The sequence below is a fragment of the Amblyomma mixtum genome, chromosome 4, assembly GCF_055824585.1.
Source record: "Amblyomma mixtum isolate Tamu chromosome 4, ASM5582458v1, whole genome shotgun sequence".
Lineage (NCBI taxonomy): Eukaryota > Metazoa > Arthropoda > Arachnida > Ixodida > Ixodidae > Amblyomma > Amblyomma mixtum.
In genome coordinates, this window is record NC_143015.1 from 137,861,064 (window position 1) to 137,962,264 (window position 101,201).

The following is a 101,201-nucleotide window of genomic DNA, read 5'->3' on the forward strand; positions in this document are numbered from 1 at the left end:
AGACACTACAGACTGTTGCGTAAATCAGAGAAAATCGAAAAAAAAAATTATCTCGTCCTAACCGCACGTTTGTTCAGGCTCACATTTCGCATAGAGGTTGCATTTGGCGGTCAGTTTTGTTTTATATTACATTTAGGTGGGGTACTTGCCTGATTCGGTCAGAATTATTTGGAAATCCCCATTGTCTGTGGCGACTGAAAACCGAAACAGAAAAGCTTCGCAGCACTGGTACCCATGGCGCCATCTCGCACTTACCGGGGAAACTAGCCCTCTACCGGGGAGGGCGGCGTAGAAGGACTTGGACCCGCATCCAAGTCATGGTCATGGCCCTCTCTTGATCGCTGTACGACCGCATTTTTGGTGATGTCTTGCGCTGCTTCGCAGCAGACAGCACCAAGCAAAGATGATTTGCTCACCAATTTAGCACAGCTCGGTTTCTCCGGTTGGTACGAGATGGCGCTACGGGTACCACTGCTGTGAGGCTTTCCGGTTTTGGTTCCCCGTCGCCGCAGACGATGGGGATTTCCAAATAATTCAGACCGAATCAGGAAGTACTCCACCTAAATGTGGTATAAAACAAAACTGACCGCCAAATGCAACCTCTGTGCGAAATTTGAGCCCGAACAAACATGCGGTTAGGCCGAGATAATTTTTTTTTTCGATTTTCTCTGATTTACGCAACACGCGATAGACATCTGGCGCCTACAACCCTACTATGGCCCATTCGATTGTCCGTCCCCGAAAGTAGTCTGAAAGGCTCTTATTCTAGAGGAAAGACAATGAAACGGACCGCTGGCAGAAAACGCTACACAGCACTAGAAAAAGAAGAGGTCGAGCTCCAGCGACATGCACCCTGGCCAATCCCCCGCCTTGGGTATGTGCCGTTAAGCCTGAGGACATCATCACCATCATCCTCCATCGTGGTCTCAAAGGCCCGCACCATAACACCATTCCTTTTGCGTCTTCCAAGGAAACCTTGAGAATAAACTCGCCATCGCTGAAGTTATAAAGAAACCCGAGATAGCAGTCTGGTAGGCACCTGGACCCTACGGTGCAAGAACTGATTATTGAAGGAAGGGCTACAGAGGCAGAAATTAAAAATGACTGACGACATTGACTCTAACTCTCGTCGAAATTGTTTATTAGAGCAACTACCTCAAACGTTATCAATTCCTTTCTTATTTCACTTGCTCATTACCGGTAACCTGTGTGACTTTCCAACTCATATAAAGTTATATTTCAATCTGTTTGCGAGTTGTCATTGTTTTTTTTTGTACAGTCTGGCGGCCATTCTAGCTAATTTCGTGCACTAATTGAAGGTATGTATCGCGCTTGTCATGGTGGTAGGCAGCGTCTCTTATCCTATACACGTAACCTCTCGCTAACATAAGCAAATAAGCATAATAATAATAAATAAGCATATAAATAAATAAATAAGCTTAATAACAAGCATAAGCATAAGGATGGTCACAGTGGTTACCCGACCCTCTTTTAAGCTTTTACTAGTGGCCTGCTATAAATTGTCTTTCCATTTCCGTCACTATGTAGTATAAAGGTTTAGGTCCTCTGCACCGCCGATCAGTTTTCACATTTTATAAAGTTCTGAAGACAATTTTTCCCATACCTAACGTTTGGCGCATGATGGCCTTAGCTGCCTATGCGTCATTAAACACAACACTCTACTCATGGCCGGAAGCTGTAAACGGTATTTTATTCATCCACCTGTGAAGGGTGCGACGTACGTCTTCGCCACAGTCGTTCGGCTGCTAGCATTCGTTCTTGGGCACGCACTTCCTGTCGGACATCCTCCGGTAGAAGGGGTCCTTACAAAAGCATCTGCTGACGTAGTCCGCCGTGCAAGACCGCATACCATCCACCACGATTTCGCCGCACCGGTGCTCACCGCAGCTGCTGCTCACTCCCCTCTTGAACTCCTCGTTTTGCTCGCAGATCGCCACGCGTACTGCAAAAAATTTAGGGGGCACTTTGACTGTCTAACTTTGACTGTCTAAGGTGCATTACCCGCGGTACTTTAGTAGAGCGGGCGAGGTTACTTCCAACCTCAATCTACTTTCTGTCTAAGGTGCGTAGAGGCGAAAGCGTTTTCCGCACCACTTTGACTGCCTCTGCGGCACTGGTGACGTCACCACTAGATGACGTCACACATAATTAATAACTAATTACTAATCAATTACAAATTACCAATTAATGACTAATTCCTGATCAATGACTAAACAGTAATTAACTTAATACTAAATAGCAATTAAATAGTAATTAAATAAATAGTGATTAAATAAATGAAATGAAACGAAATGAAATATAATTCCTCCTCTTCTTCTGAGTCGCTTTACGACGTTAAACCCCATAAACCAAACCAACCAAAATGAACGCGCATCAAATTGTCCTTCTAGGATAGAGCATGCGCGAAACCAGAAATATTTCCGAACATTTTGCGATGGCAAATCCAGTGGAAAAATCAAGCTTACATAGAAGAATTAATCAGACACTTTCGAGATGCAAAATGCATTGGAGCTCACATGCGGAAGTGTCTTGCAGAATAGCCAGCGCCACTGCTGTGGCTAGAAGAACCTTCATGACCATATCGACTCTTCCTGGAAAGGAGGTCTCTGTCTTCTCTAAAGGCGAGACGCCTCTGAATCGATGGTAGTGTCGTGTCCTTTTTATACACCTACCTTAGTCTGAAGGTTTAAGAAGTTAACGGCAGACTGCTGCCAGACGCTGTCTATGACAGCCCGGGAATTCCCACCAGGTAACGAGCCTTTTTAAGGACTTCTATTGTTTAACATCCAACACGTCATGGTTAAAAAAAATGCTTCTGCTGGCCTATATATATCCCCGCTGTGTAGTCCTGACATGATGATTCACAGTGGCTTTCTTTGCTCTTTCAAGGCGTATTGCTCTTTGATTGGTGCACCATCGAAAAAAATAACGTTGTCTTAATGGAACTTAATTATTTAGTGCACTCAATCATAATCAGCGTGACAGAAGTCACAGTGTTTAGAACAACTTTCTCTTTAGTCCATGGCACTTGACTTCCCGTCAGACACACTTTGCAGATAGCAAGGCTGACTCATATTCCACATTCAGTATTATTTGACCTTATATGCAGTGCGGTCAAAACGAATCCCTTCTCCTGATGTCTGAAAAGAGCCCCTTGTGTTATCTATTTTCTAATACCAGTTTGCTAGTGCAAATGTGAAAAAAAGGAGTCATTATCCTAGTGACACATCTGGTAGGCGGCCGCGTAAATCAGATCAACCTACTAACGAACACTCGTTGAGCATCTACAGACCCTTAAAACCAAGTACAGGGTGTCCCACTTAAGACTTTACGCAGTTTCTAAACGTAGGCTTTTTTCAGTTAGAAGAGCTCTTTTTTGCAGGATAGCGTTGTCAGAGGTGTTGTACGCCAGACGGCAGCTAAGACGTGCTAATAAGCAGGCTGGGTAACTAATACTGTGTAGTGAACTTTCTAACCATTACTGTTAGGCTTCTCAAGTCCTTTAGCCCTTCGTAACTGATATCCATATGAGTTTATTTTTATAATTTTTAATACGATGTAGGTACGCTAGCACAATATATACGTGGTCTGTTAGAAAAGTATCCAAACTTTGGCCGAAGAAAAAAAATGGCATAACAGGAGCGTTGGAAACCTAATTATCTTCAAAGTAGTCTCCTTGGGACTCCACACACTTCTCCCAGATGTGCTGCCACTGTTGGAAGTATTCCGAAAAGGCCTTTTTCGGAATGGAGTTTAGCTCAGCTGTCGTTGCAGCCATAATGTCCTCTCTTTTCTGAAATCGCACTCCTTTCAATGGCCTCCTGATTTTGGGAAACAACCAGAAGTCGCAGGGGGCCATATCAAGAGAGTAAGAAGCCTGTTGAACTACAGGGGTCTGGTTTTTCGCCAAAAAAGTCTTAATTAAGTGCGAAGAATGTTCAGGAGCATTGTCGTGATGGAGGCGCCCATTTCCTGTTGACCACAACTCCGGTCTCTTGCGCCGCACGGCCTCACGTAGGCAATGGAGGACATCCCTGTTGTACTCTTTGGTCATTGTTTGACCCTGGGGCGTGCGTACTCGTGGTGTGCCACACAGCGAGAGTCCAAGAAAGCAGTCAGCCTCACTTTGACGTTGCTGAGCATTTGGCAGGCCTTCCTTGGTCTTGGGGACGTGGAATGCTTCCACTGTGACGACTGGGATTTGGCTTCCGGGTCATACCCGTACACCCAAGACTCGTCACCAGTGATTATGGTGTTGATGATGTCGGGGTCACTGTTTGTGGAATCCAGCGTGTCCTGTGAGACATCAACACGAAGCTGCTTTTGCCCTACCGTGAGCAGCTTCGGCGCGAATTTCGCCGAAACTCTCTTCATGGCCAAATCTTCGGTGTTAATGAAATGTGCAGAAAAACTACTGATGTCCACCTATTTCGCAATATCTCGCATAGTCACACGACGGTCCCGCATCACCAGAGCGTTCACTTCGGCAATGGCCTGGCCATTTCGGCATGTTCATGGCCGACCGGAGCGTGGCTCGCTCTCCACCGATGTGCGGCCATCTTTAAACCAGTTGTACTATTGCTTAATTTGTGTGCTGCCCTAAGCATCATCACCGAAAGCCGTCTGAATATTCCGAATGGTTTCCACTTGGCTGTCACCCCGTTTCTGGCAAAATTTGATTCATTAGCGCTGCTCCTGTCGCACCGCCATTTTGTTTGCACAAAAAACCGACGAGAGCACTGCGCACAACCACACTCAAACGCTGCCTCCCAGCGACTGACGCTATCGGCAGGCGGGAAAAAATTCGTGCATGCGCACAACGGTGCAAGGTCTGCTGGTGCAAGCGCGCTTGTTTCATATCCATCAGGTGTTCGCAAAAAAAAAATAAGGTCGGATACTTTTCTAACGGACCTCGTATATGTACCGTTCGCATACGTTACCCTTGACGGTTATAAAGACTAAGTAGGCGGCAGCTGAAGCAACTCGGTTTCTACTTTTACACTTGACTGCAGCTTACCAGGGCAGCACCAAGCTTCACCAAGACAAGATTTCGACTGCGACATGGAGTATAAAATTAATTGAGCGAATGAAATAAAACAAATTTTCCTTAATTAACCGCAGAGCCGTAACCACTCGCTCGTTATGTTTCGTCGGCCGAGCCGAACAAACACGCAATGAATTCAACATGCACTTGAACATCGATGTCATTTTTTTTACAAAGCTGTAAAGATTTCGAAAATGTTCTCTGTGTATTCACTCTTGTTTTAACTTCAGTAATTAATGACTGCCGGCATTCATGCACATTTCCGCGTGCGCAGAAAATCTCCTCTGTATTTCCTGTTGTCAGGTCCCAAGCAAAGACTGAAGTTCTGCCTCGAAATTTTTTGAATCAGCGCTTCATAAGCATATGTAGTTTTCAGTGTAGAATGTCCTCATTCCTGATCAACATCACTTTATTCATGTTCGCTCCACTACAACACACCTCTCATGTCTCACGGCGCAATCTGTCCCTGCAGTCTTTGTTAGCAGCCAGCGTGAAGCTTGAATTAAGGTCGTCGGTGTAGTGAACCACCTGTTGTTGCTTGTCAAGCTCCTATTGTCAGATGTTCACGCTATTACTCAGGCCCTGATATACATTGACCTCCTGGACCGATACTGCCAAGTCAGTAATAATGTTCAGACATCCTCCAGGTACAAAGAAACGAGTCATGCGCCACAAGTCTCTGTGTTGCGGCCCCTTCCCTTTTCTGTTTTTAAAAACGATGTTGGTACTCTGATACAGAAATCTTCATTTTTACTATATGCCGACGACATCCAAAATATTGAAGTGCGCTGTGTTCAATACTGCGCGGCATTCTGCAAGCTGACATATCATTGCATGCATGATGCTAGAGAACCAATTCTTCGTGCGACGAAAACCAAAAGTGTCGCGAACCATTTCCACGCGCCGCCGATTTTAGAAGCGTCAGGACCGCCGCTCTCTAATGTTCCTGTCTGAAGGAGACGCATGCGGCATTCAAAAACGTGTTTCCCAACTTCAATCTGTCTGTCATTACGGCACAGTTGAGACACTTTTCGAAGTGGAGAAACCAACATTGGCCACATGACTCAATTTCCAGATTTCAACAGAATTTCTACTACTCCTTTCAGCACTAGCGGATATGTTTATACGCGTTCTAAAAGACAGCCAACCATCAGACATTGCCTGCCATCAAGCTTTCAATGGCCGCGGCGCACTACCAGGAAACGATTGCAGAGCTGTGAAAAAGGTTCCAGTGACCACAACGCAATACTAACACCAGCGACGACGGCGGCAAACATGTCTGGTGTTTGAGAAAAGGCCCATTGTTTACTTTATTCAAACTCCACGGGAAAGCGGCTATGAGCCACCGACGGAGCCTTCCTCCGTTGAAGTCGGGGGCTGTCCCCAGCACTCGTCCTTAGACACGCACTTGTGGTCGGACTCCCTACGGTAGAGGTCGTCCGTGCAGAAGCATCCGTTTACGTAGTCGTACGTGCATGGCTTCACTCCGCTCTCGGGCTCGCCGCACTGGTGTTCACCGCAGGTGCTGCTCTGGCCCGTCTTATAAACCTCACCCTGGTCACAATCTTCCTCGTCTGCATGGAACAAGTCGGCCGTACGAGGCTCCGTCGAGTGAGAGAAGCAAGCGCACGGTAAACATAAAAGGAACAAGAGAGAGAACAAAACAACTGTTTTTTTTTTACTCTGGGACGATGTACCACGCATAACCACATGGCCCATCACTGCCTAGTCCTTTTGGTTGCACCTGGGGTGCTATTCCGTGGGTGTCTCCTTTTTAGATATGTCTACTTCGGTCCGCTAGTACATATGTCTAAGAAGACACCTGCAGAATACCAACCGTACTCGCATGTGCACCCCAACCGCGTTTCTACACATCGAGAGCAGTTCTCCAGACCACATCTCACTTGCAGCTGTCATCCTAGGCAACACTGTCTTCGGGGAAAGCAAGCGAGCGCGGTATTTTCGCTCATGGCTTACCAGGACTCGACGTTATTTACCATGAATAAGATTCCTCTGCAGCTATCGCTGAACTAACTCAAGACATTTCGCCGTTGGACACATCCAAGATGGCGTGTCAATATCTGCACTGCAGCCGTGACGAGAACGAGGCGCAATAAGTTGAGCAAATGGACACGCACAAGGAATCAACAGCGATAGCACAAGCTTTATAGACGAATTCATCCCTACAGTGGTAAGAAAGAACAATTTGTTGATGTCCTTTTTTATGTCTTCAGTCGGCTGCAACCAAAGATCGAGGTGGCAAGTGCCCCTCAAAGAAGGCCTTCCAACTAATGGCGCCAATCTATTGTCATGGCCATTGGACTAAACCACCTGGAACTTGACAGCGTCTTATGACAGGAGGGCTAGCGAGTGCAAAACAACTGACCGCGGTGTCAAGACATTAAGTGAATGCCGCTGGTTGGATGGTTTTCTCCAGAGTACTTGCCAGTTGGTTCTTGACTATAGCGGGCATAATCCGTCTCCTTCGTTCCCCTGCCCGCCTTCTTTAGCGCTCAAGTTATGATTGCCTATTCTAACTACAAAATCCAAAACACATATTTACCCTACGGCTCAGGCGCACCTTTAGTACGTTTTTATGAGCCAGGAGGTGAATACAGGAGTTTTAGGTAACCACATACTGAACGGCAACAGTGAGGCGTTTTACGCATAAAAACACCCTGGATCATTATTCATGAATCCAAAAAAGGAGCGCAGTTCGAAACAGGAGCGTAGCTGTCTCACCAGCAAAGGCAAATTGAAGAAAGGCCAACGCTACAGCAGTGACAAGCAGAACTTTCATGGCCATATTAGATGCCTTCTGGAGTGGCAAAGTTGATGTCTCTCCTGGAAGTCCTCCGATCTTGTGAATAGCTGGTCGGAGTGAGCCATATTTATACAGATTTATGGCTGCTCGTTTGGCCTCCAGCTGCAGGTTACAACAAGATGGGGAGACTGACAGCGCAGGAAGTAGAGGCAGATAATGAAATTTTCTTGCGTTTCTATTCATGCTCGACCTACATACTACAACATCGGGCCCACAAGTGTAAGTTTCTATATTTAACCCGTCTAGGCGCAGGCACATGGAACTAGAGTCGGCAAGCACTGAAGTCCTGGGAACTGTGGTGTTGGCTTTGTTTTCTATATTACGCCGACAGTGACAACGATGCTAGACAGTTGCCCCAAAAGTAAAATGGAGCACGCTTGCATGGATTAAGTGGACTGCTTCATTCTCACCGCTCACAGGGTGACATCAAAAGGGTAGTCAGCCGAACACCTGAGCATCCGTTGCTAAAGCTCGCCACTATTTAAGTTTTTCTTTGCTCTCGTGTTCCGCTTTATTTTTAGGGCACCTGTAGATTCTGGTACAAGTGCCTCATTCAGTTAGTGCAGCGAAACAGACGTGATGAACTGCAGCAAATGACAGGAAACAAAGAAGTGTATGAAATGTTCTGGACAGAAAGAGGACACACGCGCGCACTCGTTCTTACTGGGTGAAAAATGGAGGCCAACCGCGCCCTAAATACACTTCGGGCGCCTTTTAGGGCCTCCGAGATGCGCGGCCTTGGCCACAGTATTACCTGGAGCGTTTTTTTTCTGCTATGTGGTTTATGCGCGTTACAATCACGCGTTTTAAATAGAATACGCCAGCAATGTCACATATTGGTATGCTTTCAAATATTTGAATACGACCGGAAACACACGATATACAAGTGTTCTAGTCTCTAGCTAGGAAGCTCAATGAAATGAGTTAGGTTTAAATTCAGTAGTGACTGCTTAGATTCTCTAGAGACCCCTTCTGTGAATCTCTGTCGACATTTTCAGGGCACTGAAAATTATCTGCAAACTCTGAATAAAGTCAATAAATCCTGCCATATTACAATTACATTCCAATTTATGGCGCGTAAGCAATAAAGCGTACAACCATGTGCCAACCACAGTGATAAAAACAGGTGGTAGGGTTCTGACGTAGTTAATTAAGCCGAATAGCCGTGCGAAAGCATGTGTTAAGCCTTTGGCTCATGGTTTTGTTTTGCTGGATCGTCAGCACGTGTGGCGACGATATTAGTTCAATATAAGTAGTATTAGTTGATGAAGACGACGATGTGCAATGCAGAGCATGAGAGAGTGTTGCAATTGAATACGTGGAGTGATGGGCTGCGGCGATAGCATCTGGGTGAAACAAATGCAGATGATATTTGTTTCACCGAGGTGCTATCGCCGCCGCCGATCACGCCTCGGCGTGAGCCGTATGAAGATCCAACTCAGGGATATTCATGATCAAAGACACTTTTTACCGGACTGGTTTTCGCTGTCGATGGGATGCCTATCGTTGCCACCCATTTAGTTGTGTTGTCATCTGTCAAGGTAAAGGTAGTGTAGTGCAGCCGCTAGATTAATGCTTTGTAAATATTCTGTTTAGAGACCTTGCTGTACATACATAACTCAGTGTAGTAAACCTAGTGTAGCAATATTTATTTACCAACCTAAAATCGTCTCTCGGCCTTGAACCATTAGCCCTCCGCAGAAAAGTATCAATTCTTTGTCTTTTACACAAACTATACTTTAACTTCCCTGCACTACGCCAAACTTTGTTACATGCTCCCTTACGCTCATCTCGCCGATTATTCAACTCCCTCAGATTCAGCGGGTGCACGGTTCATCCAACGCTTTAAACAAGTATTTCCTTCCCATCGCCATAGAAAAATGGAACAACCTTCGTGAAACCGTTTTCATCGAATCTAGTCCCACCAGATTTAGGCAGCTACTAACAGACCACTTGAACCAACTATAGCTACTACCCTCGTGCTGCTCTGCCTGCAATTTGAACTGCTTGTGTCATTGCGTCACCCCCACAAGTGTATTCTCATTTATTTAATTTCCGCACATTTTAATGTTTAATTTTATATACTACTGCTTTGCCATATATATTCTGCATTATTTGGATTACCTGACGTTAATTTCACGTCAAACTTGTTATTCTTTTGTTATTTTTGTTATGCTTTCTTTAAGTTCACATGCCTTTCTATGACCGCTTCACACAACTGTCTTTCCCTCCCTTATGTAATGTCCCAGACGGGATCTTTAAGGGTACAATAAATGATGATGATTATGATGATAATTATGATTTATTTATTTGTTTGTTTGTTTGTTTGTTTGTTTGTTTGTTTGTTTGTTTATGTTTGGCCGATGTCACCCTCAAGGTCAAGCTTCAGACAAACCCGGTGAGTCCGTTAGACCTCATCAAGTAGTCCTTTCGCACTGAAATGGTTGCCTTTGTTTGGTTAGAGCGCGCTGAATGATGATGATGATGATGTCATCAGGTTGAATGCTTTAAAGGGACACTGAGGAGAGCTCTATTAATATTTTTATAGCAAAATCCGATAGTTCGGCATTTCATGGCTTTGTTGCCACTTGGCCGGCAGCGAAAGATGCCTTTATTTCTAAGAAATTTGGATTCGAAGTTGGAAAAGTTTTTCCCGCCGCTCTGATTCAAACTTGGGATTCTCCTATGACGACACAGGACTAAGTGACGTGAAACATGACGTGAACATGGCGTAACGCAGACTCCGTGATTTCTGGCTGCCAGCAGTGCAGCCTAGCAGCAGCCGAAACGAAAGCTACCGCCGGCCGCACGTTGAAGGCATCTATCGGCTATTGCGGCCGTCGCTTCGTTTACGTTTGCACCGGCGTTTTGCCAGCGTTACAATGGATCCCGTTCTCGAAGTCGTCAACGAAGTTCTCGCAAATAGACACCTTTAGCATACCGTGTACCTTGTTACCGTTAGCGGAATACCGGGAGCCCGCATACCGCTGTAAGCAGGCGCTGATTGGTCCCGACGCTGCAGGAGCGCGCGTAGCTGTCGGGTACGTGGCGCCATCTGGCGACGTCAAGAAGATTTGCGCATGCATTTGCTGCGCCTCAGTGATTCGTGGCTTCTCGTGTCCTAGTGTTGCTAGAACTATTGGTTCTAGCAACACTGTTTTGTCCTATGACGTCATTACGCTTGTACTTGCGAGTTTGGCCTGTGGCGGCGATTCCTGTATTTTGGTTCTTGCTCTTTTCTACGTTACAAGAGCTTTGTTGACAGTATGAATGGCGTTTTTGTAATCAGGAGCTGGTATTCTGTCGATGCAAGTCAACTTCAATTTCTCCTCGGTGTCCCTTTAAAGGCTGTGCCTGAGTTTAAATTTTCATCGTCTGCGTGCCCTAACAGCCGCGGTGGCGCAAGCGACCTTTTCTGATCCTTAAGTGAAGGGATACTTCACTGCAAGTACTCTCCTAATAAAATTAGCTGAAAATGCAGTTGTTCCAAGAATTAAGTATTTAGCATACTATAGCCTCGTCTCACCTAAACTAGAGTATGCGCATGTGCGGATTTGGACCGTTATGCTAGAAAAATCACTAAGCCACTACAGTCTCTCCAGCAGAAAGCCACCCGTTTCATCTTTTCAAAGTATAGTGCTACAGACCTCCCTTCCGACTTATTGAAAGAGCATACCATCCTACCAATGCGAATGCGACGAAAATTTTCGAGAGTTTATAGTATTCCTATAATGGCAAAGTATTCCTGTTGGAATACTTTGCCATGTGAAATTAAAGCGTCGTTTACTGTTCACTCATTTCATCACCGCATTAAAGAGTACTTAATTAATTTCCTGTGTAGTTCACATGCCTAAACAGTGGTAATCCATGTTTACAGTCTCATTTTCTTTGCATTGTGTTTCAGAGTTGTTGCTGTATATACTTTTTGTTCCGTTTTTCACACATAACATTGTAAATTTTTTGTAGATTGTTTATTTATGCTAATTGATACACTGCCTTCCATTCTTTGCAATTTTACCCCACTCGATTTTTTCTAGGAGGTCCCCCGACAGTCGTGTACTATGGGACCTCCTTCTGTACTGATTTTATTGTATTTGTATTACTATGTGCGATTTAAATAAACTTGAAACTAAACTAAACTTCTTTTTGCGGTGCGCGAATATTTGAGAATTTCAAATAGCGAACCGAATACCTTTCTATTCGCTAGAAGAACAAAATTGAAAAATAGAATCTTTCTTCTCGATTCGTCAAACGAATCGAATGGTGGGTGCATGAGCAAAATTATTCGAAATGAATCGAACATGTTCCCTAGTTTTCGAATAATTTTCGAATAATTGGAACGAAGTTCGAATAAGGCCTGCCGTATTTTTCTTCCACGACTGCTCTGCACCGCTACGCGGAACGCTCGAGAGGTGGTGTTCATAACGCCCACACCAGTATACATGTCCTCCGAGATTTAATGACGCGGCGGCACCCCGGCAGGTTCAGCTGGTTCGGCAAACCCAGCCGCGATGACCCATCTCGGAGGCCATGGCTCATGCGTAGCTCTCGCCTTTCTCATGTATAGTGAGATGTGGCGCTGGTTTATTTTCTATGGTCATCCGTAGTAGATGACAGTTTTCTTATGCGTATAATCTAATAAGAGGGTGAACGTGTTCAGACCCCTGGTGTTGCATCTTTTAAGAGCCATAGCTTTAACTTCATAAGTTACAGCGCCGTACCGCAACGAAGCCGCTGGTGCTTCAGTGTTGCACAAGATTGGTGATTTTATAGGAATATTCGCACAAGAAGCGAATGTATGTAATATATTCGTGCTTGATTGGGTTCTCTCATTATTCGATTCATACTCAATTCGGTTTCTAGCTACGCTATATGTATTGGATTGGATTGGGTTAGGGAAACGTACTATTACCAAAAGTTTACTCTTTTTACTTAAAAATAGCTAACGCTATCAATGAGCTCGCAGCCTTATCTTAAGCCATTTCCACTCTACTGACAATGCCACCATCACACAATGTTCCTACTTTCATACGACGCCAAAAAATAAACGCTTTAAATACTAGCCGCCGCGGTAGCTCAGTGGTTACGGTGCTCGGCTGCTGACCGGATAGAAGTGACTTCGATCCTGGCCTCATTGGTCGCATTTCGATATAGGCGAAATGCTAGAGGCCCGTGTTATGTGCGATGCCAGGGAACGTTAAAGAACCCCAGGTGGTCGAAATTGTCTAAAGCCCTCCGCTGCGGCATCCTTCATATTCTGAGGCGCCTTCGGAAGCTAAACACCATAAAACCAAGCCTTTAAATATTGTTTTCCTCAAGTGCATGAGAAGAATGGAATTACGTTGCCCTTTGAAGTGATTACGAACATTGACAGCACTGACAACATTTAATCGCTCTTTAGCTCGTAGTTATGTTCTCAGTTTGCATGATTTATTGCGATTCTCCTATTGTTGTGCACGTAATTGCATGCAGTTTATGTTGTGATATAGTTTCCCCTTCTTGCCTCTCATTCTAGGGCTTGTTTTTAGACCATGCATTATTTGGTAAAGAAATGAAGTAAATAAATAGACCGCTTTACGCCGACGATGTTTGCATTGCCGTGAGCAAGAGAAAAGGCATTGCTGGTATACGTATTGAAATGTCCGAAGCTCTTTCTTTTTATTTTTTTAGCCCATTGTTTCCAAACTTAGTGCGAACAATTGGCGCGATCGGCTTTACTGTGCAGCTGTCAGCCTGTGGAACAAGTGAGAGCAGTGCGCTTTAAGAAAAATAATAAGCCTGCTGTGCTGCTACTCCGGCAGAAGTTGGAGTACAGGCGCATCATCTGTGTGTTTTAATTTCCGGTCGCGTACATATGACGGCCCGGTCTATTAATATCAAAGGCAGGTTCAATGATACGTGGATGCACACTTAACTGTTACAGCTGCAAAACGTACGATGAGCTCATTCTTCTATTCCGACACGTGCAATGAATGCCTCGACATGACCCCATGAGCCCTTTCCAGCTATGTCAAAATTGAAATATTTGTTTGTTTGTTTGTTTGTTTTTTTACAATAACGATGTGAAACGAAAAGCTACAGCTTGTGTTGGCTTTCAATTCAGCTGCTTTAGCAAACATATGAAGTACTTATACCTGTGATGCTTACTTCAGTCCCTAACTTTTAAGAAAGGACTGCACTAGAACACCGCTTTCCCCGGAACATAAGAATTGTTCCCACATCACAAATGCTCATTTAACGCCAGGCACGAGGAAAGGTGAATAATGACAGCATCGAAAGAGTTTTTTCGCGTTGTCTGTGATCTAGACAGGAATACCGAACATGAATGTACTCTAGTTGGAAAGTGAAAAAAAAAAATCCGCTCTCTCGAGGAATTAAATTTCATCGTAACCACAAGGGACCCGTAAGTTGCACTCCTGGCCTGTGTGGCCCTAATGAAGACAAGTACTTTTGCCTGGCGTTGGCACCTTATGGCGGCTGCGTCATCGCCGTTGCTGATATCCTAGTTCCTGTTTCTCTGCACTTTCCTACCCCCTTCTTATTTTCTTGTCTACAATGAAAGAGGACAACGGGAATCGCATGGCCTAAACTTACCTCTTGAAGCACTACCCAAGCCCCGGGGCAGATTTCTATCACTAAATGTAAGGAATGCTTACTCTTGTCAACGACGCCATATTCCCGCTGCAAAGCGAAGTAACTTTATGCAGTTAGAAATGGAAGGAGGCTTTTAAACGCGGCACCGGCGCTCTTGAGGTTAGAAAATAGAGGAGGTTGAAACCCCGGTTAAAATCTTCGCAACTGCTATAACTTCGCATGTTTTATGAGGGAATTTACTTCTTTTTTCCAGCTGCAAGTACTACTTATTTTTAATGATTGAAATCTATCCCAGGGCTTGGAAAGTAAACCCTTGCCTTAAAAGGGAGTGCGCTTGAGGACAGCTTATTCTTTTTTTGCTCCCATATAGGCTAATTCTTGTTTAGAGCGTCGGAAACTTTTCGACCAACGCCGAGGTAACCTACTGCTCCGGTGAAGCGGTGGTCCCGGGTTCGAACCCCGGATCAGGACGAATTTTAAGCATGAAATGCTTTTAGCTCCCGTTGTCGGCAGTGTAATGACGTCACGCCGAGACCGAGAGCCATCATCCGGGCACTGAAATCCACTCATCCGGGCACTAAATTCCAGTCATCCGGGCACTGAAATCCACTCATCCGGGCTCTGAAACGAGAACATCCGGGCACCGTACGAGACTTAACGAGATTTAACGAGACTCTCTAAGCCCTCCTACGCGACCGGCATGCAAGCGCCGGTTGGTCTCCAAATGAGACAAAAAATAACTGCTGCCAGTGCCTTCTCAATGTTTATCAAGATATCAGTGGAGCTGTGGGTTTGATAATGCACGGAATTATAATTTTCGATTGCTAATAACGCGTGCAAAAAGCACATAAATGCCACGTTACGCTTCGTTGTCATACGTGATCCGGGGGAGAAGCGCTGCGTTCAAAGGGCAAGGCATCGCGCCGAACGGGTGGTGGCGTTCCTCCCTTCCTTTACGGTGCGGTTCGGGTGTCCACCGAGATGGCAGAGAATTACTGCGCCATTTACTTTCCTCAAAAAACCTTGCGTTCAAATGGCAAAGCATTGCGCTGAACGGGTGGGGGCGTTCCTCCCTTCCTGTACGGTGCGGTTCGGGTGTCCACCGAGATGACATTAGGCCCGTAAACATTTCATGCTTACTCTACTCTCGTTTACGGGAGAGGCAGAGATTTTTTCTTTAACTACGAAGTTCTCAGGTGCGCCCACCGAACGGTGTTCCGGAAGGTACTGTAGACCCGGAAGGTGCCTCCTCCGAGCACCCTTCGTTAGGTGCACCTCCGGGAACTTTCTGTGCCCGGAGGGTGCCAGGGAGTTGCCCCGATCCGCTGCGGTCCGATGCGGCACAGCACGCCAAGGGGCGCTGGGTATACTGCCCACCCATCTTAATTTTCCGGAAGCTCCCACCAACCTCCACCAGCTTAGCCGGTACGATCAGCGCCAAATTCTACGAACGCTTAGAAAGAGAGACCACGGGTTCTTCGCCGAAGGCGATGGATTTTGAACAGGTTAGTGCTAGGAAGTCTATGCAGTAATGAAAGCATAGGGAGCTGCTTCTTCGCCGAAGGCGGTGGGCTTTGAACAGACATCTCGGACGAAGTTCGTGCTGAGAAGGCTGTGCAGTAGTAAGAGCGTAGGGCGCTTGTTGTTTGCCGAAGGCGGCGGGCTTTGAACGGACATTTTGGACGAAGTACGTGCTAGGAAGGCTCTGCAGCAATGAAAGCATAGGGAGCTGCTTTCTTCGCCGAAGGCGGTGGGCTTTGAGCAGACATCTCGGACGAGGTTCGTGCTGAGAAGGCTGTGCAGTAGTAAGAGCGTACGGAGCTTTTTTCTTCCCCGAAGGCGGCGGGCTTTGAACGGACATTTTGGACGAACTTCGTGCTAGGAAGGCTCTGAAGCAATGAGAGCGTATGGAGCTTCTACGCCGAAGGCGGCGGATGTTAAGACATCTCAGACGAGGTTCGTGCTAGAAAATTCGTACAGCAAGGAGAGAATAGGGAGGCGTCAGCGTTAAGTAGCCATCGCCTCCGCGTCAGATTTACCACCAACGACGGCTGTTGCTGAACCTTTTAACTAAGTCGTAGCCTAGTTTCTCCGATATTTTTTTACAACACGGGAGGAGCCCTTTGGTTCATTGTTTGTGCACAACACTGTGAGCAGCTTTCATCGTACTGCTCCTTCATGCAACTGTTTTGATGACCCAGCCGTACAGAGCAGAAAGAAATAAAACCACTCTACAGTGACACAACAAGCATTTCTCATTTATTTGAGCCAGGAAAGATAATCGAGAAGTCTGCGATTTAGTCATCAAGTCGATTCGACAGGCTGCAGCACCGGGTGGTGGTATAACATGGTGCACGATCGAACTCCGCAGTATTGCATTCTGGCAACCCAACTGAAACGTTCCATACGAGTCGCTGGTATGGGATTGTGGGAATATGGAGTCCATAAGGTAAGGAAAATATATGGACATCTATATCCTATCGGTACGGAGTCCGTAAGTATCCCAAGTGATTTCTATACCATTTCTATACAGTTTACACCACGTCATATGGAGTCCGTAAGAGCCTGTACGTGCTTTCCATATAGTCCAAACGCCTCTATATGTTCCATACATATTCTATAAAATTCATATGGAAACATGTGGAATTATGAAACTCATTATATAGAAAACTTTTAATACAGATTTGGCCCATAGATACTTTTATTCTCCGGGCGTAAGAATCAGCTATTTACTAAGCCTCTTCCACTTCAGCGCATCTCTCCTACAACCCTCCAAGGAGAGTTCCAGGCAGAGTTTCGAAATAGTGTAATTTTTCCACCAAATTGAGCTTCAGTGAGTCGTGCAAGGTGCTTAGGCCTTTGTAACTGTCGGTCTTTCGCACTGCGAAAATGGCACGCAGATGCCGAGGCTGTTCCGATAGAGGCCGCGGACGCAGAAACACTGGTATGCGCAATCGCGCGAGCACTCGTCCGTCGGCTCCGGCTGGGCACAGGACAGCTCGCCGCACGATGTGCTCTCGCACTCCTTGAACACCTCTCCGGGTCCGCAGGACGGCAGGGAGTCTTCGCTGGCGCCGCCTCCACCCTCTGCGGATGTGAGGATAATACATTAATAGCAATCATCATCATCGTCAAATGAATTACATCAACTTCAGGACTAATTAATCCCGATTGAAAAACATTCATGAAGCAACAACCTCGTACGGTATTTAATACAGATGCCATACAATTGCCGCAGGAACATCATGCAAATGTTATTTATTCATAGAAAACTGTACATTTCTCATACACATGTCATTCAATATCATGCCATTTGACACTTGTACGACAAAGCCTGTATGAGGATATTGCATCATACAGCTTTTCTCAGTAGGCAAGGCATCTCTCAGTTACCTCTAGTTAGCCCTATTCAGCGCAAGTCGTAGCGAGCTCATTACAAACATTACCTTTCGCTGCCTCAGTACTATAGCCTACTTTCGGTAATTTGAACACGAAAGGAATTTAGCCGCCGCGGCGGCTCAGTGGTATGGTGCTCGGCTGCTGACCCGAAAGACGCGAGTTCGATCCCGGCCGCAGCGGTCGAATTTCGATGGCGGCGAAATTCTAGAGGCCCGTGTGCTGTGCGATGTCAGTGCATGTTAAAGAACCCCAGGTGGTCGAAATTTCCGGAGCCCTTCACTACGGCGTCATTCATAGCCGCCTAAGTAGCTTTCGGACGTTAAACCCCAATAAATCAAATCAAGCAATAACATCGCGCAGTTTTTAATAGATATCATACGATTATCATAGGAACATCATGCGCATGTCATTTATTCATAGAAAGCCTGTCATGCACATGTCATACAATATCAAGCACACTGTATGAATTTGTACGACAAAGCCTGTGTGAGGTTATTGCATCATACAGCTTTTCTTAGTAGGCAAGGCATTTGTGAATGATCTCTAGTTAGCCCTGTTCTGCGCAAGTCGCAGCGAGCTCGTTACATTGGTTTACTGGTTTACTGGGGTTTAACGTCTCATAGCAACTCAGGCTATGAGGGACGCTGTAGTGAAGGGCTCCTCCGGAAATTTCGACCACCCGGGGTTCTTTAAAGTGCACTGACATCGCATAGTACGCGGGCCTCTAGAATTTCAACTCCATCGAAATTCTGACGTCGCGGCCGGGATCGAACCCGCAACTTTCGGGCCAGCAGCCGAGCGCCGTAACCACTGAGCCACCACGACGGGGTACGAGCTCATTACAAACATCACTTTTCGCTGCTTTAGTACTATAGCCTACTTTCGCTAATTTGACCACGGAAGAAACTGAAATTTTTCTCATATCGGGCAAGTTCAAATTCAATAGAGCCTTTGTTTTTGAACGCCGGTTCGAATAAACCGGCAGAGCTGATTAAGCGAGATCGAACTAAAAAGCAATGTTACTGTCTTCTTCCTTAAAATATTACGTTAAGGAATACATCGTTTCTTTCTTTTTTTCATTTTCGCCTTCATTCGAACTGTACACTCCATATTCGTTCCAGAAGTTTTCCATTTCTACAGCTAGTTTTGCTCAAGATTTTTATCTGTATTCTGCCTGCGCTCAATGTTTTCATCATACATGTGTATTGCTCCTGCGCTGTTTTCGTTAAACCACAAGTTCCCAGCCGCTAATCTTCGGGAGAGCACTTACACATTTTCTACAAATGGTTTAAGACTACAACACTTAAGCAATAACTCTATACTCAAGCCAATTGCTTGATCTCTTCGCCTAGTTTTTTTTTGTCTACACACTCTAAAAACCAAATCTCTCAAAAAGAATAAACTGGCTGCTGTACTCTTTTTATTAGCTATTTACTCCACCTGCAGCGCCTAGGAGGGAAATGCGTCCTTGGACAGAGTACGGCCGGAAATATAACTGTCTGCGCATGCCCTCTAAGGTCGAAATGGCTAACGGTTGTATTATCTTTGCTGCTATAATGCGGCTGGGCTATGGCCACCCTTAACCAGTGTGTCTCGCAAAATACTGCTGTCACTCATTCCACAGAACGTAAGAAATCTCCTTTTCACCGACCGGAAAAGACTGGTATACCCGAGCAAAGGTTCTAAATAAGTACCATTCAGCGAAGCTACGCACTTGAGTGCATAAGTTTGAGAAAAGACGACCTCCAAGCTGCGCCAGTATGTAGGCGAAAAGGCTGTGATCTGTGTGTGTATGAAGCCTGCACCCCAGTGTCTCTGCTAGATCGAATTGGATAGGCACACCTCACGGCCGCCCTCCAGGCCCGGAAGATGTCACCTCCGCAGCACGCTCCGGTGATTAAGCCCACTGAAAAAAATTCATCTGCCGCCAACGAGCCTCCTCCCACCTACCTCCACATTCCAATGGGAAAGCGGTACTGCTAACGCAGATTTGTCGCATCACATCACGTGATCGCCTGTGAATTATTTTATGTGAAGCATACTAGCCGCACAACCGAGCTCTTCCTTGCTGCGCCGCGCGCGGCCGCGTAGCTACCACTTGACCTACATCGGCGCACCACGTGATATGACGTCGCAACAGCTGTGAAAGCTGGGGCTCAACTCGTGCGCTCGCTTGCGGACGCGCAGCCTCCACCGGCGGCCTAACTCCCGCTCCTTCCGCTAGGGGCGCTGATGTCACAAGAGCTGTGAAAGCTGGGGCTCAACTCGTGCGCTCGCTTGCGGACGCGCAGCCTCCACCGGCGGCCTAACTCCCGCTCCTTCCGCTAGGGGCGCTGACGTCACAACAGAAGGCGCAGTTATCTGAAGAGGAAATAGGCGAAAAATGGGAATCTTATCGACAAAAGAAACAGCAAGTTCAGGCCCTAGTCCAGGCTAAAATGAAGCAGTCCTCTGATAAATGGCTGGCTGAAGTTCGCGAGGCAAATAAAGGGTGCCAAGAAAATTCTGGAACCATATAAGCTGGTTCGGAAAAACAAATAAAAGAACGCAGGAACAGATTATAGATGCTGAGGGAAAATGTTTAGAGGGAGACGATGCTGTGAACTACATTACATCATTTATAGCTGCGTCTTTTAGCAACGATAATGGGGTAATCTTCCCAAGTGAGGCGGCAACACAGGACAGCACAATAGAGAACAGCTTAGAACTGACTAGCCTTAACTGGGAAAAGGCGGAAGCGAATATTCCTAAAACCACATCCGCAGGGATAGACGAAATTCCAATTAAGCTGATTAATGAACTTGGCCCAAGAAGCAAGGAAGCGCTGATAAAAGCATTGGAGACAGTCATAACAAATCAGCAAATTCCGCACAGCTGGAGACAGAGTAAAATGAATTTGATTTATAAAGGGAAAGGAGATAAGATGAACATCAAATCCTACCGTCCGATTACGATAACGTCTGTTATGTACAGGCTGGCAATGCAGGCGGTGAAATTAAAAATGCAGGCATGGGTAGAAGGTAATCGGATACTCGGAGAACTCCAGAATGGGTTCAGAAGGGGTAGGTGTTTAGATGATAGCCTATTCGTGCTTACCCAATGCATAGAAATAGCTAAGGCGGAAAACAGACCTCTGTTTTTAGCCTTTCTGGACATAAGCGGTGCATACGATAACGTGAACAGGGAACTCCTGTGGAGCATATTGAAAGATTTAGGTATCCGTCATGACGTAATTGATTTTCTACAGGAAATCTACCGAGATAATGAAGTTGAAATTACATGGGAAGGGAAAAAAAGTACCACAACTGTGGGGGTGCACAAAGGATTAAGGCAAGGTTGTCCTCTATCACCGCTGCTGTTCATGCTTTACGTGATAAATATGGAAAGAAGGCTAGAAGAAAGTAATCTAGGTTATAATCTGTCGTACAGATTAGGCGGAAATGTAGCTGAGCAGCGACTCCCTGGTTTAATGTATGCGGACGATATTGTACTGTTAGCAGATAGCCAGGAAGATTTACAAACTTTGGTTAATTGCTGTGGAGACGAAGGAGACGCTCTAGGATTCAGTTTTAGCGCAATTAAATCAGGTGTGATGGTTTTTAACGATACAACTGACCAGGTGCTTACAATACAAGGCCACGAAATAACCAAAGTGACTGCATACAAATACCTCGGGATATGGCTAAACGAAGGACAGATATACACGGAAAAGCACGAACAGGCTCTTAGGGCAAAATGACGAAGAGACGCCGGGATAATGAAACATAGGGCATTATGGGGGTACAACAAATATGAAGTACTAAGAGGTATTTGGAAAGGAATAATGGCGCCGGGACTTACTTTCGGCAATGCGGTTCTGTGCTTAAGGGCAGAAGTTCAGTCGAGATTAGACGTAAATCAGAGAGCTGTTGGAAGATTAGCACTAGGTGCCCACGGCTAAAACCACAAACGAGGCAGTACAAGGGGATATGGGCTGGGCATCGTTCGAAGCACGGGAAGCTAAGAGTAAAATACTATATGAAGAACGCCTGAGGAAATTGGACGATAACAGGTGGGCAGCTAAGGTATTTAAATATTTATACAGAAAGAGCGTTGACTCACAGTGGCGGAAAACAACTAGAAAACTAACCAGTAAGTATGCAGGTCATGAGGACGGAGAAAGAAAGAGCATTAAACGACAGGTTAAAAACGCGGAAGTTAAAAATTGGATGAATTCAATGGAAAAGAAACATAGTGTAGAACTATATCGATGCTGGAAAAGGCAGATCAGGAAAGAATTTTTCTATGATAACTCAAGAGGCAGTGCCCTACTTTTTGAAGCCAGGTCAGGGTGTCTTAGAACGCGCAGCTACAAAAAGAAATTTAACGAAGAAGATGACACATGTGCAGTGTGTGGCAGATCTGTGGAGACAATTCAACACCTCATAATCAAATGTGACGGTATCCATCCGGATGTCAATGCAGGCGCAATCACTCTTCCTGAAGCCCTAGGGTTTAAAGATAACAATGGTCATGTAAATAAATCTGCAGTGGAAGTCAGCAAAAAGCGATTGGAGGATTGGTGGCTGAAAAGCAGAGATGTGGCATAAGGTTAGAATTGTAGGAAACCGTAGGTAAATATGGTGGCGATTCTTAATGAGAATTGCCAACACAGTAAACAAAAAAAAACAAAAAAGAAGAAAAGCTGAGCATGGTGGCATTTGCCACCAGCCCGTTTCAAAGGTTGCGCTCCTATCCATCCATCCATGTGGAAGCTGGGGCTCAACTCGTGCGCTCGCTTGCGGACGCGCAGCCTCGCCGGCGGTATGCTTCGCATCCGAGGCTTAACCATAAGCTAAGCCAGGCCATTTTTTTTTTCTCTAAACTTTCTTAATAGCAGGATTACCTCCACCCCTGTAGAGTGTATCCTCTACTCTCTGGCATGCCGAACTGCAGTGATTCTGGGAAAGAGTCAAATTTGGGACACAAGTTTACTCCATCGAAAGGCGTTCGTAGTACTCCATTACGTTTAGGAGTGAATATGATATATGCCAGGCCGCACTGTAAACAGTAAGGAGTAAAAAGGGTCTAAGCTATCCTCTGTACTCCCTTTTATAGAAATGACTGCGCTAGAGGACGTCCAACTCCCTTTTTACACCCATATAGGCGTATTCGTGTTTAGAGCGTACGCTTCCCATGCCTTCGAGTCGAGTATGTCTCCCTAACATACCAACGCTAACCTGCAATACGGACGGCATGCACCGGCTAATTTCGTTTTCTCCTGTTGATATTAGCTGTAGGATATTACTAACTCACGGTTATTCTCCAATCCATGCTTCACTCTTTTTGTCTTTCAATGCGCTCTATCATTTTTCAATTTTCAATTTTGAAAAGCTGCCTGCCGCAGGCACTGTCTAGGTGTCCACTTTTTCTTACGTCACAGAATCCTGGTGACATCGAGTGGCATGGAAGCGCAAATTAGCGTATGCAATCATTGTATTGTTCCATCGTCTATATATAAGCTGAAAGACCTGCGCAGCCGGCAGAGGTTAATAAAATTATGGCGGGTTTACGAAAGCTGTCAGTAAACGCAGGCATAACTTTTTGTAAATTGCGTCGCACCCCAGTGGGCTTTCGCGTGTTCTCCGGTGTAAAAAAAATAAGTATTTGAGGCTGTAAGGTGCAGAAAGCAACTCTTTCTTAGAGATAACTTGGCGGGCACATTAGTAATTGTTCAGCTGTTTGCAGTGATCTCTCATCGATTTTGATTTGGTGGGGGTGGGTCGCTCGTTATTGGGGCTAGGGGTGTGGATGGGTGAAGGGGGAATTTGCAGAGTTGGTGTGGGGCAGCTAGGATTGAGGTAGCCCACGGCACCGGGGCAAAAGCCCGTATTCTTTGCTTTCCTACCAATTAAGGCGAAAGCCTTTAATGCCTCATACTGTCGTTAGCAGACGCATCTGCAGCAGTTTGACGTCGGCAGGAGTGTCGACAGACGCGTCGGCAGCCGTGTCGACAGACGCATCGGCAGATTTGTCCGCCTTTCGGCGTCACTGCTTAAAAAGAAACTGCGCCGAGGGTGCGAATCGAACCAGAGCCTCTGGCATTTGAAGAGGAGACGCTACCACTCCGCCACGAAGGCTCAAGGTTCCAGCATGAATAAAGGCGCATCTAGTGAATGCATACGTTTCATAAATAAAATAAAAGGAATAAAGTCAAGAAAAGGAAAATAAAAATAACAAAATAAGCAAATATAGAAAACTAAAATAGGATATGAACATAAAAATAAAAAACAACAGAAACAAGATAGCAGCAAAAATAAGAATATGAAAAATAAAAAAGTAAATAAAAACAAACAGTGCGCCAGGAAACTTTTCGCCTTGCAGCACTTTAGAGAGCCAAAGTGCCCCCTGAATTTCTTATTGCGCTACAGTGCCACAGAAGGTTGACAGCGAGTGTGGTAGCTCTTGTGATCATCGCTCCCGAAAGACGTGGGTTCGATCCCGGCCGCGGTGGTCGAATTCCGATGGGGGCGAAATTCTAGAGGCCCGTGTACTGTGCGATGCCAGTGCACGTTAAAAAAGATCTCTGCCTCTCCCATAACCGAGAGCAGAGTAAGCTTGAAATTTTTACGGGCATAACACGAAGCGTACCCGGACACGACGAGACACAGGCCTAAGAATGCATATGCAGCGCGTTCGAAACTGTCTAAAGTGCGTAGAGGCGAAAGCGTTTTCCGCACCACTTTGCCTATGTGACACTGGTGACGTCACCTTTGGATTACGTCACACCTAATTGATGACGAAGTAGACAAATTACAAATTAGTGACTAACTACTGATTAATGACTGAATACTAATTAACTGCTAATTAATGACGCTTAAGCTTCGCCTTTAGGAGTGGAACGCGACAGCGTGTTGTAGCGCATCCAGGCAGTCCACGGAACGCCACCACCCGCTCGGCGCGATGCCTTGCCCTTTGAACGCGACGCTTTTTGAGGAAAAGAAATGGCGCAGTAATTCTCTGTCATCTCGGTGGACACCCCGACCGCACCGTACAGGAAGGGAGGAACGCCACCACCCGTTCGGCGCGATGCCTTGCCCTTTGAACGCAAGGATTTTTGAGGAAAAGAAATGGCGCAGTAATTCTCTGTCATCTCGGCGGACACCCCGACCGCACCGTACAGGAAGGGAGGAACGCCACCACCCGTTCGGCGCGATGCCTTGCCCTTTGAACGCAAGGCTTTTTGAGGAAAAGAACTGGCGCAGTAATTCTCTGTCATCTCGGTGGACACCCCGACCGCACCGTACAGGAAGGGAGGAACGCCACCACCCGTTCGGCGCGAAGTTACCGGCGCTTGTATGCCGGTTCTGTAGGAGGGCTTAGAGAGTCGTTAAATTTCGTAAGGTGCCCGGATGTTCTCGTTTCAGTGCCAGGATGGGTGGAATTCAGTGCCCGGATGTTGGCTCTCGGTCTCGGCGTGACGTCACCACACTGCCGACAACGGGAGCTAAAAGCATTTCATGCTTAAAAATTGGCAGTGGCTTAGCTGTGGTTAAGCCTAGATATACAAGCGAAAAGGTTCAGTTATGCTCGGTTTGAAGTCATGGCGGTGGCAGTTCCAGCACAATGCAATGGGAGCACCACGATAACTGTGGAGGCGTTCGGCCGCCCACACACTGCCTGTACGGAGGCGGAGGAGCAGGAGACGCGCGTGTAGTGAATACAGTGCTGTCTTAGAAGGTTGCTTTAGAGACGTGTACTGTGGGGCTCATTCCTTTCGGGTGTACACCAAGGTATGAGAGACAGGCGTTTCCTTTCCTTAAAACCAATTTTCATTTCATTTCATTTTCCTTGAGGCCCTTACAGCGCAGTTCGGGTATCCACCGATATATGAGAGAGACAAGCCTCGTTTCCTTTCCTTAAAACCAATTTTCTTTTCATTTTCCTTCCCTTACTGTGCGGTTCGGGTGTCCACCGAGATATCAGAGTTTTCTGGCGCACTGTTTGTCCTTTATTTATTCTTTATTTCTGATATTCTATTTCTTTCATTTCTTTTTTTGTTCTCGTTTCTGCACTCATTTTTATTCTTTTTTTTATGACGGAGTCGGCGGCCACCTGCGCTGCGCGTGACGTCCTCGGTTTCGCGCATGCGCAGAAGTGGCAAATCTGGCCTCCGGCTCACGCGAAGCCCGGTGTTTACGAGCCTAGTGAAGCTTTTCGCTTCAAAACCTGAGGTGGTCGAATTTTCCGCATCCCTTCACTACAGTGCCTCTCATTAACCCATTAGTTCTATCGCGTGATGCCCTTAAGGCGGAGCGAAAGTGCCCCCACAAATTTTTTTCATCGGGGATATGGCAGATGACCATGTTGAACGCATTAATGACATAAGAGCAACCGCGGTGCCCCAGTGGTTATGGCGCTTCGCTGCTGACCCGAAAGACGTGTGTTCGGTCCCGGCCGCAGAGGCTGAAATGCTAGCGGTCCGTGTGATGTGGGATGTCAGTGCAAGAACCCCAAGTGGTCGAAATTATCTATCTTCTTTCACTCCCACCTTCCTCGCTTCCTTTGCGACGTGGTTCAGGTGTCCACCGAGATATCTTGGTGGACACAGAGATATGTGCAACAGATACTGCGTCATTTACTTTCCCTCAAAACCAATTTACCAATTACCCTCCACTGCGGCATCCCTCGTAGCCTCAGTCGTTTTAGGATGTTAAAGCTCATAAATCAAGCATTAATCGTATAATTAGTTTTAAAGATTGGCTGTGGTTCGACCAATGGCCATACCGAGTAGAATTGCGGAAGCAACGGGGCGGCAATCGCAGCGGCGGCGACATCTCAGGGGGCACTTTGACTGTCTAAAGTGCGTAGAGGCGAAAGCGTTTCCTGCACCACTTTGACTACCTCTTTGCCTCTTCACCAAACCACTTAAAAAAATTTAAAAAGTAAGAAAAAAACGAGAAAAGAACCAAAAAAAGGCTGCGCAAGGTGGCGGTTGCCACCAAACCACGTGACGTGACGTCACGTGGTTTGGTTACGTCAGTGATGTGACGTCACCAAACCACTTAAAAAATTTAAAAAATAAGAAAAGAAGGAAAAAAGAACCAAAAAAAAAGGCTGCGCATGGTGGCGGTTGCCACCGCCCCGTTTCAAAGGGGGCGCTCCTATCCATCCATCCATCCATCCATCCATCCATACGTCACGGAGGAAAAGCTGCTGAGAAAATCGAGTGCCGCCAAGCAATACCTCGCGCAAAAAGACCGCGCAATATGCAACGCATTCTTGGCTTAACCAAGCTAAGCCTGGGCATCTTTTTGTCTTTCAATGCGCTCTACCATTTTTCAATTTCCAATTTTGAAAAGCTCGCTGCCGCAGGCATTGTCTAGGTGTCCACTTTTTCACACCTCACAGAGTCCTGGTGACATCGAGTGGCATGGAAGCGCAAATTAGTGTATGCAATCAGTGTATTGTTCCATCGTCTAATATAAGCTGAAATACCTGCGTAGCCGGCAGAGGTTAATAAAATTATGGCGGGTTTACGAATGTCAGCAAATGCAGCCATAATTTTTTGTAAATTGCGCCGCATCCCAGTGGGCTTTCGCGTGTTCTCCGATGTTAAAGAATAAGTATTTGAGGTTGTAAGGTGTAGAAAGGAACTTTTTCTTGGAGACAGAACTTCATTTCTTGATTCCGCGGGCACATAAGTAGCCATTGAAATGATCTCCCATCGATTTTGATTTGGTGGGGGTGGGTCGTTCGTTGTTGGGGCTAGCGGTGTGGATGGGTGAAGGTGGAAGTTGCAGAGTTGGTGTGGGGCAGCTGGGGTTGATGTAGCCCACGGCACGGGGGCAAAAGCCCGTATTCTTTGCTTTCCTGCCTATATTGAGCTACAGTGCCACAGAAGGTTGACCGCGAGTGTAGTAGCTCTTGTGACCATCGCTCCCGAAAGACGTGGGTTCGACCCCGGCCGCGGTGGTCGAATTCCGATGGAGGCGAAATTCTAGAGGCCCGTGTACTGTGCGATGCCAGTGCACGTTAAAAAAAATCTCTGCCTCTCCCATAACCGAGAGTAGAGTAAGCTTGAAATGTTTACGGGCATGTTCTCGCTTCGGCGAGCGCGGCTTCGGCCGCTTTTTTTTGAGCAGCGTCCGATCCGGCGGACGCAGTTGTTGATGCGACGCGCGTCTTTTCTTTCATTTTCTCTTTCCTCTGATCTTTTAACTCTCCTCTATCTGCACGTGGCAGCGGTAGTGGCTTGGCACGAGCCAGTAGCAGGCCCGTGCAATTTCCTCTTCATCCTTCTCTCAGTCACAACAACAACAACAACAGCATAACACGAAGCGTACGCGGACGCGACGAGACTCAGGCGTGACAAGAATGCATATGGAGCGCGTTCGGAACTGTCTGAAGTGCCAGAGGCGAAAGCGTTTTCCGCACCACGTTGCCTATGTGACACTGGTGACGTCACCACTGGATCACGTCACACCTAATTGATGACGAAGTAATGACAAATTACTAATTAGTGTCTAACTACTGAATAACGACTGAATACTAATTAACTGCTAATTAATGACGCTTAAGCTTCGCCTTTAGGAGCGGAACACGACAGCGTGTTGTAGCGCTTCCAGGCAGTCCACGGAACGCCACCACCCGTTCGGCGCGATGCCTTGCCCTTTGAACGCGACGCTTTTTGAGGAAAAGAAATTACGCAGTAATTCTCTGCCATCTCGGTGGACACCCGAACCGCACCGTACAGGAAGGGAGGAACGCCACCACCCGTTCGGCGCGATGCCTTGCCCTTTGAACGCAAGGCTTTTTGAGGAAAAGAAATGGAGCAGTAATTCTCTGTCATCTCGGTGGACACCCGGACCGCACCGTACAGGAAGGGAGGAACGCCACCACTCGTTCGGCGCGATGCCTTGCCCTTTGAACGCAAGGCTTTTTGAGGAAAAGAAATGGCACAGTAATTCTCTGTCATCTCGGTGGACACCCGAACCGCACCGTACAGGAAGGGAGAAACGCCACCACACGTTCGGCGCGATGCCTTGCCCTTTGAACGCAAGGCTTTTTGAGGAAAAGAAATGGCGCAATAATTCTCTGTCATCTCGGTGGAGACCCGAACCGCACCGTACAGGAAGGGAGGAACGCCACCACTCGTTCGGCGCGATGCCTTGCCCTTTGAACGCAAGGCTTTTTGAGGAAAAGAAATTACGCAGTAATTCTCTGCCATCTCGGTGGACACCCGAACCGCACCGTACAGGAAGGGAGGAACGCCACCACCCGTTCGGCGCGAAGCTACCGGCGCTTGTATGCCGGTTCTGTAGGAGGGCTTTGAGAGTGGCGGTTAAATCTCGTAAGGTGCCCGGATGGGTGGAATTCAGTGCCCGGATGTTGGCTCTCGGTTCGGCGTGACGTCACCACACTGCCGACAACGGGAGCTAAAAGCATTTCATGCTTAAAAATTGGCAGTGGCTTAGCTGTGGTTAAGCCTGGATATACAAGCGAAAAGGTTCAGTTATGCTTGGGCCGCCGCGGTGGCTCAGCGGTTATGGTGCTCGGCTGCTGTCCCGAAAGACGCGGGTTCGATCCCGGCCGCGGCGGCTAGAATTTCTTTGGAGGAGAAATTCTAGAGGCCCGTGTGCTGTGCGATGTCAGTGCACGTTAAAGAACCCCAGGTGGTCGAAATTTCCGGAGCCCTCTACTACGGCGTCTCTCATAGCCTTAGTCCCTTTGGGACGTTAAACCCCATAAACCAAACCAATCAGTTATGCTTGGTTTGAAGTCATGGCGGTCGCAGTTCACGCACAATGCACTGGGAGCACCACGATAACTGTGGAGGCGTTCGGCCGCCCACACACTGCCTGCACGGAGGCGGAGGAGAAGGAGACGCGCGTGTAGTGAATACAGTGCTGTCTTAGAAGGTTGCTTTAGAGACATGTACTGTCGTGTTGATTCCTTTCGGGTGTACACCAAGGTATGAGAGACAGGCGTTTCCTTTCCTTAAAACCAATTTTAATTTAATTTCATTTTCCTTGAGGCCCTTGCAGCGCAGTTCGGGTATCCACCGATATATGAGAGAGACAATCCTCGTTTCCTTTCCTTAAAACCAATTTTCTTTTCATTTTCCTTCCCTTACTGTGCGGTTCGGGTGTCCACCGAGATATCAGAGTTTCCTGGCGCACTGTTTGTCTTTTATTTATTTTTTATTTCTGATATTTTATTTCTTTCAATTCTTTTTTTGTTCTCGTTTCTGTACTTATTTTTATTCTTTTTTAATACGGAGTCGACGGCTACCTGCGCTGCGCGTGACGTCCTCGGTTTCGCGCATGCGCAGAAATGCCTAATCTGGCCTCCGGCTCACGCGAAGCCCGGTGCTGACGAGCCTAGTGAAGCTTTTCGGATGCACTGCTACGCAAAACGTATAAGACAGCGCTCCGACTACCACGCAACACGTCTACAGAAAAACTCATGGCCCTGGGATTACACAACACCTTTGAGGAGCTACGAGAGGCGCAGCTTGAGTCGCAAAAATTCAGGCTGTTGCAAACAACGACAGGAAGAGCACTCCTGCAGAGGCTCGGATACCGCGAGCAGATGCGAGAAATCTCGAGGACGGCAACGATCCCCGACGAGCTTCGCAAGACCCTCAAGGTAGCGCCAATTCCAAAAAACATGGATCCCAACCTCCATCGAGGCAGAAGAGAAGCGAGGGCCGAATTCATCGAGAAAACATACGCTCCTCAAGCCATGACCGTGTATACAGACGCGTCTTGGAGAGAAGGAGATACCAAAATCGCTGTAGCGGCGGTGGTCGATTCGTCTTTACGCGAAATGACCAGCGCGTCTCTCCGAGGCTGCACAGCTGCAGAGTCCGAGGAAGTAGCCGTTGCTCTAGCGGCGGCGGAGGGCTATAGAACCGGGCGGTCACTAACAATACTTACGGACTCTCAAACAGCCTGCCGAAATTACATGAATGGCAGGATAGGTCGTCACGCGCTCCGTATAGTCCTCGCAGCGAGTGACAGAATTAAAAACCGGGAAGAACAAAACGACAAGATCCGACACAAAATTGTGTGGGTACCGGGGCACACGGGGGTGCCAGGGAACCGAGAGGCCGACAAGATAGCTCGAGGATACATTACTTTCCGAGCTTCCGACGAGACCGCGGAACTCGCGCCAGCACCCAGGGAATACTCGGCCATACTACAAAACTATAGAGGCAGAAGAATGCGATATCCCCCACCGCACAAATCTCTCAGCAGAGAGGAAGCTGTCACTTGGAGACAATTACAAACAGGCTCTTTCCCAAACCTACATATACTGAACAAAATGCACCCTACGATATACACGAACAAATGTCCCTGGTGCGACGAAAAACCTACACTATACCACATCACATGGGCCTGCCAAAACATAGGCGTGGTCCCCAAAATACAAAACCCGAGTGCGGAGCAGTGGGAGACTCTGCTGTCCAGCGACCGCTGCGAAGACCAACAAGGTCTGGTACAGCGAGCTCAACGGGCGGCAGTGGCCAGCGGAGCCCTGGACTGAGGGCAACCGACCACTGATTAGAGGCGGACGACTTCGACAGAGAAGGCTCCTGGGGGTAGAACCAAGACGTCTCTGAAGATGCCCCCAAACCGCAGGAAAAACCATTAGTGTAAATAAAGTTTTCCCTTCCCTTCCCTTCGTTTCAAAACCTGAGGTGGTCGAATTTTCCGGAGATCTTCACTACGGCGTCTCTCATTAACCCATTAGCTCTATCAAGTCATGGCCTTAAGGCGGAGCGTAAGTGCCCTCGCCAATTTTTTTCATCAGGGATGGAAGATGACCATGTTGAACGCATTAATGATATAAGAGCAACCGCGGTGCCCCAGTGGTTATGGCGCTCGGCTGCTGACCCGGAAGACATGTGTTCGATCCCGGCCGCAGAGTCCGAAATGCTAGCGGTCCGTGCAATGTGCAATGTCAGTGCAAGAACCCCAGGGGGTCGAAATTATCTATATTCTTCCACTCCAACCTTACTCCCTTCCCTTACGGCGTGGTTCAGGTGTCCACCGAGATATGCGAGACAGATACTGCGTCATTTACTTTCCCTCAACACCAGTTTACCAATTACCCTCCACTACGGGCTCCCTCGTAGCCTCAGTAGTTTTGGGACGTTAAAGCTCATGAATCAAGCATTAATCATATCATTATTTTTAAAGATTGGCTGTAGTTCGACCAATGGCCATCCCGAATAGAATTGCGGAAGCAACGGCGCGGCAATCGCAGCGGCGGTGGCATATAAGGGGGCACATTGACTGTCTAAAGTGCGTAGAGGCGAAAGCGTTTCCTGGACCACTTTGACTGCCTCTGTGGCACTGGTGACGTAACCACTGAAGTCACACATAATTAGGCACTAATTACTAAGTAATGACAAATTGTTAACTAATGGCTAATAACTGATGAATGATATATTAATTAACTGTTAATTAACGACGCTCAAGTTTCGCCTTTGGGAGTGGAACGCGACAGCGTGTTGTAGCGCTGCTAGGGCGTCCACAGAACGCCACCACCCGTTCGGCGCGATGCCTTGCCCTTTCAACGCAACGCTTTTTGAGGAAATTAAATGGCGCAGGAATTCTCTGTCATCTCGGTGGACACCTTAACCACCCCGTACAGGAAGAGCGGAAGTCGGAGTGAAAGAAGAAAGAGGGGCCGCAATGAAGAAAATGAAAATTGTATTTGAGGAAAGCAATTTACGCATAACTGTCTCACATATCTCGGTGGACACCCGTCATCAGTTTGTAGGGGAAGGGAGGAAGTGGGAGTGAAAGAAGAGAAAGAGAGGCCGTTATGAAGAAAATGAAAATTGTATTTCAGGAAAGGAAATTACGCAGTAACTGTCTCACACTCGCTCCTCGCGCATGCGCAGTTGGGGCTCTCCGGGGCTCCGCCGAATCGCTCACATCTAGCGTAGTGTTGCTTCCGCAGTAATACAGGGACCAAAGAATGAACTCATGTCCGAAAGCTTAAAGTTATTAATGCGAAACCATTAGATGTCTCATCTACCCGAAAACCCAATGTCGCTGAAAAAGTGTCAGGTTAAAAAACTCGCTATTAGTGGACATGATGTGACGTCATCGAAGGCGGGAAAATACGATATGTTAACAAGTAACAGTCAGTACGAGTGCTTACTACTGCACCAACTACAAAGGAATAGACTAGAATTTGAATAGAATTGCAATGGAGTTAAGATAGAATTTAAATAGAATTGGAAAGGAGTTGGAATAGAATTTGAATGCTTTCGCATTATTCGTACGTAAGTTGCAGTGGTTACTGCGCTCGGCTGCTGACCCGAAAGACACGGGTTCGATCCCGGCCGCGGCGTTCGAATTTCGATGGAAGCGAAATTCTAGAGGCTCGTGTACTGTGCGATGTCAGTGCACGTTAAAGAACCCCAGGTGGCCGAAATTTCCGGAGCCCTTCACTACGGCGTCTCCCATAGCCGCCTGAGTAGCTTTCGGACGTTAAACCCCAATAAATCAAATCAAGCAATAACATCGCGCAGTTTTTAATAGATATCATATCATACGATTATGATAGGAACATCATGCGCATGTCATTTATTCACAGAAAGCCTGTCATGCACATGTCATACATTATCATGCACACTGTATGAATTTGTACGACAAAGCCTGTGTGAGGTTATTGCATCATACAGCTTTTCTTAGTAGGCAAGGCATTTGTGAATGATCTCTAGTCAGCCATGTTTTGCGCAAGTCGCAGCGAGCTCATTACATTGGTTTACTGGTTTATTGGGGTTTAACGTCTCAAAGCAACTCAGGCTATGAGGGACGCTGTAGTGAAGGGCTCCGGAAATTTCGACCACCCGGGGTTCTTTAAAGTGCACTGACATCGCACAGTACGCGGGTCTCTAGAATTTCAACTCCATCGAAATTCGGACGTCGCGGCCGGGATCGAACCCGCAACTTTCGGGCCAGCAGCCGAGCGCTGTAACCACTGAGCCACCACGACGGGGTACGAGCTCATTACAAACATCACTTTTCGCTGCGTTAGTGCTATAGCCTACTTTCGCTAATTTGAACACGGAAGAAACTGAAAGTTTTCTCATATCGGGCAAGTTCAAATTCAATAGAGCCTTTGTTTTTGAACGCCGGTTCGAATAAACCGGCAGAGCTGATTAAGCGAGATCGAACTAAAAAGCAATGTTACTGTCTTTTACCTTAAACTGTTAGGTTAAGGAATACATCGTTTCTTTCTTTTTTGCATTTTCGCCTTATTAAGAACTGCACACTCCATATTCGTTCCAGAAGTTTTCCCTTTCTACAGCTAGTTTTGCTCGAGATTTTTATCTGTATTCTGCCTGCGCTCAATGTTTTCATCATACATGTGTATTGCTCCTGCGCTGTTTTCGTTAAACCATAACTTCCCAGCCGCTCATCTTCGGGAGAGCACTTACACATTTTCTACAAATGGTTTAAACTACAACAATTAAGCAATAACTCTATACTCAAGTAAACTGTTTTATCCCCTCGCCTAGTTTTCTTTTTTGTCTACGCACTCTAAAAACTAAATCTCTCAAAATGAGTAAACTGCATGGCTGCTGTACTCTTTTTATTAGCTATTTACTCCACCTACAGCGCCTAGGGAGTGAAATTCGTCCTTGGACTGAGTACGGCCGGAAATATAACTGACTGCGCACGTCCTCTGCGGTCGAAATGGCTAACGATTGTGTTGTCTTTACTTGTATAACGCAGCTAAACTATGGTCACCTCTGACCAGTGTATCTCGCAAAATACTGCTGTCACTCATTCCACAGAACGTAAGAAATCTCCTTTTCACCGACCGGAAAAGACTGGTATACCCGAGCAAAGGTTCTAAATAAGTACCATTCAGCGAAGCTATGCACTTGAGTGCATAAGTTTGAGAAAAGAGGACCTCCAAGCTGCGCCAGTATGTAGGCGAAAAGGTTGTGATCTGTGCGTGTATGAAGCCTCCACCCCAGTGTCTCTGCTAGATCGAATTGGATAGGCACACCTCACGGCCGCCCTCCAGGCCCGGAAGATGTCACCTCCGCATCACGCTCCGATGATTAAGCCCACTGACAACAATTAATCTCCCACCAACGAACCTCCTTCCAACTACCTCCACATTCCCATAAGAAAGCGGTACTGCTAACGCAGATTTGTCGCATCACATCACGTGATCGCCTGTGAATTATTTTTTTCTCTAAACTTTCTTAATAGCAGGATTGCCTCCACCCCTGTAGAGTGTATCCTCTACTCTCTAGCATGCCGAAATGCAGTGATTCCGGGAAAGAGTCAAATTTGGGACACAAGTTTAGACCATCCAAAGGCGTTCGTAGCACTCCATTACTGCTAGGAGTGAATACAGGGTGTTTCACCTAAGACTTTCTGCAATTTTTAAAAATAAGCTATTTGAATTAGATGCGCGCTTTTTCTGGCATAGCATTGTCAGTGGTGTAGTACATCATAATGCAGCTAAGACGTGCTAACTAGCAGGCTTGTTAACCAATGTTTAATAGTTAACTTTTAAACTATTACCGTTGGGCTCCTTAATTATTGAGAGGCATGTAGCCCACCGCAAGTAATGTCCATATCCGTTTTTAGAATTTCGAGAACGCGATTATCCTCGGCGCTGTGGCCCAACAAATTTTGGCTATTTCGACGAGTTAGGTTCACTGGAGAGGTTGCTTTGCCTGCAAGCTTCTCAAACCGCATGTATTTTGGCGCGATGTAGGCGAAATTTGTTGGGCCACAGCGCCGAGGATAATCGCGTTCTCGAAATTTCAAAAACGGATATGGACATTACTTACGGTGGGCTACATGCCTCTCAATAATTAAGGAGCCCAACGGTAATAGTTTAAAAGTTAACTATTAAATATTGGTTAACAAGCCTGATAGTTAGCACGTCTTAGTTGAATTATGATGTACTACACCACTGACAATGCTATGCTAGAAAAAGCGCGCATCTAATTCAAATAGCTTATTTTAAAAATTGCAGAAAGTCTTAGGTGAAACACCCTGTATATGTCACTCCCTAACATATATGTCAGGCTGCACTCTAAACACACAAGAGCAGAAAGGGAGTGAGTTCTCCTCTAGTACACTCCCTTTTTTAGTAAGGAGTGCCCTAGAGGACGTCTAACTCCCTTTTTACACCCATATAGGCGTATTCGTGTTTAGAGTGTACGCTTCCCATGCCTTCGAGTCGAGTATGTCTCCCTAACATACTAACGCTAACCTGCAATACGCACGGCATGCACCGGCTAATTTCGTTTTCTCCTGTTGATTTCAGCTGTAGGATATTACTAACGGTTATTCTCCAATCCACTCTTGTCTCTTTTGTCTTTCAATGCGCTATGTCATTTTTCAATTTCCAATTTTGAAAAGCTCGCTGCCGCAGGCATTGTCTAGGTGTCCACTTTTTCACATGTCACAGAATCCTGGTGACATCGAGTGGCATGGAAACGCAAATTAGTGTATGCAATCATTGTATTGTTCCATCGTCTAATATAAGCTGAAAGACCTGCGTGGCCGGCAGAGGTCAATAAAATTATGGCGGGTTTACGAATGCTGTCAGCAAATGCAGGCATAATTTTTTGTAAATTGCGCCGCACCCCAGTGGGCTTTCGCGTGTTCTCCGATGTTAAAGAATAAGTATTTGAGGTTGTAAGGTGTAGAAAGGAACTTTTTCTTGGAAACAGAACTTCATTTCTTGATTCCGCGGGCACATAAGTAGCCATTGAAATGATCTCCCATCGATTTTGATTTGGTGGGGGTGGGTCGTTCGTTGTTGGGGCTAGCGGTGTGGATGGGTGGAGGTGGAAGTTGCAGAGTTGGTGTGGGGCAGCTAGGGTTGATGTAGCCCACGGCACGGGGGCAAAAGCCCGTATTCTTTGCTTTCCTGCCTATATTGAGCTACAGTGCCACAGAAGGTTGACCGCGAGTGTAGTAGCTCTTGTGACCATCGCTCCCGAAAGACGTGGGTTCGACCCCGGCCGCGGTGGTCGAATTCCGATGGAGGCAAAATTCTAGAGGCCCGTGTACTGTGCGATGCCAGTGCACGTTAAAAAAGATCTCTGCCTCTCCCATAACCGAGAGTAGAGTAAGCTTGAAATGTTTACGGGCATAACACGAAGCGTACGCGGACGCGACGAGACTCAGGCGTGACAAGAATGCATATGCAGCGCGTTCGGAACTGTCTAAAGTGCGTAGAGGTGAAAGCGTTTTCCGCACCACGTTGCCTATGTGACACTGGTGACGTCACCACTGGATCACATCACACCTAATTGATGACGAAGTAATGACAAATTACTAATTAGTGGCTAACTACTGATTAATGACTGAATACTAATTAACTGCTAATTAATGACGCTTAAGCTTCGTCTTTAGGAGTGGAACACGACAGCGTGTTGTAGCGCTTCCAGGCAGTCCACGGAACGCCACCACCCGTTCGGCGCGATGCCTTGCCCTTAGAACGCAACGCTTTTTGAGGAAAAGAAATTACGCAGTAATTCTCTGCCATCTCGGTAGACTCCCGAACCGCACCGTACAGGAAGGGAGGAACGCCACCACTCGTTCATCGCGATGCCTTGCACTTTGAACGCAAGGCTTTTTGAGGAAAAGAAATGGCGCAGTAATTCTCTGTCATCTCGGTGGACACCCGAACCGCACCGTACAGGAAGGGAGGAACGCCACCACCCGTTCGGCGCGATGCCTTGCCCTTTGAACGCAAGGCTTTTTGAGGAAAAGAAATGGAGCAGTAATTCTCTGTCATCTCGGTGGACACCCCGACCGCACCGTACAGGAAGGGAGGAACGCCACCACCCGTTCGGCGCGATGCCTTGCCCTTTGAACGCAAGGCTTTTTGAGGAAAAGAAATGGCGCAGTAATTCTCTGTCATCTCGGTGGACACCCGAACCGCACCGTACAGGAAGGGAGGAACGCCACCACCCGTTCGGCGCGATGCCTTGCCCTTTGAACGCAAGGCTTTTTGAGGAAAAGAAATGGCGCAGTAATTCTCTGTCATCTCGGTGGACACCCGGACCGCACCGTACAGGAAGGGAGGAACGCCACCACCCGTTCGGCGCGAAGCTACCGGCGCTTGTATGCCGGTTCTGTAGGAGGGCTTAGAGAGTGTCGTTAAATCTCGTAAGGTGCCCGGATGGGTGGAAGTCAGTGCCTGGATGTTGGCTCTCGGTCTCGGCGTGACGTCACCACACTGCCGACAACGGGAGCTAAAAGCATTTCATGCTTAAAAATTGGCAGTGGCTTAGCTGTGGTTAAGCCTGGATATACAAGCGAAAAGGTTCAGTTATGCTTGGGCCGCCGCGGTGGCTCAGCGGTTATGGTGCTCGGCTGCTGTCCCGAAAGACGCGGGTTCGATCCCGGCCGCGGCGGCTAGAATTTCTTTGGAGGAGAAATTCTAGAGGCCCGTGTGCTGCGCGATGTCAGTGCACGTTAAAGAACCCCAGGTGGTCGAAATGTCCGGAGCCCTCCACTACGGCGTCTCTCATAGCCTTAGTCGCTTTGGGACGTTAAACCCCATAAACCAAACCAATCAGTTACGCTTGGTTTGAAGTCATGGCGGTCGCAGTTCACGCAGAATGCACTGGGAGCACCACGATACCTGTGGAGGCGTTCGGCCGCCCACACACTGCCTGCATAGAGGCGGAGGAGAAGGAGATGCGCGTGTAGTGAATACAGTGCTGCCTTAGAAGGTTGCTTTAAAGACATGTACTGTGGTGTTGATTCCTCTCGGGTGTACACCAAGGTATGAGAGACAGGCGTTTCCTTTCCTTAAAACCAATTTTCATTTCATTTCATTCCTCGAGGCCCTTACGGCTCAGTTCGGGTATCCACCGAGATATGAGAGAGACAGGCGGCGTTTCCTTTCGTTAAAACCAATTTTCTTTTCATTTTCCTTCCCTTGGTGTACGGTTCGGGTGTCCACCGAGATATAAGTGTTTCCTGGCGCACTGTTTGTCTTTTATTTATTTTTTATTTCTGATATTTTATTTCTTTCATTTCTTTTTTTGTTCTCGTTTCTGTACTTATTTTTATTCTTTTTTATTACGGAGTCGGCGGCTACCTGCGCTGCGCGTGACGTCCTCGGTTTCGCGCATGCGCAGAAGTGCCTAATCTGGCCTCCGGCTCAAGCGAAGCCCGGTGCTGACGAGCCTAGTGAAGCTTTTCGGATGCCCTGCTACGCAAAGCGTATAAGACAGCGCTCCGACTACCACGCAACACGTCTACAGAAAAACTCATGGCCCTGGGATTACACAACACCTTTGAGGAGCTACGAGAGGCGCAGCTTGAGTCGCAAAAACTCAGGCTGTTGCAAACAACGACAGGAAGAGCGCTCCTGCAGAGGCTCGGATACCGCGAGCCGATGCGAGAAATGTCGAGGACGGCAACGATCCCCGACGAGCTTCGCAAGACCCTCAAGGTAGCGCCAATTCCAAAAAACATGGATCCCAACCTCCATCGAGGCAGAAGAGAAGCGAGGGCCGAATTCATCGAGAAAACATACGCTCCTCAAGCCACGACCGTGTATACAGACGCGTCTTGGAGAGGAGGAGATACCAAAATCGCTGTAGCGGCGGTGGTCGATTCGTCTTTACGCGAAATGACCAGCGCGTCTCTCCGAGGCTGCACAGCTGCAGAGTCCGAAGAAGTAGCCGTTGCTCTAGCGGTGGCGGAGGGCTATAGAACCGGGCGGTCACTAACAATACTTACGGACTCTCAAACAGCCTGCCGCAATTACGTGAATGGCAGGATAGGTCGTCACGCGCTCCGTATACTCCTCGCAGCGAGTGACAGAATTAAAAACCGGGAAGAACAAAACGAAAAGATCCGACACAAAATTGTGTGGGTACCGGGCCACACGGGGGTGCCAGGGAACCGAGAGGCCGACAGGATAGCTCGAGGATACATTACTTTCCGAGCTTCCGAGAGAGAGAGAGAGAGAGAGAGAGAGAGAAAACTTTATTTACAGAGGAATTCGGGGCACGCCCCAGGGTCCCCGCACGACCCCACTGCACTCAAGTGTTTATGTTCCGAAGGTCCATAACACTGGCAGCACGGCCGGTGGCGATGGTCTGCACGGCCGGGTCCTCCGAGCGCAGCAGGGTCTCCCAGTCCTCCCAGGTCTTGAGGTTCTCTAGGTCCCGCGGGGGAGGGTCCGCCGGGCAGAGGGAAATGATGTGGAGGGAAGAGGCGAAGGGTTCTGGGCATAGAGTGCATGCCGGAGTGGGGAAGGAGGGATGATAATGGGCTAGGGTAAGGGGTGAAGGGAGTGTGTGTGTCTGCAGTCTGCGCCAGAGTGTTGCGTGTTTGTTATCTAGGGAGGGGTGGGGCGGGGGGTAGAGCTGGCGTAAGGCTCTGTGCGCCTGGGTCAGCTCACTGAATGAGTGCATGCGGTCCTTCGTGAATCCCCGATCAGAGGCCACCTGAGCCCGGTTTAAAGAACCTCGGGCTAAAAGGTTGGCGGCCTCGTCTCCGGGATTCCCGGAGTGCGCGGGCACCCATATCAGCTCCACTTGGCGGGGCGGGGGGGCATCGGGCGAGTCCAGTATGCCAAAAGCAGGGACATGGACTCGGCCTCGAGCAAAATTTAGAATCGCAGTTTTAGAATCGCTTAAAATGTACCGGGCTTCCGTGCGGGTTATAGCAAGGGCAATGGCGGCTTCCTCTGCAGCCTCTGGGGACGTGTCTGGAGGGAGAGGTAGTGTGAGGAGGGCGGATAAAGAGGAGTCCACCACAGCTGCTGTCGCTTCATCACCCGTGCAGGCAGCGTCCACCCACACGGCGTCCGGCTGGGGGCCGTACGCTCGATGGAGTGCCTTCGCACGGGCTCTGCGGCGCTGCTCATTGTGGGACGGGTGCATATTTCTCGGGAGCGGCCTGATGAGGAGCTCTCGGTGAAGGGATCGAGCTTCCGACGAGACCGCGGAACTCGCGCCAGCACCCAGGGAATACTCGGCCATACTACAAAACTATAGAGGCAGAAGAATGCCCCCACCGCACAAATCTCTCAGCAGAGAGGAAGCTGTCACTTGGAGACAATTACAAACAGGCTCTTTCCCAAACCTACATATACTAAACAAAATGCACCCTACGATATACATGAACAACTGTCCCTGATGCGACGAAAAACCTACACTATACCACATCACATGGGCCTGCCAAAACATAGGCGTGGTCCCCAAAATACAAAACCCGAGTGCGGAGCAGTGGGAGACTCTGCTGTCCAGCGACCGCTGCGAAGACCAACAAGGTCTGGTACAGCGAGCTCAACGGGCGGCAGTGGCCAGCGGAGCCCTGGACTGAGGGCAACCGACCACTGATTAGAGGCGGACGACTTCGACAGAGAAGGCTCCTGGGGGTAGAACCAAGACGTCTCTGAAGATGCCCCCACACCGCAGGAAAAACCATTAATGTAAATAAAGTTTTCCCTTCCCTTCCCTTCGTTTCAAAACCTGAGGTGGTCGAATTTTCCGGAGATCTTCACTGCGGCGTCTCTCATTAACCCATTAGCTCTATCAAGTCATGGCCTTAAGGCGGAGCGTAAGTGCCCCCGCCAATTTTTTTCATCAGGGATGGAAGATGACCATGTTGAACGCATTAATGATATAAGAGCAACCGCGGTGCCCCAGTGGTTATGGCGCTCGGCTGCTGACCCGGAAGACATGTGTTCGATCCCGGCCGCAGAGTCCGAAATGCTAGCGGTCCGTGCAATGTGCGATGTCAGTGCAAGAACCCCAGGGGGTCGAAATTATCTATCTTCTTCCACTCCAACCTTACTCCCTTCCCTTACGGCGTGGTTCAGGTGTCCACCGAGATATGCGAGACAGATACTGCGTCATTTACTTTCCCTCAACAACAATTTACCAATTACCCTCCACTACGGGCTCCCTCGTAGCCTCAGTAGTTTTGGGTCGTTAAAGCTCATGAATCAAGCATTAATCATGTCATTATTTTTAAAGATTCGCTGTAGTTCGACCAATGGCCATCCCGAATAGAATTGCGGAAGCAACGGCGCGGCAATCGCAGCGGCGGTGGCATATCAGGGGGCACATTTACTGTCTAAAGTGCGTAGAGGCGAAAGCGTTTCCTGGACCACTTTGACTACCTCTGTGGCACTGGTGACGTAACCACTGAATGAAGTCACACATAATTAGGCACTAATTACTAAGTAATGACAAATTGTTAACTAATGGCTAATAACTGATTAATTATATATTAATTAACTGTTAATTAATGACGCTCAAGTTTCGCCTTTAGGAGTGGAACGCGACAGCGTGTTGTAGCGCTGCTAGGGCGTCCACAGAAAGCCACCACCCGTTCGGCGCGATGCCTTGCCCTTTGAACGCAACGCTTTTTGAGGAAATGAAATGGCGCAGGAATTCTCTGTCATCTCGGTGGACACCTTAACCACCCCGTACAGGAAGGGCGGAAGTCGGAGTGAAAGAAGAAAGAGGGGCCGCAATGAAGAAAATGAAAATTGTATTTGAGGAAAGCAATTTACGCATAACTGTCTCACATATCTCGGTGGACACCCGTCATCAGTTTGTAGGGGAAGGGAGGAAGTGGGAGTGAAAGAAGAGAAAGAGAGGCCGTTATGAAGAAAATGAAAATTGTATTTCAGGAAAGGAAATTACGCAGTAACTGTCTCACACTCGCTCCTCGCGCATGCGCAGTTGGGGCTCTCCGGGGCTCCGCCAAATCGCTCACATCTAGCGTAGTGTTGCTTCCGCAATAATACAGGGACCAAAGAATGAACTCATGTCCGAAAGCTTAAAGTTATTAATGCGAAACCATTAGATGTCTCATCTACCCGAAAACCCAATGTCACTGAAAAAGTGTCAGGTTAAAAAACTCGCTATTAGTGGACACGATGTGACGTCATCGAAGGCGGCAAAATACGATATGTTAACAAGTAACAGTCAGTACGAGTGCTTACTACTGCACCAACTACAAAGGAATAGACTAGAATTCGAATAGAATTGCAATGGAGTTACGATAGATTTTAAATAGAATTGGAAAGGAGTTGGAATAGAATTTGAATGCTTTCGCATTATTCGTACGTAAGTTGCAGTGGTTACTGCGCTCGGCTACTGACCCGAAAGACACGGGTTCGATCCCGGCCGCGGCGGTCGAATTTCGATGGAAGCGAAATTCTAGAGGCTCGTGTACTGTGCGATGTCAGTGCACGTTAAAGAACCCCAGGTGGCCGAAATTTCCGGAGCCCTTCACTACGGCGTCTCCCATAGCCGCCTGAGTAACTTTCGGACGTTAAACCCCAATAAATCAAATCAAGTAATAACATCGCGCAGTTTTTAATATGTATCATATCATACGATTATGATAGGAACATCATGCGCATGTCATTTATTCACAGAAAGCCTGTCATGCACATGTCATACATTATCATGCACACTGTATGAATTTGTACGACAAAGCCTGTGTGAGGTTATTGCATCATACAGCTTTTCTTAGTAGGCAAGGCATTTGTGAATGATCTCTAGTTAGCCATGTTTTGCGCAAGTCGCAGCGAGCTCATTACATTGGTTTACTGGTTTATTGGGGTGTACGTCTCAAAGCATCTCAGGCTATGAGGGACGCTGTAGTGAAGGGCTCCGGAAATATCGACCACCCGGGGTTCTTTAAAGTGCACTGACATCGCACAGTACGCGGGTCTCTAGAATTTCAACTCCATCGAAATTCGGACGTCGCGGCCGGGATCGAACCCGCAACTTTCGGGCCAGCAGCCGAGCGCTGAAACCACTGAGCCACCACGACGGGGTACGAGCTCATTACAAACATCACTTTTCGCTGCGTTAGTGCTATAGCCTACTTTCGCTAATTTGAACACGGAAGAAACTGAAAGTTTTCTCATATCGGGCAAGTTCAAATTCAATAGAGCCTTTGTTTTTGAACGCCGGTTCGAATAAACCGGCAGAGCTGATTAAGCGAGATCGAACTAAAAAGCAATGTTACTGTCTTTTACCTTAAAGTGTTAGGTTAAGGAATACATCGTTTCTTTCTTTTTTGCATTTTCGCCTTATTAAGAACTGCACACTCCATATTCGTTCCAGAAGTTTTCCCTTTCTACAGCTAGTTTTGCTCGATTTTTATCTGTATTCTGCCTGTGCTCAATGTTTTCATCATATATGTGTATTGCTCCTGCGCTGTTTTCGTTAAACCATAACTTCCCAGCCGCTCATCTTCGGGAGAGCACTTACACATTTTCTACAAATGGTTTAAACTACAACAATTAAGCAATAACTCTATACTCAAGCAAACTGTTTTATCCCCTCGCCTAGTTTTCTTTTTTGTCTACGCACTCTAAAAACTAAATCTCTCAAAATGAGTAAACTGCATGGCTGCTGTACTCTTTTTATTAGCTATTTACTCCACCTACCGCGCCTAGGGAGTGAAATTCGTCCTTGGACTGAGTACGGCCGGAAATATAACTGACTGCGCACGTCCTCTGCGGTCGAAATGGCTAACGGTTGTGTTGTCTTTACTTGTATAACGCAGCTGAACTATGGTCACCTCTGACCAGTGTATCTCGCAAAATACTGCTGTCACTCATTCCACAGAACGTAAGAAATCTCCTTTTCACCGACCGGAAAAGACTGGTATACCCGAGCAAAGGTTCTAAATAAGTACCATTCAGCGAAGCTATGCACTTGAGTGCATAAGTTTGAGAAAAGACGACCTCCAAGCTGCGCCAGTATGTAGGCGAAAAGGCTGTGATCTGTGCGTGTATGAAGCCTCCACCCCAGTGTCTCTGCTAGATCGAATTGGATAGGCACACCTCACGGCCGCCCTCCAGGCCCGGAAGATGTCACCGCCGCAGCACGCTGCGGTGATTAAGCCCACTGATAAAAGTATATCTCTCGCCAACAAACCTCCTCCTACCTATCTCCACAATCCAATGGGCAAGAGGTACTGCTAACGCAGATTTGTCGCATCACATCACGTGATCGCCTGTGAAATATTTTTTTCTCTAAACTTTCTTGATAGAAGGATTGCCTCCACCCCTGTAGAGTGTATGCTCTACCCTCTGGCATGCCGAAATGCAGCGATTCTGGAAAAGAGTCAAATTTGGGACACAATTTTAGTTCATCGAAAGGCGTTCGTAGCACTCCATTACTTCTAGGAGTGAATATATGTCACTCCCTAACATATATGTCAGGCTGCACTCTAAACACACAAGAGTAAAAAGGGAGTACGTTCTCCTCTAGTACACTCCCTTTTTTAGTAAGGAGTGCCCTAGAGTACGTCTAACTCCCTTTTTACACCCATATAGGCGTATTCGTGTTTAGAGTGTACGCTTCCCATGCCTTCGAGTCGAGTATGTCTCCCTAACATACTAACGCTAACCTGCAATACGCACGGCATGCACCGGCTAATTTCGTTCTCTCCTGTTGATTTCAGCTGTAGGATATTACTAACGGTTATTCTCCAATCCACTCTTGTCTCTTTTGTCTTTCAATGCGCTATATCATTTTTCAATTTCCAATTTTTAAAAGCTCGCTGCCGCAGGCATTGTCTAGGTGTCCACTTTTTCACATGTCACAGAATCCTGGTGACATCGAGTGGCATGGAAACGCAAATTAGCGTATGCAATCATTGTATTGTTCCATCGTCTAATATAAGTTGAAAGACCTGCGTGGCCGGCAGAGGTCAATAAATTATGGCGGGTTTACGAAAGCTGTCAGCGAATGCAGGCAAAATTTTTTTGTAGATTGCGCCGCACCCCAGGGGGCTTTCGCGTGTTCTCCGATCTAAAAAATAAGTATTTGAGGTTGTAAGGTGCAGAAAGCAACTTTTTCTTAGAGAGAGGTCTGGTTTTGTTATGCCTTGATTCCGCGGGCACATAAGTAGCCATTGTTCAGCTGTTTGCAGTGATCTCCCATCGATTTTAAGGCGGAAGCCTTTAATGTCTCATCGTTGTAAGCAGCAGTTGTCGACAGAAAATGTCACGCTTTTCAATTGGTGGAAACGGTCGTGACGTCACAGTGCGCGAATTTCAAACGAGGCCAATTGCACTTTGGCTAGTAACCATGCAACCAATTGAAGGGATCGTATAGTGATGCTCCAAGTAAGTGGGACTCAGCTTAGTTAATAATTGCTTAATTACCAAATTAGCCTAATTAGCTTTACTAGTCAGGCCATATAAATAAATAAAACCGATTAAGAAATTGGTCGAGCTCAGGAATCGAACCCCGGTCTTCGGCGTGAGAGTCGAGCATGCTATCCACTCCGCCATGCCAGCTCGATGGTTTGGAATGAACAAAGGCGCGTCTAGTGAATACGGTGTCTTCACTCACTCTCATCCTCCTCCATTCCCTTACGGCGAGGTTTAGGTGTCCACCGAAAAATGACAGGCAGATACATTTCCTTTCCTCAAAAACCAATTTACCGACGAGCGAGGCGTAGAACCGAATGGGCGATGGCGTTCTATGGACTCCTTGGCAGCGTTGCAAGACGCTGTCGCGTTCCACTCTTAGGGGCGAAGCTTAACATCTTAACCACACATCAGTGACCACACTTTAGGTCAAAAAAGTGCCCCCCCCCCCCCCCCCTGAATTTTGACGGGTGTCCACCGAGATATGTGAGACAGTTACTGCGTAATTTCGTTTTCTCAAATACAATTTTCATTTTCTTCATTACGGCTCCTTTATCTATCTTCTTTCACTCCCACTTCCTCCCTTCCTCTACGGTGCGGTTCAGGTGTCCACCGAGATGACAGAGAATTACTGCGCCATTTCCTTTCCTCAAAAAGCGTTGCGTTCAAAGGGCAAGACATCGCGCCGAACGGGTGGTGGCGTTCCGTGGACTCCCTGGCAGCGCTACAACGCGCTGTCGCGTTCCACTCCTAAAGGCGGGGCTTAAGCGTCATTAATTAGCAGTTAATTAGTATTCAGGGAATAATCAATAATAAACAATTAATTAGTGATTTGTCATCACTTAGTAATTAGTACTCAATTATATGTGACACCACCAGTGCCAGAGAAACAGCGAAGGTGGTGCGGAAAACGCTTCCGCCTCTACACACTTTAGACAGTCAAAGTGCCCCCTGAATTTTTGATTTGGTGGGAGTGGGTCGTTCGTTGTTGGGGCTAGGGGTGTAGATGAGTGAAGGGGGAAGTTGCAGAGTTGGTGTGGGGCAGCTAGGATTGATGTAGCCCACGGCACGGGGGCAAAAGCCCGTATTCTTTGCTTTCCTGCGCTACAGTGCCACAGAAGGTTGACCGCGAGTGTAGTAGCTCTTGTGGTCATCGCTTCCGAAAGACGTGGGTTCGATCCCGGCCGTGGTGGTCGAATTTCGATGGAGGCGAAATTCTAGAGGCCCGTGTACTGTGCGATGCCAGTGCACGTTAAAAAAAACCTCTGCCTCTCCCATAACCGAGAGTAAACATGAAATGTTTACGGGCATAACACGAAGCGTACGCGGACACGACGAGACGCAGGCCTGACAAGAATGTATATTGTAGTGCCGGAGCTCCTATTGAGCATGAAATGCTTTTAGCTCCCGTTGTCGGCAGTGTGGTGACGTCACGCCGAGACCGAGAGCCATCATCCGGGCACTGAATTCCAGTCATCCGGGCACTGAAATCCACTCATCCGGGCACTAAAATCCACTCATCCGGGCACTGAAATCCACTCATCCGGGCACTGAATTCCAGTCATCCGGGCACTGAAATCCACTCATCCGGGCACTGAATTCCAGTCATCCGGGCTCTGAAACGAGAACATCCGGGCACCGTACGAGACTTAACGAGATTTAACGAGACTCTCTATGCCCTCCTACGCGACCGGCATGCAAGCGCCGGTTGGTCTCCAAACGAGGCAAAAAATAACTGCTGCCAGTGCTTCTCAATGTTTATCAAGGTATCAGTGGAGCTGTGGGTTTGATAATGCACGGAATTATAATTTCCGATTTCTAATAACGCGTGCAAAAAGCACATAAATGCCACGTTACACTTCGTTGTCATACGTGATCCGGGAGAGAAGCGCTGCGTTCAAAGGGCAAGGCATCGCGCCGAACGGGTGGTGGCGTTCCTCCCTTCCTTTACGGTGCGGTTCGGGTGTCCACCGAGATGGCAGAGAATTACTGCGCCATTTCCTTTCCTCAAAAAACCTTGCGTTCAAATGGCAAGGCATCGCGCTGAACGGGTGGTGGCGTTCCACCCTTCCTGTACGGTGCGGTTCGGGTGTCCACCGAGATGACATTAGGCCCGCAAACATTTCATGCTTACACTACTCTCGTTTACGGGAGAGGCAGAGATTTTTCGCTGGCGGGCCTGTCTAAACCAGCGCTGCGCGCCCGCCGGCGCTCAAAGCAGGCCTAGACTTTCTCGGACAAGTCGCGACATGCAGCGTGACTCATCCCGGCGCCGCGGCGCCGACACGGACCCTTCCTCCTGTCCTCCTCTTCGTCGGTGCGAACTCCTCCGATGCTCGCCGGCTCTCGACCATTGGTCTAATTTCAACGGTGGCCAGTGATTGGAGGATTTGAACGGCAGGCTGCCGTAACCGTTACCAGCGGCTATAAAAACGGAGCCGCGCTAAAAAAAAAAAAAAATCTCGTTAAAAAAGAGTATCTGACCTCGCTTCGGCGAGCGCGGCTGCGGCCGCTTATCTGATTTTTTCAGCAGCGTCCGCTCCGGCGGACGCAGTTGTTGCTGCGACGCGCGTCTTTTCTTGCCTTTTTCTCTTTCCTCTGATCTCTTACCTCTCCTCTATCTGCACGTTGGCAGCGGTGGTGGCTTGGCTAGAGCCAGTAGCAGGCCCGTGCAATTTCCTTTTCATCCTTCTCTCAGTCACAACAACAACAACAAACCCGAGCAGCAGACGGGCAGCAGAAGAGCCATCACGCCGGAGCTACGCTCGCCGCCGGGGCCGCCCTTCTTCTGTGTGCCTGCCCGTGGTGCTCTTGGCCCTTGTATCATGTAAAAGCCCTTGTACATACTGTACATAAAGTTCATTTGACTCACCGTCGCCTCGACCGTTTCCTGGCTCGGACACCCAGACCCAACAATATGCAGCGCGTTCGAAACTGTCTAAAGTGCGTAGAGGCGAAAGCGTTTTCCGCACCACTTTGCCTATGTGACACTGGTGACGTCCCCAGTGGATTACGTCACACCTAATTCATGACGAAGTAATGACAAATTACAAATTAGTGACTAACTACTGATTAATGACTGAATACTAATTAACTGCTAATTAATGACGCTTAAGCTTCGCCTTTAGGAGTGGAACGCGACAGCGTGTTGTAGCGCTTCCTAGCCGCCGCGGTGGCTCAGTGGTTAAGGTGCTCGGCTGCTGACCCAAAAGACGCGGGTTCGATCCCGGCCGCGGCGGCTAGAATTTCTTTGGAGGAGAAATTCTAGAGGCCCGTGTACTGTGCGATGTCAGTGCACGTTAAAGAACCCCAGGTGGTCGAAATTTCCGGAGCCCTTCACTACGGCGTCTCTCATAGCCTTAGTCGCTTTGGGACGTTAAATCCCATAAACCATAAACCACGCAGTCCACGGAACGCCACCACCCGTTCGGCGCGATGCCTTGCCCTTTGAACGCGACGCTTTTTGAGGAAAAGAAATTACGCAATAATTCTCTGCCATCTCGGTGGACACCCGAACCGCACCGTACAGGAAGGGAGCAACGCCACCACCCGTTCGGCGCGATGCCTTGCCCTTTGAACGCAAGGCTTTTTGAGGAAATGAAATGGCGCAGTAATTCTCTGTCATCTCGGTGGACACACCGACCGCACCGTACAGGAAGGGAGGAACGCCACCACCCGTTCGGCGCCATGCCTTGCCCTTTGAACGCAAGGCTTTTTGAGGAAAAGAAATGGCGCAGTAATTCTCTGTCATCTCGGTGGACACCCCGACCGCACCGTACAGGAAGGGAGGAACGCCACCACCCGTTCGGCGCGATGCCTTGCCCTTTGAACGCAAGGCTTTTTGAGGAAAAGAAATGGCGCAGTAATTCTCTGTCATCTCGTTGGACAGCCCGACCGCACCGTACAGGAAGGGAGGAACGCCACCACCCGTTCGGCGCGATGCCTTGCCATTTGAACGCAAGGCTTTTTGAGGAAAAGAAATGGCGCAGTAATTCTCTGTCATCTCGGTGGACACCCCGACCGCACCGTACAGGAAGGGAGGAACGCCACCACCCGTTCGGCGCGAAGTTACCGGCGCTTGTATGCCGGTTCTGTAGGAGGGCTTAGAGTGTCGTTAAATATCGTAAGGTGCCCGGATGTTCTCGTTTCAGTGCCAGGATGGGTGGAATTCAGTGCCCGGATGTTGGCTCTCGGTCTCGGCGTTACGTCACCACACTGCCGACAACGGGAGCTAAAAGCATTTCATGCTTAAAAATTGGCAGTGGCTTTGCTGTGGTTAAGCCTGGATATACAAGCGAAAAGGTACAGTTATGCTCGGTTTGAAGTCATGGCGGTCGCAGTTCACGCACAATGCAATGGGAGCACCGCGATAACTGTGGAGGCGTTCGGCCGCCCACACACTGCCTGTACGGAGGCGGAGGAGCAGGAGACGCGCGTGTAGTGAATACAGTGCTGTCTTAGAAGGTTGCTTTAGAGACATGTACTGTGGGGCTCATTCCTTTCGGGTGTACACCAAGGTATGAGAGACAGGCGTTTCCTTTCCTTAAAACCAATTTTCATTTCATTTCAATTCCTTGAGGCCCTTACAGCGCAGTTCGGGTATCCACCGATATATGATAGAGACAAGCCTCGTTTCCTTTCCTTAAAACCAATTTTCTTTTCATTTTCCTTCCCTTACTGTGCGGTTCGGGTGTCCACCGAGATATCAGAGTTTTCTGGCGCACTGTTCGTGCTTTATTTATTTTTTATTTCTGATATTTTTTTTCTTTCATTTCTTTTTTTGTTCTCGTTTCTGCACTCATTTTTATTCTTTTTTTTATTACGGAGTCGGCGGCCACCTGCGCTGCGCGTGACGTCCTCGGTTTCGCGCATGCGCAGAAGTGGCAAATCTGGCCTCCGGCTCACGCGAAGCCCGGTGTTGACGAGCCTAGTGAAGCTTTTCGCTTCAAAACCTGAGGTGGTCGAATTTTCCGCATCCCTTCACTACAGTGTCTCTCATTAACCCATTAGTTCTATCGCGTGATGCCCTTAAGGCGGAGCGAAAGTGCCCCCACAATTTTTTTCATCAGGGATATGGCAGATGACCATGTTGAACGCATTAATGATATAAGAGCAACCGCGGTGCCCACTGGTTATGGCGCTTGGCTGCTGACCCGAAAGACGTGTGTTCGGTCCCGGCCGCAGAGGCTGAAATGCTAGCGGTCCCTGTAATCTGGGATGTCAGTGCAAGAACCCCAAGTGGTCGAAATTATCTCTCTTCTTTCACTCCCACCTTCCTCGCTTCCTTTGCGACGTGGTTCAGGTGTCCACCGAGATATCTTGGTGGACACCGAGATATGTGCAACAGATACTGCGTCATTTACTTTCCCTCAAAACCAATTTACCAATTACCCTCCACTGCGGCATCCCTCGTAGCCTCAGTCGTTTTAGGATGTCAAAGCTCATAAATCAAGCATTAATCATATAATTAGTTTTAAAGATTGGCTGTGGTTCGACCAATCGCCATACCGAGTAGAATTGCGGAAGCAACGGGGCGGCAATCGCAGCGGCGGCGGCATCTCAGGGGGCACTTTGACTGTCTAAAGTGCGTAGAGGCGAAAGCGTTTCCTGCACCACTTTGGCTGCCTCTTTGCCTCTTCACCAAACCACTTTAAAAAGTTTAAAAAATAAGAAAAAAACGAAAAAAGAACCAAAAAAGGCTGCGCATGGTGGCGGTTGCACCAAACCACGTGACGTGACGTCACGTGGTTTGGTTACGTCAGTGACGTGACGTCACCAAACCACTTAAAAAATTTAAAAATAAGAAAAAAACGAAAAAGAACCAAAAAGAAAAGGCTGCGCATGGTGGCGGTTGCCACCGCCCCGTTTCAAAGGGGGCGCTCCTATCCATCCATCCATCCATCCATACGTCACGGAGGAAAAGCTGCTGAGAAAATCGAGTGCCGCCAAGCAATACCTCGCGCAAAAAGACCGCGCAATATGCAACGCATTCTTGGCTTAACCAAGCTAAGCCTGGGCATCTTTTTGTGTTTCAATGCGCTCTACCATTTTTCAATTTCCAATTTTGAAAAGCTCGCTGCCGCGGGCATTGTCTAGGTGTCCACTTTTTCACACCTCACAGAATCCTGGTGACATCGAGTGCCATGGAAGCGCAAATTAGTGTATGCAATCAGTGTATTGTTCCATCGTCTAATATAAGCTGAAATACCTGCGTAGCCGGCAGAGGTTAATAAAATTATGGCGGGTTTACGAATGCTGTCAGCAAATGCAGGCATAATTTTTTGTAAATTCCGCCGCACCCCAGTGGGCTTTCGCGTGTTCTCCGATGTTAAAGAATAAGTATTTGAGGTTGTAAGGTGTAGAAAGGAACTTTTTTTTGGAGACAGAACTTCAATGTTTTGTTTGTTTGCACTGTTGAATAAACTTCCCTTTTATTCATTCCTTGATTCCGCGGGCACATAAGTAGCCATTGAAATGATCTCCCATCGATTTTGATTTGGTGGGGGTGGGTCGTTCGTTGTTGGGGCTAGCGGTGTGGATGGGTGGAGGTGGAAGTTGCAGAGTTGGTGTGGGGCAGCTAGGGTTGATGTAGCCCACGGCACGGGGGCAAAAGCCCGTATTCTTTGCTTTCCTGCGCTACAGTGCCACAGAAGGTTGACCGCGAGTGTAGTAGCTCTTGTGACCATCGCTCCCGAAAGACGTGGGTTCGACCCCGGCCGCGGTGGTCGAATTCCGATGGAGGCGAAATTCTAGAGGCCCGTGTACTGTGCGATGCCAGTGCACGTTAAAAAAAATTACCGACGATTACGTTACTTCCTAATGCGAAATTTGAGCGCAGCAAATAAGCTGTTTCACCTTTTCGATAGTGAGTCAACCCCAGCTGCGGAGTTGGTTTTAGGGACAACGCCGCCGATGCCGACACAAACAATATGATACCCTCGCTTCCGCAGCGCTAAGAACCAGGTCTAGCCGTGGGAAGGTGGTCACGTATTCGTCGACGTGCCGAGGCCTACGTGAAATAACCGGCGCGTCGGCAACTGAAGAGCACCCTATCCGCCACACAAGAACAGGGGGGGGGGGGGGGGGGGGGGGGGGACCCTTTCCTCCTCTTTCTGCATGGCGGCGACGGTGTTCTATGCAGTCACGTTATCTTGACTCTCGAGCGGCGTCAGCGGCATCCAGCGGTATCAGTCGGTCCTTATCAGTCGGTCGCTGCTAGCGCTGGGGGGATGAAAGGGGGGCGGAGCTGGTTACGAGGCCGACGCCGACGACAACGCGAAACCCAGGAACGGACGCCAAAGAGGTACGCTCTAAAATTAGGAGTCACTTTGGCGACTAAAGTGGTGCAAGGCGAAAGCCTTAGTACAGCATTCTGTCACGAATGTGGTTGTGAATGATGAATCAAGAGCTGCCAGCGAATTACGCGTCCATTGGCTGTCTGCGTGTGTTACTGATGTGTGGTTAACATGTTAAGCTTCGCCTGTAAGAGTGGAACGCGACAGCGTCTTGCAACGCTGCCAGGGAGTCCACAGAACGCCATCGCCAATTCGGCGGTACGCCTTGCTGGACGGTAAATATATTTTTTGAGAAAAGGAAATGTATCTCTCTCGCATATCTGGGTGGACACCTGCACCTCGCCGTAAGGGAAAGGGGGAAGATGGGAGTGAACGAAGACGCCGTATTAGCTAGAAGCGCCTTTGTTCATTCCAAACCATTCAGCTGGCATTATACGGAGTGGCTAGCGTGCTCGTATCGCACTCCGGAGACCCTGGTTCGATTCCCCAACTCGACCAATTTCGTTCTCGGTTCTATTGATTTATGCGGTCTAACTAGAAAGGTTAATTAGGCTATTTCATATTTATATTATTGTATTTCTATCCATCGTGTTCTGTCATTAACCTGTCAATTGTTGGAACTGTCTAGGATGTTCGACACAAGGTATATGAAACGAGCAACGTCTTACTGAGTGGGGAAGTGCGTGGTGGTGGAGGGAACGCGGCTTCGTACTTATCTGTTTTTTTCAGCAGCGTCTCCTTCCGCGGACGCTGTTGTCGCTGCGGCGCGCGTCTTTCTTTTCTTTTCTTCTGACCTCTTCATTCTCCTCTATATTAATTAGGCTAATTGATTAATTAAGCAATTAACTAAACTCAGTCCAAATTAGTTGCAGCATCACTATACGATCCCTTTGATTGGTTGCATGGTTACTAGCCAAAGTACAATTGGCCCCATTTGAAATTCGCGCACTGTGACGTCACAAGCATTTCAACCAATTGAAAAGCGTGACATTGGGGGCGGAGCTGGTTACGAGGCCGACGCCGACGCGAAACCCAGGAACGGACGCCAAAGAGCTGCGCTCTAAAAAACTCTGCCTCTCCCATAACCGAGAGTAGTGTAAGCTTGAAATGTTTACGGGCATAACACGAAGCGTACGCGGACGCGACGAGAGACAGGCGTGACAAGAATGCATATGCAGCGCGTTCGGAACTGTCTGAAGTGCCTAGAGGCGAAAGCGTTTTCCGCACCACGTTGCCTATGTGACACTGGTGACGTCACCACTGGATCACGTCACACCTAATTGATGACGAAGTAATGACAAATTACTAATTAGTGGCTAACTACTGATTAATGACTGAATACTAATTAACTGCTAATTAATGACGCTTAAGCTTCGTCTTTAGGAGTGGAACACGACAGCGTGTTGTAGCGCTTCCAGGCAGTCCACGGAACGCCACCACCCGTTCGGCGCGATGCCTTGCCCTTTGAACGCGACGCTTTTTGAGGAAAAGAAATTACGCAGTAATTCTCTGCCATCTCGGTGGACTCCCGAACCGCACCGTACAGGAAGGGAGGAACGCCACCACTCATTCGGCGCGATGCCTTGCCCTTTGAACGCAAGGCTTTTTGAGGAAAAGAAATTACGCAGTAATTCTCTGCCATCCCGGTGGACTCCCGAACCGCACCGTACAGGAAGGGAGGAACGCCACCACTCGTTCGGCGCGATGCCTTGCCCATTGAACGCAAGGCTTTTTGAGGAAAATAAATGGAGCAGTAATTCTCTGTCATCTCGGTGGACACCCGAACCGCACCGTACAGGAAGGGAGGAACGCCACCACCCGTTCGGCGCGATGCCTTGCCCTTTGAACGCAAGGTTTTTTGAGGAAAAGAAATGGAGCAGTAATTCTCTGTCATCTCGGTGGACACCCGAACCGCACCGTACAGGAAGGGAGGAACGCCACCACTCGTTCGGCGCGATGCCTTGCCCTTTGAACGCAAGGCTTTTTGAGGAAAAGAAATGGCGCAGTAATTCTCTGTCATCTCGGTGGACACCCGAACCGCACCGTACAGGCAGGGAGGAACGCCACCACCCGTTCGGCGCGATGCCTTGCCCTTTGAACGCAAGGCTTTTTGAGGAAAAGAAATGGCGCAGTAATTCTCTGTCATCTCGGTGGAGACCCGAACCGCACCGTAGAGGAAGGGAGGAACGCCACCACTCGTTCGGCGCGATGCCTTGCCCTTTGAACGCAAGGCTTTTTGAGGAAAAGAAATTACGCAGTAATTCTCTGCCATCTCGATGGACACCCGAACCGCACCGTACAGGAAGGGATGAACGCCACCACGCGTTCGGCGCGATGCCTTGCCCTTTGAACGCAAGGCTTTTTGAGGAAAATAAATGGCGCAGTAATTCTTTGTCATCTCGGTGGACATCCGGACCGCACCGTACAGGAAGGGAGGAACGCCACCACCCGTGCGGCGCGAAGCTACCGGCGCTTGTATGCCGGTTCTGTAGGAGGGCTTAGAGTGTGTCAGTTAAATCTCGTAAGGTGCCCGGATGGGTGGAATTCAGTGCCCGGATGTTGGCTCTCGGTTCGGCGTGACGTCACCACACTGCCGACAACGGGAGCTAAAAGCATTTCATGCTTAAAAATTGGCAGTGGCTTAGCTGTGGTTAAGCCTGGATATACAAGCGAAACGGTTCAGTTATGCTTGGGCCGCCGCGGTGGCTCAGCGGTTATGGTTCTCGGCTGCTGTCCCGAAAGACGCGGGTTCGATCCCGGCCGCGGCGGCTAGAATTTCTTTGGAGGAGAAATTCTAGAGGCCCGTGTGCTGTGCGATGTCAGCGCACGTTAAAGAACCCCAGGTGGTCGAAATTTCCGGAGCCCTCCACTACGGCGTCTCTCATAGCCTTAGTCCCTTTGGGACGTTAAACCCCATAAACCAAACCAATCAGTTATGCTTGGTTTGAAGTCATGGCGGTCGCAGTTCACGCACAATGCACTGGGAGCACCACGATAATTGTGGAGGCGTTCGGCCGCCCACACACTGCCTGCACGGAGGTTGAGGAGAAGGAGACGCGCGTGTAGTGAATACAGTGCTGTCTTAGAAGGTTGCTTTAGAGACATGTACTGTGGTGTTGATTCCTTTCGGGTGTACACCAAGGTATGAGAGACAGGCGTTTCCTTTCCTTAAAACCAATTTTCATTTCATTTCATTCCTCGAGGCCCTTACGGCTCAGTTCGGGTATCCACCGAGATATGAGAGAGACAGGCGGCGTTTCCTTTCGTTAAAACCAATTTTCTTTTCATTTTCCTTCCCTTGGTGTACGGTTCGGGTGTCCACCGAGATATAAGTGTTTCCTGGCGCACTGTTTGTCTTTTATTTATTTTTTATTTCTGATATTTTATTTCTTCCATTTCTTTTTTTTGTTCTCGTTTCTGTACTTATTTTTATTCTTTTTTATTACGGAGTCGGCGGCTACCTGCGCTGCGCGTGACGTCTTCGGTTTCGCGCATGCGCAGAAGTGCCTAATCTGGCCTCCGGCTCACGCGAAGCCCGGTGCTGACGAGCCTAGTGAAGCTTTTCGGATGCCCTGCTACGCAAAGCGTATAAGACAGCGCTCCGACTACCACGCAACACGTCTACAGAAAAACTCATGGCCCTGGGATTACACAACACCTTTGAGGAGCTACGAGAGGCGCAGCTTGAGTCGCAAAAATTCAGGCTGTTCCAAACAACGACAGGAAGAGCACTCCTGCAGAGGCTCGGATACCGCGAGCAGATGCGAGAAATCTCGAGGACGGCAACGATCCCCGACGAGCTTCGCAAGACCCTCAAGGTAGCGCCAATTCCAAAAAACATGGATCCCAACCTCCATCGAGGCAGAAGAGAAGTGAGGGCCGAATTCATCGAGAAAACATACGCTCCTCAAGCCATGACCGTGTATACAGACGCGTCTTGGAGAGAAGGAGATACCAAAATCGCTGTAGCGGCGGTGGTCTATTCGTCTTTACGCGAAATGACCAGCGCGTCTCTCCGAGGCTGCACAGCTGCAGAGTCCGAGGAAGTAGCCGTTGCTCTAGCGGTGGCGGAGGGCTATAGAACCGTGCGGTCACTAACAATACTTACGGACTCTCAAACAGCCTGCCGAAATTACATGAATGGCAGGATAGGTCGTCACGCGCTCCGTATAGTCCTCGCAGCGAGTGACAGAATTAAAAACCGGGAAGAACAAAACGACAAGATCCGACACAAAATTGTGTGGGTACCGGGGCACACGGGGGTGCCAGGGAACCGAGAGGCCGACAAGATAGCTCGAGGATACATTACTTTCCGAGCTTCCGACGAGACCGCGGAACTCGCGCCAGCACCCAGGGAATACTCGGCCGTACTACAAAACTATAGAGGCAGAAGAATGCGATATCCCCCACCGCACAAATCTCTCAGCAGAGAGGAAGCTGTCACTTGGAGACAATTACAAACAGGCTCTTTCCCAAACCTACATATACTGAACAAAATGCACCCTACGATATACACGAACAAATGTCCCTGGTGCGACGGAAAACCTACACTATACCACATCACATGGGCCTGCCAAAACATAGGCGTGGTCCCCAAAATACAAAACCCGAGTGCGGAGCAGTGGGAGACTCTGCTGTCCAGCGACCGCTGCGAAGACCAACAAGGTCTGGTACAGCGAGCTCAACGAGCGGCAGTGGCCAGCGGAGCCCTGGACTGAGGGCAACCGACCACTGATTAGAGGCGGACGACTTCGACAGAGAAGGCTCCTGGGGGTAGAACCAAGACGTCTCTGAAGATGCCCCCAAACCGCAGGAAAAACCATTAGTGTAAATAAAGTTTTCCCTTCCCTTCCCTTCGTTTCAAAACCTGAGGTGGTCGAATTTTCCGGAGATCTTCACTACGGCGTCTCTCATTAACCCATTAGCTCTATCAAGTCATGGCCTTAAGGCGGAGCGTAAGTGCCCCCGCCAATTTTTTTCATCAGGGATGGAAGATGACCATGTTGAACGCATTAATGATATAAGAGCAACCGCGGTGCCCCAGTGATTATGGCGCTCGGCTGCTGACCCGGAAGACATGTGTTCGATCCCGTCCGCAGAGTCCGAAATGCTAGCGGTCCGTGCAATGTGCGATGTCAGTGCAAGAACCGCAGGGGGTCGAAATTATCTATCTTCTTCCACTCCAACCTTACTCCCTTCCCTTACGGCGTGGTTCAGGTGTCCACCGAGATATGCGAGACAGATACTGCGTCATTTACTTTCCCTCAACACCAATTTACCAATTACCCTCCAATACGGGCTCCCTCGTAGCCTCAGTCGTTTTGGGACGTTAAAGCTCATGAATCAAGCATTAATCATATCATTATTTTTAAAGATTGGCTGTAGTTCGACCAATGGCCATCCCGAATAGAATTGCGGAAGCAACGGCGCGGCAATCGCAGCGGCGGTGGCATATCAGGGGGCACATTGACTGTCTAAAGTGCGTAGAGGCGAAAGCGTTTCCTGGACCACTTTGACTGCCTCTGTGGCACTGGTGACGTAACCACTGAATGAAGTCACACATAATTAGGCACTAATTATTAAGTAATGACAAATTGTTAACTAATGGCTAATAACTGATGAATGATATATTAATTACCTGTTAATTAATGACGCTCAAGTTTCGCCTTTAGGAGTGGAACGCGACAGCGTGTTGTAGCTGCTAGGGCGTCCACAGAACGCCACCACCCGTTCGGCGCGATGCCTTGCCCTTTGAACGCTACGCTTTTTGAGGAAATGAAATGGCGCAGGAATTCTCTGTCATCTCGGTGGACACCTTAACCACACCGTACAGGAAGGGCGGAAGTCGGAGTGAAAGAAGAAAGAGGGGCCGCAATGAAGAAAATGAAAATTGTATTTGAGGAAAGCAAATTACGCATAACTGTCTCACATATCTCGGTGGACACCCGTCATCAGTTTGTAGGGGAAGGGAGGAAGTGGGAGTGAAAGAAGAGAAAGAGAGGCCGTTATGAAGAAAATGAAAATTGTACTTCAGAAAAGGAAATTACGCAGTAACTGTCTCACACTCGCTCCTCGCGCATGCGCAGTTGGGGCTCTCCGGGGCTCCGCCAAATCGCTCACATCTAGCGTAGTGTTGCTTCCGCAATAATACAGGGACCAAAGAATGAACTCATGTCCGAAATCTTAAAGTTATTAATGCGAAACCATTAGATGTCTCATCTACCCGAAAACCCAATGTCGCTGAAAAAGTGTCAGGTTAAAAAACTCGCTATTAGTGGACACGATGTGACGTCATCGAAGGCGGGAAAATACGATATGTTAACAAGTAACAGTCAGTACGAGTGCTTACTACTGCACCAACTACAAAGGAATAGACTAGAATTCCAATAGAATTGCAATGGAGTTACGATAGAATTTAAATAGAATTGGAAAGGAGTTGGAATAGAATTTGAATGCTTTCGCATTATTCGTACGTAAGTTGCAGTGGTTACTGCGCTCGGCTGCTGACCCGAAAGACACGGGTTCGATCCCGGCCGCGGCGGTCGAATTTCGATGGAAGCGAAATTCTAGAGGCTCGTGTACTGTGCGATGTCAGTGCACGTTAAAGAACCCCAGGTGGCCGAAATTTCCGGAGCCCTTCACTTCGGCGTCTCCCATAGCCGCCTGAGTAGCTTTCGGACGTTAAACCCCAATAAATCAAATCAAGCAATAACATCGCGCAGTTTTTAATAGATATCATATCATACGATTATGATAGGAACATCATGCGCATGTCATTTATTCACAGAAAGCCTGTCATGCACATGTCATACATTATCATGCACACTGTATGAATTTGTACGACAAAGCCTGTGTGAGGTTATTGCATCATACAGCTTTTCTTAGTAGGCAAGGCATTTGTGAATGATCTCTAGTTAGCCGTGTTTTGCGCAAGTCGCAGCGAGCTCATTACATTGGTTTACTGGTTTATTAAGGCGGAAGCCTTTAATGCCTCATCGTTGTAAGCAGGAGCTGTCGACAAGAAATGTCATGCTTTGCAGTTGGTCTAAACGGTCGTAACGTGACAGTGCGCGAATTTCAAACGGGGCCAATTGTACTTTCGCTACTAACCATGCAACCAATTAAAGGGATCGTATAGTGATGCTCCAAGTAAGTTTGAGTTTAGTTAATTGCTTACTTAACCAAGTAGAACAATTTAACCTTTCTAGTCAGGCCAGATAAATAAAACCGAGTAAGAAATTGGCCGAGCTTGGGAATCGAACCCCGGTCTCCGGAGTGCGAGTCGAGCACACTACCACTCGGCTATGCCAGCTCGATGGTTTGGAATGAACAAAGGTGCGTCTAGTGAATACGGTGTCTTCGTTCACTCCCATCTTCCTCCCTTCCCGTTACGGCGAGGTTCAGGTGTGCACCTAGATATGCGAGACAGATATGTGAGACAGTTACTGCGCAACTTTCTTTCGTCAAATACAATTTTCGACTAGTGCTACTGATATATGCGAGACAGTTAATGCCTAATTTCCTTTCCTCAAATAAAATTTTCATTTTCTTCATTACGGCCCCTCTTTCTTCTTTCACTGACACTTCCCCCCTTCCTGTAGCGTGCGGCTCAGGTGTCCACCGAGACGACAGAGAATTACTGCGCCATTTACTTTCCTTAAAAAGCGTTGCGTTCAAAGGGCAAGGCATCGCGCCGAACGGGTGGTGGCGTTCAATGGACTCCGTGGCAGCGCTACAACACGCTGTCGCGTTCCACTCCTAAAGGCGAAGCTTAAGCGTCATTAATTGGCAGTTAATTAATGCACCAACAAAATGTGAAGTGAACAATCGTGTAGCAGAATGCAGCACTCAGGCTTTCGCCTTTCAGCACTTTAGCCGCTAATGTTCCTCGTAATTTTTTGGGGTTTAGCGTCTCAAAGCAACTCAGGCTATGAGGGACGCTGTAGTCAAGGGCTCCGGAAATTTCGACCACCCGGGGTTCTTTAAAGTGCACTGACATCGCACAGCACGCGGGTGTCTAGAATTTCAACTCCATCGAAATTCGGACGTCGCGGCCGGGATCGAACCCGCAACTTTCGGGCCAGCAGCCGAGCGCTGTAACCACTGAGCCACCACGACGGGGTACGAGCTCATTACAAACATCACTTTTCGCTGCGTTAGTGCTATAGCCTACTTTCGCTAATTTGAACACGAAAGAAACTGAAAGTTTTCTCATATCGGGCAAGTTCAAATTCAATAGAGCCTTTGTTTTTGAGCGTCGCTTCGAATAAACCGGCAGAGCTGATTAAGCGAGATCGAACTAAAAAGCAATGTTACTGTCTTTTCCCTTAGAATGTTAGGTTAAGGAATACATCGTTTCTTTCTTATTTGAATTTTCGCCTTCACACGAACTGTACACTCCATATTCGTTCCAGAAGTTTTCCATTTCTACAGCTAGTTTTGCTCAAGATTTCTATCTGTATTGTGCCTGCGCTTAATGTTTTCATCACACATCTGTATTGCTCCTCCACAGTTTTCGTTAAACCATAACTTCCCTGCCGCTCATCTTCGGGAGAGCACTTACACATTTTCTACAAATGGTTTAAGACTATAACAATTAAGCAATAACTCTATACGCAAGCGAACTGTTTGATCCCCTCGCCTAGTTTTCTTTTTTGTCTACGAACTCTAAAAACTAAATCTCTCAAAATGAGTAAACTGCATGGCTGCTGTACTCATTTTATTAGCTATTTACTCCACCTAGAGCGCCTAGGGAGTGAAATTCGTCCTTGGACTGAGTACGGCCGGAAATATAACTGACTGCGCACGTCCTCTGCGGTCGAAATGGCTAACGGTTGTGTTGTCTTAACTTGTATAACGCAGCTCAACTATGGTCACCTCTGACCAGTGTATCTCGCAAAATACTGCTGTCACTCATTCCACAGAACGTAAGAAATCTCCTTTTCACCGACCAGAAAAGACTGGTATACCCGAGCAAAGGTTCTAAATAAGTACCATTCAGCGAAGCTATGCACTTGAGTTCATTAAGTTGCAGAAAAGACGACCTCCAAGCTGCGCCAGTATGTAGGAGAAAAGGCTGTGATCTGTGTGTGTATGAAGCCTCCACCCCAGTGTCTCTGCTAGATCGAATTGGATAGGCACACCTCACGGCCGCCCACCAGGCCCGGAAGATGTCACCTCCGCAGCACGCTCCGGTGATTAAGCCCACTGATAAAAGTTTGTCGCCAACAAACCTCCTTCTACCTTCATCCACATTCCCATAGGAAAGCGGTACTGCTAACGCAGATTTGTCGCATAACATCACGTGATCGCCTGTGAATTATTTTTTATGCGAAGCATACTACTTTAGCTACCACTTCAGCCCTTCACCGTGGTTATGCGCCTCCAAATCACGTGATACATGACGTCACACCACGTGACACAATGACGTCACGACAGATGAGAGAGGGGGCTCCAACTTGTGCCGTCGCTGCGGTTGCACGCCATGTGAATCACGTGGTATGGTGACGTCACACTCCCGCGCATTTCGAACGCGCGTTCACACTCGGTGTAGGTGAAACGCTCGCTCCACCGGGCAGGCGGACGCGGCTTCCGTGGCAATCCAGGCGCTCAACCAACGCGCGTCTCGGGGTTAGTCGGCGTTCCGCTGTAGCCATGCCGTTGTCTTCCCCCACGACGAAGGCTTCTAGTGGTTGTATTAAAATGACCAAGTATTCAACCAAGGAAAGCCATGTATTACCAAGCCTAGCTATCAATATGCTTCGCATCTGACTAGGCTTAACCTTAGCTAAGCCTCAGCCATTCTTTTTCTCTAAACTTCCTTAATAGCAGGATTACCTCCACCCCTGTAGAGTGTATCATCTACCCTCTGGCATGCCGAAATGCAGCGATTCTGAGAAAGAGCCAAATTTGGGCAAACGTTTACTCCATCGAAAGGCGTTCGTAGCACTCCATTACTTCTAGGAGTGAATATGCTATATGCCAGGCCGCACTGTAAACAGTAAGGAGTAAAAAGGGTCTAAGCTATCCTCTGTACTCCCTTTTATAGAAATGACTGCGCTAGAGGACGTCCAACTCCCTTTTTACACCCATATAGGCGTATTCGTGTTTAGAGCGTACGCTTCCCATGCCTTCGAGTCGAGTATGTCTCCCTAACATACCAACGCTAACTTGCAATAGCATGGCATGCACCGGCTAATTTCGTTTTCTCCTGTTGATTTCAGCTGTAGGATATTACTAACGGTTATTCTCCAATCCACCCTTGACTCTTTATGTCTTTCAATGCGCTCTGTCATTTTTCAATTTCCAATTTTGAAAAGCTCGCTGCCGCAGGCATTGTCTAGGTGACCACTTTTTCACACGTCACAGAATCCTGGTGACATCGAGTGACATGGAAGCGCAAATTAGTGTATGCAATCACTGCATTGTTCCATCGTGTAATATAAGCTGAAAGACCTGCGTAACCGGCAGAGATTAATAAAATTATGGCGGGTTTACAAATGCTGTCAGCAAATGCAGGCATAATTTTTTGTAAATTGCGCCGCGCCCCAGTAGGCTTCCGCTTGTTCTCTAATCTTAAAAAATTATTATTCGCAGCGATAAGGCGAACAAAGCAACTGTTTCTCAGACTTCATTAGGGTGTTTCCGCGAGCACATAAGTAGTCATTGTTCAGCTGTTTTAAGTTATCTCCCATCGATTTTGATTTGGTGGGAGTGGGTCGTTCGTTGTTGAGGCTAGGGGTGTGGATGGGTGAAGGGGGAAGTTGCAGTGTTGGTGTGGGGTAGCTAGGGTTGAGGTAGCCCACTCCCCACGGAACGGGGGCAAAAGCCCGTATTCTTTCCATTCCTGCCTATATTGAGCTACAGTACCACACCGCGAGTGTTGACCGCGAGTGTAGTAGCTCTTATGATCTTCGCTCCCGAAAGACGTGGGTTCGATCCCAGCAGCGGCGGTCGAATTTTTATGGAGGCAAAATTCTGGAGGCCCGTGTACTGTGCGATGCCAGTGCACGTTAAAAAAAGGTGGCAGTAGCTTAGCTCTGGTTAAGCCTGGATATACGAGCGAAAAGGTTCAGTTACGCTTGGTTTGACGTCATGGCTGTCGCAGTTCGCGCACAATGCACTGGGAGCACCACGATAACGATGGAGGTGTTCGGCCGTCCACACACTGTCTGTACGGAGGCGGAGGAGGAATGAATGAATGAATGAATGAATGAATGAATGAATGAATGAATGAATGAATGAATGAATGAATGAATGAATGAATGAATGAATGAATGAAAAACTTTATTGTACAAGGTTTCTTTCTCGCAGCATAGGTGGAGTCCAGGGCCCCAGCGGCCTTTGCAGTCTTGCGGAGGAAGAGACGCGCGTGTAGTAAATACGGTGCTGTCTTAGAAGGTTGCTTTAGAGACATGTACTGTGGTGTCCATTCCTTTCGGGTGTACACCAAGATATGAGAGGCAGGCGTTTCCTTTCCTTAAAACCAATTTTCATTTCATTTCATTTTCCTTAAGGCCCTTATGGCGCAGTTCGGGTATCCATCAAGATATGAGAGAGATAGGCTGCGTTTCCTTTCCTTAAAATCAATTTTGTTTTCATTTTCCTTCCCTTATTGTGCGGTTCGAGTGTCCAGCGAGATATCAGTTTCCTAGCGCACTGTCTGTATTTTATTTTTTTCTATGTCTGATGTTTTATTTCTTTCATTTCTTTTTTTATTCTCGTTTCTGTGCTTATTTTCATTCTTTTTTTATTACTGAGTCGGCGGCCACCTGCGCTGCACGTGACGTCGCTCGGTTTCGCGCATGCGCAGAAGTGGCAAATCTGGCCTCCGGCCCACGCGAAGCCCGGTGTTGACGAGCCTAGTGAAGCTTTTCGCTTCAAAACCTGAGGTGGTCGAATTTTCCGCAGCCCTTCACTACAGTGTCTCTCATTAACCCATTAGTTCTATCGCGTGATGCCCTTAAGGCGGAGCGTAAGTGCCCCGCAAATGTTTTTCATCAGGGATGGCAGATGACCATGTTGAACGCATTAATGATATACGAGCAATCGCGGTGCCCCAGTGGTTATGGCGCTCGGCTGCTGACCCTAAAAAGACGTGTGTTCGATCCCGGCCGCTAAGGCCGAAATGCTAGCGGTCCGTGTAATGTGCGATGTCAGTGCAAGAACCCCAGGTGGTCGAAATTATCTTTCTTTCACTCCCACCTTCCTCCCTTCCCTTACAGCGTGGTTCAGGTGTCCACCGAGATATTTGAGACCGATACTGCGTCATTTACTTTCCCTCAAAACCAATTTACCATTTACCCTCCACTACGGGCTCCCTCGTAGCCTCAGTCATTCTGGGACGTTAAAGCTCACAAATCAAGCATTAATCATATAATTATTTTTAAAAATTGGCTGTGGTTTGACCAATGGCCATCCCGAGTAGAATTGCGGAAACAAAGGCGCGGCAATCGCAGCGGCGGCGCAATCTCAGGAGGAACTTTGACTGTCTAAAGTGCGTAGAGGCGAAAGCGTTTCCTGCACCACTTTGACTGCCTCTTTGCCTCTTCACCAAACCACTTAAAAAAATTTAAAAATAAGAAAGAAACGAAAAAAGAACCAAAAAAAAGGCTGCGCATGGTGGCGGTTGCCACCAAACCACGTGACGTGACGTCACCAAACCACTTAAAAAAATTTAGAAAATAAGGAAAAAAGAACCAAAAAAAAAGGCTGCGCATGGTGGCGGTTGCCACCGCCCCGTTTCAAAGGGGGCGCTCCTATCCATCCATCCATACGTCGCGGAGGAAAAGCTGCTGAGAAAATCGTGTGCCGCCAAGCAATACCTCGCGCAAAAAGACCGCGCAATATGCAACGCATTCTTGGCTTAACCAAACTAAGCCTGGGCATCTTTTTGTCTTTCAATGCGCTCTACCATTTTTCAATTTCCAATTTTGAAAAGCTCGCTGCCGCAGGCATTGTCTAGGTGTCCACTTTTTCACACCTCACAGAATCCTGGTGACATCGAGTGGCATGGAAGCGCAAATTAGTGTATGCAATCAGTGTATTGTTCCATCGTCTAATATAAGCTGAAATACCTGCGTAGCCGGCAGAGGTTAATAAAATTATGGTGGGTTTACGAATGCTGTCAGCAAATGCAGGCATAATTTTTTGTAAATTGCGCCGCACCCCAGAGGGCTTTCGCGTGTTCTCCGATGTTAAAGAATAAGTATTTGAGGTTGTAAGGTGTAGAAAGGAACTTTTTTTTGGAGAGAGAACTTCATTCCTTGATTCCGCGGGCACATAAGTAGCCATTGAAATGATCTCCCATCGATTTTGATTTGGTGGGAGTGGGTCGTTCGTTGTTGGGGCTAGCGGTGTGGATGTGTGAAGGGGGAAGTTGCAGAGTTGGTGTGGGGCAGCTGGGGTTGATGTAGCCCACGGCACGGGGGCAAAAGCCCGTATTCTTTGCTTTCCTGCCTATATTGAGCTACAGTGCCACAGAAGGTTGACCGCGAGTGTAGTAGCTCTTGTGACCATCGCTCCCGAAAGACGTGGGTTCGACCCCGGCCGCGGTGGTCGAATTCCGATGGAGGCGAAATTCTAGAGGCCCGTGTACTGTGCGATGCCAGTGCACGTTAAAAAAAATCTCTGCCTCTCCCATAACCGAGAGTAGAGTAAGCTTGAAATGTTTACGGGCATAACACGAAGCGTACGCGGACACGACGAGACGCAGGCCTAAGAATGCATATGCAGCGCGTTCGAAACTGTCTAAAGTGCGTAGAGGCGAAAGCGTTTTCCGCACCACTTTGCCTATGTGACACTGGTGACGTCCCCATTGGATTACGTCACACCTAATTGATGACGAAGTAATGACAAATTACAAATTAGTGATTATCTACTGATTAATGATTGAATACTAATTAACTGCTAATTAATGACGCTTAAGCTTCGCCTTTAGGAGTGGAACGCGACAGCGTGTTGTAGCGCTTCCAGGCAGTCCACGAAACGCCACCGTCCGTTCGGCGCGATGCCTTGCCCTTTGAACGCAAGGCTTTTTGAGGAAAAGAAATGGCGCAGTAATTCTCTGTCATCTCGGTGGACACCCCGACCGCACCGTACAGGAAGGGAGGAACGCCACCACCCGTTCGGCGCGAAGTTACCGGCGCTTGTATGCCGGTTCTGTAGGAGGGCTTAGAGTGTCGTTAAATTTCGTAAGGTGCCCGGATGCTCTCGTTTCAGTGCCAGGATGGGTGGAATTCAGTGCCCGGATGTTGGCTCTCGGTCTCGGCGTGACGTCACCACACTGCCGACAACGGGAGCTAAAAGCATTTCATGCTTAAAAATTGGCAGTGGCTTAGCTGTGGTTAAGCCTGGATATACAAGCGAAAAGGTTCAGTTATGCTCGGTTTGAAGTCATGGCGGTCGCAGTTCACGCACAATGCAATGGGAGCACCACGATAACTGTGGAGGCGTTCGGCCGCCCACACACTGCCTGTACCGAGGCGGAGGAGCAGGAGACGCGCGTGTAGTGAATACAGTGCTGTCTTAGAAGGTTGCTTTAGAAACATGTACTGTGGGGCTCATTCCTTTCGGGTGTACACCAAGGTATGAGAGGCAGGCGTTTCCTTTCCTTAAAACCAATTTTCATTTCATTTCATTTTCCTTGAGGCCCTTACAGCGCAGTTCGGGTATCCACCGATATATGGGAGAGACAAGCCTCGTTTCCTTTCCTTAAAACCAATTTTCTTTTCATTTTCCTTCCCTGACTGTGCGGTTCGGGTGTCCACCGAGATATCAGAGTTTTCTGGCGCACTGTTTGTCCTTTATTTAGTTTTTATTTCTGATATTTTATTTCTTTCATTTCTTTTTTTTTTGTTCTCGTTTCTGCACTCATTTTTATTCTTTTTTTTATTACGGAGTCGGCGGCCACCTGCGCTGCGCGTGACGTCCTCGGTTTCGCGCATGCGCAGAAGTGGCAAATCTGGCCTCCGGCTCACGCGAAGCCCGGTGTTGACGAGCCCCAGTGAAGCTTTTCGCTTCAAAACCTGAGCTGGTCGAATTTTCCGCATCCCTTCACTACAGTGTCTCTCATTAACCCATTAGTTCTATCACGTGATGCCCTTAAGGCGGAGCGAAAGTGCCCCCACAAATTTTTTTCATCAGGGATATGGCAGATGACCATGTTGAACGCATTACTGATATAAGAGCAACCGCGGTGCCCCAGTGGTTATGGCGCTTGGCTGCTGACCCGAAATACGTGTGTTCGGTTCCGGCCGCAGAGGCTGAAATGCTAGCGGTGCGTGTAACGTGGGATGTCAGTGCAAGAACCCCAAGTGGTCGAAATTATCTATCTTCTTTCACTCCCACCTTCCTCGCTTCCTTTGCGACGTGGTTCAGGTGTCCACCGAGATATCTTGGTGGACACCGAGATATGTGCAACAGATACGGCGTCATTTACTTTCACTCAAAACCAATTTACCAATTACCCTCCACTGCGGCATCCCTCGTAGCCTCAGTCGTTTTAGGATGTTAAAGCTCATAAATCAAGCATTAATCATATAATTAGTTTTAAAGATTGGCTGTGGTTCGACCAATGGCCATACCGAGTAGAATTGCGGAAGCAACGGGGCGGCAATAGCAGCGGCGGCGGCATCTCAGGGGGCACTTTGACTGTCTAAAGTGCGTAGAGGCGAAAGCGTTTCCTGCACCACTTTGACTACCTCTTTGCCTCTTCACCAAACCACTTAAAAGAATTTAAAAAATAAGAAAAAAACGAGAAAAGAACCAAAAAAAGGCTGCGCATGGTGGCGGTTGCCACCAAACCACGTGACGTGACGTCACGTGGTTTGGTTACGTCAATGATGTGACGTCACCAAACCACTTAAAAAAATTTAAAAAATAAGAAAAGAAGGAAAAAAGAACCAAAAAAAAAAGGCTGCGCATGGTGGCGGTTGCCACCACCCCGTTTCAAAGGGGGCGCTCCTATCTATCCATCCATCCATCCATCCATCCATCCATACGTCACGGAGGAAGCAATAACTCGCAGACCGCGCAATATGCAACGCATTCTTGGCTTAACCAAGCTAAGCCTGGGCATCTTTTTGTCTTTCAATGCGCTCTACCATTTTTCAATTTCCAATTTTGAAAAGCTCGCTGCCGCAGGCATTGTCTAGGTGTCCACTTTTTCACACCTCACAGAATCCTGGTGACATCGAGTGGCATGGAAGCGCAAATTAGCGTATGCAATCATTGTATTGTTCCATCGTCTATATATAAGCTGAAAGACCTGCGTAGCCGGCAGAGGTTAATAAAATTATGGCGGGTTTACGAATGCTGTCAGCAAATGCAGGCATAATTTTTTTGTAAATTGCGCCGCACCCCAGGGGGCTTTCGCGTGTTCTCCGATCTAAAAAAATAAGTATTTGAGGTTGTAAGGTGCAGAAAGCAACTTTTTCTTAGAGAGAGGTCTGGTTTTGTTATGCCTTGATTCCGCGGGCACATAAGTAGCCATTGTTCAGCTATTTACTGTGATCTCCCATCGATTTTGATTTGGTGGGAGTGGGTCGTTCATTGTTGGGGCTAGCGGTGTAGATGAGTGAAGGGGGAAGTTGCAGAGTTGGTGTGGGGCAGCTAGGATTGATGTAGCCCACGGCACGGGGGCAAAAGCCCGTATTCTTTGCTTTCCTGCGCTACAGTGCCACAGAAGGTTGACCGCGAGTGTAGTAGCTCTTGGGATCATCGCTTCCGAAAGACGTGGGTTCGATCCCGGCCGCGGTGGTCGAATTCCGATGGAGGCGAAATTCTAGAGGCCCGTGTACTGTGCGATGCCAGTGCACGTTAAAAAAAACCTCTGCCTCTCCCATAACCGAGAGTAGAGTAAACATGAAATGTTTACGGGCATAACACGAAGCGTACGCGGACACGACGAGACGCAGGCCTGACAAGAATGTATATGCAGCGCGTTCGAAACTGTCTAAAGTGCGTAGAGGCGAAAGCGTTTTCCGCACCACTTTGCCTATGTGACACTGGTGACGCCCCCACTGGATTACGTCACACCTAATTGATGAAGAAGTAATGACAAAGTACTAATTAGTGTCTAACTACTGAATAATGACTGAATACTAATTAATTGCTAATTAATGACTCTTAAGCTTCGCCTTTAGGAATGGAACGCGACAGCGTGTTGTAGTGTAGCGCTTCCAGGCAGTCCACGGAACGCCACCGCCCGTTCGGCGCGATGCCTTGCCCTTTGAACGTAAGGCTTTTGGAGGAAAATAAATGGCGCAGTAATTCTCTCTCATCTCGGTGGACACCCGGACCGCACCGTACAGGAAGGGAGGAACGCCACCACCCGTTCGGCGCGAAGCTATCGGCGCTTGTATGCCGGTTCTGTAGGAGGGCTTAGAGAGTGTCGTTAAATCTCGTAAGGTGCCCGGATGTTCTCGTTTCAGTGCCAGGATGGGTGGAATTCAGTGCCCGGATGTTGGCTCTCGGTCTCGGCGTGACGTCACCACACTGCCGACAACGGGAGCTAAAAGCATTTCATGCTTTAAATAAATAATAAATACTTTATTCACACCGAAGAAACAATACAAGACGCGGACGCGCCAAAGCCTCAATTGGGCTTGTAGGGCGCCGTCCGGCAGCAGCAACAACCTGTGTTACCAAATCAATTCTTTGTTTTGTGTACATTAAAACATATGCACTAGAGCTGTTCAAGCTCGGCAATAGCATCACGTAACTGTCTGCGAGTGTTCAAGTTGAAAACATTATCAGGCATCTCATTGAATATACATGGGATATAATATGACCTCATAGACATACCAAAATGAGTTCGCACTGCAGGGACAATATATCGAGAAACTTTTCTTAATGGGATTGGTTTAACGTTGTGGAACCGAAATTCAGAGTTCCAGAAATATCTGAGTACAGTGACTTGTTTGAACACAATGTCAAAGGAAGGCAGACCTGAAGAAAGGAATACACTTTGCTGTTTATGGGGTATCGAATAGATGACACTCTTAGCCATATTCTTGAGAATACGGTTTATCCTATTTTTCCATGTTGCAGAACAGTTGAAGAAACAGCACATGCCATATCTCAGCAGAGAATACCCCAAAGACTGTGCAATTAAACGTCTTATGGCAAATGGCAGGTAGGCCCTTAGAGCATAGAGCAAGCATGCGACGCCTCTGAGCTTCTTACTGAGGTGTGCCATGTGCGTGTTCCAGGATAAACCACTGTCAAAGTAAATGCCAAGGTATTTCATGGACGGAACACATGTAATGGGGTAGCAAGAACATGCAGTGCAACTGGAGCTGTGCAAAAAAAACGCAGCGTTTTTCGGGATTGGCTTGTGTGCATTTCTAAAGCACACTAGATGAGTTTTTTGGGGGTTTATATCAATCAGGTTACATTGAAACCAATCATATAGATTAGTAGCGTCCTGTTGAAGTTGACGGAGTGCGCAAGAAAAATCTGTATTAGATGAGATGAGGAGGGTGTCATCTGCATATTGATAAATCTGTGATGAAGTTATAATGCTGGGGAGGTCATTAACATAGAGATTAAATAAGAGGGGTGATAAGATGGATCCCTGGGGAACACCACTATATAAGTCTATAATTCTGCTTTGCACAGGTCCAAGTTCCACCATTTGAGATCGCTGAGACACATAATTTCTTAGTAACATTTGAAAAGGACCACGAAAACCATAGCAAAACAACTTTTCACAGAGAATATCATGGTGAACAGTATTAAATGCCTTCCTGACATCAAGAAAGAGACCAAATGCCACTTCATTTTGATCAAAACTAGAATGAACGGAATCCGACATCTTTTCTAATAACGTTTGGGTACCAGAACCAGCAACAAATCCGTATTGATGTTGGCTAAGCACGTTATGCCTCAGCAAAAATGCTGACATTGTACATAAGACGTGTTTTTTTCTAAAATTTGTGATATACACGACACGATAGATATTGGGCGATAATTCGAGATATCATTTCTTTTGCCACCCTTGTAAAGTGGTATAACACGCGCTTGTTTAAGAGAGCATGGTAAGAAGCCACTTTCAATCATATCATTTAGCATAAAAAGAAGGACACACTTCAAGCTTTGGAAGTTTCTTGAAAGGTCGCTGATAAATATTCCATCAATTCCAGCCGATTTGTTATGCCGTAGACTGGAGATTATACTGAAAAGATCTGGCTCTGTTATGTGTGGAAGAAATGCTGAGTCAATCACAGAAGAAGGAAGTAACGGCGAACGTGATGTGGCACGGGCAATGCGCTGTTCTTTAGAAAAAAAGTTATTAAAATCATTTGCCAAAGAGGATGTCAAGTGACCAAAACTATGCTCTATTGCGTCCTTGGCCGGTCTACGCTGACGCCCACGCAGTTCGTTCACGATAGCCCAAGTTTTGGCCACGTCATGGTGGCAATTGCGAAACTGGCTAGCATAGTAACGCCTTTTAGAGGACCGAAGAAGAGCGGTTACTTTGTTCCTAGCAGCCCGAAATTCATTTCGTAAATTTGCATTTTTTGGTGAAGCGCAACATTTTGACCACAGCGCTTCTTTGCATCTAATGGCTGCGAGAATGTCAGCTGTAAGCCAGAAGCAATTATTATTTCGTTTTTTGACAATGATACTTTTTTTGCAGGATTCTTTTAAATTTTTAAGAACCAAAACAAAGTTATCGTAGGTGGTATCTTTGTTATTTCGTGATATAAATGAGTTCCAGTCGAAGGATGACACCTTACTGTCAAATAGTTTTCGATCTAGTATAGTCATAACACACCTGCTATCATTAGGTTTCTGTGCAGAATCGACCTTAGCAAAGTGGCATAGTGTAAAGTAATGATCCGCTAATTTCTTTCGAATGACAGCTGCCATAACATAAGACAAGTCCGACGCGCGTACGTTAACGTGGTCTATGCAAGTTTTACACAAACTGTTGTTTACGATCTCTTCTCTAGTAGGATCTGAAAGTAGTGTTTCTATACCATGATCCGCAAGGGCATTTAGGTAGCTTTGTGCAGATGCTCTCTCAATCTTTAACAGATCAATATTCAAGTCACCCATTATGCATAGGTTACCTTGGCTAAACCTTTGCTTACAAACGTCATGCAATGCTGTGATAAAATTAGCCACGTTTCCAGACGGTGGTCGGTATATGATAAGGAGATGACTGGAAATGTTGCTGTACGAAATTTCAAATCCCATTGCCTCTGCAGCGTTGATGGAGATGTTGATATTGGAAACCGATAATGAATCCTTGAAAAATTGGCAGTGGCTTAGCTGTGGTTAAGCCTGGATATACAAGCGAAAAGGTTCAGTTATGCTTGGTTTGAAGTCATGGCGGTCGCAGTTCACGCACAATGCACTGGGAGCACCACGATAACTGTGGAGGCATTCGGTCGCCAACACACTGCCTGTACGGAGGCGGAGGAGGAGACGCGCGTGTAGTAAATACAGTGCTGTCTTAGAAGGTTGCTTTAGAGACATGTACTGTGGTGTTGATTCCTTTCGGGTGTACACCAAGGTATGAGAGACAGGCGTTTCCTTTCCTTAAAACCAATTTTCATTTAATTTCGTTTTCCTTAAGGCCCTTACGGCGCAGTTCGGGTATCCACCGATATATGAGAGGGACAGACGTCGTTTCCTTTCCTTAAAACGAATTTTCTTTTCATTTTCCTTCCCTTACTGTGCGGTTCGAGTGTGCACCGAGATATCAGTTTTCTGTCGCTTCTTCCCTCCACATCCTTTCCCTCTGCCCCGCAGACCCTCCCTCGCGGGACCTGAGAACCTCAAGACCTGGGAAGACTGGGAGACCCTCCTGCGCTCGGAGGACCCGGCCGTGCAGACCATCGCCACCGACCGGGCTGCCAGTGTTATGGACCTTAGGAACATAAACACTTGAGTGCAGTGGGGTCGTGCGGGGACCCTGGGGCGTGCCCCGAATTCCTCTTTAAATAAAGTTTTCTCTCTCTCTCTCTGGCGCACTGTTCGTCTTTTATTTATTTTTTATTTCTGATATTTTATTTCTTTCATTCCTTTTTTTGTTCTCGTTTCTGTACTCACTTTTATTCTTTTTTTATTACGGAGTCGGTGGCCACCTGCGCTGCGCGTGACGTCCTCGGTTTCGCGCATGCGCAGAAGTGGCAAATCTGGCCTCCGGCTCACGCGAAGTCCGGTGCTGACGAGCCTAGTGAAGCTTTTCGCTTCAAAACCTGAGGTGGTCGAATTTTCCGTATCCCTTCACTACGGCGTCTCTCATTAACCCATCAGTTCTATCGCGTGATGCCCTTAAGTCGGAGCGTAAGTGCCCCCGCCAATTTTTTTCATCAGGGATGGCAGATGACCATGTTGAACGCATTAATGATGCAAGAGCAACCGCGGTGCCCCAGTGGTTATGGCGCTCGGCTGGACGCCTCCGTGGTGGACGCCTCCGACCTTCACCACGGGGTATGGTACACGGCCGCGGTAGTTCACAACAGCAACACAGTTAACGGCCTAACTTTCAGAGCCCGCAGTGCAACACAAGCAGAAGAGGTCGCGATTGCTCTCGCGGCCTCACATTCCAATTCAAAATACATAATCACCGACTCGCGAGGGGCCTGTCGGAACGTCGAACAAGGCTGCACTCCCTTCCTAGCCTATCGAATATACCAAAATTGCATACGGGATACCGACCCCGCACACCGTTACCTTATTGGGCCCCTGCTCATCAGGGGTTGGCAGGAAACGAGGCAGCAGACGCAGCCGCCCGCGCGCTTTCTCACCGGGCTGTTTTCTCCTCCCCATCCGATCAGGAACCCGATTTTAATCCGGTCTATACATTCAAAGATATTACAACATACTATCAAAATTGTCATCGCCTTTACCCTAGCCCATGTAAAGGCCTGAAGAAGGAGGATGAGCGGCTCCTTCTCCGCCTTCTCACCAATACTTTGCTGTGCCCGGCAGCGCTAAAACATTTTGACCCCTCCTTTAGCGGCAGCTGCCCACACTGTAGTGCAGTGTCTTCTGACACCTATCACATGGTGTGGGCCTGCCCCTCCAACCCCGCGATTCCCCCCATCCCCAACCCAACCCGGGAGGACTGGGAGGCGACCCTGCTCGGCTGCCACGACTTACAGGCCCAACAAGCCTTAGAAGAGTGCGGTGAGGGGCTAGTTGGTACGACATTATGTGAACAAAAAGTAACTGCGCAAAAGGACGGGACAAGAGAAAGAGAACCACACGGGACAAACGCAGACTGACAACTGATTTATTCCACCAACTCCTCTTTCCTTCAGCAGCAAAGCGCATGCGCACCAACCACAAAAACAAAAAACAGAAGCGACATTCATCTCGTGGAATCAAGGAACTCGACCTCCTTGCGGTACAGGTGTACTGAAGCATCGCTAATGCACTTATCAGGCCCTAACCTCGCGATTTCCAAGGCCTCGATAATTTCTCGTTCTTTCTTATCCCTCGAGCGTCCGATAATCTTAGTCCTATCGAAAAGCGGATTACAATCTTTGTCATCATGCTTGCAAGTGTGACAATGCTTAGGCAGATGCTGCCCCCTTGAATCTTCTAAGGAATTTGCGTGCTCTAATAATCTAATGTTGACGCAGCGGCCAGTTCGCTCAATGTACACCTTACCACAACTCAGGGGAATCTGATAAATTATATTGCATGTACACTGTACGAACTTATTCCTGAACTTATTCCACTACGGCACCTCTTTCTCTCTTTCTTCTTTCACTCCCACCTTCCTCCCTTCCCTTACGGCGCGGTTCAGGTGTCCGCCGATATATGTGAGACAGATACTGCGCCATTTCTTTTCCTCAAAAACCAATTTACCTATGAGGGACGCCGTAGTGAAGGGCTCCGGAAATTTCGACCACCTGGGGTTCTCTATCGTGCACTGACATCGCACAGTACACGGGCCTCGTGAATTTCGCCTCCATAGAAATTCAACCGCCGCGGCCGGAATGGAACCCGCGTCTTTCGGGTCAGCAGGCGAGCACCATAACCACTGAGTCACCACATAGTTCGCTCGTTTCACACAACAGACTTACCAGGATGTGCAAGGACTTCGCAGGCCGCCAGGACCAGGACAGCGAGTGCAATCCGCAGGGCCTTCATGTCTACTCTTCGCACACGCCTACAACACAACACCCACAGTTCTTCCGCCGAAACCACAGGCCCGATACTCCTGTTCTGTCCTCCTTGGGCTCACACAGTTGTGTCAGCGCGGATTCGGCAAACAACACATTCCACGCCGACTTTCTTGCAGAAGTGTTTCTGCCCAAGGGCTGCAGACTTGCAGAGTACGCTCCTGGCAGAAACCCTATCTGCTTCCGTGACGGTCACGCAAGCTCGTATGCAACCACCACACGCGATCACCTCCCAGCGGCACGCATGTGCGTAGAGCCGATAAAGAGAATGCACAGGACGCAGGCATCGGTTTCGCAGTCTTCGAGGAAATCCCGCGCTCGCGCCTAGCGCGATGCGTCTAATTGAAAACACATCCGTCTCCTGTCCGCTGCCGTTCGTGCTGCGGCGAGCTGTCGATGGTCAGAGCGCTGTGAGCATTCGAAGGCAAGGTCACAAGATAAAAAGACTCCACGCGCGCGGGAAGGGCTGGCTTTGAAAAGTTGCGACGGCCTTCGATGCTGAGCGGCGTGAAGTCACGTGGAGTGGAGAGGAGGAGGGAATCTAAAGCACGCCACTGAAGTCGGCGATGATAAGAGAGAAAGGAAGCTGCCTGGGGCTCGATCGTGCCTGGCGATGAAATTAATGAGGGTCTTTTACGACGCGCCGCTCGACGATCGGTGTTGTTGCGAAACCTGAGATTTGAGGATTTATTGCTTGCTACGCCTTGCTTTTTTCGTATTTGTGTTCTTTATGAGCGTCTGCGCGAGTGTAGGCGATGGCTTGGGTATGCGTGCGTGCTTGAGCATGTGTTTGTGTTTTGCACACGTGTTAATGTCTTTAATCCTGTTCGGTTTTTACATGCCAAATCAGCATTTTGGAATATGAAAAACCACGTAGTGCTGTGATCCAGGTTGGTTTCGTAGACTTGCGGGTATAAGCTGCCGTAAACAGGCTTTTTTCTTTTACATTTCGCAACCATCGAAATGCGGTCATTGTGACACGGAGTTCAAACGGCGATCTTGATCTCACGAGCCGAACGTCATCATCATCATCAGCCTGGCTACGCCCATTGCAGGAAAGAGGCCTCTCCCATGTCTCTCCAATTAACTTTGTCCTGTGCGAGCCGGGGCCACCCTATCCCCGCTAACTTCTTTATCTTATCCGCCCACCTAAGTTTCTACCGCCTCCTGCTACGCTTGCTAAGAGTCGAACGTATGCTTAGGTTATCACGAGTGTTTTGTATATATTTTCTGGGCTTGATATGAATGCTCTGAACCTTTGTGACGCCGGGGCTTACTGGTTTGTCAAGATGTAGGTCACAACGTTTTAGAAGACCTCCAGTATAGTGTGCTAAATTTCATGTTCAAAATGAAGCCATTCATATAGGCTTCTTTAACTGCTTAACAATTAGTAAATTTCTTGGGCGCGTCAAAACCTCTTCGGGCGGGACCTTTACCTCCGTTAAAACAACCCGCCCTTAAGCTAATGAGGATTTCTTGGGTTCGGGGGAGGGGCAAGGGTTGAGCTCCCCCCCCTCCCCCCCTTCATCTCCAGAGCGGGAAATTTTCCACTGAACAAGTTCAAAAAATGCGGTGTGCATACAACAGAGCGCTGACTGTCACAGATTTCTTCCAACAGCTGCAGGAGCGCGGCTGCGAGAAATTACAAGAGCGACAAATTGCCTAAACAGTTTGACAGGTCAGGAATGCATTACTTGTCTGGCAAAGTAGAGATTTCACCGTAGAGGCCGAAGGCTTTATCACGCCTGTTCCCGTCATAATGATAATGACCGCTTCCAAACCAGTATCGCAATCGTTTGTCCTACCACCAACGTGAGAGGAGCTCCCTAGCACCCGTTTCCATTCGAATGATGGAAGGATGCCACAGTATCTTCAATGGTTTTTGGGCGGCCCTTGGGAACAATCCATATCATCTAATGGTAAAGTCTGATGGTAAACCGTTCCATTCGGTTATTGTGCGCGGTAAAAAAGAATAAGCATAATGGGATGGCTGGCAGTTAATGCGTTTAACTTTGTAAGGATGATCGCGACGTGGAAAGATAACTGGCGGTGGCTGAAAGAATTCACCATGAAGGGAAGGTTGGTTTATGGGGTTTAACGTCCCAAAGCGACTAAGGCTATGAGAGACGCCGTAGTGGAGGGCTCCGGAAATTTCGACCACCTGGGGTTTTTTGACGTGCACTGACATCGCACAGTACACGGGCCTCTAGAATTTCTCCTCCAAAGAAATTCAACCGCCGCGGCCGGGATCGAACCCAGGTCTTTCGGGTTAGCAGCCGAACACCATAACCACTGAGCCACCGCGGCGGCTGGATGGTGATAAAGTTTATGGAAAGTGATCAGACATTGCCACAGAATCTGACCTAAATAAGTTCCAACACCTTATTCACTCATGTTTCAACAACTAAAAAGGATTTCTTTCCAGCGTTCTTTCTTCGCCTTGTCTTCTTTTTATTTTATATTTTTTTATTTGTACCTCAGTGCACTTTTTTCGGTGTCGTCTTTTTCTTGCGGTGCTGTTATTTATTCCTCAAATTTTGCTACTATGTGCATTGTTGCGACTCTTCCTGTGAATGCCTATTTTTTATTCATATTTTGTGATTTCTATTTTATATTATTGAAATATTTTAACCTTCTACGAATGCTTTGTACTTACCCCCCCCCCCCCCCCCATGTAATACCCTCAAATGAGGGCCTTTGGGGGTATTTTGAATAAATAAATAAATAGCATGGCCATCCGGACCGTGAGGACCCCGCTGCATACCATCGATCAGGACTCCCCACTGCTATGTATTGAGAGCATGAAGGTCTTCGTGGTCTCACAATCTAGCCTGTCCTACACCTGGGCTCTCCGAGAGTTAGGCCTCCTCATCACCCTAAATAATCAGCGAAGGCGTTTCACGCCACTACTGCGGAAAGAAAACAAAACATGGTATTAGTCCTGAAAAAAAAAATGGCAGTGGCTTAGCTCAGTATGCCAGTAGATACGTAGCGAGAGCTACAGTTCCCCCCTGGTTACGCATGTAGTCGAGCTTGTTGTTATGACTATAATGTTAAGCATTGAAGAAGTAGTATTCGGTGAATCATCACCCCAAGTACCTATAAGCGCGATTCAGGCGTCCACTGCCCCAGGGAGCCATTATGCGCACTTCCTTAAAGTGATCGGAGTGTAAAACGTTGTCAACGCCAACGCCAATCAGCACAATGAACGCCGACGTCCTATGGCTCCAGCGCCACGCACCTGCTGTCATTCTGCGGTTGCTGCGCATGCGCATTCCGCGCAGCGCCCGCGGGCGTAGTCGGGCCGGCGCCGCACCTCGCGCGGCGGCGGTGGCGAACTCTGACGTCATGCGCCGCGCACCTGCTGCTCCTCTCTGGTTTCGCGCATGCGCACTATCGACCTCCCAGGCTCACGGCGAAATGCTCGACTGGGTAGCGTAGTGTAGCTCTCGCTACAAAAGTGCCCCGTCCTGGACCTGTGCAGCCGACAAGGCGTCGGAAAGTCTCAGCAGACACACGTGGCCTTCAGCAACAACACTTTTTTATTTCCGTCCAGCGGATGGTTAAAAGGCGGCCTTACTAGCATTGCTCCCTGGGGACGCACTTCTTGGCACTGTTCCTGAATAGGCCATCGACGCAGAAGCAGCCCGTGACGCAGTCCGTGGTGCAAGCCGTGGGCGGTTCAGGGTGTGCGCAGCTGCGTTCGGCACACCGGCTGCTCTGGCAGTGCTTCAGCACCTCGCCCTCTGCGCACTTGGGAGCAGGACCTGTAACGCAAGGAAAGAGGAATACCTCTGTAGGGAAAACTAAACCCCAATAGACAAAACATGGCCTGACACACCGTTGGAATGTCTGAAGAAATGAGAGGTTAGCTACCTCTCCACAGTGTGGGCACTGCTGAGAGTATAGTGTAGGGTACCACTGGTGGAATTTAGCTGGTGTTGGGTATGTGTTGGTTTGTAGTCTCCTAAGGGTGTTCTCTTCTAACTTATTGAGGGATTTGGGCATGCCAATTTAATCCCTTAGTTGACCCCATTCCCAACCCCTCGGAGGAGCAGTGGGAGGCTATTCTGCTCAGCGATGATCCTGACCGTCAGCACTGGCTGGTGGGGAGGGCCAGCGCAGCAGCAGCAGCCAATGGACTACCGGACTAGGCGGCCCACCCACACGTTCTGAGAATACTGAACAAATAAAGATGTTTTTCATCAATCAATCAATCTGAATAAATGAGAGAAAGGGTATTACGCGAGGAGCTTAAAGACGAGAAAAAGAAGTCAGTTCTGAAGACAATTCGAGAGGTCAGGAAAAACAAAGTCGTCGCGAAGCTACATGTTAATCAAGATGAAAAGAAATAAAAAGGCTTGTAAAGCACAGGCAAATATTGGCCTACCAGTAAGGCTGCTGGACACGGCAGTTCCCTTTCACACTTCCCTTTCCTTTTTCAATTCAATTTAACAACCGATACTACTATTGCTTTTACTCATTTACATTTTCTCACCGGTACTTCTGTTTAATTTATTTATTTACAAATACAGCTGTCTATTTTGTTAGAGAACTTGGAGGGGCAGGTTATACAACATTTGAATCCAACAATGTCAAGTAATGTGCTTAGGCAGTTCTATCTTAAATTGATTTGTCGGCAGTGAACGCAAAGAACCATCTAACGTTCGCCTATCTTTCTCGTTTAAAATATTTTATAACTATGCTAACGCTACGGAAACAGACACAGATTTTTTTTTTACACCTTCCTGAGAATGACGAGCCCTGTCGCCGCACCGACCAGATACCCAAGCATAATAAGAAGCAGTAGGGTTTTTCCATAGACTTACGTGTAGCGTCACACAGCACAGCTGTGGCGAGCAAGATGGCTGCGACTCCGGCTACGGATTGCAGGTTCATGGCGATGTCAGTCTCGTCCGGATTTCAACCAAGTTCAGATATATAAGCGGCTTAGTTCAAGGTCACCGAGCACCAGCAAATGCCCGCACTCAGCACTTGGTTGAATCCTTTTATAGGGCGCACCCAGCGGCCGGTAAAGGCACTAAGCCGGGCAGATAACACCATCTTTATCGGACGCACGTGCAGACGACAGCAAGGTCGGGTCGTCTGCTGCTCTTTTGCGGCTGTTACGTACTCAGTCGAGCCACTCCGTCGAGCAGTTGAACCGGTTGCGGTGAAAAACTGAACTAAGCGAACTGGCGTAGCCTTAAGAAAAAGATAAAAGCTGGTTTTTCCCTGGAAGCGCTCAAACGACTTTTGTCCCTTTTTCGGCCCTGCTATAGCTGCATCAGGTCGCGTCACGCACTGTAACCTTAGCTCTCTTCTCTCCATGTCTCTTTCGAAGGTTGCTTGATTTTCACGAGCCACTCGGCGTTTTATTTTATTGTCGCACAAGTAGTTGGACCACATTCTAATTTGTTTCCAGACGACCAAGTTGGTATGGAAAAGAAAAGCGAAATACCTGCGATCGTTTTTATTTTGCTTTGTACTGTTACTTGCTCCCTTTGCATAGCCGCACAGTTCAAGGTTGAAGGCTTGTTGCGCCCGCCGTTGGCTTGAAGCCGATACCGTCGTAATATAGGCCGTTCGGAAGCACACGTCTGTCTATAAACATTCAATCCTGGAGAAGGGGGAGAAGGAAAGGCAGGGAAAACGTAATAGTATGGTTCTTGTGCTTCTTAAGCATCCTGTTAGCTTCGGCATAATCCAACATCCCTGCATACTGGCGCAGTCGACAGGATCACGCCTACCCACCATCGCAGACGCGTCATTTAAAAGCGTGCAGCATCACTAAGCTACAGTCAGTGCGAGCCAGTCAGGAACCGATCTACGTAAGCTTCTTCCGTATGAGAACGGTCTGTGACTGGCTTGAATTCGTGCCCTGGAAAATCAGATTAGCAAAGCTGCCGACCAATTACGAGGCGGCTCTTACGCCCTGCGGACACCTTTGCGGATTCGGTCGCTGTTTTATCAACGCCACGTCTAGTTTTCGAGTCATTGCACCTGTTAGTGAGGCACTTAGAAGGACACTGTTTAGTGCGGCATACATAAAATGTTACATAAAACCGGAAAAACTAGAACACGTGACGTTCTCAGCGCAGCCGTTCGTGAAATTCTTAAACACGTCATTTGCATAAGCAATGGCTTAATGTCGCCAGGAAGGACAGTGAAGACGGAGCTAAGGCGTCATCAATATTCTATGTTTACCGTAACTTCGACCTTTAAATGACACAGCCTCAGTATTGCTTTCAGTGACAGCCGTTTCATGATTCCTCAAGAACTCAAAACTCGCATGCATCTTGTAAACGAGCTTATATGTGGCAGGGTGTGCAGTATTTACGTGTTTTAGTGCGGCTCACTGCAATTTTAATCATCCCCATCATGAAGTAACTTGCCACATATATTATCACGCTGGCCTCTGCTGACTTCATTGCCTCTTGTTTCTCCTTCAATGATGCTTGCCAGCAGCTGTTTATTTCGAGCCTCTTTCTTTCTACTTAACTTTTTTTTTCGTCGTATGTGTCACCTATATCTTGCAGCGTACATTAGAGAGAACGACGTAGGCAACTTATTAACGATGCATGAAGCGCAACGTTATTTGCTTGCTTCTCCAAAGAGGCATGTGAAGTGCACTAACAGCAGGGATATGCCGGCGATCTATAGCGTCCCAGTCTAGTCGTCCTTGCTGCTTCCTCGAACGTCGTCACCATCACTACTAAGCGCACGACTAAGCATTTGACTGGGTGCATTACAGCGAATAATGCTGAACACAGTAACTCTAGCAGTCCAATCCGAGGGCGGATGACCATCGCCATAACAAATCCCAAGGGCAAAGTTATCAACTGCGTGTCAGTGCGCACGTCCATCCCCACTCACGCAGAGGAGGCAGCCATTGCGCTAGCGCTAGCTACCAACCCACACGCTAACGTGCTCACAAATTCACAAAATTCCTGCAGAAATATAAACAAAGGACTAATCCTTCAATCAGGTCTCACAGTTTTAGCTAAACACCCTCCTAATCAAGCCTCAATCATATGATTTCTAGGCCACACGGAACACACGGGAGGGAATGATGCTGCCCACCGGCACACCCGAGGCCCGAGATTCCCCCTAGCCGACGAGACATAGGACACGTTACACAGCCCATAATCACCTTCGCCGAACACCTACAGCCCTACAGGCAGGCCAGACAGACATACCCCCACCTCCAAAAACTCTAGACAAGGCAGAAGAATACACCCTTCGCCGACTACAAACAGACACTCTCGTAACTCCCCTTAAACTCCACCAATGGTACTCCTCACTCTACAAACTAGACTGCCTTCACTGTGGAGAAATAGCTACGGGTTTTCCCATGGTGTGGGCATGCCAATTCAATCCTGCCATAGACAGACTTCCCAATCCCAATTTGGAGCAGTGGGATGCCTTTCTGCACAGTGAGGACCCCGACCAGCGACGAGGACTGGTCTGTAGGGCCAATTCTGCGGCGCAGGCCAGTGAGCAGCCTGAATAGGCGGACCACCCAAGGCTCCGGCAATTGCCATTGCTTAAATAAAGTTTTCAATCAATCAACCTCTCAGAACTGCAGCGAGGAAGCCCTTAGCTACCGCGTAAAGAGTAGTCGCTTCTCGAAGCAATATACCGCAGAGATAGGTTAAGTTCCAGTTAAAACCACTCTGCAGCGCTACTTTATCGCACTCTGGGCTAGTGAAGTAAAATAATAGCATGGCTCAAATTCCATGTCTCCGTACTTCCACTGCGAATGAAAGTTGCGCGTAAATATTCGGATCTGCTTGAATTCGCTCTTCCTCTTCAAAATCAAGTGTTACAAACGCGATGGCGACGACTCAAGAAGCTAGGAGGGAAACGAGGATGGAAAAGTAATCTCATATTGGTGTTTCGTGGGCTAACGGCTGCCTGTCCCTGTGTGATTGTGTGTCTGAATATAACGTTACGGACTTTAGATTGTGGTGGAGGTTGCGGGTTCGAACCCGTTAGCGTCCTAAACGGCGCCGCCGCAGCCTAATGCGGTAGCATTAGAAGCCTTATCGCAGGGAAAAAAATTGTGTAGTCGGTAATAAATTTCGCCCATTGGCTGGAGGGAAACAACGTCACCAGATCCGAAAATTGCCATTGGCTGGAAAGAAGTGACGTCACCAGACGAGATAATACCCATTGGCCAGAAGGAACTGATATCACCAGAGCAGAAGTGGCGACACTTCATGGGAATGCATCGACACTTTCTAATTCTATTGCGCTGCCAACACACAACTTAATAGGTGTCCCTGCTAACTTTTTTAAGCAGTTAAAGGTACAAATCGAGTGTCGTAAGCCAGCATAGGAAAGTGAATTACGTGCTAGTTGGCAACGTTGTGACCTCTCTTACTTTTGTTGTTGGGTTAGCAGGGTGCTTGGAATTTTGAATTTTGTTATTTTTTGCCTGTACGCTCTCGTTTTAAAATAGAAAAGTAAAGTTTTTTACTTTGCACCTACATGCGTTCGCCTATCGGTATTCGGGGAATTGGAAATTAAAAGCCATCTTTTTGTTACGGTGTGTCGGCCTCGCCGTGATGGAACGCTGCGTGTGTTGACGCATAAAAGCTCCTCGCTTCTAGTATTACAACCATCCCAGGACAGAAAACAACGGGACAAAGGCCCTGGACGTGGTTTAGCTGATAATGTCAACTACTGCATAAAATTCTCTTCCACCTCTCTACACTCGGCTCAGCAAAATTATTGTTCCTGAAGGGTAGCTTTTCCTCGTCTCGAGTAAGCCAGAACAAGTATGCGTATAATATCATGTTTCGCTTTGTGTAGAGACAGCCAGCAACTGAACGACGTGTATTTAACTGCACAAAATGAACTAGCGGCCTTAACAAAAAGCATTTCATGAAAATAGGCTAGTTGGTAGTGCATTTCCAGTCGACAGAAAAAAAAAACGGTACAATTTGGACGTAATAAAACTTGAGTGCCCGGGGAACAAATTGTGTTTTCTCTACGTAATAAAACTTGAGTGCCCGGGGAACCAATTGTGTTTTCTCTACGTTTGTATCTTTCGTGTATTGGTGCACTTTATTTGCAAGCTCACGTATTGTAGCCAGCGTTACGTATTGCCTTACATTGTTTTGGAGAACACTGTGCATGTGTTCTTGCTAGTGCTACGTAAATCCTCAGTATCGTCTCTTTGCTATATAAAGCATTTTTTGTTTGTGAACCTTTGGCTTCGACCCATTCTCTGGCTTGCGACCGGTAAAAGCTGGGCTTGTTGGCTGATTTCTGGCAGAGCTCGCCATGCGGAGTCGAGGGCATCTTCTGGGAGACCGAAACAGCTGTCCCCACACGTTGTAAAGGTGTCTCGGATCGCACCCGACCAAGTCGCAGTGTGACGCCGGGTGCTTCAGGGAAGGCCGCCACTAATCAGTGTTGGTGGAAATCAAAAAGCAGGAGCATCGTGTTAACAGTGACCTGGTTAACTTATTTCTGATAGCCAACTTTTTAATTGTTACGTTTGAGCGCCTGGTTGTCAATAGAGGGTTGTAGTGGGTCGTTGGTGAAAAGCAATATCAGTTTTTGTCATTGCGAGAAAGCAATTACCCTCTGTGCTATGGCTCAACAAATTTATTTATTTATTTAACAATACTGTCAACCCTCGTGCGAGGGTCCTTACAGAGAGGGTATAAAAATTTCATAGAAAAACAGCACTATTCACAAACACTGAATACATCAGCATGAAACGGTACATCATTCAGTCAAGCATCAAATGGCACTTTCACGCAGGTGGTGATCCAGAGATCGTTCGAATTCATGCATATCACTCTGTTCCACAACACTCATTGGCAAGCCATTCCACATTTCAATTGCATGGGGGAAGAAGGGATGTTTGAAAGTTTCACTACGAGCGTTGTACGTTGGTCATCTGTTGGTCATCTAGCGACAAAAGACGAGCGCTTTCGAAAAACGCGCGTCTTTAGCGAGCGCAAAAATCAACGCCCCTTAGCGCATGTCATCCACTCCGTGGCGATCCCCCCTACAAAGGGGAGTGACCATATCAACAATAACATCATGATCAGCACCAGCATGTATCACACTGGAGCAACGTGAAACGGCGAGCACCGCTGCGCGGGCACTAGAGAGGTGGTCACATACGCAGAAATTCCGCACAAGCACATTTTTTGAACGGGAAACAGTTTATGGGCGCAATTTTTTCTCATACCGTAGAATTGCGTCATAGCAATCAATATATCCGCACATCCCTCCTCGGCACGCTTGTGGTTTCCTGCTTTTTAACGTGAAAAACGCACCCCATTGGTTTTCTATGGCAGTCGATGCGAGCTCGTGCAGGACGAACCTTAAAAGCGGTATTTTGCTACGAACCTGAATATTAGACCACGCTCATTATTATGTTCATAACCATGTCTTACAATATTCTACAGGTGCCTCACAATCATTATCTGCCTCACACAACTATCGGTGAGAGCGCAGGACAAATTTTAAAAAGCAAGATTTTGCTTCAGATCGGCAGGTTAGACCTCTCCCATCAGTATGTGCAAAACATTATTTTACAATATTTCACAGTTGTCTCACAATTCAAAGGGGTGTCCGAGAAAGCTGAACTTGCGGGACACGTGCACTAAGGGGCATGGTTTTTCGCTCGCCAAAGACTCGCGCTATACGACTATGAAAATTTCGTTCTCCCTAGATAACAGACACGCAACACTCTGGCGCAGATTACAAACACATACTCTCCCCTCGCCCCTTACCCTAACCCACTATCATCCCTCCTTCCCCACTCCTGCTTGCGCCCTATGCCCAGAACCCTTCGCTTCTTCCCTCCACATCCTTTCCCTCTGCCCGGCGGACCCTCCCCCGCGGGACCTAGAGAACCTCAAGACCTGGGAGGACTGGGAGACCCTGCTGCGCTCGGAGGACCCGGCCGTGCAGACCATCGCCACCGGCCGTGCTGCCAGTGTTATGGACCTCAGGAACATAAACATTTGAGTGCAGTGGGGTCGTGCGGGGACCCTGGGGCGTGCCCCGAATTCCTTTGTAAATAAAGTTTTCTCTCTCTCTCGAGGCACTGATCTCATTTGCCGACGGCAATCGTGTTTTCGGAATTGTAATACCTGGTATATTACTAACGGCTGGCTAGAGATCTCTGAATTGGAACCAGACGCCTGACTCTAATAGTTAAAAGCTATCTTTTATCATCATCAGCAGCAGCAGCAGCAGCCCGATTAGGCCACTGCAGGGCGAAGGCCTCTCCCATACCTCTACATTTAACCCTGTCCTTTTCCAGCTGCGGCCACCCTATCCCCGCAGAGTTCTTAATCAGGAAAAGAAAATGTCTCTCTGCCTTTAGACCCGTGCGGCCGGCCGCAGATTTGGTAGTACAGCTATATTTGAGCGTTAACTGTAATACTCGCATTGCTGAAACACAAGGTCATTGGTGAGGTCAGTAGGTGGTACCATTGGTACACAGATTGTAAACCACCTAGTTGGGGTAGGACGTTCGGAGTGGTATCGAACAATTCAGCGCGTTACGGAGAATAAGACTGCTAGTCGAATCAAAGCGAATCTTATAATGAAATCTAACGTTCGACGAAAACTCGTCTGGTCGGGAAGAAGATTCATGAAGCCAATAGATGGAACGCCGACCAAAAGGTTGTTGTTTAATATGAAGACGAAGACGTTTCGGCTTCCATACGGAAGCCTTCTCAAGGCTTCCGTATGGAAGCCGAAACGTCTTCGTCTTCATATTAAACAACAACCTTTTGGTCGGCGTTCCATCTATTGGCTTCATGAATCTTCTTCCCGACCAGACGAGTTTTCGTCGAACGTTAGACTTCATTATAAGATCAAGGCTTCCGTATGGAAGCCGAAACGTCTTCGACTTCATATTAAACAACAACCTTTTGGTCGGCGTTCCATCTATTGGCTTCACGAATCTTATAATGGGGTCTCGTACGGACGGCCTTTGCCTCCCCAAACCATGACTTCCTCAAACTTCAAATGTCCATTACGGTCAAACTATTTGACGTAGGACATTCGAAGTGGTGTAAAACGATTTGTCTTCTCGCGCTGCATACGTTGGCATCAAAAAGTAGATATCCGGATATAACGAAAAATTTGTACCGGACATAGCGAACATGGCTAATGACGCAATATTCGTTCGATGTTGCTAACGCTCGATACTCACATGCTGCATCAGCGTTTTTCTATTTTTCAGTCAAACCGCAGCGCGTCCTAACAAAGGCTGAAAATTACAGGACGAAGATCCTCTGCATGGGGTCCGTCAATCTAATGAAGTTTGTTGCTGGGCTAGCTGGGTACGCGCATCTTACTCTTCAATAAATAAGGCGCTACAAAACGCAAAACACACGTCTTCCTTCCCCCCGTCCGGCGGAAATCGATTTTCTGTGCCGACACGCTAAAGCGGCACGATAAATGGTGGCTTCAGATAAGCGCCGAAAGAAATGAATGTGGGCAGTTCTGCGGTGTAAAAATGCATGCACCTCGTTCTCCGAATAAACAGTTGGAAGATGGTGCCTCTATCGTCGTCCTGTCTCGGCTTGTATGTTTTGTAGCGCCTTATTTCTTGAATTTCAACAATCTAATGAAGTTTTCGCCCCTTTACGGAGAAAGCCTTTAATGCCTTATCGCTGTTGACAGAGGTTTGTCGACAGAAGGTTGTCAGCAGAGGTATCACGCTTTTCGGTTCGTCGAAATGGTTATGACGTCAGAGTGCGCGTATTCACAGCAATGATGTCACCCACTAGGGTGCCTCGATGCCAGCGCCGCCTGGCATCGAGGCACCCTATCTCCCACGGATGCCTGACGCCCCCTATTGGAGCAGACGACAACTAATAAAACAGATGTCGTCCGCTCCGATAGGGGCGTAAGGCGTCTGTGGGTCGCAACATTACATACCTCATTACTGCGAACAGAGCCATGGATACAACCGAACTCATCGAAGCAGAGAGAGAGTCGTGCTATAGAAGCAGTCAAAGCCGGCAGTCAAAGTGTGTAGTTGTAGTAATGTGTAGTCAAAGTGTGTAGTCAAATAAAGCACTAGCAAGGGCGTCCGCAGAATTTTTTGCAAGGGGGGCCCCGTTGGTGCCCCGGGGGGGGGGGGGGGGGGGGGGGGGGGGGGGGGGGTATGTTCGTAGCAGAAAGGCGCTATTTGCGGAGTAAATTTATTTATTTATATATAAATAAAAATTAAACAAAATGCACACATGAAAGAAAAATTACAAACAGCAAATTAAAGCGCGGCTAGGAGAGGTACATTGGAGTTTATCAACGAAGAAACAACTAAAATTAATAAAAAATGCAAAAAGATGCTATATCACTTCGTGGAGAAGAGTGCTCAGTCTTGCTGCATACGGGTTCTCGACTCACCCGGATTGATGACCAGCACACAGCACAATATGTTCACAAACACGCAACTACAGTCACTCAGTCAGTCTTCCTTGAACAGCAACTGTAGGCGCCTCGGATTTTTCTGGGCGAATTGCGTAATTACACGTGTGATAAATTCACTTCTGTGCTTCATTACACGCTCTCGGTGCACACTCATCATACACATTCATTGGAAAAACTGTTGAACGCGTACGTTGAAAACAAAAGATGACTATATATACAACGAAAACTTATTTACAAGATAAATGCACGCTCGCAGCTTCATACACCTCGCTCCATCTTGCTTGCGCATCCGCACAGTCGAGCAACCGCACACACACTGCTCGCCGCTCGTCGTTTTCTCGTCCGCTGTCTTGGTTGTTCTCAGCTTCGCTGACAACCGGCCACTAAAAACACCCAAGCACAAACACAGAGGCGCGCACACGTGCAAGGGCTTACCTGCCGCAGTATCCCCGAATGCGCACTTTGGGGGTGAAAGGAACGCCGCGCAACTTCCGAGGGGAAGGGACACTCGCCACTCCAGTCGGAAAATTTGTTTTTGTGTTTTTATGGGGTTCACAGCCCCAAAACGACTCAGGCTATGAGGGATGGAGTAGTACAGAGTTCCGGGTAATGTCGACCACCTGGGTCTCTTTACCATGCACTGACACGCACAGTACATGGGCGCTGTTGTGATTTGAGGCCCAGCCAGAGGTGACAGGCGAGCCAGGCAGGCGCCATCGGGCTGCGTTGACCAAAGGCGCTGGTTTTCGCAGAAGACGCAAAGAACGCTGGTGTGGGGGCGCCTCGGGAGACTGCGTCGCCGTGAACAAAAGCAGCTAATCCCCTTTGCCGGAGATTCTGAAAGCGGCGCTTCTACCGAACTGCGCTACCCGTGGATCGGAGGAGACAGCGAGCGGCGGCGGCGCCAACTCATCGCCCGCTTGCCCCTGAGCAGCCCGACAAAGCGGGGGTGGACACGGCTGATTTGTCCTTCCCTCCTTAAGAATTCATCGGTGACCGGCGTAACGATAGGCGAAAACAAGATGCCCTGTGCACTGTCTGCCTCCGTGTCGCTATCTCTCTAGAGATCAAAGAAACAGACACCCACCTCAAGGCGGCTCGAAACACATGCTCGCCGGTGCCGCTGTATGTCTGGAACAGGTCGCCCTTCAGTAGAGCTAACGATGGCGTGGTTTGAAAACGGCGGAACGACGCACGCCCGGACGCGGCATTTCGCAGATGTGACCATGCGGGGCTGCTTTTACCCTTTTGACTGAGCGCACCACCGCCTCTGGCGTGCGGCCATCACTCACGGTTCGAGTGAGTGATTTTCCAGGGGGGTGCAGCCGCCCCCCCTTGCCCCCCCCCCCCCCCCCCCTCCGGACGCCCATGAGCACTAGTACAGCACAAACAGTCATGCAGTCAATGCCAAACAGTGCGGCAGGAAAGGCTTTCGCCTTGCAGCACTTTAGAGAGTCAAAGTGCCCCTGAATTTTTTTCTTCTCATCACGCTGCAGTGGTATGATTCTCCGGCAGCTTCGGTGTAGTTTATTGCTTTTATTGAACCACCACATGGGGACACATCACGAGCAGAGCGCCCTGGGCACGCATCGCCTGGCGCTGTTCCTGTAGTAGCCGTCGGCGCAGAAGCATCCAGTTACGCAATCATAGGTGCACTTGGTCGGAGGCCTTGGGTTTGCGCAGCTCAGCTCGGCACACGTGCTGCTCTGGCACTGCTTCAGCACCTCGCCCGGTCCGCACCTGGGCACAATCGGGCGCACTGCAAAGAGAGCAAGGGTGTCAGTTTACTCCATCAGAGTGCTTTTCATCATCATCATCAGCCTGACTACTCCCACTGCAGGACAAAGGCCTCTCCCGTGTCTCTCCAATTAACCATGTCCTTTGGCAGTTGCGGCCATTGTATCCCCGCAAACTTCTTAATCTCATCCGCCCACCTAACTTCCTGCCGCCCCCTGCTATGCTTGCTTTCTCAGGGAATCCACTCCGTTACCCTTAAGGACTAGCGGTTATATTGCATTCGCATTACATGCCCTGCCCAAGCCCATTTCTTTCTCTTGATTTCAACTAGGATGTCATTAACTCTCGTTTGTTCCCTCACCCACTCTGCCTACTTCCTATCTCTTAACGTTACACCTACCATTTTTCTTTCCATACCTCGCTGCGTTGTGCTTAACTTCTAGAATAAATCTAATATATATATGACAGAAACCAACAGCCACAGAAACCAAGGGGCACAGGGAATTTTTTTAATATATTTATTTTGTGGTGTTGATCAATTTAGAATATTACTGAATATGTTATCGCTTAAAGCTAATTGATAGAAAAGCAGAAGAAAAAACAACCACATGCCGCCGGTGGGATCCAAACCCACGACCTCCGAATTACGCGTCCGTGCTCTACCTCTGAGCTACGGCGACGGCTGTCAAACCTTCTACTTTTCGCGGGTATTTATGTTTACAGGTAACCTAACCTTGAGAATGTTCATCAGCGCCACCCACGTTCATAAGCGGCGGACGTAGAACGTCCTGAGTTACCGCAAGTGTGACGTAGAACGTCATCGAACGGAGAGGGTGGAAGCTGCGTTAGAACCCTCTTATGCTTCCTATGGCGTCAAGGCTGCCAGAACCGAGGCCCTCGCTAAGCAATTAAGCAAACAAGGGAAGGGGAATGAGGGGCTCATTATAAATATGACAGAAGCCAACAGCCACAGAAACCAAGGGGCACAGGGGCACAGCCTTTTCCTGCGGTCGAGGTGTCTGATGTTTTTGGTAGGTGCATTTTTCCTTCACTACGGCGTCCCTAATAGTCTGAGTCGCTTTGGGACGTTAAATCCCCATAACCTAAACTAAACTAAACCAAGTAAGACGGCTATAACGACATGAGTTTATATACGTATCATACCTTATCAACAGCTAGGCCTGAACGCAGTAAATAGCTTTGCTTCTATTATCTGTGCTGGAAGAAACTTCAGGTACCTAATTTTTTTCTCTTGCAAGTAGTCACCGTTTTTTCTATGGTTTCACCATATTTTCTTATCATCTCTTCTAATGTTTCGTAACCCCAGGCCGCCGTTAGGTTGCCAGTGGTACTGCTGCTGACGGCAAAAGTGGATGGCGCTATCTGTAATAGACATCACTAGTTTTAGTTTAATTATAATATTTTCAAAAGGAATTCATTGCTCGCAGCTGTAGTTTAAGAAACTATAAGCATCTTAGTTAATGTCACGCTCCTTATTTCCACTGTACGTCACCTAGTCGGCACGGCAGTCGTAGTCGTATGTCAGTATATTAACTCTATGGCAAGCGTCCGATCCATCGAGTTGGGAACAGGGTTACTATACTTGTTGTGTATCGTGTCTCCGATGACAGGGTCTGCAGACACTGTCTGCCACGAGGGAACTAGAACACCATATAAAAAGATTGGGTTTTAAACTAGGAGCTTTTAAATGACTCAGAAACAAAGCAAGGACTATTTGCTGTGATACGCAAGAATCGATGCAATGGCCAAGTCCACAATCAAAGAAACATTAGTTTTTACGGCGCAGAACTCGAATGAATTTGGTGTCTTCACTCCTTAGCTTTCCTCTCACCATTAGAAACATCGTTTTTGTTGTGTATTTGTTTTTGTTGTATGATGTTCTTTGATTTGCAGAATTTTGCAATTAAATCTTTCAGATGGTACCTGCCAGATGGTACCTGTCAAGCAAATCCCCAGTATTTCGTTACAAAATCCTTTCACTACTAAAACTCGTGGGACACCCTTCCATACTGGCTACCCTCCCATGTTGGTCTAGCAAGTCCCACCGCTGGGAGCACCTGCCATCGCAGGGTGGTGACGCATCGATTAACCGCTGCACCACTGCGCCAGGAGGGGTATGAGGACTAGCAGCGATCTATGAATGTAGGTCGAGAGTTACAAATTCGCAAATATGCTCATTAACCCATTAATGTCCCTTCCAGCTTTTCTCTCATTGTAAAGTGTTGATTGAAGGTGCGTGCTCTCACAGTTGGTGGATATCGACTCGCACGATCACTTCACTGTTTTAACCCAAGTTGAATATATGTTGTTTAAATGTTTGCTTGAAACGTGATCCCAAGTTTTGTTTCTAAAGTTTCAGAAAAGCTAGAGAAAGTAGCGTTTAGAACGATGTATTAACGTGTGAACAAAACTGCAAACTAACATAGTTGCAATGTTCCGGTGTTACCTGGGTATGTATCCGTTCCTAGTATAGTGAACTAGACTGTAGTTCCTAGCTATATAACGTCTCGATTTCCTAGCCTCCGGGAAGTGGCGACAGGGAATAGCCCGGAATCGAAGCGGAGTTTTGTGGCTGGTATGACCAAAAAGTTACGTGGATCACATAATCCGGAGCAGTTTCTTTAAAACACTATTACGTCATCTGCATGGCACTGCTGAAACACCAAGTCTACAAAAGGACTTGGAGACGCATCACTGCGCATGTGCTTACCTTGAGCATGGCACAACGCTAATGCAGCGAGTAAGACAGCTACGGCGACGGCTACGGCTTGCGGCTTCATGATCAGGTGCAGTGGTGAAGTGGCGTCGAGGCTACCGCAAGAAACTTTGGAGCGAAGTGACGGCTTTTGTCCGATCGGGTTCAACTTTATATAGAGCGACCTCCGAGGAAAGGGTTCGTACAACATGCCGAGACGAAAACAGGGTCCACTAGTGTGCTCCTGAAGCTAGTGACCCTCTAATGGATGCTGGGAGACCGGTTGCGACTGATAAACAGGGATGCGCCTTCAAGACGACGAGAAAAAAAAAAGGTTGATTTGTTAACGTTTATTTACCTCAGGTGTGCCCTTCTCAGTTCCTTTCAATGCCTATCAGAATTTTAGTTACTTTTTTTCCCACTTAATCGTGAGTCCTGTGAGGAGCCCTGCGCACACTGCATATACCACAGCTTCGGCGATAGCTCGGTATCTGTTTTCCTAGTTTCGCTTTCCACGGCCCTCACGAAGAGAGCGTTTTCATACTGAGCTTGTTTAAAATATATGTATAGACCTTAATAGGGGCTCAGTGTAATTTATTCTAAGCGCGCACTCCGGCGTCTGAGTGCCTTCGGCTGTGGTGCTGCACTGAGTTTCTGAAGGGATCACAGATCCGTTTCCTCGCAGTAAAGACGACGTCCGATTGCACCCCTCTTGGCTCCGGAGCAACGTTTACGAGTTCTGATTGCCGCAAAATTTATGGCACTTGAAGAAGTAGAAGCATAAACTTTATCACCCGCCATCTCTGTTTTGTTTTTGTTGGTTTGCCTGCTTGTTTCAGCTGCGCTTTCTGTTTGTTTACAATATTAGAAAATCATTGTTAACGTACTGCACGGAAGTGACGCCAAGTGCAGGCACAAAGCACAAAACCGGAGCGAAATATACTCATGAGCAAGTTCGGGGTACAGCTAGTACAGCTAAATTACTCCTTTTTTTTTATTCGTAGTTTCCATGTTTAGTTTAGTGTGACATCGTGGTCCAGTAAAGATTATCGGTGAAGCAAAGAAACGGAGCGTGTCTTCAAAGCTTATTTTCGAATAGAGAACATGCCATAACATACTAACGCTGTTAATAGTGTAATGAGAGGTTGGGAAATGCAACCCAACCTCTTCTCCAACTCGTTCCACAGCTCCGTGATGCGAACACTGTTCAAATCAACCGCGAAAAAGGAGTGCCGGTGACGACACAGTGGTCACATGACCGTTTGCCCCGCCCCACCCGTTCTGTATCTTTCGTAGCAAGGGTTGTGTGCATGTGGGCACCGTAGCTGCCGTAGCGTAGTTCGTTGTGGGTATTCTCGTCCTTGCGGTGACACTGTTTTGTGCACAGCACCTCGTTCATACTAGAGCCGCTAGAGCCGACCGTTTTTAACCGATGCAGTAACATTTGGCGCGAGCGTTTGCACTACTAGTTCACTATAGTTTGCACGCCTACGCAGCTGCTATCAGCCGCTCTCGTAGCAGCCCGTTCACCGTCGTCCCGCTGTTTCCATGCTCGCCGCGTCGATTTTTTTTTTTTTTTGTTAATTTCTGCAGGTCTCGACGAAGTATGGAACGAACGTCTTCAACCTCCTCTCCAATGCGGCCGATTGGCCAGCCTACATTATCGTAGGAACGTCCCATCTGCGCGTCTGATTTCGTGGCGCAATGGCTACCGTCTTGGTCTCGCGCCTAAGGGGGTCAGGGTTCGATTCTCCATTCACGACCAGCTGCTTTGAGTTCTCGTTTTGAGCTCAGAGTCGTTTCCTGTTGTGATAAATAATTATATGCCATAATAGAGAGGGCGGCCGTTCATGGCTGCTGTCTAGAGCCGATGTGGCATAACATTTAATTTTTTTTTCCTGCGTAGACAGGCGCAAGTCTATCGCCCGTGGTTGCGGTAATGATATTGTTTCAGCTGCAGATCAGTGTGCTCCCCTGACAGTTTGTTTTTCACGAAGCAGCCCGCAAGAATTAGCCGTAAACCATTTGACTGCATCGTGGCGCAGTGTACAGCGTGTGTGTTCACGTGACAGAAAGGTTGCGGGTTCAAATCGCATTCACGTCTACAAGCGCCTAGGTTAATTGTCCAAATAAACCTGAGGCGCCTTTAGTGACGTGATAAATCAATTTCTGCCGCAAAGTAGTGAGATAGAGCTAAACTGACCTTTCCCAAGAAAGCGGCAGAACGGTAAGATTTTCGCGATGTTCTTTAAATGGCCTTGAGCGATTTCGTGTTTACAGCTCGCGAAGCGCAACGTATTGAAAGATTGCATCTGTGTACTTACTTTTTTTTTTGTGAATAAACACTGGGAAGTCTGTACATGCAGGATTTGGCTCTTGGAGGTGCTTTAAATCAGTCTTAATCCATTCGCGCATATGTGGGCAAGTATTTTCTTATGTTAAACACTGAATAATATCAGGAAAAGTGATGTGCAGGTAATGGTCTTTATTTGCCCAGGATGATTATGCCATGAAGTACAGCATATACTTTCGTTTCATGTGATGACCTAACAATATGGTCTTCAAAGCAAGCTGCCCCTCTTACATAAACATTTACTGTTGTAATTGTAACATATGCTCAGTCACAAGTATATGCCTTCATTTGCTGTTGCATGCCATTTGAAAGTGCATTTTTTTTTGTAGCATATTGACAAATTCCAAGGAAATAAAAGCTCAGCACCTTCAAGCTGCTGATGATGAAATATCTTAGCATTCATTCTTCATAATGGCGCAGAACAGGGGCTGTACGTAGTCGAAGTAGCAACATGTACAGTCTTTGTCAAAAGTAACCAGGCTGCATGGTTTGCTCCTAGCTCGTACAGTGGAGCCCTTACAGCTTCCCTGAAGCTGAAATGGTCGTTGGAGGTAAGGACTGGGGGCCTTCTTACCTTCCAACACCTTTTGATCTTCAGGAAAGCCCCAGGGGGTCCACTATGCAAGCTAGAATCAAACCATGCAGCCTGGTTACTTTTGACAAAGACTGTACATGCATAGTATCGAAAACATTTCCCGTGCACTTGCCTGCCTATAATGTAGATATGAAGCAAATATTTTTGCAATCGCCAATAGCAAAAGGTGGGCAAAAAGTGTTTAAATTTTGCAGTCGTTTTCAAAATTACTGCTAAAAGTATGCATATCGGAATCCGGTAGATATAACCACGACTTCGCGAATGCTGCGGTTCTTTCCACAGGAACCGAGCGTACATTTGAATTGGGTGAATGTGGTATTTTTGCTGAAAGCATTATAATTACCATGCTCTTTAAGTAACCAGTGAGTGAAATTGCTCTTGCCAGCACTGGTGTAGTTGTCAAGAAAGGCACAAGTAGGGCCGTTAGATGGAAAAGACACTCACATATGAAATCCTTAGAATAAAAAGAAAAGTTTGTAGGGGGAAGGGGAACATAGCACCTCACGTCTCGTCTCGCTGTCCCATGCAGAGCACTTTTTAATCTTAGCAGTTTCGAAACCCTGTTTCAGAAAGTGGCTAGTTTTAGTAGCCACTTTCCAGGTACTCAACGCTTGTTCCATGCACAATACCTCCAGGGCATACTTTCTTCATGCCACCGTGGTGGCTCAGTGGTTATGGTGCTCGGCTGCCGACCCGAAAGACGCAGGTTCGATCCCAGCCGCGGCGGTCGAATTTCGACGGAGGCGTAATTCTAGAGGCCCGTGTGCTGTGCGATGTCAGTGCACGTTAAAGAACCCCAGGTGGTCGAAATTTCCGGAGACCTCCACTACGGCGTCTCTCATTGCCCGAGTTGCTTCAGGACATCAAGCCCCCTCAAACCACGATAAACACTTTCTTCGTATCCTTGCGACTGGAGCCAGTCAAGCTGTGCAAAAGAGCAGCTTTTTTTCCGCCTACTCTTTTTCTGTTGTACTTAGAGTAGAAATGAAAACTGAATGACTTACTACTCCATTTATAACGTCAACCTTGAGACGAGGCTATTAGTTAGTAGGCTGAACATAGCTAGGTGCCGCAGAGCAGTACTCCAGCAAAATAGAACTAATTGGTTTAATTCATACCCTAGCCAATTATTTCTTCTTAACCTATACACGCCTTACTCTAACTGGAATTCCAAATAAAGCCAACCGGTCATCGCTAACTCTGAACCAGGGCGGACTGTCCTTTTTCATTCAGAGTACGCTGTATGAGCCCGCATACATATGGATGGTTTATTCTACAAGTTATAGTTAAGCTGCAAATATCACAGAAGACAACTTATACTGGCTTCAAACTGGCCATACTTCAAGCAGCTGTTCTTTACAATAGTAAGCAAGCACCCTAAGCACCCTGCTATGCCCGAGAACAGCCTTACGCTACGGAGACTACGAAAGGCACGGATTTTGGTGAAAGATGCCCCTAGCAGTCTCTGCGAGGATATTTCTTTAGGAAGACCATGAAGAACCACAATATTTCAGTGAAAAAAAAGTCTAGAAATACATTACGGCAACTGAACAGGCCTCTTCAGTGGCCATTCATAAATCTTCCCCTGGAATTACGAGCAACCTGTTGCAGAGATCAGACATATGCAACATTGTACTCTTCACAGAGGTCACGACATCGCTTTCTAGCTACTTCCAGTACATAGTGGCACTGTCGGTAACGACTTATAGCTGGCAGTGTTGCTCAACTGGCCGAAAGGTGCTATAAAATGCCCACGTTCCACGGACAAGAGCTAAAACCGTGAGACAGCTTCAAGTGCTTGCTCACTACATGGAGTGCTCCTGGAAAATCTGGGCACCACCTACACAGCCCTTGATCCATTATTGCACCTGAATAAACCCCTTGGCCTCTCCTGTGGTTGGTAGGGGCATTCAGAAATGCTTCTTGCCATCTGGTAGCAATGGCGGACTCTCCAGCGTGCAAGCACTGCAGGTGCGAAGGAACAGTTGCACACTGTTTACATCGAAGCATCCGCTTTGACAGTTGAGTATCTCTGAAAACAGCACTTCGCCACTAGGATTCATGTCCGCTTAAAAGAGGTCATGATTATGGAACAAAGGCCTTAACCTCCCTCAACTAGAAAAGCCGGGAAAGCGCTATGCATTTAAAAAACACAAGCTTGAGCGTTCAACTGTAGACTCACTGTGGGCGTCTTGATGTTTTTACAGACTAAAGGAAATGAACATGCTCCATAGTGCGATTTGAACTAGTCTTTCATTCCTCTTTCTTTCCTCATTTTTGCTCCCTTTCCTTCCTTCCGTCTCTCTCTCCCTCGTCTTCCAAGCACTTCTTTACTTGCTTGCTTGTGGTGTAATAATGTGTAAGCTCAAATCTGCTTCCCATGGCATTAACAAGCCAAGAAGCAATTGATGTGCAGTCATACTTGTAACACCATTACTGTTTTATTCGTTCACTTACCCTTCACAGCCCAAAGGGCACTGTGGAAAGTACGGCTGCAGTTATTGGCACAAAAGATAAAAACAATGTTTGGCGATAAAAACCTCTTTTTCGCTGCGGACAAGAACATCCCAGTGCACCATTTCATCATTTGCACCAAACATGTAACGCACATTACAAAGAAGAGGTTATGGTGGTTATGGTTTGTGGGGTTTAACGTCCCAAAGCGACTAAGGCTATGAGAGACGCCGTAGTGGAGGGCTCCGGAAATTTCGACCACCTGGGGTTCTTTAATGTGCACTGTAAGGGTTCGGTAGCGTTCGCGGGGGTCATCGGAACGCGGCTGGTGGTGCTCAAAGCGAAGCGTCTCCTTTCTTGGAACGCGGCCGCTCGCGAACGCGCCGGGAAGTACGGGTGTCCACCCACCCGCGGTACCGATTCGCACACGTGCTGGCACGGATGTGTATTTGTGTTTGTTCTATTTTAATTTTAGGGTGGAGGGAATGTTCTCTGCACGTACTGGCACGACCGTGCGTTTGTATTTGTGGAAAGGGCGTTTTGCCCTACGGAAGCTGGAGGGCTGGCCAGGCTCTCGATAAGCCAATCATGTGAACGTCGCAACATGATTGGAAGCCACGAAATGTGGGCCGGGCCTTTAGGGCTTTAAAACTGGGCCCCGGAGCCGTAAGCGGGGTTCTGGGCTAAGGTCAGATGCAACGCATCTTCGGCAACGCCGAGTTAGGGGCCTCCCCTAGTGTTAGCCAGATCCGCCTTTTTGTTGTTTGTCTTGTGCCGTTAATTTGTCTCAAGTGTCTTAACTTGTATCTATTGTACATATTTGTATATAAATCTCCAGTCATTGCCTTTTTCATCCCTGCGGCTCTATTCATCGAGAGACCGTCTCTGACGGGGCACCCCTGGTGCGAAGAGCTTCAGGCTTCGAGTTGAAACCAACCCGTCTCTGGCGGGGCACCGCTGGTGCAATAAGGAAGACGAAAGAACCTGTGATCTTTACTGGCGCAGTCGACAGGATCCTGCGGCCATCGGAAGACGGCGCAGGAAGAAGACAAGGCAGGGAGAAAGGTGACGACAAGGCGACAGGTCAGCGTTCGTGAACGGACCTGCGGAGACACGGCGGCAAGGACGCAAGGACCACGGCAGTAGTCCAGCGACACGGGACTGCGTCCGGTCAAGGAAGCAGCGCGTCGGGAACTCGACGATCACCGGCGGCGGACCAGCGGCGTGCGACAGCTCATCGCAGCGTCCGGGGAAAGTGGCGGTGGACCCCGACGCCAAGGAGCTGGCAATGCGGATCGACGCATCGAAACCGTGAGTTTCCTTGGTCGCATTGTTCACGTCCCTGTGTTCGAGCCGATAGGACATCTGAGGGGTACGGAAGGCGGTATGGAGAGCTATCCAAGCCGGCCCTCACTTGATGTGAAGTACCGAGTTGAATTAGCGAAGGC

The 101,201-nt window shown here is 47.9% G+C and overlaps 2 protein-coding genes and 1 non-coding gene across 3 annotated transcripts; all 3 read right to left on the reverse strand.

The window, feature by feature from the left end:
- Nucleotides 1-16,720: 16,720 nt before the first annotated feature.
- On the reverse strand, nucleotides 16,721-76,900 carry LOC149348409 (chymotrypsin-elastase inhibitor ixodidin-like). The gene is made up of 2 exons (XM_089588092.1): nucleotides 76,378-76,900; nucleotides 16,721-17,570 (listed from the first exon to the last, which is right to left on the reverse strand). The coding sequence occupies exons 1-2, from the start codon at nucleotides 76,442-76,444 to the stop codon at nucleotides 17,335-17,337; spliced, it is 303 nt and encodes a 100-aa protein (XP_089444218.1). The 5' UTR covers nucleotides 76,445-76,900; the 3' UTR covers nucleotides 16,721-17,334.
- Nucleotides 76,901-78,711: 1,811 nt separating this feature from the next.
- Nucleotides 78,712-78,783, reverse strand: TRNAS-GCU (transfer RNA serine (anticodon GCU)). The gene has a single exon. It is a non-coding gene; the product is annotated as a tRNA-Ser (tRNA).
- A 1,272-nt stretch (nucleotides 78,784-80,055) lies between these two features.
- Nucleotides 80,056-81,419, reverse strand: LOC149348411 (ixochymostatin-like). Its single transcript, XM_089588093.1, has 2 exons — nucleotides 81,306-81,419; nucleotides 80,056-80,243 (listed from the first exon to the last, which is right to left on the reverse strand). Exons 1-2 carry the CDS (start codon nucleotides 81,373-81,375, stop codon nucleotides 80,056-80,058), a joined length of 258 nt encoding a protein of 85 aa, XP_089444219.1. The 5' UTR covers nucleotides 81,376-81,419.
- Nucleotides 81,420-101,201: the final 19,782 nt, after the last annotated feature.

Bases quoted from the DNA above. Each gene is read 5' to 3' on its own strand.
- LOC149348409 (XM_089588092.1), bottom strand. From the start codon at position 76,444: ATGAAGGCCCTGCGGATTGCACTCGCTGTCCTGGTCCTGGCGGCCTGC. The intron at 17,571-76,377 runs GTAAGTCTGTTG...TCACATCCGCAG, and splicing joins CGAAGTCCTTGCACATCCTG to AGGGTGGAGGCGGCGCCAGC.
- LOC149348411 (XM_089588093.1), bottom strand. From the start codon at position 81,375: ATGAACCTGCAATCCGTAGCCGGAGTCGCAGCCATCTTGCTCGCCACA. The intron at 80,244-81,305 runs GTAAGTCTATGG...CTTGCGTTACAG, and splicing joins TGTGCTGTGTGACGCTACAC to GTCCTGCTCCCAAGTGCGCA.